General features: G+C 37.6%; 1 protein-coding gene across 2 annotated transcripts; it reads left to right on the forward strand.

Moving 5' to 3' along the window:
• Positions 1 to 16,495: 16,495 nt before the first annotated feature.
• RSPO3 (R-spondin 3) lies at positions 16,496 to 103,640 on the forward strand. Of its 2 annotated transcripts, XM_060616596.2 has the most exons (6): positions 16,496 to 17,091; positions 49,571 to 49,762; positions 51,338 to 51,484; positions 56,834 to 57,031; positions 101,729 to 101,898; positions 103,287 to 103,640. In XM_060616596.2, exons 1-6 carry the CDS (start codon positions 16,995 to 16,997, stop codon positions 103,320 to 103,322), a joined length of 840 nt encoding a protein of 279 aa, XP_060472579.1. In that variant the 5' UTR covers positions 16,496 to 16,994; the 3' UTR covers positions 103,323 to 103,640. The 2 variants fall into 2 exon arrangements, with proteins under 2 accessions (XP_060472579.1, XP_060472581.1); XM_060616598.2 differs by lacking the exon at positions 103,287 to 103,640 and having other exon boundaries at positions 101,729 to 103,276.
• Positions 103,641 to 144,179: the final 40,539 nt, after the last annotated feature.

Below are 144,179 nucleotides of genomic sequence, written 5' to 3' on the forward strand. Positions count from 1 at the left end.
TCACTGAAGCATTAAGTACCATACATCAATAATTAGAGAAGTATTTGTGAAATCCCTCAGAGGAATAATATCCATGCTAGAATAATCAAATTACATCCAATCTTTTTTGTCCTTTCTCATTCTAGTGAGGAACATACATAAAGCATATACAGTATGTGTGCATGTGTATATGCTTTATAAACATATAGATATAGATAGAGGTGATACAGATATGGATTTCCATGTATATTAGTGAGCTCTGTTAAATGAGTTTCTGTTAGCCTATGTTGGTAGACCCTATTACAGTGTTATTTCACTACCTGTCACCCCCAAATTTAGTGTACTTAAAGAAACTTGGATATAACATGGTAGAAAAAACCATAAAACTTTAATTTGAAAATACCTTAACACTCATCCCAATGGATGCAGAAATTCCACTCTGCAGGAAAACACATTCCATTTTAGGCAGCTCTCATAGTCCAAAATTAACCCTTATGTCATTCTCTCTCAGTAATGTTCCTCCCAGTACAGAAAGCTCTCATTAGGCCTTGGGTCCCCAGCTATTAGTTGATTACTAAAGTGCTTTGGCTTGTCTACTAATATTAATAATTAACTTGATTGATTAATATACATTAAAGGGGCAGGGGAAAGTCATGCTGGTGGGAACCTGTAACAGATTGGTTATTTATTTGAACACTATGGGGCATTAAGAGTTCATTTTGGCTTCCTTGAATACCGCAAAGCAGATAATTGCTCACTTTCCCTAGGATTAAGAAAAAAATTACAGTTTTTTCACAAGTTGCAAAATGTAGTGACTAATCCTTATTACGTTGTATTACACAGTTGTATGATGACTCCTCATGTCAAGAGACCATTTCCCATTCCACAGACTAGACTTACTTGACTTTCTGTTTATTTTAGTGACACTCTTGTTTGAAATTCTGGGGGCTTCTTATCCCTTTGAGTCACACACTGCGTCTAGGAGCCTCTGCTCTGGCACTTTTAGCACCTCATTAATTACTGACTGTAGCAAAGTCCTGCTGTTTTGCAACTCCTCTGCCTTTGTCGGGAAATCACAACCCCTTGCTAGAATGAGAAGGCAGGACAATAGTTATCTGCCAAATGTCCAGTTTGCAAGCATATTACAAAGGCTAATTATCTTAGTGTCTAGTAATTTCCCTAGATATTCAAACTTGATAAGATAACTCATTGTTTCTCTGAAGTACCTTTAAGTTTAGCACCAGGGGAAATCCAGGAAGCATTTGCATTCAGCTAACTGATATTCAGAGAAGTTAAATAATTGTTAAAGTTAAAAATGAGAACAGGTGATGAAACAATATACCCTCCCAGTTAACATAGCCATCTTTTAGAGGGAGAGCCCAAGGCACAATACCCACAGGCAGGCGTAACAGCACCCTCAACTTCTTTTGCACATGCTGTCTGAATCTCTCATTGGTTTTCAATATATGCTCTGCTCCACTGTTTTTTTTTTTTATTTTTTGTGCATCCTAGTTCTGATACCAATCCCTCCTACCCACGCCAACAAATTTTAAGTACTTCAGAGGTACGAGCCATATCCTCTAATATTTTTACCTGTAACACCTATAAGAATGCTCCACACATTTCAATATATAAATACTTAAAATGCAGGCTATTTTCCTATTACACAATATAAATAATTCTCAGAATCAATGCAAGATCTTGCATGACAGCTAAGAATCTTATGAAGAAATAACCTGTCAAATCAACCTGGTGTTCTATATCAAGATGGCAGATGTGTTGAATATAAGTGTTATCCACACCAGTATTAGAAATGTATTATTTGGGGCGCCTGGGTGGCTCAGTCGGTTAAGTGTCCGACTTCAGCTCAGGTCATGATCTCACACTCCATGAGTTCGAGCCCCACGTCGGGCTCTGGGCCGATGGCTCAGAGCCTGGAGCCTGCTTCCGATTCTGTGTCTCCCTCTCTCTCTGCCCCTCCCCCGTTCATGCTCTGTCTCTCTCGGTCTCAAAAATAAATAAGTGTTAAAAAAAATGTATTATTTCCCTTTGTGTCACGTTTATCAATAAAGAGACTACCCATTCTTGAAATCAATATTCCTCAATCTGGGGTTTAAATATAAGTAAAAGGAATCCAAAGGACAGCTTTTCCCAGTACTGAAGAGTCCCTACCCCTTCTGTTCATAGTAAATCCTAAGACTCAGAGTCAAGTTAACCATTCTGATTTGCTCTCTCTCTTCCCCTAGAAACTATGGTTATCTTGTCTGAAATGTTCCCTTTCAGCACCAGCCCTTTCCCAAACAAAGAGACTTAGAGGTGTTGAGAATCAGTCACTGATCTAGGAGTAGCAATGGCTCTTGATAAAGATAAAGGGATGCCTCACTTGAGTCCTACCTCCACCTCTGCTCCCACCCTATCAGATATTTTGGACTCTCATCCCACATTCTCTCTTTTCCATGCTGACCTCCCTGCTTTGTGAGTCCATCCCCTCCTGTCACTTAGTGAAAGGACAGAGAGGCTCTGAGACAAAAATGATCTCCCACAAGATTACCAGGTAAAAGGAATGAACACCACAAGATCACCAGTGTTTCCCGGGCTTCCTTGTTAATAAATGGCTTGTTCAATATACTGAAAATTCTGATTTCTGACTCAGTAGGTCCCAGACCTAGACTCTGGAATCTGTTTTGTCAATAAGAGCTGTAGGTGATTCTTATCTTTAGGCATATTTGGGAAAGAGTAAAGCAATGTGCTTCACTCTGTTGGCACACTAGAAACTCTGGGAAGTATTTAAATCATACAGATACCCCAGTCAGTGGATTTTTATTTAATTGCATTGAAATAGATCCCATTCATCAGTACGTTTAAAAGCTCCCCCAAAGCAGCTTCTCAAGCTTTAATGTGCATACAAATCACCTGGGAAATGGTTAAAATGAGTCAGTAGATTGTTATTCAGCAAGTCTAGGGTGGGGCCTGAGATTCTGCATTCTAACAAGGTGATGTCTGTGGTGCTGGTCTGTGGACCACATGTGAGTACCTAAGACTATTAAGTGATATCTTTGGGACTGGAGCCAGAGCTAGAGGTAGCACTCACTCACTCACTTTCCCTTTCCCTCTCCCTCTCCCACACACATTATTTATATATTTTAGATTCCAGTAGTGAGTAAAATGAATAGCATGGAAGGGAAGATTGAGAGTAACCTGCTGACCTGCCTAGATGGGAGAACTACTAGGTGAACAAAGGTGACAACATGCCATAGGTGCCTCACGTAAAGCCTGAAATGTGAGTTCTCAGAAACTGGCCCTGAATGTGAATCTGAACACGGTGAGGGGGCATATGCACAGAGTGGGTCATTCAGTTGGTCTCAAAAGAGAGAGGAGGAGAATTTGAGCCTAAGTCTTTCCTTTGAACAGGAATAACTGTAACACCTGAACTGCCCTTTCCCTATATCTCCCTGAGATTTGCTTCAAAATCTGGATTAACGCTCAAGTCTTCAAAGACTGGCACCTTGACTGAACTGCTCATCTGTAGGCTAAAGAGCAATCTTTTTCTAGGGATGAGAAAGTATATGTAACATAAAATTTTCATTGTTTCTATATTTCTTTATATCTTCTTCTTGACTAAATTATGACCTCCTGGAGACCTGTGCCCTTTATTTCTTCTGTGGCACTCTCACAACATTTAATAAACTTGAGTTTATTGCCCACACCATAGACACTCAGCACTCTCACCAAATGGCAGTGTGGAAGCCGAGTCCAAGTGATTTTTGTATATGGCAGGAAGTTGAAAATAAATGGATACATTTCAACAGTATTAGTTAGCTTAACACATGGAATAAACACATTGCCTTATTTATTTGGGCAGGTTATAATTTTTTTCCTTAAGTCTGACTAAAAAATAAAAACAGGGCCACTTGTACAACAAATTTGTGTTGAAGTTCTCTATCATAAAAACAAATATGGGCTTCATTTCTAAAAGTAAATGCAGAAATATTAGAACTTCCTTCTATTATATTCAGAATTCACCTGACCCTAGACTTTAAAAATGCAAGTATATCAATATCAATAAAGAATTATTAAAAGAACCAAAATTAAAGTGTTTAACTCAAGGATATGAGTAAATTCATTATTATTTTAAACTCTATGAAGAATTCTTCATTGAAAAATGATAATGAGAAATTGAGGATAATGCCCAAAGACGATACTAAAGAATTACTACATAAATGTAAGTGAATGAATGAATAAACTAGTGAATGAATGAGCTGTTCTCAAATTCCATTGATATGAAACAAAAGGATACAAATTTTTAAAGCAGCATGAGTGATGAAACAGCATCCAGAATCCTGGTGTGATCAAAAGTATCCTACTCGTGAAAGGGAGTGCATTTTATTCTCAGCACTGACCATAGGGCCTTGGGCAAGCCATTTAAGCTTCTGGGTCTCAGTTTCTTCATATACAAAATAAAATAAAATATACTAGATGATCTCTAAGAGTTCTTACAGTTCTCAAATTTTATGAATTTTGCAAGCCAAATTAAGCTAAAACATTCATTAAAAATCAGAAGTTTTACCAGTTTCTAGGCAAAGATTCTAGTTTCCTTTTGAAATTTCAACACAGAAACCGGATGTTGGCATAGCTTGCATTGATGAGAAATGAAATTTGTTCTAAATCTTTAAAAGCCTACATAGAAGATTGGAAACTCCCCCAAGGTCTTTAAAAACAGTATATACACTTTCCTCTCTCAGAGATGCTTTAAATATTCTCCTACCGCAGGTTCAACTGGCAAGCAGGTTTCCCTATTGTACTCCAGCCCCCACTGATTGACAGTCACAGCACATAGCCCTGTATGTAAAGGATCCTAAAAGCCCTTAGCCCTTGGGGGGTCAGAGTGCCATGATCACATCAATACTGTACACTTCTGAGGAAGGGAGTTGTGGCTCCGGACTGAACATTTGCCAAGAGTGAAAGATTAAATTAACTGTCAAACCCTTCAAGTTCTCCAAAATACATGTATTTCAACTTGGTATTAAAAGTAATCACTCTTTGGGGTGCCTGGGTGGCTCAGTTGGTAAGTGTCCAGCTCTTGGTTTCAACTCAGGTCATGATCTCACAGTTTCCTGGGTTCAAGCCCTACATCAGGCTCTGTGCTCACAGCATGGAGCCCTCTTGGGATTCTCTCTCTCCCTCTCTCTCTTCCCCACCCCCACTCATGCTGTCTCTGTCTCTCTCAAAAATAAATAAATTTTTTTAAGGTGATCATTCTTTAACAATGGACATAAAATAAAAGAATCCATTCAATTAATCCAACAACAGAAAATATATTTATTCCAGGGGATCCAGATGTTCCATTTTTCAGCCAGTCTTGCCCATTATCTGTAAGGACCTATTGAATCTTATTCTGTAAATGATCCATGACTTCCCTCTTTGTTATCTTAATACAAACTGCCTACTTTAATTCCCTTATTTACTACCCTTCTGCATACTCATTTTGGTTTGCTTATGCTAGGCTCTATGCTGATGAAAGGAATCAGAATCTGACTTAAGGGAAACCTCAGAACCCAATAACTGCAAAGTATATTTCTCATTCATGCAATATGTCCAGCATAGTCAGCAGGGGCTAGGGAGTGAGAGGGCTATTCACCATAGTCCCACAGTGAGTTAATCTGATGAAGGCTTAATTTTGTCAAGTGCTTCCATGATCATCAATTACAATGTTAAAAAAGAGAATGTGGTAAGCCAATTTTGACTCTTAAAACTTTTATCTTCAAGTGACTTAGTGTCACTTCTGCTCTCATGTATACATTCTCCACTTAACTTTGCTGAACAGCCCCATAGCTACCACAGAAGGCCATGTCGGGGCCAGCAATATAGAGAAACCTCTTTGGGTCATTTTTTTACCCATGCTTGAATGCTGTACAAGATGTCTTTGGCCCCCAAGTAAATTTGCTCTTGAACTATTATATTAGGTCCCACCAGCATAGAGAGGAATTTTGTATCTCTTCTGACCTTTGATTATAAGGTCCTCATGGACATTTTGGTTCCAGAAAGGCTCCACTCCCACTTCCTTCTGATAAGGAAATCTTTTAAGTGCTGATTTCTCACGATGACTTTTAGTGAAACTATATACTTAGACCTCCACACAAAGTTATTACAATATTATTGACTATATTCCCTATGCTATACTTTTCATTTCCATAACTTACGTATTTTATAACTGAAAGCTTATACCTGTTCAACCCCTTCACCTATTTCGCCCATCCCTCCCCAACCTCTTCTTTGGCGACCACCAGTTTGTTATCTGTATTTAAGAGTCTGTTTGTTTCTTTTTGTTTGTCTATTCACTTGTTTTGTTTCTTAGATTTCACATTTAACTGAAATCATATGGTATTTGTCTTTCTTTGTGTTACTTATTTCACTTAATATAATACCCTCTAGGTGCATCCATGTAATCACAAATCACACATCCTTTTCTTATGGCTGAGTAATAGTCTATTTTATACACACACACACACACACACACACACACACATCTCACATCTTCATCCATTCATGTGTCAATGGACATATTTGTGTTCTTTCTATATCTTGGTTATTGAAGTAATACTGTAATAAACATAGGGGTACATATATCTTTTCAAATTAGTGTTTTCGTTTCCTTTGGGCAAACTCCCAGTAGTGGAATTATTGGATCATATGGTATTTCCTTTTTGAACTTTTTTTTATTTAAAATTTTTTTAACGTTTATTTATTTTTGAGACAGGGAGAGACAGAGCATGAACAGGGGAGGGTCAGAGAGAGAGAGAGACACAGAATCTGAAACAGGCTCCATGCTCTGAGCTGTCAGCACAGAGCCCAACGTGGGGCCCGAGCTCACGGACCGCAAGATCGTGACCTGAGCTGAAGTTGGCCGCTTAACCGACTGAGCCACCCAGGCACCCCCTTTTTGAACTCTTTAAGAAAGCTATTTTTCATACTGGTCGTTGCACTAATTTACATTCCCACCAACAGTGCAGGAGGGTTCCCTTTCTTCATATCCTTGCAAACACTTGCTATTGCTTGTCTTTGATACTAGCCATTCTGACTGCTTTGAGGTGATAACTCATTATGTTTCTGATTTGCATTTGTACTCTACTTTTAATCTTCAGTGCACGTTTTGGATAATTTTCCTGTGTCATAGAACATGCCTACTCAGATGAGTCGTGTCAGGGAATTTTAATTTTTTTTAGAACAACCCATTTTATAATCTTTAATGCAATCTCTTCCTACACTAAGGAGATTGCAACAGAGTGTCTAAATTAAATTTTTATTAATGCTTTATTGGGCGATCCCTAGAAAACTAGGTTCATCCTTAAAACACACCTCCCCTCTGCTGCTGCTTTTTCTTGCAGTTTTGGTTTCTGCCCTCATTTTTCACCTCCCATAATCACTAACCATCCTTATTAGATGCAAATCTCCTAAATACTCACATTCCATAATGCCCTGCACAGGTTGGACCTTCTCCCTTTGCCAAATGTCAGAGATCTGTTACAAAGAAAACAATCTAATCAATATAATCCACCAGTTCTTCACTTTCTTGAGAGTATTTGTACTTAAAATAAATTTCTAGTTGTGATGATTTCAAGCAGGACATACATAATTTAATCAATAAGAATAGATGAAAATATGCATACACATTCACACACAGAGGAAAGCAAGCTATACATATCAGTATCATTATTTAGGGGAAATGTCCTCAAGTTATTATCTTGAATTTCTAGCTATTATACTATGCATCTTTAACAAAATCATGAATGACCATATTTTATGTAATTTGTAATGTTACAAAAAAAATATTGATTCTTATGACCACAAATAATGAAAATTCACCATAAAGTCATGCAACATCAATTATCATTCTTAAGTTAGAGAATCAATTAACAGCCAAGGAATAAATCCATTAGTTTACTTGCCTCCTCTCCTAAACCCTGGTAAATCTATTTTGTAGGGCAAAATCAGTGTATCTATTTCATTAAATCTTAGAATTATGGAATTTAATAAGATAGTAGTTTCACGTTCTTATGCACTAAAATGACAAGTCTTTCAGTCAATTTTAGTAAACAAAAGAAAGTCCTCCCAGCAAGAAGGCATGTACACAGTGGTTCTTTTTAATGAAGAGACTTGTAGATTGTATTCACAAATTTTTAGTAATGCTATCTTAGCTCTTGAGACCAAAAAGAAAGGAAGGGAAACAGGCTGAAGTTACCTCTATATAAAGAAAGTCCTTACGACTTCTCCCACAGTCAGAATGCTCCAGCAATTTTTTCTCGGTGAGTTGCAAACCATAACACCTCTCTATTAATGGACTTAATGCCAAAACATCATTGCAAAAGTAGTCTGTACTGATCTGATATTCTGAGGTCTCAAAACTGGAATTTAAACTCAATCCAAAGAAAGAACTAATCTAGAACCAGAATACTCTTTACAGATAGAGTATATGGGAAGTCTCATTTTGCTTTCTTATTTCAATTTGGTATCAGTTTTCTGACCTCCCAAAGGGTTTGAAAGCTTGACTTTATACAGAGATCAATAACCTTTTCATTACCTTTGTGATGGGTTAAAAACAGCCAGTAATTCTCATATTAAAAGATGGCATCTATTGGGTAAACTTTGGAGTCTGGGCCAGCCCTGTAACCTGCTTTCACCATCAGAATGTAGTGGAAATGACACTAGAGAGCTTCAAAAGGGCTTTTCAGTCTCCCCAAAGAGCCCATGCTCAGAGGGTTGAAAAACCACCTGAGGAGAGAGGCCTGCCTTCTCTGCGGTCTCAGATGAGCCCACTCAATGACCTACCAGCTGAATAGCATATGAATGAAGCATATAAGCCTAGGCAGAGAGACCAGCAAGAGAACCAGTCAACCCACAAAACTGTGAGAAGCCATGAATAGTCAACAATTTCAGGCACTAAATTTTAGGGGTGGTTACAGCAATTTGTAACAGGATTCAAGCTCCCTGGGAGGAAAATCCTTTGTTTCCCTTCATTTTCTTACAGAATACTTCTCACTGAGGCAATAGGAAAACAAGGCAAATAGGCTAGCATGCAAATGTCAGAGGCACCAGCCAATGAGAACCTTTTCTATTCCTCCTAATGGCTTATAACTCCCTACATCTGTGGCATACCCCACGGGACAACATAAAATTAAAATAGGTTCCTAGAAAGAAAAGAAGAAAGAGAGAGGGCAGAACTAAGCTAACTCTTAATCACTACTACGTGACCTAGGGCTAGGTTTCAGAGTAGAAATCTGCTAATGTGGAGAAGTCTAGACAGCCAAAGGGATAAGGTTCAGCAGGGAAATTCTGGGTAAGGTTGGGGGCATAAAACATTGTTTGGGGAGAACAAGTTGCAAAGGAATTCTAGAAGGTATGGGGAATGGTGGAACATGAGGCTGGGGCAAGAGAATGAGAGCAGCTGGACACCTAGGAAGGCTGATCCTCGTTTCTTTGTCGGTTACTCTAAATACACTCAAACACTTGTAGGAAATAGGAGAAATGAAGAGTCATTTTTCTCACATGAGAGGAATCTACCCACAGTGTATCTACAATAAGCTGGTCAAATCATTAACCTACAAAGACACCCCCCCCCCCTCCCCAACACACACAGGTATCAGCCATTAACAACTCTCCCACACGGTCAATATTGAGCCACCTTGAATTGCTGAAGGAGGAGGAGTCCTGATACTATTCCAGACTACGGCTGCCTCCCTAGCAAGCAGGCAGCTGACTGGAACCACTGACCTCCAGAAAACAAGATAGAAGACCTTACACCTCCACCTCTGAAATCAGCACCAGTCTAAAGCAAAGGAAAAAGTCTTTCCTTATCTACAGTAAGACTCACCATCAAGTCCTTTAAATGCTGGTACATTTTAGACACAGAGTTTATCTCTACGCCCCATCCCCACGCATTCTCTTTCCTCTTCCCACAACATACCACGTAGACTTTATCACACAGCATTTATTTCATGAAAGCTTCAATGGTTTATACACCTGCCTCCCTCAGTGAGGGTTTTCTACTTGAGGGCAGGGCTATGTGAACTACTGTTCATAGTCTCGTATCTCTAGAAACTAGCATGGTGTAGAATAAGAGTAACCAGCTGACCAAAATTTGTTACCCAAACACATCAGTAGTAACAAATGTAAACCATAAATGATAGCTAATTACATAGATGGGGAAAGGGTTTTATTTTTTAATATAGGTCCTTTATTTTTTTTAATGTTTATTTATTGATTTGAGAGAGAGCATGCTTGCATGAGTGGAGGAGGGTCAGGAAGAGAGGGAGAGAGAGAATCCCAAGCGGACTCTGCACTGTCAGCTCAGAACCCCACGCATGATCTCACAAACTGTGAGATCATGGCCTGAGCCAAAATCAAGAGTTGTACACTTAACTGCTGAGCCACCCAGGCGCCCCTAACAGAGGAGCTTTAAAGAGATGTTTCCTAAAGCCTGCTGTTGAGCATACCCATATGTGCTTCTACACTCCATTTTATTTGCTATAAACTATAACATTGCTTTTAACCAGAAGATCAACACGAACTATAAAGTCATCTCTTCAATATTCTTGTCTTAAGGGCCATAAATAAAACTTCTGTTTGTCTAGCCTGGAATCACCCATAGCAGGCAGCCTTAACAAACATTTGTGGGATGAATGGATGACCAATTTACCTTAGCTACCACACTTTACTACCCTTTCCAACAAGGCACCCTTACTTACCTATGAATTGTTCAAGATGAGTTTTAGATCTAGCAGAAATTAATTAATTTTTTAAAAGTGACTTAGTCAAAACAGCCTCAAAATCAATGTCATCTGCTGCTGCTGCTGTGTCCTGCCTTGCTCCTTCTCTTCCTCGTTATCATGTTGTTTCTAATGCCGGGCTATAATTTCGAACATGAACTTTGGTCTGCTCCTTGACATTCTGATTCTAGTTATTCGCTCTGGCTTAGCCCACAACCTTACTCTGATGTTGGGTGCCCATGGCCTTCCTTGATAAGCCTTTCTGGCTTGTAACCCTCCAGTCTCCCTTGATCCCCTCCCCTTCATCCAACTCTGTTTTAATCAGGGTGCATTCTCTGGAAAGGCCAGATGACATGAGAAAAAATAAAAATCACTGGCTTTAAACCAGGCAAGCTGGTTTCAAGTCCCAGCTGATACTTATGGTCACTTAAGAACACAGCAAGAAATTTTGGAAAGTACTTTTACAAGAGGACTATGATAGTGCAGAGTTAAGGGATACAACAGGAGATGTTGAGGAGCCCAGGGACTAGGAACAATGGGAAGCCATTTCCACTCCTAGGCCTCAACAGGCAGGGAGAGTAGAGGGTGTTATTAAAACCTGGGAGAGATAAAGCCATGGAAAAGGCCTGCTTGGCAAAGGCCCTCAGTCACCCTGAGGGATACACTGATTTCCAGAATGATGCCAAAGCAGGGAGGGAGCAGAATCACTCTTTCCTTACATGCTCCCACTGGTGTCCCCGTTGACTGAACTAAACCAGAAAGCAGAAGAGGAAAGCTCTGATGACTAGTCCACAGAAGTCAACATCCTGGGATCACAGAGGACAGAGAAAATAGATGTCAGGGTAATATAAAATAACCAGAATAGTTCCATGTAAATTTAGGCAAGTGACTTTACCTTGCTGACTTCAGTTGTCTCCTCTATGAAACAACTGTTTTGAGGCTGTTTTGAGATAACACATGCAAAAACAAGTATACAAACATGCTCATTAGGGGTGCCTGGGTGGATGAGTCTGCTAAATGTCTGACTTCGGCTCAGGTCATGATCTAATGGTTCATGGGTTCAAGCCCCATGTCGGGCTCTGTGCTGACAGCTCAGAGCCTGAAGCCTGCTTCTGATGCTGTGTCTCCCTTTCTCTCTTCCCCTGCCCTGTTCACGCTCTGTCTCTCTCTCTCTCTCTCTCAAAACTAAATAAAAACATTAAAAATTTAAAAATAAATGCTCATGAAAATGATCTTTCCCCTAACCTTGCACTCTCCATTTCATAGTACTTTTATGTCTTTGATAGTAAGCCCTCAACCTAAAGCTGCAACCACAGCCACTTAAACTTCACTGTTGACTTTCTAAGAGTTTCTTGAGGCAAAAGAGACGTGGATATAAATCCTTATCCAAAGATTTAGATAGGAAAAAGAAAGGAATAGCATGAAATAAAAGGGAAAGTCCTCATTCAATGAAATCCCTGTTCCTTCCTCATCTATAGATTTTTGAAAACAGGAACTGAGATTGAGTGGTTATCTCCAGGAGGTTCAAAAGTCCTTTTCCTTAACCACTCCAAGCATCTGCTCACAATCTGAGGCTTAAAATTTGTTCTTCCTTGTCCCAAAGTCTAGAGACATCTAGAAAGAGTAAACTAGTTCTGGACACATTTTGCTAGGCCAGAGTCATCTAGGATTCTTGTAATGGGTTAAGCGTTTCCAGAAAATCAACAAGTTTACAAGCAGGTTTCTAAATCTGGGCCTATTGAATTAAACACAATTCTGTAAGTGAAAGCTGTGATGTCACATAACTAGAAATAGCATTGACATTTGCAATTACAAGACTGCCTTTCTTTTTTGGATATATTGTCATTATTTTCAGAGCTAAAAGGCACTTTGGAGATCATTTAACTGAATTCTCTCATTTTTCAGATGAAGAAACCTGAAACCTAATGATAAATGCAGAACAAGAACTTCACCTTGGTCCCTAGATTGCTAGTCTAGTGCCCTTCTTACTGTAACACATAGCCTTTTGATATTAAAGCTCTACAATCAAAAATTTCTGAGGTATTAAATTCTTTATATTAAATACTACTGGATATTCGCTTTTAAATGAGCCCAGCAATTAGCTTATTTGTGAAAGAAAGAAGTTTTTAAAAGTAAGGACACTAGACAGTGCTCACCAGTTTTGTAAGTGTCCTATAACTTCATCTGGGAGGAAGAACATTCCTTCTTGTTAACAGAAAGTAATCCATCATGGGTCTTGACTTTCTCATTTTCTTAATGCTATATAACCATTTAATCATTTTTTTAAATTGCTATAATAATTCTGTCTTCTTTATTTCTTGCTCTAAGAATAGTAGCTGTCCTTCATCTGCTAATTTCAATGCCTTTTAAATGCTGCCGTCTGCTCTACATTTCAGGGATGACCTCTAGCTGCGTCAGTTACCCCACCAGCAATACCCTGTTTTCACTTATTCAGATGTCTCCAGATCTGAGTAACTGGAAAGCTGAGCATTTTCAGGATCTGCATGTTAGCTCTGTGGTATAATGACTGATGTCAGCCTGAACTTTGCCAAACATCTCTCATCACTACTAGCTATATCCCATTCCAAACGATTGGGCTTGCTCTCTTTCTGGAGCACACCCCCTTTCACATATTTGAGTATGGATTCAACAATATGACAATCATTTTCTTTCCTTAAAATGCCACTCCTGCCATGGACAAAAATAACTTGTTACTGTTGTCACTGCCTGCTAGGGGAGGTGGTAAAGGGGAGATGAGAAGTTGTAGTAACTAGTCTGGATGTGTTTAGTCCCCCATCTTTATCCAAAACTATTCTATTCTCCTGGCTGACTCTCTTAACTCCTGGTTATCCAAACTCCTTGGGACTTGAATGTTTTCTGGAGAAAAATTACAAGCAAACGTTGACTTCTATGCTGAGCCTATGGCTTGTAACTTGCTTTAGGCTTGGGCCCTGGAATACATTGGCAGCCACAGACTTCTATGAGTGTCATTTTATTGATTTATAAAAAAAAGGTGGGGGGGGGGGTACTATGTTGCACAAAATAGGCCATGGCATGCTTTCCATAAGCTGCTAGGACAGTTGAGGGAACGGACGACTCAGCCAGACAAGTAAACACACGTTTAATAGTACGGTAACATGGATCAAGAAAAAGTTATTCTAAAGCATAGCGTCAAGAGAGAAAGAATACACTCTCCATTTATTTAATGTTTTCCTTATGTTTCCTCAGAACAGTGCTTATTCGTTGACAAGCTTTCCCTGCACACAGCATCTAGTACTTCTTTCCTGGGATAGCCCAAGAACTGCAGCCTGTCTCTGTGCTTGTTTATTTATTTACACTGCCATTTATATTCTCATCCAAACTAACATATGTCTGCAAAATACAGAGTGAAAAGTACATGTCTTTCTTCGTGTTTATTTCCCTGAAGTTGTTCACCAAATTGCTTTTTTTTACATCCCTTTTGCAATCTCATCCCATCCGGCTCAAGTATCCCGGATTAGAAAGGCCGTCTCTGGAGTCCTTTTCAAAGGGAGCCTCCCACAGCCTTTAAATCCCCCACATTTTATGGTGCAGATATTCAGGATCTGAGGTATTAAGTAAGAAGGAAAGCAAAGCTGACTGGGACGGTCACAGAAAAATAGAGTAGCTTCTTGTTTGGATAATCATTATTGGAAGTGTCCTATTATCTGTAACCTTTCTGGTTCAAAGTGATAAACTCAGTCATTTGCAACTGGACATCATGCAACAGATAAAAAAGGGTAGTATATGTGTGTGTGTGTGTGCGCGCATGCACACACACACGCACACGCATGCATGCAATGTACAGAAAATACAGTTCCGCCAGAGAAAGAAATGTTGCAAATGGCAATTCTTAAAAATAAGTCAAAAATAATCTTGAGGCGGTTGTTGTCTTCCCCATAATATGAAATCTAAAGAAAACTACATCTAACTTCAAAATTCCACTACAGGTATAAAAGTAATTAATATTTAATTAAGGAATTAGCCGGTAAAAGCCAGCCTCTCAGATTCTACTTTTTAGCTTCTTAACAAGAATGTATTTTATGTTCCTTTCCGTTTGCTTCTGGGCCACTTCATCTCCTCAGTCCTCTCCTCTGGGATGTATAACAACTACACCATTGACGACTTCAGAGACATACAATTTGAAGCAATGCAAGCTTGCAAAATGGGATGGGTAGGAGCAATGACCTTTTTATCCCTCTCATTTATAAACACATAGAGGACAATCCAGTCTAGGGATTATAAATGGAGGAAAAAGAGAGAAATACAAATCTTACTTGCTTCCCAGAAAGGCTTTGGCTATATTCCAAACCTAAATTATTTGAGCATAACAGTTAGCAAGGTGTATATGAATCGGGGACTTTTTCAAAGTGACCTCTCAGGGGCTGTGTAAACTGTAAGGTTATAAAGTATTGTCTTTAGGATATTATTAAATACAACTACCTACTAGTTTATATTAAAATCACTTTGAGGGCTTGTGACTTTAAATCCTTCTTCAGTAACTTCTGGAAGCTCATCGACTTGTGCTACTGGAGAAAAAAGGTGGGAAGCTTACCACTGACTAATAACAGCCAGAGTGCATACCGCTCAGAAACGCCGGCCCTCGGTTCTCCCATCCCTGGGTGGACCAGCGAACCTTATTTTCCAGATGCCATGCGGCCCTTACCTGCGCTGGGAACAGAAGGAAGTAGTGGACCCTCCCCTCCTCCCCCAAGACTGGAAAAAGTCTTTCCAAATATCATTCCCTGCCCTCCAGATGAGAAACTACACTGCACAACAGATCCTCTCAAGATTGAGAGACGGAGGGTGAGGCAGAGAGCACGCGCCAAGCGAGGGCAATCAGACTGAGGAGAGAACTGCCTAAGGGGTGGAGGAATCTTCCAAAGCAGCAGCAAAGGCTCAGTTTGGAAGAAAGCCTCAACACAATTGAATGTCCAAAGGGACGGTCCTGAACGCACACACCGCTGGTTCCTACCCACTCCGGGCAGGTAACCCGAGGGCGAAGTGACCTCCAGCGCCCAGTGAGCTTCTCCGGACCAGCCTCCTGGCACCCAAGTGCAGCTGCCTTTATTGAAAGGAAGAAAGAAAGGGAGCAAAGCTACAGAGAGGGTCTTCAAGAAAACTGGAAAGGAGTCCGCAGATAGAAACCCTCCGGCGATCTGCCTAGGTGGCGAGGTTAGAGCTGCCTTGGGGCCAGTCGTTGAGCGCCAGTGCTGGGGGCGGAGGCGCGAGGGAGCTGGGGAGCTGTGCCCGGGAGAGCGGGGTGCGCCCAGCCTGGGGCCGCGGAGAGTAGCGGGCTCAGAAGCGGGGGGCGGGGGTCTGGCGCCCGCCGGACCTTCGGCCCCAACACTCCCAGCGCGAACGCGCACACTTCTCCCCGCGAGAGCTGCCTTCTGAGGGGGCTCTCCTCACCACGCTGTGCCTCCCCCACTCCCCCCGGCTCGCGTTCTCCGCCTTCTTTGCAGTGTCCAGAGATGCTCCGTCGCAGACCCGGGACCCCTTAGGCGCCTCTTCCCGTCCCTCTGCCAAATCGCAACGCCTGTACTTTTCCAGCTCCCTCTTTCCCTCTTGAAATTGAAAGTTATTGAGGTCGCTCAGGGTTGTTGCTCCAGCAGTTTCCTTCCCCGCCCCCGAGCTCCCCCCGCCCCCCGCAGCCATCCCCCTCTTCCCCCTCCCTCGTCCCGTCCTTCCCTCCCTCCCTCCCTCCACCACTGGAGCGGCTCCTACTCGCGAACAGCAGAAGCAGCTCGGGGTCTCTCCGCCGCCCCTTGGCCATGGCCGCGGTGCCGACGGCGCCCGCTCCCCTAGGATCCCCGGGCCCCCGCCGTTGCCGCCGCAGCCACCGCAACCTCTGAGCCCAGTGGGCCGCCGCCGCCGCCGCCGCCCCCCGCCCGCCCGGATCCCACCCGCCGCCGCCGCTCACCATGCTACCTGCGGCCGTCCCGGCGAGGCCGCTCGCTGCTCGTGGAACCTTCGCTCGCGGTGTTGACAGCCACCGTTGCGGAGCCGCCGGGGTCCAGGGCTCGGACAATTTGAAAGTACAATAGTTGGTGTCCCTGCACCCGACCCGCTTCGTTTGCCATCCCAGCACGCCTATCGGATCTGCGGGGAGAAGTTGTCCGCTGCTTGCGTTCTCCCTCTCTGTACGCCCAACACCTACCTATATTTCTAAAACATTTAATATAATTAACGGAAGAAAAAGGAGAAAAGGAAGGGAAACATTACTGGGTTACTATGCACTTGCGACTGATTTCTTGGTTTTTTATCATTTTGAACTTTATGGAATACATCGGCAGCCAGAACGCCTCCCGGGGAAGGCGGCAGCGAAGAAGTAAGTGCAGTGTTTTTTGTTTTTGTTGTTTTTTACGCGTTTGCTCCCTCCCGCTGCTTTCACCTGTCGGGTCTTCTAGCCTGTCCAGAGTCAGCTCCCAGCTGCAGCGGTCCTCCCGCCCAGCACCCCACGCCTCCGGGAGAAGGCGGTAGTCCAGGCTCCGGTATTGACGGCGTCTCTCACGGCTTCTCGCTACGCGCCCCTGTCTTCCTCCGCATCCTCGCGGGTGCCAAAGCGGGCGGACCGGGCGCTAACGTGGCTCCCGCCCCCTCGTGACTTAAAGTTCGCGGAAAAGTTCTGTCTTTCGTTAGACTAGCTCTAGGTATTTGTGCTTTCCTTCCGTGACTCGGGCGGGGGCCCGAAGCCCCAAGCATCCTAGACGCCCGACCCGCGAGTTGCCCCTGGCCACTGAATAAGCGCCGGGGGAGGCGCGGCCGCGGCGCCCGCTCACCTCACGCCGACGCCTCGGACAGGGAGAACTAGCTCGGGTTGCGAAGAGCTCGCGGGGCCGGCCTGGGAGCCAGCGAGCAAGCGCCTGCGCGGCCGCTATGCGCAACCGCGCACGGAGAGACCAGAAAGGCACGCGGGATGCTCGGGGTTCGCGTGTCTGCGCGCTTGCTGAGCCATTCGCGATTCCGCTCCGCCGGCGGGGTGGGGGGTGGGGGGGGTGAGTAGGCACTGCGGAACCCGCCGCTGGGAGCCAGAGGTGCAGGGTTTCCAGTTACGATCTTGCCCGTCACGCGTGAGCGCTTTTACCGTCTCAGGCTCTTTCAAGGGTCCCCTGGGGCAGACGGGGCCAGTGAGGGTGGGGTTCCCCCCAAAGACTTAGGCTCGCCTCCTAGCTGCCCCTTATCCTGACTCCTGTTCCTTGGACGGTTATTTTGTGAAGACGTCTTAAAACAGTGCTCTGGCTTGAATTAAACAGGTATCCCCAGGGCACCCTCAACACGGGCTGGTCTGTCTGAAAGGTGGCGTCTTCCAGAAACTAGGAGACAGGCGCGAGAATGGCACGTCTCCCTGCGCCCGGGTAGCCCGGGTAGCCCGGGTAGCCCGGCGCGCTGGCGTCTGTGCCGCCGTGGGGAGTCTGTTCGCAAATAGCAGGGCCGGGGGCGACCCTGGCTCCAGCGTGGGGGGGCGCTGGTAGGGTCAGGGAGGGAGCACCTTCCCGGAGCTCGCCGGGGGCAGAGAGCGGCGCTACTGCGGTGGCCCCTCGGACCTCCGCCGCGGGGGAGCCAGTGACGCTTGGCGGCGACGCGTCCGGCGCGCGGACCCTTCTCGGAGCGCCGACCCGCGAAGCCTCTCGCGGCGGGCGCAGCGCAGAGGACACAGCACAGGCTTGTGTGAGATGGAGATTTAGTAATCGCTTCTCTGCGCTGTCTCTGCCCTGCCCCTGGACGTGAGGGTCCCCTGAAAGCTCCCTTTGTGCCACTCGCCTCGGGCAGACAAGGTCTGATTCACCTGAAAATTGCCTTTAAAAAACGTAGCTGGGCCCAAGCGCCAGGGGATCCGGCTCGGTCTCACCCGCCTCTGAGATCGCGTAGCAAGGGGCAGGAGTGCCCAAGCTAAACATGTCAGGGCACCCGATTTATTATTCTTGGCCTCTGAATGGTTTGTGTTCTTCGTAACTCCTCCATCCACCCTTTCAGTCAAGACGTGCGGCCGCCTCACAGAAGGAACGGCCTGGGGCTCGAGCCTTGCCCTTGCGCCCTGGTGGTCCCTGCCTCCTTTCCTCCTCGGGATGGGGCAATCTCGTCTCTGGTCGGTTGGGAGACGGATGCCGGGCCTAAAGGCAGCCTCTTGCTTTACACTGCTCTTACCCACTACTGCCATCACCCCACCAAGGACCCCAGGGGCAGGAGCTGCACAAATTCTGGGGCGGGACAGGGTCCCGAGCGTCAGTGCAGAGGTGCCTCTGATTGCTGTTTAAGGACCCCTGTTAATGAAGGAAGACACAGGGGGAAAAAACTGGCCATCCATTCGTTCCTACCTCTCCCAGCTGACCCTCCCGCCTGCCCCCCGAGGACAACTGTGCGGGAAGCTGCCCTGTGATGCAGCCCCAAAGCTGCGGAGAGCAAGGGATGACGCACCTCTAGGCTCATACTAGACAGAAATCACAGAGTCAAAGGGGGAACTGCTTTCCGACTTGCCTTAACCATCTCAAGGCCAAGTCAGAGGCGCCCTCTGGTTGTGTAGCGGGGATGAGAGAAGGAGTGGGTGGCATTGGGTTGAAATTCCAATTATTCTGTGGGAGTGGTGCTGGGAGAGAGCTCCCATAACAAGGGACGCTCCTTGCTTCTTAGCCCTGGAGTCGGCCTTGGCGGCTGGGTTTGCTGGTGCAACGCTGGGAGAGGGGCGACCCCTTGCGTCCTCTGAGGAGACAGACGAGGCTCCTGGCAGGTGCAGTATGATTTTTTGGAGAATCTGGAAGGAGTGGAGGGTAAGGAGAGATCTTTGTTAAATGTCCATTGAAACTCAAGGCCAAATTGCGTGTACATGTACTCGTTTCTTTGGAAATTTGGGAAGGAAATGTGTAAAACTTTTTTCTTCAATTACGGTCTAGGGGAAAAACTTCTACGAAAGATAAGGTAGTAGTCAAAGGTATTTTAGGAAAAATATAAAAAAGCGGTCCTTACTATTTTTCTTAAGAGACAGCTAATGTGAACATTTAAGAGTATCCTTTTTGGCCTGTGGTTAAATAGCTTCATTTTTCTACACTTTTAAAATCTTAACTAAGGATACAAGAGATAGAAAATTAAGGTGTAAGGACTGTTTTTTCAAAGTTTTTTAAGTGATCTCTTGAATGTTTTAGTAGAAAAGTTTCTTGCCAAAAAAAAAAAAAAGACATTTGTTTGCAGTGTTAAGTATTGTGAAGTGTAAGGGACCATGGTTAATCCTCAGATGTAGCAGATGAAGTCACGTTAGTATTCTCCTGTTTTCCTGACACAAATGCTGTACCATTTGTCTGTACTTTGTGAAAACTAGTGATCTTTAAACATGAATTGTGTACTTTAAAAATATATGTGGAGTTATGGGTGCAACAGATACACAATAACCTTTTTTTTTTAATCTATTTGGATTCATATACAGCTTCTAGAGATGACTAACTTTAATTTATTTAAGATAAGAATGAAATGCAACTCTTACTTAAAACTCCCCAACCAGCAATGTTTTCAAAGGCAAGGCTTGGCTTTAAGTACAGTGCTAAATCAAGAACCCAAATCCAGTTCTTAACTCATTTCCAGCTCAGCCTTTGCAACTTAGTACAGTCAGCTTCTGAGTTTCAGATTATATGCTAATAAAATTAAAGGTCATATTTACCATAATGATAATAACCACAATACCTTACTGGCACATTGAACTTTCACTTGAATTATTCATTCAGACCCCTAAGTAGTAATGTGAAGTGCGGGCATTAATATTCCCATTTTACAGAGAAAGAATCTGAAAAACAGACTAAGTAATTTGTACAAAGCCATACAACTAGTAGGTAGAATTTGTCTCCCACTAGTTACACTACCTGCTGATCCATGTCAGAGAGAAAATGTCAGTTATGTTAAGTAATACATCTGATAGTCTCCAGACCATCATTTATGCACTTTGTCTGAGGAATAAGCTGTTCTGGTTGACTGAAGATTTTTGGACTGATACTTACATTAGCAACCAACGTCAAAAAATTAATTATTTAGTAATAACAGTAATAACGTATACTAGTAGTGAAGCTTGCTAAATATAATAACATTATTTGGTTATTTAGAAGACATTGTAGGGGCGCCTGGGTGGCGCAGTCGGTTGAGCGTCCGACTTCAGCCGGGTCACGATCTCGCGGTCTGTGGGTTCGAGCCCCGCGTCAGGCTCTGGGCTGATGGCTCGGAGCCTGGAGCCTGTTTCCGATTCTGTGTCTCCCTCTCTCTCTGCCCCTCCCCCGTTCATGCTCTGTCTCTCTCTGTCCCAAAAATAAATAAAAAACGTTGAAAAAAAAAAATTTAGAAGACATTGTAGGATCATATTATTCCAGAAGATTATTGTTAGAAACATCATATGCCTTTGTAGTATACATCTATTAATTGGATTTTAATTGTCTGGATTCTAGGTACACACAAGTTGTGAAAAGCCATTGCGTGCATAATAATTACAAAGCTTCCGTTGCACAATCTGCGAAACTTCTAAAAATATTTCATAAATATATCTGAAATAAAGGAGTAAGAATACAGGACAAATAATTTTAATGGTAAAAAAATAAAAGCCATCTTATTAGAATACTCTGGTCATTGTTCATGACATTGTTTTGGATGTGGAGCCATTCTTTGGGATTCTGATACACTCTTGGTAATTACACTGCTAATTCTAGTAAATAACAACTTATAGGATAGAAAAAATATTTCATTCTACTTTGCATTTGTAGTATTCATTTTGAATGGAAACATGTTTTGGATATTGGCTACAATGCGTTTTCCTATCTGTCTACCTTTGTTACCAGTCTACTTTGTTTTTGAGAGAAACATTGTTTAATAGATGGGAGACATGAGTAAAATTTGCTGGAGAAAATATATTCTGCAACCTATCAAGTGATATCTATGAATCAAAGCAACAAATTTAAACTCGTAGGCAGTAATGGCAGTATCTAAAGACACTCAAAAGACATTTATTTTTGTAAATTCTGATATAGTCACTATTATACTATCAGAGTTATTTCTTAAAATATCTTTTTGTTAACTATTTTAATTCCTTGTTTATTACTTTAATGGAAGGATTTTACTTAGAACATTAAGAATGATTAATTTTTAAATATTGTGTTTTTAATCCCGAGCTATTCCATGAAAAGTAATTAAGAATGTAAGAATGAGTGTGAAATTGACTTAATATCATTTCATTGTTCCTCTAAGCATGAAATATGAACAGTATTCCAACTTATAAGTAGAAAAATTTTGCTAAATCATTTCTCCACTAAATATTTTACACATAATTTAATATTCTACAAATTAGGTCCCCAGAAAGCAATGAATGGAAATTAAAACATGTACTTACATTTGATTTTCAAGTTATTATGGGGAAACCATACATGCCACGATACTGCAAAACAAATTTCTTAGTCATTTGATCATTTTAGACTATTTCAATCTGGACAGAGATCTCTAGATTGCTACTAAATATCTAAAAATATTTTCCCATTAATATTTTAATGCAGTCATTCTTTTAAATTCTATGTATATACTGTGTACAGTTGTCAGAACCTTAAATGGAATTAAAGACCAAATGGTCCCTTTGAAATTATAAGAATGAAGTGTCAAAAAAATAAAACTATTCTACATATAGTTATTTCTTAAATCATCTTTTCCTGCTTTATCACCATCTAAATGTTTCATTTTGGATGTTGTCCTAACCGTTCTTCCTATTTTCCCACTGTCCACTCATCCCACCTCCCAAAAATCCTTTTCCAAGTAGTGAATTCTTGAAATGCCATCAGAGTGGGTATTATATTTCATGAAATGTAAGATTCAACTTTGGTTACCATTAGGAAAACATCATTCAGTTCTGAGAGCATGGTAAGGATCATGCAAGACAGTGTGTTGAAATTACATGTTTTACTTGGTTAGAGCTATTTCTTCTCTGAACAGTGCATTTTACATTGGCATGCTTTTGAGAATGATCATTTGAAAAGTGTTGCATCATAAATTATATAGACTTTTTTAGCTTGCTTTTTGATTTTGAGGGAAAATGTGGATTGCTTTCTTAATTGTGGATTTTTTTCTTCAGGTTTAAAATGATTGGATTATATTAAATTTATCATCTGTTGGACAACCTAGTAAGTTTGAAATGCTTTGCAAAACATGAAGTGTGAAATGTACATCTGTAAAATTTACTGCCCATTTTTTCTATTTATTTAATCCCACCCATCAGATATTTCCATTCAGGAATATACTAGCATTCTGCTTAAAGTACTGATCCAGCAATACCAAAAAGAATGGAATGTTCCATTCTCAAGGATTGTGGGGGTGCTGAGAATGTTTAATGTCCAAGTGCCATTGAGTACCATGAAATCCCATTTTCTGCTCCAAAGACTTTGCAACAATATGAAACTTTTGAGCAAAATACCTACATTTTCACATTTGAAAAGTTTAAATAATTTCAAAAATTCATTTTAAAAATACAGTTACAGGTGCCTCTTATCTGATAAGAGCATTTCTACTTTCTTTGTTATCTTGGCAAAGGACCTAGTTGCCATCGGCTGTCACTAAAATTCTTCTGGAAGTTTTATAGAGAAAATTCAGTGGTACTACAGAATATGATTGCCCAGTTAAATATGTATTTAATAGCTTTTAGCTGTCGTTATGCCTTATGCAAAAATCTAGTCCAGTCTTCGAAACACTACCTGATTGGCATTCCATCTGACATTTAAGAATTTGATGAATAGCAAGCATCATAAATTCATGGTAGAGACTGGGACCTAAGATGCAAATGAGGGAGGGGCGCCTGGGTGGCTCAGTCAGTTGAGCCTCTGGCTTCGGCTCAGGTCATGATCTCGCAGTTTGTGAGTTCGAGCCCTGTGTGGAGCCTGCTTCAGAGTCTGTGTCTCCCCCTCTCTCTGCCCCTACCCCACTCATGCTTTGCCTCCTTCTCTGTCAGGAATAAAAAAACGTTAAAAAAAAATTTTTTTTTAAGATGCCAATGAGGGAGAATCCCCAGGGTGTGGTGGAGAAAAGTAGACTGGGAAGTAGAACTGGGTTCTAGATCCAGCATAGCTACTAATATTTGGACGACCCAGGCAAGTCCCTTCACCACACTAGGTTGTAAGTCCTCATCTGTGAAATAGGGTGGTTGATTGAAAATTTGTAAGTGATTCCTACAGTCTCTTCAACTTATCATCTTTTGGCTTGAGAACGTAAATCAGGCTAGGGAGTTAAACAGTTCTTCTAAACTTAGTTGTCCTTTTCAACTAAGTTTAGTGGAGGAAGATTGAGAATGCAAACAACTATAAGTATTCATTTATTATAAGGAAATGCATATAAAGATTCATTTGTAAGTACCTTATCAAAGTACAGACTGAATTAATTATGATATTTCTCATTCTTCACAATTTCTAGTGCCCCAAAACTGTAGCCATAGCACCAGTCAGCATACTCAGTCTTCAGCAGGCCTATCTTGTCCTTGAGTCTTGGGGTGCCTGGGGAGCTGGTTTGGAATGCACTAGAGAGATCCTGCAGAGCTCCCCTACCATGGCAGGCTTTCAGAAGTGGCCTGTGCTGGAATGGAAGAAGCAATTACAGTGGCCCAGGTTTAAGATAATAAGGGCTTGTGTTATGATAGTGACTGATTGAGCAAGGGTGTGTATACAGCACATATTTTCTATTGATCGAATGTATAGGTCTTGGCAACTAATTGGATATGAAGGGAAAAGACATGGACACATTTGGCAGTAAACTTTGTAGTATAAGGACTCAGAATCGGATGAATGGAAAAGTCATGGAGATAAACAAAAAGATGGGAAAGTGAGAGAAGCAGACTGAGTAGGAAACTTACTTTTCTTTTGAGATATCTTTTGTTTGAGGGCCAGTAGAGCATCAAAGCTCTACTCAGAATCAAAGTTTCAGAGGGTCAGGGCTGAAGGTAAGTATTTTGCAGTCACATAAAGGAGATAGTTGAATGCATGAAATAAAATCTAGTGGTGCCATATTTATTATTAAAAGGGTTTGCATAGCTGACACTGAGACTCACTCTTATTGGTAGTATCAAAATAAGATTAAGGTACTTTCTGTATTTTAAAGAATCTAATATATCATTCTTAACTGCAGCTTCTCATTTTTATAAGAGAATGGTCACTGAGCTGCATTTTTAAAAATTATTTTAGAAAGAGAACACAAGTTAGGGAGAGGGGCAGAGGGAGAGAATCTTAAGCAGGCTCCATATTCAGCGTGAAGCTAGACTTGGGACTAGATCCCACAACCCTGGGATCATGACCTGAGCCGAAATCAAGAGTCAGATGCTCCACCGACTGAGCCACCCTGGTGCCCCTGAACTGCAATTTTAAGTTGCCAAATCATGCAACTGGACATCATACTTGGAAATCTTATCACCTGTGGAACTGTCTTACCTAGCCACAGATCACAGGAGACTTAAGAAACTTTATGATAATGAAAGATATGTTCCCATAAGGTGTAAAAAATGCTTTTTAAAAAATCATTCCATTGGGATCTCCTCATAACAGCATCTCCTCATAACAGTGGCCTTCTCCTTTCAAGCAGATTTCTCTCCAAAGTGTGCTCTCTTATAATCAGTGGTTCTGAGGATGGGGCGGAACTTAAAGGAGCGGAGTCCCTCTGGACAGTGTGTGGATTCCCTCTGCAACATCTCTTCTGTGTAGTTACCCAGCCCTAGTAACAGCTAGGACCCCACCCTCTTTCTCCTCCTATTCAATTTTGACCTTCTGTATCAGAAACAGGTAGTGTTTTCCAGTGTGTCTGTTCTTCTAGTTCTCTTCTGAGCACTTGGCTTGGGCATAGGATTCAATTAAGTTATGTTAAAACATCTTTCTAAAATGAATACACAATAATGCAATGCACTATATTCACTCCTAAAAACTGTCCTCAGAAAACTAGCTGGTAAGCATATTTATAATTATACCCCAATACAAAGCACATTCCTGAAAGCAAGTGGTAAAGCAGCCCCCATTTTATAACCACATAATACAAACCACCACCACACAATATAAAATAACAGAATTTGTGAGATGCTTATTTTAGAACACTGTTTTTTTAACATATGCTTGATAAGTTGGTAAGAAAAAGAGCAGCTATTTTCTCATTGTTATGTTCTTTTCTAATTCAAAGGGACGTCACAGGTATGAACACAGTCATCTTGATAAAGGCTTTCACAGAAGGAAAGGTGTATTGGTCACATTTTACTGATATGAAAGAGACAAAAATGTCACACCAAAGTGAGTGTAAATGCCTTGTGACGAACTATAGTTTCGTAGTCCTCAGACCACTGTTATATTCATATATTTGTTATTTTACTATACATTTATACTTATTAACATGAGTGTTGAGATACTGATTATTATCTACATAGCTGCCATGTTTTGGGGCACCTGAGTGGTTCAGTTGGTTAAGCTTTCGGCTCTTGACATTGGCTCAGGTCATGATCTCATGGTTTATGGGTTGGAGCCCTGCGTCGGGATCTGTGCTGACAGTGTGGAGCCTGCTTAAGATTGTCATTCTCTCCCTCTCTTTCTGCCCCTCCACAGCCCGCTCTCTCTCTCTCTCTCTCTCTCTCTCTCTCAAAATAAACTTAAAAAAAAATAGCTGCCATGTTTTAATCACCTGTGAGTGCCAGATCCTGTACTTGATGTTTTTGCAAATGTTATCTCATTTAGTGTTCACACTTACCCTGTAAGGAAGGTACCAATAGTCTCATGTTAGTTGCCTAACAGCACTCAACAAAAATGTGGTGGACCTGGGATTTCAGCCCAGGTTTGGCTCCAAAGCCCATGTCCTTCCCTGATTTCTTCACATCTCCTCGACTCCTGGGATTATTACTTGGGCGGTAATAGGTGTATTTTCTCAAACCTCAGCTCACCTTTTCTTTCCCTTACTTTCTCTTTGCTCATTTTTTTTCTTCCTCCTTTAATAAACCACAGCTGCTTCCCCAACATTTACTATAGAGGTCATTTCTGGTGTTCTAGTACTTTCTCCCACTTCTCTTTCTTTATTTCTACCCCTTTGCTCCCTTTCCTTAAATTTGCCCTACTGATGGTTTTTAAAAATAAAAAGTTGTTGATTTTTTCATTAGAAGCAATAGAGTAGCACATCTTATATGAAATACTTTGAGATTATTCTTCTCATGTACCGTGTGCATATCCAGGAGAAGATTAACTTGGGCACGAGGATGTGGGAAAGTCTATAATTTTGCAGTTAAATATCAAAAACCTTTTATGTAATTTACACCCACAATAGATATTTCACTGGCTAGTTTTTGTTTTCCAGAAAAGTTATCTTTACGGTGTTTCATAAAATCTGCTATTTGTATTACTTTTACCATGAGTATTAACAGTAACCTCCACTCCAAATTCTTGCTTTATGGGCCTTGGTACAGTGATTTTCAACCCTGATTTCAAATTAGAATCACCTGGGGAATCTTTAAAACAAAACAAAACAAAAAACTAATGCCAGACTCCACCCTGGGCCAAATGAAGCAATCTCTGGGGATGGGCCTGGACATCTGTATTTTCAAAAGTAGCCCTGGTGATTCTAATTTGCACCCAAGACTGAGAACTACTGTTGAAACCTTAATTCAAGAGTAACTATTACAGGGGCACCTGGGTGGCTTAGGTTGGTTAAGCTTCCCGACTCTTGATCGTGGCTCAGCTCATGATCTCATGGTTCGTGGGTTCGAGCCCTGAGTCGGTCTCTGTGCTGACCCTGCAGAGTCTGCTTGGGATATTCTCTCTCTCTCTCTCTCTCTCTCTCTCTCTCTCTGCCCCTTCCCCACTCTCAGGCTCTCTCTCTCAAAAATAAATAACTAAACATTTAAAAACAGAATAACTATTACAGCCAAGCAGCTGTTAAAAACAATGCCAGTTTCATGGGGGTCAGACAGAAAAATGCACTTGTGTGAGGCGTCACAAGAGATGAGATATATGTCCTCTGAGCAGGTAGTAGTTTAAAATATAAAGTAGTCTGATAGCCCCATATTGTTTATCAATAGAGTATTGTTAATTAAACCTGTGGCACTGACCAGAACACAGCAGACTATCTGACAGAGAATTGTTTCAGCTGGAGTCTAAGAGAGCAAAGTGCACACAGTAGGACACGATAGTGTGTTTAACACTGACTTCACAGGGCAAGAACATTGCTGCTGGGCGACGTGCACCCAGAGGAGAGCCTGCTTGCTGCTGAACTCCTCCGTGGGTGAGTGAGGCAGTAAATGGATAGAAGATGGGGTATCAGCCATACCAAAATTTTTTTTTCAAAGCTTCTTAATAATAAACAACTGTTTTCATGTCTTACCAAGTGATTGGTAATGTGCCCTCGAGCCCTTTTTGTTTTTAGAACACACGTAATGGTTAGAAAACTGCCTAAAAGAAATAAACATTCCTTTCTTTTATAGTTTCAACAATTGCTGACTAACTTTAGATTGACTACTGTTGGTGAGTAAAATTACTATAAATAGCGTACTTTAACTCCATGTTAATGGGTTAAGTTTTGTGGTAGGTTGTTTACTTATGAACTTACTGCTTTTTACTTCTGTCCTAATGTGCTCTTCTGTGGGTGGTTATCTTCATTACATCTCATCTATTATTCTTTTCCAGTCAATGAAGGATTTTCAAACCTTGTCATAAACCAGGGAAATCTCCATGTAAAAGTGAAGTGGAAGTCTGGGCTTCCTGTCAGACTTAATTCGGCTTGTTAAGGGGGCTCCTTGGGAGAATTTGGGTTCTAGTGAGTCACCAGGCCAAATCCCAATAACCACAATTGCCAAAAGTAATTAGACTGAGGAAAGCCAGGCTTCTTGGGAGGAGGGTCATCACAGCACACTTGAGCCATTGCTCCGTGGTCAGACCTAGTTACTTGTCCCTAAGGATTGGGAGCAATCATGAGTTACAGAGAGCAGGAAATCCACCAGAAAACAGTGCTTTTCCACCACTTTTTTTTTTCTTCAATAGATTATTCACCCTAAGCATGCAAGAGATGAAACTGTGCCCGTGGCATACACGGTATAAACTGCAGTTCATGTCACCATCAACTTGACAACCACTTTGTCTGCCTGCAGGGGTGCATTTGCACACACAAGGAGCTCCTGCTGCTCTGCAAGTACTCTCCTTCCCATCCTCAGTAGATGAGAAGAACCTAAAAAGCTTACTCTGAGGCTTTGTAGAAGAGGTGTCTGGTTAGGATGGGAAGGGAAGAGATCCTTGTAAGCATCCTGAGTTCAATTTAGATATAATATTACTGAAGTAACATTTGGAAATAAGAAAATCATAGTACATTTCCAGGACAGGGCTTCTAAAACCTCCAGAGCTAGGAAAGGGCCAAGAGTGCACTTACGATTTCTTGTACTGAAAAGAATACCACTTAGAAACATGATGCCATAGTAGCTAAGGAGAAGTTATCAATAAGTGGTGCTCTAATTTTAAACTTGTAATATGTTAGAAGTTAGAAGATTGCTAAACATTTCTGTAGGAAAATATTCACGTAACACAAAGATATCTGTGCTTAATAACCTAAGTGAAAGTTCACCTTTGAAATTATTGGCAATTGCCTCAAACATCCAAAAAGGATACTCTGTCACTCTATGTGATGGATCTTTAATTGTACAAAGACAACAGAGTTCCCACTGTTCACTGTCCTTAAATGGGGGGAAGTTTCACATTCTTTTATGATTCAAGAATAATTTCAGATTATTTCAATACTTCTGTGACTTTGGATCACTAGCTCTTTTTGTTTAAACATGTGGCTGGGAGATATTGCTTACTTTAAATCCGTAGAGAGGCAGACAGTCAGATTCTTTTTCTGGCCAGCATTCTCTGGCAAGTGGCAATGTCCAGGTAACATTTGGCAAGTAAACCTTGGCCTCATGCACTGTGCACCTTGAAGAGATGCAATGACCTCTAGACAATATGATATTACCAATTTGGTAGCACTGTATATTTGATTTTCTTTGGTCTTGAATTTGACTATGAGATAATCTAAGAATAGAAAAATTTAATTTTTGGAAATTTAGCAGCAGAACTGTGACTTCTATTTACTTGTGTCACTACCTTTGGAAGGCATGTCATTTCTGCCATGAAATACAAAAGATAGAGACAAATGCTGCTTGGCCACAAGCTATATGAGCACATACTGAGCTGCTGAGTATTTGTTTCTTACAAAATTCAGTCTTGTCTTTCTAATTTATGACCAATTTGTTGACCTAAGTCCAAAAGGGCCTTCATCACTATTTGGTAACAAGAAACCCCACAGGTGGCATCTTTAGCCACCCTGACCTCTATTCACCCACTCACTTCATGCCATCCTCAGAATAACTCTTGAGGTATCTCTTAGCCTCTTCCATAAAGAGGAGGCAGTCTCTCTTTCCTATAGCACATTTCCGAGACATCCACCCAGCTTTCCAGTTCTATCCAGGGCTAGATGTAGACCCAAGCTTTTAACATAGATCAGTGGGATTTCCTAGGAAGCCAGTTAGACTTACAGGATCTTGTCGATGCATACTCAGCCCTGGTATCAATAATCAATAGCATGTGCCATTCTACCCACTACTGAGGTTCCAGGGCCCAGCCCTGATTCATATCTGTTTTCAGACTTGTGAGCATTATGAGCCCATACGTCAAGGTTTAATTTCTGATAAATCAAAGGACAGTTCCAGGAAAAGAAATTCCCAACCATTTCAGGCTACCACTGCCATTTTCAGCATCCATGTGCACATCTCACTGAAATTCCAGAAATTCATTAAAAACTGCCTCTGAACTTAATATATTATCCATACTATAAATGGAGAATGTACAATCCCAGAAACCTTTATGTAATAATTTTTAACCAAATTACGAAATTAATAGGCTGAGGGGCAAAAGTACTATTGTTCTTCAGGTAAGAACACATTTTAAATGAAAATTGGCAGGATTTTCCAACGTAGGATATTTTCTCTACCCTACCCTAGCCCCAAATCACTTCCTCAAACACTCTTAAAATTCTAAACCACTACGAAGATGAGTTGAACAGTCTTAATTTTAGAATCTTCCAAAGAAAAAACAAACACACAGACAGCCGAGTTAATTTATAAAACACTGCTGCATTTATCTTGGCAGATTTCAGTTCTCTCCTGTCTAACTCTTGCAGGCTAACTCACACTCAGCAATTCATGGAACCAACAAGTCATTTCTATGTATTAAGCACATTGGGAACCATTGCACAGAATAAGTCTGGTGCTTCTTCTCACTTCTTGTACAAGTTTCTCTTCTCCTATACAATTCATTTACTGGGTCTCTGAAACCTAAATAATCCCTTTACTTTAAACCTGAAGCAAATGGAGAGTCATTTTTACAAGAGCAATAAATGAAAGTGGCTGTTGAGATACTTTACTTGAATTGGTCTGCACACTGAAGTACCTTTTTGTTAATACAAACCCTTCATATTCTAGCAAGCAGCTCCCTGAAATTCTAGGGCTGCTCAAAATTATACGACCAGAGACCAGGAATCTCCCCTCCCCCACCAGTTCCCTGCTCCTGGGAGTATGCCAGCAATTTTGCAGGATTCATTCTGACAACTGTTCTGGTGTAAATATTTAGAGAAATCCTTTCCATTAGAGATTAAACAAAGTGTAAGTAACTGCTCCTAAATGATAGATCTTATTAATGTTTGCAACAGCAGGCCTTATGCTATCTGATGCACAGATTCCAATACACTGGAAAAGACTAAGGGAAAAAGAATCAAGACAGGAATTACATGTAACTGTATGTAATGTGAACTGAAAAATATTGTCTTAAGTTGCTGTTGTAGAGACATGGTTTAATTTGCACAGAATGTAGGAGAAATGAGTTAATTTAAATAGAAAAGAATAAAAGTTTGCTACTGGTGTTTTAATGGTTTAAAGATGGGGGGGGGCGGTAATTACAGATCTCTTTATCAGCAGGTTCAAATGCAGTTCTTAGCTATTTCTCCCTTTCCCTCCAAAACAAAGTAATAATAGATCTGAGATCCTATCTGATATAAGCTCTGGTTTATATATTGTTAAAGATTATTAAAAGGGATAACAGCTGGGCTCTAGTGCTTATACAAATACCACTTGTTAAAATAGGGTGGTACCCTATCTCAGGGGGTAGAAGCACACTCATGTTCCACTTCTGTGCCTTCCTGTTTGCATAGCATTTGGAAGTATTTATTATGTGCTAAGGGATAACACAGCTAAGTAATTTAAAGCATCAGAGCCTTCACTGACTGAATTTAAAACTAATTCTACACTATTGATGATTACTATCATACTTGACTAAAAAAGGTATACATCCTGTAGACTAGTTATTGTTTCTCCTTGCCTTTGATGATTTAAGGCCTCCACTATAATCTAAAAACCTTTAATTTTAATTCATTTCCTTCACTGGTATCACTATCTAAGATTTCTCATTAATATACTCAGTTTGCCTTCTTTATAGGAGTAGGATTTTTTTTAATGCTTATTTAATGTTTATTTATTTTGAGGGAAAGAGAGACAGAGTGTGAGAGAGGGAGGGGCAGAGAGAGAGGAAGACACAGAATCTGAAGCAGGCTCCAGGCTCTGACCTGTCAGCACAGAGCCCAACACGGGGCTCAAACTCACGAATGGAACTGTGAGATCATGACCTGAGCCAAAGTTGGACGCTTAACCGGCTGAGTCACCCAGGAGCCCTGGATTTTTTCCCCCCTGTGGAAAAACACTATGATGCTATGTAAATAAAAAGATGTAAAATAAAAAGATGCTATGTAAATAATGTTAAAATATCTGCAGTGGGGTTTTACTTTTCCTTGTTTGGCTTCAATCATGGAATAACAATCATTCACTGCTGAGTCTTTAGTTGAATGCCACTTGAATCCTACATTCATCCAAATTTAGCAGAGAAATTAATAAAAAGATACATACTTTTTAATTTTTTTAAATGTTTATTTATTTTTGAAAGAGAGACAGCACGAGTGGGGGAGGGGCAGAGAGAGAGGGAGATACAGAATCTGAAGCAGGCTCCAGGATCTGAACTGTCAGCACAGAGCCCTATGTGGGGCTCGAACTCACAAGCCATGAGATCATGACCTGAGCCGAAGTCAGACGCTCAACCAACTGAGCCACCCAGGCACCCCAATAAAAAGATATTTTAGGGAGAAGAAATGGAAACTTCATAACCTTCATTGCAGAAAAATAACATCTTTCTAATTGCCGTTTTTAGACCTAGATCTTCTTGAGTTTGGACTATAGTTCAAGAAATCCCAGATTAGGGGGCAGGTAGATTGTTTTCTAATAATATTCTGCTGTATAATTTAGAGAAAACATTAATTTAGTCTACGATTCCATTGCACACACTATAAAGTGAGACTCATAATCTTTCACTTATCTATCTGAAAGCAGGAGATGTAATGTGAACTGCAAAATATTTCCTCCAACAGGAAAATCAAAGAACTCTGCCTTTTCCTTCTTGTAGCATGCCGTTCCCTTAGGTAGATAGTTGTCTGTCACAATTTCAGTATGGACTTAGGACTTCAATTCAAAGGCATGAGTTTCTCCTCATACTTTCATGGAGTTTTTTAGACCATAAGTTTTTAAAGCTAACCAGTGAAAAAGAAATTCTATTGGGGAAAAAAATAGGAGGAAAAATTGAGATTAAACTTAGTCCTCATTGAAACAGCATAAATTCATTCATTCAACAGCAATTTATTGAACATTTAGGATGTTCTGACATTACAAAAGTGAGCAAAGCACACATACAACCTGCCTTTGTGGCATGTCACAGTGGTTAAGGAAAGAAAATATAAAACTCGAATTAAACATTATTCAGCTGAAGATAAATCAGAGCTGTTAGACACTCTTTCCAAGCTGTATAGCATTTCTTCTTAAGGCTTGTTTAAACAGAATTGGAAATTAATGAGATCATTCATAAATGAGCCAACGCACATTCAGATTTTTCTCTGAGAAATAAGGGTACCAGATAGCATGTGAAGAGTGAGGACGAAGCAGGAAGGTGGAAGGAAGATCAACTGAAAACACTGGAATTTATTGGGCCTCCCAGTATTATCTTGTCTGAAAATTTATGACCAATGAATAAGAGCCATCGTTTAGCATGACATTTGTGACAATCATAGGAAGTATGCTATGCGTACTGTAAACGCAGTTGGCATTGTTAGGTAAAGCTTGTAATGGAGTGGCATAGTTTAGCTGAGCAAATTTCCATTTTCGGCACATTGACTAATTTCTATAGTTGAACTTTCCCACTAGTTCCCTAACTGGAATTACTCTTACCAAACAAATATTAAAATATTGTATGTTTAAAAATAGTGCATTTTTGTCCATCTCACAGAGGCATTTTTCAAACCTTTTATGGTAACCCCTTGACCACTACATGGAACGTATAATCTGATCTGCTTAAAGCACCAGTTTGGTAAACTCATATCGACATGTTATTTGGATTTCTTATGTAAGTCTGCAGATGACCTTTCCTAACATCAATTGATAGCTTTAAAGATGTTAGTTGCCAGAATTCAGAGCCTTGAAAATAGCATGATCCAATTCTTTTCTGTGTGTTATTGCTAACTTGTGAAAGCTTTTGAGTAAAGAAAGGTAAATATCCAGGTGTTTTTTATATGTATTATCTCTTATAAACCTCACAACAATCTCACGATATAGTTTATTTTATAAGTGAAGAAACTGAGGCTCAAAACCGTTAAGGAACTGACCAAAGTGACAGCCAACAATGGTACAAGTAAGAGTATACCCAGATCTTCTGACTTAAAGCACAGCTTTCCCGTTACACTCTGCTTTTCATCAAGAAGAGAAAGCCAGAGAAGTGTTAAATGGAGAGTTCTCTCTACAGCTGAGATGGTACCACAAATGGCTACTCAGACAAGAAATGAACTTGAGAGAGAGTAAATTGTGTGGTCAGCAGTGGTTGCTTGAGGAGAGCAATGAGAAGGCTTTAAGTTGTTTTTAAAGCAGGGGCCTGATAAGATCAGAACTATTGTTCTTAAAAGATCACTCCAGGGGCGCCTGGGTGGCTCAGTGGGTTAAGCATCCAACTTTGGTTCAGGTCATGATCTCACAGTTCATGAGTTCAAGCCCCGCGTGGGGGCTCTGTGCTGACAGCTCAGAGCTGGGAGCCTGCTTCAGACTCTGTGTCTCCCTCTCTCTCTGCCCTTCCCCTGCTCGCACACTGTCTCTGTCTCCGTCTCTCTCTCAAATGTAAATAAAAAATTTTTTAAATATATATATATATATATATATATTTGCATATATATGTCTATATATATGTGTGTGTGTGTGTGTGTGTGTATATATATATATATATATATATATATATATATATATATATATATCACTCTAATTGCTAAATGGTAGCAGTAGCGGTGGTGGGAAATGGAAACATATGAGCTGTCTTGGTTAAGGATATAGAATCCATAGGGAAGAGTGTGTAGAGATGGGGTTCCTAGACTCCTGGCTTTAGCAACTGGATTGGTGCCATTTCAATAGAAAATACTAGAGAAGGAGCACATGTGGATTTGATATACAGCATGTTTTCATAGGTAGGAAGATTTCGGGAAGCATTGTATGCAGCATAATCCCCTCATATTACTTAAGAAGAAAAAGAGAGTCCAGAGAAGTAAGTCAGCTGGCTGAAGTCACTTTGTAGTGGACCAGGGAGTAGAAACAACTCCTGTGGCTTGCTGTTCTGTAACACAAAATGACACACAGAGTTCCAAGGCTGGCCTTCCAAAGAAGTGTTCTGTGGATCTTCTGGCAATCTGATTCTTATTTGTATAATTAATGGTAATTTCAAAGAGAATTATCTGCTCGCTGGATCAACACTTATTTCACAATCTCTTTATTTCTGTACTCCATGAGATCCAAATCTAAAAAGTTACTATAACCTGTTGCCTTAGTCTAACATGACTCATGATGGGGCACAATTTAAAACAACAAACAAATTACACATACTATCATCAAATATAGCTGTCAATTTTCTCATCAAATGTATTCTTATTCTCTTCTTGGGAATGGTTAGATTCAAATCTGGCCCTGAGTTGGTAGAGTATCATTTATGCCCACTATTAACTATAACATATCAATATAATTTTGTACAGCTTATAAACATTGTCTTATTTGATTTTTTCAATACCCTTGTGAAATGGGCAGAGCAGGGTTTTACCATTCTCATTCTACAGATGAAACTCAAAAGATGTTAAGTGATTTGTATAGTATCACAAAGCTAGTAAATTTGAGCAGAACTCAATCTCAAATTTCTGATAGGGGCATATTTGTTTTGTTTTACAACAAGTCCACAGCCTTTCCTGGATGGCCACGATTCCCATTTATCTTCTGTGAAGTTCCTCCTATTAGTATGATGTCTTTGGATTTCACAATAATGGCATATAAATTGGGGGAAATCTTTTTCACAAATTAGATTATTCTTAATGGCTGACAAGGTGAATTGGTGGATCATTAAGGTTCTTTCCCTTTAAGTACTCATGTGTGAGCCCATCCAGGGGGAAAGAGATGCTGTGGGGAAAGACTGCTAAATAAGCTATTTTAAAGACTGACCAACAATGCTTTCAAATCTAAAAATAAAACTCTAAGCCCATGGCTCACCTAATAGCCTTTATAAACTAAAAGAAACTAAAAATAGAGACTCTTTGTAATAATATACAGTTGTCCCTCCTTATCTGCAGGGGACACATCAAGACTCCCCGGTGGATGCTTGAAACCAGGAATAGTACTAAACCCTATATATACTGGTTTTTTCCTACACATACAGACTTATGATAAAGTTTAATTTCTGAATTAGGCACAGCAAGAAATTAACAATAACAACTAATAATAGAACAATATTAGAACAATTAGAACATCATACTGTAATAAAAGTTATGTAAATGTGCGCTCTCTCTCTCTCTCTCTCTCTCTCTCTCTCTCTCAAAATGTCTTATTGTACTCTACTCCCCTTCTTCTTGTGATGCTGTGAGATGACCAAATGCCTACGTGATGAGATGAAGTGAGGCGAATGACATAAGCATCAGGCTACTACTGACCTTCTGACTCTGTGTCAGAAGAAGGATCATCTGCTCCCAAAACATGGTTTCCACAGACAACTGAAACAGTGGACAGCAAAACCATGGATAAGGGGGGGCTACTGTAATACTCTGTGAAATGGTTTTTTAAAAAAGACCTTTTCCATTTTGTTATTCACTGTCTATAATTAGTATTTTTGTTAGATATAGAGTAGTGAATTTGGATTCTGAAATTAGCTCCCTCTAAAAGTTGATTAGCGTGCCTTCTCATGATAGTGTACAATCCAACATGCCTGGTGGAGATAGGATGCAAAGTGAGCCAGGTTGTATCTCTTTTTTGTAAAAAAAGATTTTGGCTCTGTAGTCTCAATGTAGAGTGATTATTTCTAATGGACCACAGGAAAATGTGTCTTATCCAGTGAGGAAGGTGGAAAATCAGAGGAATTTTGGTGTCTTTGCTCCTACTCTGGGCAGTGTTCATGACTAACTTTCTAGGTCCTGTCTCCACAGTGACTACTCACCAGCACTGAATATCAGGGAATGATCTCAAACTCTGGAAAATGTGATCGGATATTGATGCCATAAGAAACTAAGGTTAACTCCAGCATTTTAGCTGTCTGGCTTTGGAAAACTCTTGGCTTTCATACCTAAATTCATGCATGCTCAGGTGTGATGGTTGAAATGCTGTATTAGAAGAATCTCCTCAACTTTGTTTTCTGAACTCCTAGAACACATGAATTTTTTTTCTTCTTTTTTAATATTTTCATTTATTTTTGAGACAGAGAGAGACAGAGCATGAGCAGGGGAGGGGCAGAGAGAGAAGGAGACATAGAATCCGAAGCAGGCTCCAGGCTCTGAGCTGTCAGCACAGAGCCTGACGCGGGACTCGAACTCACGGACTGTGAGATCATGACCTGAGCCGAAATCGGACGATCAACCGACTGAGCCACCCAGGCGCCCCAACACATGAATTTTTCTTCAGATTCCATAACTTTTCAAATCCATGACGGTTCTTTGTTTATCTTCACGTAAACTCCTTAGCCTCTTATTCATCTCCTCATGTTTGGTCTTAATTTTTTCTCCCTTTAGTTCTCTCCATAAATTTTACATTTTAGTGAAATCAAAAAACCTCTGAAGAGTGCCACTAAGGCTAGGGGATCCTTCCTTGTGAAGTCACCAAAATTTCCTAAGTCTCAGTTCTTGATTTGGGGGAGGGGATTATTTTTTATAAAATGAAGGGGTTTATTTGTTCTTTATGGTTTATTATGAGCCCATTTATATGCCTAGTCCTGGGCTATGAGTTTGGGATACAAAGCAACAATAAGACAAGTCCAATCCCCTAGGACCTCAATATAATCATTTGTACTTTTCTCCTTCAGTCACCTGACCTAGTTTGATATTTCTTTTTCCTTTTATCGCCATTAATTACATCATTTTGTTCCTGATCTCCCCAGTTAGAAACCCCCAAATCAATATTATTCTTTCGCGTACCCATTTATAGATTTTTTTTCATTTACCCATGTAAAATTGATTGTTAAATCCTGTCAACCTTGCCCATTCTTCTTTGGAAATAATTTTAAAATCCTGCCCTCTTTTTTCCATTTTCCCATTAATGCTATTCTAATTTAGCTAATAGCAGTGCCAGGTAAGAATATAATATCTTAATAACTCAACTTTTAGTGTCTCCTCCTCAGAAATTATTCTTTGTCATCAGAGTATTTGCTTAAAACAAAATTAAATCATGTCACTGATTTGTCTATAAATGGTTCCAAGTTATATATAAGATTAAATTGAAACCCCTAGCCAGTTTCCTCATGTTTCTCAAAATCCAGCCTGGATGTCAGGTTTCCCAAGTAGGTGGTTCCAGATGGTTAGTTGTCTCCTTTCTGCCAACGACTTGTACATAATATTTACCACCCTGGCTGTACTTTGTTTATGGTCTCTCACTGTACTTCAGACTCCTAGGTCTTATCCACCTTTCCATCCAAAACACCAAGCTTTGTTTGACAAACAATCTTAGGAAAAAGGAGAAAATGTGTTGGGTGTGTTCTATGGTACCAGAACTTCCTGAAAGACAGGCAGGTTAATGGGGAGAGGCTTTAAGATGTTCAATATGTAGAGATGCTGTAAAATAAATATATTGGCTGCCCCCAAATATCATAAGATTTGTTTTACTAGACGTAATTAAATGGACGGTTCTGGGGAAGCTGTTTGAACTAAATCCCTCTAAACTTTCAAAGGTTTCTGATTCTGTCAGCTAGAAGCTAATTAATTATGTGGACCACAGTGTTCTCATCTGAAAGTTAAGAGGGAAGGAAGAACTGTAAAATCCTCTTAAATTCCCCAGTTATATTCACCATTCTCCCAAATCTTCTTTATGTGTTCATACATAACACTCTTGCTCATAACATTCTCTTCCCCCCTTCCCATTTGTCTAAGGTCTTCTTTTCCTTCAAGTCTCATAACTATTCCGAACTGCAGGCTGGCACCTTCAGATACCTCAACCATCAGTAATTGCTCTTGCCTTGTAATTTCTGTTGCACTAAGTTTCTGGTATGTATATGTATGGGCCTTAAAATATGAAAAGACTGTTATACTAACTATATCTTAGGCTTCTTGAGTTAGAGACCATGTTTTGTCTTCAGTCCTAGAAGAGAAATCATTGAATAAGTACTTATTTGTGACAACAGCAGTGATGTGATACTAGAAGTGGGGTATCTGTATCACCGGTGTTGCATTCACCTGAGGTGCTGCATATAGATGCGACTACCCGGGCTCACCTTTTCATTCCTGAATCAGAATCTTTTGGAATGAAGTCTATGCATTCACATTATTAAAAAGTACCTCAGCTCAATTTTACACACGGTACAGTCTTAGAACTTAACTGGCATAGACCTTCAGGATCTCTACACCATTCTGATATCATTTCTGTGGTATACCTTACCTCTTTCCGCCTGTTTAAGCAGGCCCTTGTTTTCAGTGGGTTGCTAGAGTCCCAGAGAACTTGTCCAGAATGTTGTGTGAGACTACCATATCTGATACTCATTAAAAGCTGTGTCTGTGGTCCTTAAAAAGTAGCCCCTTCCTGTGACTGTTAACGAGTTCCAGGCTCCCTGAGTTTCCCCAAATCACCTGTGTTAGAAAGAAGCATCAGCATTCTGCCCTCTCTCCAGTTTTCTTACTTGAAGGGTTTTGAGAGAGTCAGTATTGAGTAAAGCTTCACAGCTGTCTTGAGTAAGAGTGGAACTAGTACAAGGTTATAGTTAGTACTTCTTGGGTAAAACGAAATGCTTTCTACATACTGACTTGTAATGAGTGCCCATAAGAGTGCTAGGTGCTTACATGGGATCTCACTTAATTCAAATAGAAATTCCCCTGTTACAGATGAGAAATCCTAGGTTCAAAAAGCTTACTCAACTTTTGTCTAAATAACCAGACTGTGAACTCCTTGACACAGATTATTGGTTTTATTCAACTTTGGATGCTCACTAACTAGAAGCATGTAGATGTTGGACAGTTTAATTGTCAAAATGAGTAGCTGGATGAAGAGATCAATTTTGGTTATTCAGCTAGTAAATGTCAGAACTGTGTATGAATCCAAAGCCAGTTCTCTACCTCCCAGTCCCTGTGCTGCTCTGGAAAGTGTGCAGGCCCATATCTGAATGAGGTAGTGATGCAGTGAACCATGCACAAAATGTATCATATGCACAAAGGTGGATATCTAGCACCTTCTGTTCTGCCAGCAATTTTGTGAATCTACGAGAAAAAACCGCTTATTTTTTCTGCTCAGGATTTTAGATGTGACCCATAAAGCTGGATTTGTTTAATGATATGCCCTCTATTTGCACATCTTCTTGTGCCTGTTAAAATACCACAAGTCTTTCGCCTGCTGTTTGCTTACACTAAGACTTCAGCCATCAGATATGCTGCTCTAGCATGCTATGTGGCAAGAAGATCCAAGTTTATTCAGAATATAACAAAGTAGAGTTTGTTTTTAGCACAAACTGAAGTTTGTTTCTTTCAAGAATGCAAACTTAGTAGTTATGGAATCACACCCATGCCGATTCATTACCATTAAACTATCACATTTTCTGTTTATGTTGATTTCTAATTAATTCTCTACGTTAAAAAAAAAAAAAAAGGAATGGAACTCTCAGCCAGACCAGAGTACATAATGATTCCCACTGTTGGATGAACACTGTTGGATCTGTCTCATGAAAAAATGCTGTTATTACCACCCACTAACTCATCAACAGGTCCTGGCTCTCTACAGAATCTGGGTCTCCCTTACCCCTATCCACTCCCTCTTGTCCTCTATTCACCTCCACTTGGGAACATGGCCACTTGGAAAAGGGGAAGCTTTCCCTTCCTTAGCAACAGCTGGAGATGCTGATTCAGTACCTTACATTTTACACCCGTAGCAGGGTGCATTAACCTTAAGATAGATTTTCTACTTGTGGTCAAGAAAAAAACACTATTTTTGGTTCTACAAATACTTTCTGTTGCAGTGTCAACAGCAGAATCAACTATAGTTATCTGGTAGGTCACAGGAAAACTAATATGGCTTTCACTACTTTTGAAGAATGAACTTGGGAATTAACCCACAGATTATTAATTTATTTAACAGAAAAAAGAACAGAATATAGAGATTCTAAAAGAAATATTATATTAGAAGTGAAAATTATAATGCTGTTGCTCTAAATTACCTAAACTTTGTCAATATGCATCACTAATGGCAAGAATTCAGAAAAATGCAGAAAAGAGTATATGCAAGATTACAAAATATTTTATTTTTTATTCTGTTTATTTGTTCTTATGATCTATTATGAATTCCATAATTTCCTGTGTATTTTTACCACCACCTCTATAATAAAAAAGAATGACTCCACTCCAATAAAAAAGAATGAAAATGTAAAACCCCAAAGCAAACTCAAATTATTGCTAGAGAAAGATAGGAGAAACAAAGGAGAAATGAAATGTTTCCAAGAGCAAAGAACATGTAAATTGATGTACATTCTCTTCAAAGATAAGAATCAGAGTGTAAATCTCTATCTTGTAGCTAGTTAGAACATTCTCCTCTAATATAAAAATTGGTAAGACAACATGTTTCCAAGGAACACAAGTTGCTGGTTCCATTTTATGATCCATAAAATTAACAAAAATTAAAGTAAATAACTATGTCAGGCAAAATGTGTTCTTTCCTTTCCTTCTGATATTCACTTAGCAACGCAGAGTCTAAATACACTTGGTATATAATCCCAGGTATTTACATTGGCCCACACGGTTCTTTAGGATCTGGCTCTACCCTCCTTCTTTAACCTCATCGCATACCACTGCTGCAACTTCATTGGTTCCCCTTGTGCTGTTCCTTATGCCTGGTTCTTTCTCATGGACTTAACATCTTTGCACGTGCTGGTGATCCACCTGGGATATCTTCCCTCCCTCAGGTTTTCATAGTTTACTTCTTCTCGTTCTCTAGGTCCCAGCTCAACAGTGACGTTTTAAATTTTCAACGGTTTTTATTTATTTTTGGGACAGAGAGAGACATAGCATGAACGGGGGAGGGGCAGAGAGAGAGGGAGACACAGAATCAGAAACAGGCTCCAGGCTCCGAGCCATCAGCCCAGAGCCCGACGCGGGGCTCGAACTCATGGACCGTGAGACCGTGACCTGGCTGAAGTCGGACGCTTAACCGACTGCGCCACCCAGGCGCCCCCCAACAGTGACGTTTTAAAACGTGCCTTTCCTGACCGCTATATGTAAAGTAGTTCCCCAGAGTTATTCCCTGTTTTGTTCACCTGTTTATTTCACTCACACCATCCATCACAATCTTTAAGCATCTAATTGTGTACTTGCTTACTAACTGATTAACATCATAAAATCAGGAACTAGATGTCTTCACTCCTACATTTCCTATATCACGTGTACTGTTAGGCACATAGTAAGTTGTAAGAAATCTGTGTTGAAAACCTTAATCACGGTCTTCACAATGTACAGATAATGCAGCCCCTTTCATCTGCCTTTAGTTTCTAGTCCTAATTCTGTAGACTGTGGATGGACAAAGCCCAGCCATTGGCCACCAAGTTGGCATCTAGCTACCAAATATTCATCATAGCTTAGATTTCAGGAATTCTATATCTGCCATCATTTGCTAGCCATTTTCTTAATATTTTGAGCTGGCTTCATTTTAGTGGAAAGTCTAGCTAATTGCTGTTTAATGTTAGGTCTGTGTTATTACTGTGGTTTTATTTTAAAGTATTTATAGAATATAAATATTAGACTCCCTTCAGGAAATTATTATTCAGTAAGAGAAAGAGAAAGATTTTCCAAGTTCTCAAAGAAATAGTTTCCATTAAAAACAGTATTTTTTCCCCACATAATAATGGTGGAGCCCTAACTGGGCTTTATTCAGCAGCTGGTGAATACATTCCTCTCTGAGACTTTAGGAATTTTGTGAACCCATTGGTGTGGGTACAAACTTTCAGAGTGTTCAAGGTTGATTCACTGGGACAAAAGATGTGACAGACTCTATTATCCTAACTACTTCAGGTCAATTAATGTCTGTGCTATTGACTTTAATTAAAAACTATATAGAGTGTGTGCACATCGTGCGTCTAATTACATATACAATATATACACATATGTACACACCATCTGATGGTACACAGTATTTCAGAAATATCAAAATCTATTATGTTTGTGTATATAAACATATGGCTTTCTCAACAAATTACTAGTCAGAAATAATATTGGAGGACTATGACAGACCTATATTGATCCAGTTATCATCACTTGAGAATGTAAAGGAGTATTGTGTACCAGTAAGTAATTATATCCATTCAAACAGCTTTTCATATTGTGCTGTCTATACCTAACAAATGATTATGGAGATTTAGCCTTTGTCTGTTCTGCCTTGGCTTCTTTAACTTATGAATAAATAAGAAACATTGACTCTCAATATTTTCTGGGGTTGATTCAATAGAATTTAAAGGAGACTGCCAAGTAATTCAAATTTTTAACACTAGATTTTTCTTAAAGTGAATAATTCCAAACATTCAGAGGACTCATGAAACATCTCTTTCAATGACCATAATGCTATATTAAACTTAAAAATGATTCCATAATAATCAAGACAGATATAATATGATAGATGTGATAGATATCTAGAAATGATATGATAGAAATGTGCTATCCTTACATAAGCAAAAAATAAGTCTACATTTTCTTTAGGTGAATAGATAACTGAAATAAATACACCTAGAAAAACTTTTAATATTTTATTTTGAATGATTTATTTCATAATTAAGCATCCTCAAAGTGTATATGATTTGAAATTTTATTCCTTTACCAGATGTTTATAGGCACATCCCACTTAAAATCAGTTATCATAAATACTTTCTATTAAGTGTTTACCTCTTTGACATCTTTATTATTTTTAAAAACACAAATAAATAGCTTATCTTTTATATTTACTGCCTTCGTCTCTTCAGTAATAAAAAACTCTTCACTGATAACCCATTTAATAAGCAGCTGCCCTGTGTAGAAGCTAGGAATTACCAATAAAATTATGAAGACATTATCAAGACTGACCAGATACCTACCTTCAAGAAGCTTCAAGTCAATGTGAACATCCTTGCAAAAGAAGAGGACATGGAAGAAAGGACAAAAGTGAAAATAGCTTTGCTTATAGAATTCCACTGGCCTCTTCTCCTTACCCTGTCTCTGAAGGCCACCATATAGAGAAAAGCAGGCAGTGAATGTTGTGAGAACAAGAATGTTTTAGGAAGAATTTGGGGTTTTTTTTAATTATTATTATTAAAAAATTAACTTTTATCATATTTGTTAATTTATTATTTTTTATTCTCTGAATTATAAAATCTCAATACATTACTTTCATGTACTTAGCACTTTAAACTTCAATCAAACCTTTTATAAACTTAAATTCTGTACTTCTGGAAATTCTCTAGCCACAAATAAATGACCATCAGAGGTAACTGGCAGCAGGCAACATTGAATTTCTTCCACACAGAAATTTATAATAGATGTGACTACATTTGCAGTTGGGGTTTAAAAGGGGATTAAAGTAAAGCAAATCCTTGAAGTTTGTACTTAAATTGTTACAGAAACATAACTTAAATTTCAGTGCTGCAACTGGTTTAGTATATCGTAAAAAATGAAAATAACTAGCCAAAGATTGTGTATTTACCAAATGCTCTACCATTTAAAACTCTATGTTCTGGATTTTTTATCAAAAAAGTTGATTTAACTCTCAGGACAATAGCCTTTATGAGCCATTACATCAGTTATGCATCGTAAGATTACCAAATAGAGAAATAGTAGGAAAGCTTAACAGCTAGGAAAATTGAAGTCACTTATTGAAGGGATATTAACAGGTCAGACACTGAACACTGAAAATTGGTTTAAATTACACACTAATATATACTATTTTCATTCTTAACCTTTGTATACAAGTTAAGAAAAGATGCTTCCCTCTTTCCCAATTTTAGGGAAAGATACATCAATTTTACCATGTATTTGACACATTTGTAAAAAAAAAAAAAAAAAAAAAAGTCCCAATTTAACTTCCTCATGATTTCTGACTGTTTTTCCACTCAGATTTACCCTTGTTACATAGCTAGAGTATACTTATATATGTAAACAGATTGTTACCAGACATCAAAGATCTAGGTTCTAACCTTTGATATCAACTGCTATTTGTCTTGTAGTTTCAGAATTTCTTTGAGTCCTAGTTTGGGGTTTCAAGATAAATAATTGTGATGGCTTCTATCCTTACTAATAAGGAGTTAATTTAGCTTTCTATGAGATGCATGCTTTGAAAGCAAAAATGGTGTAGAAATGAACTGAAAATATGTCTTTTTTTGTTACCAAATATCCCTTATTTTGGACTATGTTTCCTTCTTCTGGCATTCTTCAACTCCTCCCTCTTTCAGATGTCTTCTCTAATTAGGTAGTTACAGCCAGAGACTCACCCTTACATCTCTAGCAACCAGTACAATATTAAGTTCCATCTCTTAAGGATCACTTTCTGGATATTTCATAAAATCTTCAAAATCAATGATCCTAAGCCATGTTTACATTTTTATACTTTTTGTTATTCTGTGTACTTGCCCCCACACTCCAACTGCAGGCTTTTACTCCCCCAGAAGTCCCTCTTCTCTTCTATTCACTCACGGGCTGGAACTCAAAACACACCTTCTCAAATCCTCTTTCCTGTTCGGTCCACATTCTGTTAGTCACTGTATTTGACTGACTCCACCTCCTAAATATCCTTGGAATAGTCATACCTTCCTCACCACATTACCCTGCCTTTGCTATATTTTAAGCTATCACCAGTCTTTTACCTTGATCACTATATTAGTCTTCTAGTTTCTGTGTTTTCCATGCTGCCAGGGAGATCACCTTTCCAATACAAAAGTGATCAAGTCACCCACCAGGTTGAAATCCCTTATATCTACAGAATAATGTCCTTGGCACAAACCACAAAGGGTTCCATAATCTAGATCTACCCAGTGCTTGCAATCTTTTTGATACTCCTCATATCTCCATTAACCACTCTTTATGCATCAGATGCATTGAACTCATGCCAGTCTCCTTCCTGATGTGGATAATTGGGGTGTTCCCTCCTCTGGCCTCATGATGGTCACTTACATACTTATAACTTCAACTTATTTTCTAAGATTAAGTTTAAACCTTAGATATTTTATGAAACCTCCTCACCATTAATACCTCCATTGTTTGTATAAACTAATAGTACTAAAACATTTTTTAAAAAGAGGTGATTCGGAAATACAAAATGAAGTTTTTATCAGAATGGAAGAGGAAGAAGGATGAAAAGCAGAATTCTATTTTCTGTCTTAGAATCATAAGATTTTAAGGCTGAAAGAATTGTTACAGTCAATCCAGACCAAAGTTTTCTGTGGTTTTCATGTAAAAAGTAAAACCTCCCCTTAAGATGAAGTTTGGGGAATTTGTATCTAGTTGTGTAATACAGGCTGTAAAAATTGAGTGACCCTTACATAGTATTCAAGAAAACAATCACTACTCTACTCAACTGTAAAACAAAAATCTAGAATCCTAGAATCTGAGCTTCAGAGTCTTACTTATTCTCACTTCCCACAGCATAACACTGAACCCTTTCTGAAGAAATAAAGTTGGCTTCTTTACTTTTCAAAAATCTATTTTGCCAAAAAATTTTGTCTAAAAAGGCACAATATGAAAAAGAAGCAAGAAGAAGGAATGTAGTGCTACGCTATGAGTTGATTGTGCTAGATTTCATCAGTAAAAGTTTTAAAGAAAGAATGGAGCGAGGTACTTTGTCACATCTCAAAATTTTGATGGGAACTGTTACCAGGTCATTGGGCCTGTATGGAGCTCTTTCCTGGAGAAGTTTCCAAACATCCAAAACCCATTTTTAAAAAAAATTGGTGTTTATTTATTTTTGAGAGAGAGAGTGCGAGCATGAGTGGGGGAGGGTCAGAGAGAGAGAGAGAGAGACAGAGGATCTGAAGTGAGCTCCAAGATGACAGAGAGCCAGAATTGGGCTCGAACTCACAAACCACAAGATCATGACCTGAGCTGAAGTCGGACACCTAACCGACTGAGCCACCCAGCATCCCAAAAACCCATTTTTAAGTGAAATTTATTTTAAGGTACATCAGTTTTTGAGGCTTCACATATGTAAATCATGTTTATTCTCATAACTGATTTAAAGTTGTATCATAATTGACAAAAGTGTCAAGGTGCTTGAAATTATAATTTTGTTTCCTTTGGGCAGCTGCATTTCAGAGATAGAGATAGATTGTTGTGGGCCAGTTAAACCTAATTTCATTCAAACTCAGAGTCACTTAGTGCCCTGGGCTTGAGGTGACTTTCCTTCAAACTGAGGTCCACTTCTCCACAGACAGTTCTTATGAGAAGATTTCACAGGTTTTTAACTACACATCTTGCTTCTTAAAATGGACCAAACTAGAGTCTGAGCACAGGAGGCCCTCTTCATCCCTTTCCTTTTTAGGGTCTTTCCCTACAGAAAACACATTTTCTGTAAGTCTCCAATGATGAGTTACCGCAATGAAAAAGTACCCTGTTACTTGGAGAACAGTTTTCACTTACAAGTTCCCCAAGTCCTGTAATGCCTAAACCTCCTGTGCCACTTTATATATTCTTCCCACCCCACAGAGGAGCATGTACAGGAAAAGCAGACTTCCCTTGCCCCCCCACATTTCCTCATTTTATTTACAAAACGTCTTGGAATGAGAATGAGCTGCTTGTGGTTCCTGTGGCTGATTCAGGGATGCTTTCCTCTAGGCAGAGGACACTGTTCAACCAAATGACCTCTCTGTAGCTAATTCTTGCACCCCTGTGGTAAGGCTGATTGGGCTTGTAGGTACCCTTTCTAACTAAGCCTGGTGGGATTTGTTTTTGCAGTAAAGGACTTAGCAAGAACCAAACATCACTCTGAAGACAGACCTGATAATGGCAAGGCCCATCACACCCCAACACGCACACACACCACTACCAACAAGAGAAATCAGAAATACACTGGGGTGCCTTTGCACTCCTGTGCATCAACCTTTGTTTCTTATAAAGGTCAGAATTTTTGCCTTCTGGATTCCTAGAGGAACAATAAAGCTACTTATAGTGTATTTGAACACAGAATTCATTAGGAGAAGAAATCATCCCAAACACCAGCTCCATGAGAGATGTACTTTAGTCAGCAATTTTACACCAGCTCACACACAGATGTTGATGACCAGTTGATAGTAATAAGAAGATTTAAAGTTGTGAAGATCTCAAGTAAACATGACTCTTCCACATGTTTGTTTATGTTTGTTCAGATTTGCTAATGAATAGCCACCTCACCACACATGTTGATGATTCTTGGAAACCTTAGAATTCTTAGGGGTATGTGTAGCAGTAGTCTTTAGTGTCATGCCCTCACCAAATACATACTTGAGTAGAAGAAGTAGAATTATTATATATTATATATATAACATTATAAATATTATATTATAAACTATAAATATTATTATAAATAGCCACATGGTCTTGTAGAAATACTGGTAAGATAAGTATCACATTGTCATCATGGTATCAGTTTGAACTGATAAACATTAAACTTATGTGAGAGGAAATATTTTAAGAAAGCATGGGGGTGGGGGAGTCCCAAGAAGCTACATAGTTTCAGAATCAATTTGCAATGGATCAAAGAGTAATATTGTGTTCTCTAATAGACCATACATGAAAAAAGATATCCTAGAACAAAGTGTCCTTACTCAAGTTAAGCCTTTTCTATGTTGTCATCTTTGCTGGAAGAAATTAGATACGTGCTCATTGCATAAATGATGAGCAAAGCTAATATACATTGATTTTAGGGAATAAGCTCAAAATTACCCAATCTCCAATCTGCCAGGGTGCTAGTTCAATGAGAATATTTCACTACATATAAATACATATATGATCCATAAATAGTTTGAGGCAGTATATTCTTAGTTTCCAAATGCCAAAACTTAATCACTTAAAGTTTTTAATAACTTTTAAATTGAAAACAATGTATGTATATATTTAAGGGAAATACTAGATCACAGAAAAGAGAGGGGAAAAAATCCCAACTTATTCACCCATTACCACCAATTGAAAGCTAGTGAAACAAATGTATCTCTGCCTCGAGAATGTCATTGAACTTCTTTATTTATGATTTAACATTTGTTTTTGTCTTTGTACATTTGTCCCTTCAGTGCATCCTAACGTCAGTCAAGGCTGCCAAGGAGGCTGTGCGACGTGTTCAGATTACAATGGATGCTTGTCATGTAAGCCCAGACTATTTTTTGTTCTGGAAAGAATTGGCATGAAGCAGATTGGAGTGTGTCTCTCTTCATGTCCAAGTGGATATTATGGAACTCGATATCCAGATATAAATAAATGTACAAGTAAGTGCTACACAGAATTATGTTTTTATCTCACCCTTAGGGACTTTCCAGATTTGAAATGGCCTCTAGCATATTTGTGATATTTGGTGTTAAGTTAATAATAATATTTACCTGATAATAAGGCTAAAGCATACGTGGACTTAGCCCTCAGAGCAGGAAGATTTTCACCTCTTGTAAAAAGCACTCAAGTTTTGTAGGGTTTTTTTTCCCATCATAAAAGCAAACACTGAGAACATGGTTATTACTCACATAACCTACAGAAAACTACCATAAGCATTAATGCCATCTGAGTTCCCATTACTGTCACAACATCCCATTACCATCACAACATTTAATGATTTAAAGAATAAATTCAGCTATTTTTGCTTCAAGAAAAATTCCAGTATAACATAAATGTTGGAAATAAATGTTGAAAACGCTCTCATATCACCTCTCATCTGGACCCCGAAAGTCTACTCTTCACAGCGTAGACTGAGTAACCTTTCAAAATGTAGCTTTAGGAAATACCATTCCTCTGTCAGGCACCACATATAGCTGCCTACCTCTCAAACTCATTTCCTATGACTGCACCTCATCCACTGTGCACTGGCCTCACTGGCCTTCTTGCAAGATCTTCCCACCTCAAAGCCTTTGCAGTTACTGTACTACATTCACTATTCTGGCAGCGTGGAAAGCTCTTAGCCCACATCTTTGCTTGGCTGGTTCTTTTCTTTCATTCAATATTCTCACATATCACCTTCGCAGAGAGGTATTTCATGACCAGCTAACTCACAATAATCAAACTTTTCCTCTTTTCATTTTCCATATCTTTCCCCTACCTTTTGTTGTTGTCATTCTTTTTTCCAGACCACCTCTTACTCTGGAACCAGACTGCCTGGTTTCAAAAATCACTCTGATCTGGGCTGGTTTCAAAACTTTTTGAGTCTCAATTTCTATAATTCCCTGTAAAATGGGAATTATAATCAGGGCTACCTCACTGGGTTATTGTAAAGTTGAAGTGACTTAATATTGTAAAATACTTGCAGCAATATCTGACTTACTAATCACCATGTAAGGGTCAGCTATTGTCATTGTTTATTGTGTCTTCCCTCCTAAAATGTAAGCTTTGTGAACTCCTTATCTCTCTTTGGTGCACTGATGTCAATCACTATCTAGAATAGTGCTCGGCACATAGTAGTCAATCATATACTTCTTGAATGAATGAATGAATGAATGGACCTCTAAAATAGCACTAAAGCAATATCTAGTATATTTCATTAAAGTTCTGACGAAACACTTTTTACTGTTATTTTATATAAATGGATACTCGGTCTTATAAACATTCTTGGCAGTAGACATATTGCCAAAAATTTTTTCGTAGGACTCTCAGTACAGTAATTTTGAAATCAATGATTGATGTTCATCAACTAAATGACTGTGGAGGAATCCATACTTTAATTTAGAAAAATAATTTTGAATCCTAATTGTTTTGACACAAAAGTCACATGTGCCTGTGTTGTAAGCATAGAGACCTGGACCAGCAATAAATAAATGAAGATAATGAAAGCATATTTCTTTTCTTTTTTTCTCTTTCAGAATGCAAAGCTGACTGTGATACTTGTTTCAACAAAAATTTCTGCACAAAGTGTAAAAATGGATTTTACTTACACCTTGGAAAGTGCCTTGACAATTGCCCAGAAGGGTTGGAAGCCAACAACCATACCATGGAGTGCGTCAGTATTGGTGAGGAGGATTTCTAAGATTTACAGGGGAAGATAAACACCTCCGATGATAATGTCAGTCTCCATGGAAGTGCTGCTCAGAGTTCTCTTTCACAAGAACCTGAAGGGGTATCTCCAAGAGGCTTTCTTCATCCTTCCTTACAAAGATACCATCTTAACAGTGCTCCCACAGCCTTAGCCAGCATGTATCACAGTGCAGTTTACCACCCCGCGGGTGCTCCATTATTTCTTAGGGAGTGTTAATAACTGTTTTGGACAGTCTGATCATTAAAAATTTATTTCATATTATTATTTAATGAACTTTATTTAGAGTAATTTACCATATACACACTTTGTGCAAGTATATATCATATATGTTATACACACACATACATATATATAAAGATAAAGATAAAGAAATATATGAATATATGAATATATGAATATGTATATTTGGTCTTAAACTAAATTTTCACTTTAGAACATGAGTTTCACATAACACTTAGGTCTAATGTCAACCAGTGAGCAAAGTTGTTTGTTTTTTTTTTTAATGTTTATTCATTTTTTGAGAGAGAGAGAGAGAGAGCAGAGGAGGGGCAGAGAGAGAGGGAGACACAGAATCTAAAGCAGGCTCCAGGCTCTGAGCTGTCAGCACACAGCCCGAAGCTGGGCTCGAACCCATGGACCATGAGCTCATGACCTGAGCTGAAGTCAGACGCTGAACTGACTGAGCCACCCAGGCATCCCAGCAAAGTTGTTTTTTAAAGGCAGGAAACATTCTCTGGATATAGCCCTTTGGTACTCAGTAGATGAGCCAAACACCTACAGAAATAGAACTGATATAGTTAAAAATCTCATTTTTTTCTCTCACCCTGCTTTACTGAAATGTCCTGCTTGCACAGGTATTCAGAAACAAGGAGAGGATTTTGGACTTACTCAAACTGACAGAAGGACATAGTCATAGGGTCTGATTAAATGCAGGCTGAAGTTCTTGAAGGGGAGGTCCCTCAGACCAGTTGTTTGTCTAAATAACAGATCACTGTCAGGCTTTATTTCTCCCTTTTAAATGTTGTGCAGCTACTACAACGACGAGTTGGATGAACAGTTGGGGAGCAGATGCTCAACCAAATGGGAAAACAGCATACTAAATCTCAAAATCCCCTGGGCAAGAGCTACAAGAACCTTTGATGCTGCACTGATATTGGCATATGCACACAAATGTCCTTCTGATTCAGTACAAGATAGTCTCCAGGATTCCCCTGGGGTCCCCACAGATAGATCCCCCATTAGAATCGAAAGTGCTGGAGCAATAACTCGAAAGTGGTGACTTAACTATTTCAAGTCCAGAAATAATTGAAACAGAAAACACTCATTTTTCAACAAAGTTTCTAAGAGAATGAAACAAATAGATGATATTTTAATGATAATTTCAAAAGCATCTGGAAAACAACATTTCATGGCTCATTTTGGTTGAGTCTTCTTTTTTTTCCTTCTAGTCAATAAAGACACAGAAAAACTAGTTAGAAATAGGGTAAAACGTACATGAGAAAGCACTTCAAGTTCATCTCTGTTAAGTCCTGAGGGCTGATGACTAAAGGTAATAAGTTCCAAACTGTGGAAAAAATAGGAAACAATTCTGCGGAGTATTCAAGAACAGAAATTCAGGATGAGTTGCAGAAAGTTTGTGCCATTTCTCTACCCAGAAAAAGGGGCGCATGTTGTTTAAAGGGCGCATGTTTAGATTTTCTTAGTTGTTTAAAGTGTAGTATTCAGTCCTTGAAAGGCTATTTATCTTCAATGTTTTAATGCTTTTCTATCATAGAGAGCATTTGGCACTTGGCACTGTTAGATTAGCTAGTAAAGCTTACTGGTAATTCATACTACTATTTAGACGAAAAATATTCTTAAAACAATGAAATTTAAGAAATTTATATATTTTAGAATAGGGATTAGAAATCTAAAAGCCATTTAGCGAATCTGGCTCATTGAACAGTTAGGTATAAATCACCTAGGACACAGCGCAAATCCGCAACTTTTGTTGAGAGCCAGCTCTTGTTGCTTGCTGTAAGGGATGTCTCCCAGCATGTGCTCTCTAGCCAACAAGTAATAGGTGGGCTGTGACTGAGGCTTGCCCCACGATTTCATGAAAAATGATGACCTGTTTGATTATCACAAAAGAACATTAAAGCCTATTCCTTTAGCAAATATGAAACTAGGACCCGGAGAGCTGAAATAATGACTCCAAGGACACAGTGTGAGTTATTGTCAGTGCTATTATTAGTACCTTGACTCTAGCTCTCTGTTGTTCACCAAAGATTTTGAAGAATGTGTCCCTCCCTCTCTTTCCTGAAATCTACATTATGTGACTTGTTTCTTATCCAGATTATTACCAAGAGGAAAGGTCATAACAGAGAAAATACCACTCTGATATAGAGCTAGGGTGAAAGACTTCTGCCTCAAAATATCCACTCCTCATGGTTTTCTGTCATATTAGGCATAAATGTCCACTGAACCCAATTTTATAGGAGAATATATTTCTTCTGCTTTATGCTGTAGATATTTCCTTCCTTTCTGCACTGTCATTGTGCCATCCTCATCGCTCCTCTGGGAGAGTTGGCCTCATTCAAGTAGTCACAGAGGGAGATATCCAGCTTTAAACTGTGAGTAGCAAGGAATATGCCCTTGCTATGTTCTCAGTGTAGCCATGCAGTTAGTCAACAAGAATGAGAGCAAATGAGTAATGCTGTCTTAAGGCCCTTACTGGTAGAACATCCAGTTCAGCTTTTCTTCCAATTCAAGAATTCCTTTTATAGCTTTGTAGACTGATGATCTATCACAGCATGACCATTTCTGGGGACAGGAAGCCAATTACTTTTTTGAGACCCTTGTTTCATTAGTGAATAGTTAAAGATTTCCAGGGGCACCCAGGTGGCTCAGTTGGTTAAGCACCCTACTCATAATTTCACCTCCAGTCATGATCTCACAGTTCGTGGGTTTGAGCCCCTCATTGGGCTCTGTGCTGACAGTGTGGAACCTGCTTGGGATTTGCTTTCTCCCCCCACTCTCTGCCCCTCTGCCCCTTCCCACTTGCCCTGTCTCTCTCTCTCTCTCTCTCTCTCTCTCTCTCTCTCTCAAAATAAATAAATAAAGTTTAAAAAACTATGTTAAGATTTCCAGTGTTAAATTGTCCTTAATACAGAAAACAGAATAGAAAAAGGGTGTAATTTTGTTTTTTTCTTAATTACCTCTTAACCAAATAATGCCCCAATTCTATGTTGTTCAGACCTGAATATAACTTAAATCATCCTTTTTGTTGTCTTTACATGTTTTTCAAAGTTTCCAGTTTTCCAGAAATATTTTTTACACGGTAACATTATAGATTCATTTTATAGTATTTCTCTAGGAAAGTTCTCCTCTTCTCAAGGATTTTTAACTATCCCTTCTTATTAGAGCTTTTTACTATCTGAACTCATCAATTTTAAATATTTCCTCTTTTTCTTCCTCAATGGAATTCTCTAATATTGTCATTAGAATTTAATTTTTAGAACCATTTATATCATATGACTAAGGACTCATAATTGTAATTTTAAAAATCTTATTTTCTGAAGTCTAAATATCCATATTCCTAGACTACTTTTACAATTGTGAAGAAGCCCCAAAGTTCTTAGTCATTTTCACATCATGTTTTTTTTGTTTTTTCTTTTTGTTTTTGTTTTTTTTTTTTTTTTTTGCCCTCTTAAATGAATACTGGACAAAGTGACAGCTCACAAACTTTGATTTTCATTTTTCCATTTCCTTTCTCAGAGGTGTTTTTATTTGTTTTGTGTTAAAGATCCACTGTTTTTGTGTCATTAATATCAGGATGGGAGATACGTCCTAACTGGCAAAAGATTATGATATCAGTAAGTGACTTCATTGTTCTGGTCTTTAATTCAAATCATGTTATAACTGAACATGAAACTAGTATAGGAGTGGTTCAGTAAAGTTCATTTTTTTACGTTCATAGAAACTTAAATTAACTTATCTAGTCATTTTCCTTTAACTCTGTGTTACATTCAGATACCTGATGGTAACTACAAAACATGGAAAAAATGTATGGCAAATGGATTTAAATTTCTAAAACATTTAGGTTATATTTTTTGAGGCTGCATAAAAGATAGCATTCCACTCTAAAATAAGGATTTTTTTTCATCAGAAGGAAGCAAGAAAGGTTAATGGAAAGTTGTGGAAAGAGAATCTTGTATCATCGAAAGAATTATTGCTGCAAGCTATTTCAGTTATTGTAAATTAGGAAGTTGTATGAACACAAATAAAATGATAGCATCTTGCAGATATTTATTTTCATTAGAAGTTCAGAAATCTGCTATAAGACCTTGGAAAGCCATGATTGAAAAGAAGGTATTAATATACAGAAAAGGGGGAAAATCTACAAAAGAAGCTTTATAGAAATTACATCTGTTCAGCTTAGGAATCACTCCTTCAAGTTAATTCCACAAGCAGCTTATCAAATGAAGTTGATCCAGAATCCACTTACATACATGCTGCTATGCCTGAAGAACACCCATTAATGAATGATAATATTTACGGACACCTGGTGGGGGCTCAGTCGGTTAAGTGTATGACTTTGGCTCAGGTCATGATTCAAGTTCATAAGTTTGAGCCCCACATCGGGCCTTGTGTTGACAGCTCAGAGCCTAGAGCCCTTTTTGGATTCTTTATCTCCCTCCCTCTCTCTCTCTCTCTCTCTGCCCCTCCCCTGCTCTCTCTATCTCTCCTTCAAAAATAAACATTTTTTAAAAATTAAAAAAAATTAAATAATAATATTTAAGTACTCAACTGCAAATGAAGCAGAAAAGGAAGTGAATTGTAGACAACGACCCGGATGCATTTTTTGCTTAACCATTTTCTAGCACAGAAGTTCTCAAAGTGTGTTCTTGGTACCTGCAAATCAGCATCACATTTATTGTTAGAAATGCACATTCTCACGAGGGGTAGGGTCTAGTTCATTCAGCAAGCCCTCCAGGTGCTTCTGTTGCACACTAAAGAAGTACACTAAAGATAGCACATAATAATGACTAGTCTATCAAGTTATGGTCAGGATCAATCAAAAATTAGAGCAGTGCTCTAGAAATTGTGAAGCATCAGTCAACTGTGAGCAATTAGATTAGTGCCTGGGTTAACAACTCTAGAGTGAAAAGTAAACCTAATGCAAAAATGAGTTTACCTGGCACTGTGAGCACTACAAATGTGAAAACATTTTATTCCTGTCTTTCTCTTTATTTTCATTTTCTTTAAGTTACCTTGCGCAAGTTTGCTCTACAGGATTTCTGCTCAGAATTTGAGCAAGTTTGTTTGTGCTGTTCTGTTTCAGTTCACTGTGAGGCCAGTGAATGGAGTCCTTGGAGTCCATGCATGAAGAAAGGAAAAACATGTGGCTTCAAAAGAGGGACTGAAACACGGGTCCGAGAAATAACACAGCATCCATCAGCAAAGGGTAACCTGTGTCCCCCCACCAGTGAGACAAGAAAGTGTACAGTGCAAAGAAAGAAGTGTCAGAAGGGAGAACGAGGTACTATCATACTAACAAAATGTACTTATTTGAAGCCTCATAATTTTATGCAAATTTCACTTTATTTCTTAGGAAACAGTGTTATTGGTCATGTCTAAAACTCCAAAATGTGTACCAACCAAAGCATATGCTCTCTGTAAATTACAGAATATAGATATGCAATTTTTTTAAAAAATGGGAGTCTGGTATCAAAATTATAGAAGTATGTTAATTAAATCTTGATGAAGGAGGCTGCATTAGATATTTAGGCCTTTTTGTTTTGGGTCATTATCTTTCCTATCATCCACCTTCCTTGTGCCTAGAACACGTTTGAGAAGCCTCATAAACACAAGTTCTAACACCATTTGGTACAAGACCATAGTGAAGAGACTCCAGCCATCAACTTACTCCTTTTTTCATTGCCTACCGTCAAAGTAGTACAATTCGGTTGTAAACTTTTCTAGCTAAATGTATTTTAAAGGTTACCTAGTATTTTTTAAACATTTATATTTTTTTAATGTTTATTTATTTATTTTGAGAGAGAGATTGAGAGCAAGCAGGGGAGGGGCAGAGAGAGAGGGAGAGACAGAATCCCAAGCAGGCTCCACACCATCAGCGTGGAATCCGACATGGGGCTCAAACTCATGAACCATGAGATTATGACCTGAGCTGAAATCAAGAGTCGGACACTTAACCGACTGGGCCACCCAGGCACCCCTAAACATTTAAATGAATATATGTTTTAATATTGACTTTACATTTGAACTAAATGACCAAGGCCACATTTTATAAATATAATATAAGCATTAATGAAGTTCGATCCCCAGATTTTTTTTCATGTTATACTAACTTTGTAAACTAAGTTACAGAACTTATTAGATCAATTGTAAATAACTCTGTGTCAGAGCTTATTCTGAAGTCTTATGACTGCCAAGGAGAAATATACCATTTAATATAATGTTTTAGGGTAATTAACTTCCACTTAGAAGATCTGCAGTTTATCTTTAAAATAGAATTTTTTTGCCTTTCTCACTAATGTCCTCGACTCCACTGCTTACAAAGATATTATGTAGCTTTATATATTATTGGTAGTTCTGTTGAGCCAATAAATGATCCTCAGTGAATTGCAGCTTGAAAGGACTTTGGCTGCCTCTGTAGTTGGATTTCCTGTGCTTATTTCATTCATTCATTCCTTCCTTCCTTCCTTCCTTCCTTCCTTCCTTCATTCATTCATTCAACATGGTTTCAATGAATTATTACTCTGTGGCCAGACACACCACTAAGTCCTGGGAATTCACAACTGAATGGGGTAGTATACCTATCCTGAAGGTATATGCAGGGTCCAATGGAGGGTTGAGATGTTTAAATAGATAATAGCAATATCATATACAAAAGGGAGATTATAGATATGTGAACAAAATTCAGTGGGAACAGAGAGGAGGTTGTTGTGCAAACTTGAACATTGCTCATTTAAGAAAGATCTTGGGTCACTGGTACTTTGCAAAATGTCTTTCACTGTATCAAAAGAGTTGGCCATTATCACGATGTATCCAGCCTGATGTTGCTATTAGTAATCAAGTAATTAATGTGATAAAATTTTTGAAGACATGGATGATTTTAAAGGGAACTTCAAGTTTGTAAATGTGTAAGATATTTTGATTAAAATTAGGTTTAAGGAATGAAAGTTGGCTAGGTCTTTCTGGCATTTGTTACCAATTAATTTAAAACATCTTAAATTTTAAAAGTTGGATTTGGAAATCAAATATTTCATCACTCTACTGTTGGTAAACTCCCATAGCTGTACACTTATGTTTGTTAAATTTTCTTGGAATTTAATGACTTACAGGTGGTCCTTGCTCACATTATACTTTCACAAAGATTCTACATTACTAATCAGTATTCAGTATACTTGACTTTTAAAATAGAAGTAAAGAAAACCTTATCCAATAGAAAAATTAAATTATGATATAATTCTTTTATTTGAGAATGTGGTCTAATATATTTTCCTGGCACTTGATTTAAATATTAACATTGAAAATGTCAGTTTTTAAAACTAGCCACACGTAAGACAAATAAAGCCACAAGAAGTTTAAAATAACCTATGGCATAAGCTTGGCTTAAGTTTCTTCTGGTCCTGGGGTGCCTGAGTGGCTCAGTCAGTGAAGTGTCCAACTCCTGATTTTAGCTCGGGTCATGATCCCATGGCTGGTGAGATCAAGCCCCATGTTGACTCTGTGCTCACAGTGTAGAGCCTGCTTGAGATTCTCTCTCTCCCTCTCTCTGGCCCTCTCCCTCACGCACACCCACTATCTCTCTCAACATAAATAAATAAACATTTTTTTTTAAGTTTTCTGGTCCTTTTTCCTCCTTTATGAGCAGGATAAGTTACATTTACAAATAGAACTTTATACAACTAGAAAAATTTAGGAGCTTTATCCTTTTTCAGATTTGATAATGCATAGACTACCAAGTGGGAAATATGGATCACATTTATAATTAACTTTCAAATTTAGTTCTACTTTTATTTAATCTCTATTGATCTTTATATATGTCTCAAAAATGTTTTCCCTAGTGGCTCATAAATTTAAGATAGGAAGGATACCACTTCTCCCTTCATTTCTTACTTCCCTAACTTAATAGTTTTCTTAGCTTCTCTTAATGATAACTTAAAAAACATTCTATTTGAACATGAAGAAATCAAATAGCAAAGTAATTATGAATCTGGACATGCCACTATATCAAATATCATATCAAAATAATAATGTTACCCAGAGTCTTCTCATTTAAATTCTGAGATATATATTATAAATACTTATGAAGCTATAAGAAGACAATTACAATAAAGTGAAAAAGATTTGACTTCTCCTACCATTGGCTTATAGACTCATAAATAAGATCTTTTATGGTCATGGTTTCAGCATTTCTAGATGAGTAAACTAAAAGATAAGGCTTTTAAAATAAAATTTATCCTAAATGGGTAAGGGGCACTAAGGAATCTACTCCTGAAATCATTGTTGTACCATATGCTAACTAATTTGGATGTAAATTTTTAAAAATAAAATATAAAAAAAACTAAAATAAAATAAAATAAAATAAAATTTAGCCTGAGAATCTTGAATTTAAACTTAAACTCCCTGTCTAAGAGATTCACAAAAGACAGAGGTAGATAACTCATATTTGGAAAAGGTATGGAGCATGTGTTCAGGATTTTTTTCTGCTGTGTTGTAATTGCCAAAGGCAAGGTCCCTGGAGAAGAATGATAAGATCCAGAAATGACTTTTCAAAATGTACACAAAGAAGAAGCTGAATTGAAGGAAGTAGTTTTTAGTAACAGTGAATTCTTCAAGTTGTGAGATGTATTTTAATATATGTTGAAAAAATTGGTTGCAAAATCTTACACACATACACTCCTTTTACTAACATTCTTCTCATACTTAGTCCTAAGAAATGAATCTAAGGATATAAATGTAATTTTTGTAGCCCCCTAAATTTTTATCTGATGTTTGCCTCTTCTAAGATTATTTCCCTTACCTGACATATTGCCTTTTAATCAGTCTTAACTTCTCCCTCAATTCCCAACTTTAATAAGAAGTTATTACCATTGCAATATTGTCTAGCTTGAGCCTATCTCAATGAAGTTATATATCTGAAATGTCAGCTATATAAAATATATTTTAAGAGAGTATAAAGGCTAATGTATAGACTAGTTTCACATGAGCATTAAAACCGTGTATTGAAATGGAAGTAAACAAGGAGGAAATGCATGTTCAACAGTTATCAACTTACATTTATGAATTTTTGATATACTGTTCATCATCATCTTAGATAAGGGGAAGTGAAACAGGACAGGAAATATGTATGTGCCTGTATTTGATGCCAAAGGGTGATACTGTGTGTGTAGGGGCATTGAGAGGTCAGAGGAAGGAGGATCACTAAACATGTTTCTCATTCATTTTTTACATTTCTTTAACTAAAGAGAATTTCCTATAGATATTGGGCTTTAACGAAATTCACAAGAATGAAAGAAATTTAATTGTATGAAGAAGATACTAATTACTTATATGTAGCACATAATCTTGGGATAGAAAGGAGAAAGAAGAACAGAGTCATGGAAGAAATGGGGGAGGGTGTACTTTCTTGATTCAAGAAGAAATAGCATCCTTCCTAGCAGAAAGAGAAAAGAAACTATTAAAATGAAAATATAGGCATACCTCAGAGATCATGTGGGTTTGGTTCCAGACCTCCATAATAAAGCAAATATTACAATAAAATGGGTCAAATTAATTTTTTTGTTTCCCAGTACATATAAAAGTTATGTTCACACTATGCTATAGACTAGTAAGTGTGCAATAGCATTATATCTGAAAAAATAATGTACATACCTTAATTTTAAAATTCTTAATTGCTAAAAAGTGCTAACAATCATCATGAGTGAGTTGTAATCCTTTTGCTAGTGGTGGGTCTTTCTTCAATGTTGATGACGGCTGACTGAGTAGGGTGGTGGTTGCTGAGGATGGAGTGGATGTGGCAATTTCTTAAAATAAGACAACAATGACATTTGCCACATCAATTGACTCTTCCTTTCACAAATGATCTCTCTGTAGCTTGATAGCATTTTACCACAGTAGAATTCATTCAAAATTGGAGTCAGTTCTCTCAAACCCTGTTGCTGTTTTATCAACTAAGTTTATGTAATAATCTAAATCCTCTGCTGTCCTTTCAACCATGTTCACAACATCTTCACTGGAAGTAGATTCCACCTCAAGAAACCACTTTCTTTGCTTATCCATTAGAAGCAATTCCTCATCCAATCAGGTTTTATCATGAGACTGCAACAATTCAGTCACATTTTCAGGCTTCACTTCTCATCTCTAACTATGAAAACCCTATGCCATCGTCTTCCAACAGAAGGCTGGTTAGTCTGCATTGAAAATCTGCCATTTAGTGTAGCCATTTTCATTAACGATCGTAGCTAGATCTTCTGGAGAACTTGCTGCAGCTTCTACATCAGCACTTGCTGCTTCACCTTACACTTTTCTGTTATGGAGACGGCGTCTTTCCTTAAGCCTCATGAAATAACTAACCTGTGGTAGCTTCAAACTTTTCTTCTACAGCTTCTTCATATCTCTCAGCCTTCATAGAATTGGAGAAAATTAGGGCCTTGCTCTGGATTAGGCTTTGGCTTAAGGGAATGTTATGGCTAGTTTGATCTCCTATCCAGACTAATAAAATTTTCTCTATACCAGCAATAAGGCTATGTTGCTTTCTTATTATTCATATGTCCAGTGGAGCAGTACATTTAATTTCCTTAAAGAACTTTTCCTTTTCATTCAAAACTTGGCTGACTAGTGCAAGAAGCCTAGCTTTCAGTGTATCTCAGCTTTTAAAATGTCTTCCTCACTAAGCTTAACCATATCTGGCTTTTGGTTTCACATGAGAGATGTGGGACTCTTCCTATCACCTGAACAGTTAGAGGCTATCATAGGTTATTAATTGGCCTAATTTCAGTACTGTTGCATCTCAGGGTATAAGGAGACCCAAGAAGAGAGAGAGATGGGGGAAGAACCAGTCAGTGGAACAGTCAGAACACACACATTTATCAATTAGGTTCTCTGTCTTGTGAGGGTGCAGTTTGTGGTACCCCAAAACAATTACAATAGTAACATCAAAGATCACTGAGCACAGATCACCATAACAAACACAAAAATAATTTAAAAGTTTGATATATTGCAGGGGTAAATATGATACAGAGACACAAAGTAGCAAATGCTGTTGGTGCCAATAGACTAGCTGAGTGAAGGATTGCAACTAAACTTCAATTTGTAAAAAAACAAAACTAAAAACAAATAAACAAACAAACAAAATGCCATATCAGTGAAGCGCAATACAGCAATGTGCAATAAAATGAGGTGTCCAGAGTCATTCCCAGGGATTAAATAAGTGTAGGGAATTATTGCATTATTTGAATATATTATATGTCGCCTTATGTGCCTTCTCCAAATTAAAAGCAAAGTTGTAAAAGTCATCTTGGTTCCACATAAAGGAAAAATGTGACATGCTAATCCATAATTGTAATTAACCATTTCTTCAAATACCAGTATTATAAATATGCATTATGTTTTATCATGAGCATGGTATTTAAAATGACAGCAAAGTCAATTTTTAAAAATCAAGCAAATAAAAAATGAGTCTGCTTTGTTCCTAGGCTTGCTTCTCTGTCTTTTAGGTTACTTCTTAAAGTGTTTATAACAACTATTCCAGTATAGTTGAGTTTTCTGCAGGAAGAATTTGTATTAAATATGCATTCAAATTCAAAACAAGACATTTAGCAAAGATTCCCAGAACGATTCATCAGAACTCAACTAGATGCATTCATTAGCTCAAATTTGTAGTGTGCCAGTTGGCTAGAGTATTTAGATGATGTCCTCTCCCCACCTTCACCTCATGGAGGACAACCAGCTGGCCTACACACTCATCCTGTGTTAGCACTGAAGGATGGGAGTTTTCTGCTCTTTCTCTACACCTAATTAATAGACTAGCCCTTTGAGAGAGGTCAGAAAATATTCAGGAAAATACGGAGCAGAAATGATAACAGCATTAGAGATGGTGATTCTCAACCACACATGATTTTGTTCCCCAGGAGACATTTCTGATTATCACAACTTGGAGGGAAACTCTACAAGCATCTAGCAGGTAGAGGCCAGGGATGTTGTTCTACTACAATAGAGAGGACAGCTGCATGCAGCAAAAATTATCTGCTAATCATACAAGGATGAGAAACCTTGATATAAACCTAACAATCTCTGTTTGTTATCCCTTCTCGGGGCCTATCCAGTCCCTACTGATCCATATTGTTTGTTCAAATTCTGTGGCAGACCGGCTACCATCAATGAAAAACCTCATATGGTGTGACTCTTTGGTGAGAAGGACAAGATAGTGGGACAGAGGGGGAAATTTCATTTCCCAATATAAAGGCAACAATCAATTTTATTAAAAATTAGTATTGTTTGATTTAAAATATTCCAGCACAAAAATATCCAGGTATATTTAAAACTTGCAAGAAAGGTAGTCGATTGAAGTAAATAACACCCTTCACTCTCAGAGAAGTGGTTCTTGGTATAAATGTATGTACCTCCTCTCAAAAGCTAAGCCAATTTTTTCATTTAATGTCCTCACTGGAGAAGCCTGACAGTTGTTTAATCACCACTTACCTTTGTCTTCACCAAAACTAATCATACAGCTATACCCATCTCTTGTCTTTTAACACTCTTCTCCCTATTAGGTGGAGTCATGTGAAATTGTCACTTTGTAGGTCATAAATGGCCAAATATTAGCAGTTTCAGATGGTTCAACCTAACACTTCAAAATTTTATCCTCTGAATTTTGTAAGTACTAAAACCAGACCTAGAGTGTGGTTGTTATAGATCGAAAGATTACAGTTTATATATACCTCAACCCAATTTAAATATTAGGCTTTTAAAAATAGTACAGGTGTACTACTTTTTTTTGAAGGATATAGGCACTACTCATCTCTAAAGATCCCATAAATTCACAGTTCATCTTCAGATGCTTTTCAGTCATGGTCACTCAAGGCCTCTTTCCTTATTTTAATCTGATTATTATTTTTTCTCCTTAGCTATATTACTCAACTTTTATTCCTTTTCTTAATCACCAGTGTCCCATTGAATCCTTGAAGCATCAAATTAGCTTGCAAACTCAATGGATAATGTCATAATTTATTACCCACACAGATAAAAGAAAGTTACAGCTGCTGTGACAGGCCACAACCTTTTTCACTGTTTCTCCTGGTATTGATATTACAATGGCAGGATCTTTGCAATCATTCTCTGCTGCCCAGTTTTGTGGGTCGAAAACCATGCCACAATCCTTTCTATGTATAGTTTACTCCCTTCTATAAAACAGAGCAAACGGATCACAGGCAACACCTAGAAAGGTGTTGAAAAAAATGAAATGACAGTTACTAGGTTTCTTGCCTCTAACACATTTTTTAAAATTTTTTATTTATTTTTGAGACAGAGACAGAGACATCTGGGAGAGGGGCAGAGAGAGAGGGAGGCACAGAATCTAAAGGAGGCGCCAGGCTCTGAGCTGTCACCACAGAGCCTGACACCCAAACTCATGAACTGCAAGATCATGACCTGAGCTGAAGTCAGCCACTTAACCAACTGAGCCACCCAGGCACCCCAACCTCTAACATATTTTCTAATCCTATTGTATGCTCTTAAACTTCTCAGTGTTAAAGGAAAAGCTCTGTAGGAAATGAGAAGCTTTTTATTTCATGCCTTGCAATCCTAGGCACTATACCATTTTTATCATTCAACCAGAAGTTATAATCTGTTTATAATGAATGCCAAGTTTCATTCCATTTTTCTGGCTATCCAGGATATTTGTAACATTATCCACGGTGGTCAGAGTCAGGTGAACATACTTATGGTAGGACATACTCAAGTGTTAGCATGATCTGTGCACTCCCTTCCTTGCTATGGTATAGAATCATTTTTAGGCTTCTCTGCTTTGTTGGTATATACCTTAGCATCCCTATTCTAAAAAAGTCTTTATGATAAATTATCCTTGTAAATGCCTGTATTTTCTGATACGTCTTTTTTGTGATGTTTATAAATAACTAATGCTTTTCAACCCATTAGTGTGTGTCACGTGGCACACGCTAGTCAGAATAGAGTAGTAGTTGTACTATACAAAAGCATTCTTCAGTCCCTAAGCAAGCAAATGATCTTGCCTGTGCATGAGGGTTTCAGTTACTTTTGCTGCCTAACAAATAACCCCAAAATGTAGAGGCTTAAAACAACAACCATTTATTTAACAATAAATGTGAGTGGGCAATTCAGGCCTAGATTCACTATGCACTTCTGGCTGGGCTCCCTCACATGGTTGGCTGGCTAGAGGACTCAGGAAATTGTGCTTGGTTTCTATCATCAATAAGATGGAGAAGGGGATCTATAGGGTTCCACGAGGGAGAGTATGAGGAGTTCCTTTTGAGGCTCAGCTCGGAACTAGCGTGATTTCACTTTCACCATATGCTGTCGGCCTATCAAGCTAGTCATAAGGTCAGTCCTGATTTAAGAGTTGAAGAAATAGATTTCACCTGTTGGTGGGAGAAGCTGCAAAATTACTTTTCAAGGTGGCTTGCGTATACAAGATTGGGTGGAGAGCTGTAACCATTTTTGCCATCTGCCACGAGGTCTTTCTCTTGGTTGCAGTTAGATGAGTGTGATTGCCCATTCATTCAACTTTTTTTTTTATACTTTCTAAGGTACTGTTTCTTCTTTTGTAAAAACACACTCAATAGTTAATACAGGAGATGTTGTATAGGAGACTATTTCCATTGTTCTTTCCAATTTGTATGTAATGAGAGGAATAGGAAGAATAAATAAAAATCCAGGCCAAGATACCCTCATATTCAACAAATATTTATTAAAAAACACTGGCTATGTGTCAGGCTGAGGATATAGTACTGAACAAGAAAGGCAAAAGTCCCTGCCATCATGGATATCTTATTCTAGATGTTGGCATCATGATTTATGCCATTCCACAAGGTAGTGATTGCCTTGATCACCTCACTCCTAGCATAGAACTGTGTTAAGTTTTCGTCTTTGCAGTTTCCTCCATCAGCAGCTGTAGTCTTCACTGGAGTTTGCTAACACAGTCACAGACATTTCGTTTATGCTGGCAAAAATGAAATATCTTTGACTACTTTTGTTTTGGTCTCAAGGCGAATATATGTATTTCTTCTGTGACCACCATGTTGATGTGCTAATCTGTGTTTGTAAGACAGCTAAGCAGGGTTAAAGATACAGCTTGTGGCTATGGAACAGAGCTGAGTTAACGGGCCCTTTGGAGAAATGACCCCAAGACCTTGGCTTCATTTGCAGCCTGTTCTAGCCAACTGAGATCCCTGCCAATTAGGAGGGTTCCCTAGAGAGAGACTCGGAGAGCATCAGCATAAATTTAAATTCTGGACCCCCAAGTACAGTTTCCAAAAGAGCTTTCTTGTCCTTTGCTAATTACAAAGTAAACATTTCTCCAGCAAAAAGACACTTCCCCCTTTCATGCTTCTGTCCTCCTTCCCACCTCCCTAACACAGTCACTCCTTGAAACTGCTGGTGTTGCTGAAACCTCTTTGGCAGAGAAGACACCCCACATTTGAAGGCACAAAAGAATTATTCTTTCCATAGATCATTATCTTGTCCTCTTTTTATCTACTCCAGCAACTTCGTCATGGAAGCATTATAGACTAACTTTGTAGATTGTTGTAGCCTGGGAAGAAAGGAGTCAGGCCTCCCAAGAGGTGTGACCAGGCAAATACAACCAGATTACAATTAAATTCTGTGACATCATTGAAACAGAAACATTCTCAAACTTGTTTACATTAAAACTATATCATTTTTGGGGCGCCTGGGTGGCGCAGTCGGTTAAGCGTCCGACTTCAGCCAGGTCACGATCTCGCGGCCCGTGAGTTCGAGCCCCGCGTCAGGCTCTGGGCTGATGGCTCGGAGCCTGGAGCCTGTTTCCGATTCTGTGTCTCCCTCTCTCTCTGCCCCTCCCCCATTCATGCTCTGTCTCTCTCTGTCCCAAAAATAAATAAAAAACGTTGAAAAAAAAAAAAAAACTATATCATTTTTAGCATCATGAATGGAAATGCACCACTCAAACAGTGTAATCTTTATACATTGCTGTCAAACCAGACCCCAATAGAATGAGGTATAATTTTTAATGATGGACAAATCCAAGCATAAAGTGTCTGGCACCAGTGGGCTATTATTATTAACATGTACAAAATGAGTGTGAATTGTAAAGTCATCAAAACCTCTTAATCCACTATGTTTCTGCTCCCTTCTATATCTATTGATTGCTTTCCTTCTTTTCTTTCTTTCTTTCTTTCTTTCTTTCTTTCTTTTTCTTTCTTTTTTAAATTTTTGTTTGTTTTTGAGAGAGAGAGAGAGAGAGAGAGAGAGAGAGAGAATGAAAGCAGGGGAGGGGCAGAGAGAGAGGGAGACACAAAATCTGAAACAGGCTCCAGTCTCTGAACTGTCAGCACAGAGCTCAATGCAGGGCCCAAACCCACGAACCATGAGATCATGACCTGAGCCAAAGTTTTAGTTAAAAATGTAAAAAATCCAACATTTTAGTTAAAAATGACAGATCTCAAATTAACTTAAGCAATAAGAAAGCTACTGGCTTAGGCACAGTTTGCTCTAAGGGCTCAAACAATATCATTTGCTCTTTCTCATCATTTCAATTCATCCTGCTTCTGTTTCTCTTTGTTAATTGGCGTTGCTCTCTTCTGCTGCAGAACCTCTCTCTATTCAAGAGAAAAGCTGACTCTGGGCAGCCCTAATTCTATATCCATGTTGTTCTCAATCCAAAAGGATAGTGCGCTCTCCCTTCTAGTATTTATTCATCCATTCTCATTAAAGGACTCAAAGTGACCCTGCTTGGGTCACATGTCTATCCCTTTGAACCAATCACTGGCAGGGGAACTAGAGTCTTATGATTGGTCTGCCAATTGGTTGCATGCCCACCCTTGAAGCCAAGGGACATGTGGACTATTCTGAGTGGTAGTTCTACATAGATATAAGGATGCTTGGCTGACAAAATGTTACAAATTACCTCCTTCAAAAAAAGAAATTCAAAATGTTAAAATTGAGAGGTTTGTACACTTCTGTAGGGTAGTCCTTATCCAATATTATTCATGAAGAAAAAAAATTTAAGTGAGGAAGAGTAACCTAAGTTCTACTCTCTCTGTTTTAGACTAGAGAGGCATGTCCAGCATAATACTAATAATAATTTAACTTAACTAATTTGTTTTCTGCTTTCTCTGGTTTGCTGGAAACATTTTTATGTGAGTAAAGTGGCCCTGAAATGAATAGAAAAAGAATCCACAACTCCTACAAGTGGTTTCTGGGATGGATTTGTGCAAGCTAAAGTGAAGACGTGTCCAATTCTAGCTGCTGAGTGTTCTGTGTGAAATGTACCAGTGTGGGTAATGACCTTTTGCTTGATTATGCACCAGGTCACTGGAACTTTAAAATTAACTCAAACCTAATTACTGAACTCTTGTGTTTATACTGTGTATACAACACCCGGTCATAACTCTAGCCTCTGTGAGCCGAGACGGCCATAATTGAGAAATATGCCTTGTAAAGGGTTGTTTTGTTTATTTGTTGTTTCTACTGAAAAAGCCTGCTTTTCTTATTTGTGCAAAGGATCAGATTTAAGAAAGAGTTTCTGAACAGAGTCCAGTTACATTTAATATCTTCATGCAAGACATGTACATTTCTAGATAAGATATTCTTTTTATTTTTGCATTACATAAAATTTAATGTCTAGAAGTATAATGCTACTTATTTCTCACTGATATTTAGAATAATACCACATTTTAGGGAATATAAACATAACTAATCACACACTTGGGAAATATGAATAATTGCTAATTTCAAAAATTAGACATACAGTATATGCATACTTAAGATCAACAGTTAATATCTAATTAATTGCAATCTTATAATCCTAATTGACAGAAATAATAACCTAGTTTTCCATAATGTAATTAGCATAATGCCATTTTGATAGCTAATTATTTATGGAATATGTACATATGATAGTGAAGTACCCCTCAGAATAATAAATACATACTATAAACATCTGATGTGATGTATATCATATCCAACCAACACCAAAATCATAAAGGGATTTGGTTTCTTTCAAATTTGGTTTATTTAAATAGCTAAAACACAGTTTACTAAAGTATTTCATGGGCAAACCTCTGGTGGATTTACACTTGTTCAATTTGTCATTTTGCTTTGAATTGTGTAGGAAAAGGGAGTTTTTCTTTTTTGTTTTTCTTTTTTTTTTTTTTTTATTTTTTAATATATGAAATTTACTGTCAAATTGGTTTCCATACAACACCCAGTGCTCATCCCAAAAGGTGCCCTCCTCAATACCCATCACCCACCCTGCCCTCAAAAGGGAGTTTTTCTATTTAATTTCTCTGCCTCAGCCCTTTGGCTTCTGACCATGTTTGATGCCCTTAATGCCTCCGCTCCTGCCTTATCATCCTTTCCTCCCATCCCCTGCAGCCTTCCTCAATTTTCCAAGAATTGTCTCCTTGTGGAATCGTTCTTTTCATGTTCACAGTCTTCAAAATATGTTGAATATTTGCAATGTCAGCTTGGTGAAGTCAAAAAGTACTAAAATAGCTAGAAAGGCAAAACCATCTCAGTTCCACTCTGAATTTGCTGTTTATTTTAAGGGTTTTTGTTTCGTTTTCACAAAAGCATTTGATTTTTAATATCAATAACGGTATACATTCTACATTATGTATAAGATACAATAATGGCATATATACCAATGTACCATAATGGTGTAATGGATAGTAAAATTTGTCCCCTTTTACTTTTATTACCATAATTAAAATCTCTATAATGTCAGTGAACTTGTGCACTCACTTTCCATCAAAGGTAGAAGGGGTGAGATATATCATAGTATTTAAAATACAGGCTGAGGGGCGCCTGGGTGGCTCAGTTGGTTAAGCATCTGATGTCATCTTAGGTCATGATCTCACGGTTCATGGGTTCAAGCCCCACATTGGGCTTCACCCCACCAGTGTGGAGCCTGCTTGGGATTCTCCGTCTTCCTCTCTCTCAGCCAACTCTCTCTCTCAAAAACAAACAAACTTTAAAAAAATTAATATATAAACAAAATAAAACACAGGTTCTGAAACCAGAGTACCTATTTTCAAATTTCAGTTGTGTTTTTAACTAACTCTATAACTTTAATTATTTAGCCTTCGTATACCCCATTTTCCTCATCTGAAAAATTGGGATGATAACAGTAACCATATCTCAGATTTATAGCGAGGAGCTAATGAGTGTGTATAAAACTCTGAGACTTGTATCTGGCACATGATAAGCACTTCATAATTGTGAGCTCTCATATAAAATGGAGTCCCAAACATTGGATGGATAAATCAGAAGATGCGCACATTTTAAATATAAATTTAAATTTTACTCCCCAGATTATTTTTTCAAAAAGGTTTTAACAGTTCACATTTGCAGTATATCAGGCATGCTTATTTTTATTATCCTTGCCAGAACTGGATGATGTTAGTCCTTTAAACTCTTGCCAATCTGATGGATTAACAATGATATCCTATTGTTTATTATAGGCATTTTTCTGACTAAGAATAAGGCTAATCACATGGTTATTAGTTATTTGCATTTCTACAGAACACCTATTTACATGTTTTGCCCATGTTTCTGTGGAGTGATTTCTGAATCATTTGTGGGAACTCTTTGTATAATAGGGATATCAACCTTTTGTCACGTATATAGCAAATATTTCTCTTACTCTGTTATTTATTTGACTATAGTGTGTTTTCTTATCTTTTAAATAATGATAACTTTTCCTTCTAGGTTGCTGACTTTTTTAAAAATTTGTTAGATACTGTAATCTTAAATGTGTGAGTGTTTATTCAATAAACATTTGTTGGGCAGCATTTGTGTATTAGACAGTACTGGATACACTACTGGTGTAATATATTCGTGTATACATACATATAAGCTATCTTGCCCCATGTCCCTCATAAACTCACTTTTGCCTCTGGTGGTGTAATTAAAAAGATGTGTGTGTTAGGACTAATCTTACTCCTCTTGTATAATAGTAGTACCATGCGAAACACCAGAATAAGAAAGTCAAAAGACACCTTAGAGATAAATGGTTCATCCTTCTTTGGCAATAAATGACACCAAGACCTAAAGAGATTAAGTAACTTTGCCCAAGTGGCTTTGTCACAAGGCTGGTAATGACAGAAGGGGAATGAGAATCTCAGTACATTGCACTTTTCACTATATCATTCTGCTTTACCGACACAATATTTTCTGTTGTATTATTACTTCCACTAACAACTGTGTTGATGTTAGTAATTCAATTTGTGGAACTATACAGATATTTAATAGTGTGCACTAACTTCACGTGCTTTCTCCTTTTTTGAATCACTTCTTATCAGCTCTATTTTTAAACAGCAAAATCATCCATCTACTTGAACTATCCTTAGTTCCTACAATGGAAAGAGAGTCTCCCCTCAATTAGTTAGGTCTTTCTCAGTAAGTTTTTTCTCATTGCCTGAAGTGAATTAGGGCCAGATATTCTGTAAAGTACATTTGAGTGTTAAGCTGAATCCTCCCTGGAAATGTAGTCTGGGAAGGGTCACTAAAAGGAACCAAATAAAAAAGTAATGAAGAGGCATATAATAGATATCTCATAGGGAGAAGAGTGGCCTTTTTGATGCGTGTTTTACCAAGTCTTGTTTTGCTCCTGGTAATAGATTGCTGGGCTATTTATAGATGCTTGCAAGGTGAGAAGATTGGATTAGAAAAGTAGTTTTCAGATGGGTTGTAGTAACAGAACCCTCTGCTTTATTGAAATCTTATGCACATCCCCATATATAAAATAGATAAAAAATACAAGTGCTTGTTGTTAGTGAGATCTGGAGAAATTGGAACCTTTGTGCACTGTTAGTAAAAAATGTAAAATGGAAGAGCCACTATGGAAAACAGCATGCTGGTTCTGCAGAAAATTAAGAATAGACTTACCATATGATCCACCAATTCCACATCTAGATATATATCCAAAATAATTGAAAATAGGGTCTCAAAGATATATTGGTACACCCATGTTTATAGCAACATTGTTAACAATAGCCAAAAGATAGAAGCAACCCAAGTGTCCATCAACAGATCAATGGATAAACAAAATGTAGTGTATACATATACAATAGAATGTTATTCCGCCTTAAAAGGAAGAAAATACTCCAGGGAATGAAAGGGTGGTTCAACATCTGCAAATTAAATAATGCAATGTACAGCATTAGCAAGATGAAGGATAAAAATCATATGATCATCTCAATAGATGCAGAAAAAGCATTTGATAAAATTCAAAATCCATTTATGATAAAACTCTCAACAAAGTGAGCATAGAGGGAACATACGTCGACATAATTAAGGCCATATGTGACAAACCCACAGTTAACATCAAACTCAACAGAAAAGATGGAAGCTTTTCCTCTAAGATCAGAAGCAAGACAAGGATGCCCACTCTCCCCACTTTTATTTGTCATAGAACTGGAAGTCCTTGCCAGAGCAGATAGGCAATAAAAAGAAATTAAAAAACATCTAAATTGGAAAGGAAGATGTAAAACTGTCAGTATTTGTGGATGACATGATTTTATATGTAGAAAACCTTAATGACTGCACCAAAAAACCTGTTAGAACTAATATGTGAATTCAGGAAAGTAGCAGAGTACAAAATCAGTATACAAAATTTAGTTGCATCTCTATATGCCAACAATGAGCTATCAGAAAAAGAAATTTAAAAATAATCCCATTATAATTGCATCACAAAGAACAAAATACCTAGGAATAGATTTAACCAAGGAAGTGAAAGACCTGTCCACTGAAAACTATAAGTTATTGATGAAAGAAATTGAAGAAGACAAAGAAATGGAAAGATATTTCATTCTCATAGATTGGAAGAATTAATGTTATTAAAATGTCCATATTATGAAAAGCAATCTATACATTCAGTGAAGTCCTTATCAAAATTCCAATGACATTTTTCACAGAAATAGAACAAACTATCCTAAAATTTGTATGGAACCACAAAATACACTGGCTAGCCAAAACAATCTTGAGAAAGAACAAATATGGAGGCATCATGCTCCCTGATTACAAACTATATTACAAAAGTAATCAAGAGTATGGTATTGGTATAAAAACAGATGCACAGATCAATGAAACAGAATAGAGAATCCAGCAATAAACCCACACACAAAAATGGTCAATTAATTTATAACAAAGGAGGCAAGAACATACAGTGAAGAAAAGATGGTCTCATCAATTAAATGGTGTTGGGAAAACTGAACAGCTACATACAAAAGAATGACACCATACACAAAAATTAACTCAAAATGGATTAAAGACTTGAATGTAACACCTGAAACTCTTAGAAGAAAACATAGTTGGTAAGATACTTGACATAAGTCATGCCAAGAAAATTTTGTATCTGACTCCAAGAGCAAAGACAACAAAAGCAAAAATAAACAAGTGTGATTACATCAAACTAAAAAGCTTCTGCATAGTAAAGGAAACTGTCAACCTAAAAGACAATCATTGGGGCACCTGGGTGGCTCAGTCAATTAAGCATCCAACTTTGGCTCAGGTCATGATCTTGCAGTCTGTGGGGTTCAAGCCCCATGTAGGGCTCTGTGTTGACAGCTCAGAGCCTGGAGCCTGCTTTGGACTCTGTGTCTCCCCTTCTGTTTGCACCTCCCCTGCTCACACTCTGTCTCTCTCTCTCTCTCTCTCAAAAATAAATAAACATTAATTTTTTTAAATAAGTATAAATAAAAGACAATCATCTACTGAAAGGGAGAAAATACTTTCAAATCCTATATGTGATAGGTAGTTAATATCCAAAATGTATAAGGAACTCATACAACTCAATATATAAAGAACTCATACAACCCCAATTCAGGGGATCTGAATAGACATTTTTCCAAAGCAGATATATATATGGCCAAGAGGACATGAAAAGATGCTCAGCATCGCTGATCATCAGGGAAATGCAAATCAAAACCACAATGAGATGTTATAGTGACACCTATTAGAATGGCCAATACCAAAATAACAAGAAATAATGTATTGACAAGGATATGAATAAAAGGGGATCCTCATCCACTGTTGGTGGGAGGGTAAAATGATATAGCCACTATGGAAAATCGCATGGATGTTCCTCAAAAAGTTAAAAATAGGACTACCATATGATCCAGCAGTTCGACTTCTGGGTATTTATCTGAAGGAAATGAAAACACTAACTTGAAAAGCTATATACAGCCCCATGTTTATTGCAGCATTATTTACCACACACACACACACACACACACACACACACACACACACAGTGGAATACTACTCAGCCATAAAAAAGAATGAAATCATGACATTTGCAGCAACATCGATGATGGATGAAACTTGAGGGTATTATGCTAAGTGAAATAGGTCAGACAGAGAAAGGCAAATACCATATGATTTCATTTATATGTGGATTCTAAAAAGCAGCTAACCAAACCAAACAAAAATCATAGATACAGAGAACAGAATGGTAGTTGCCAGAGGGAGTGGTTAGAGGAGTAGGCAAAACAAGTGAAAGGGGTTAAAAAGTACAAAATCTCAGTTTTAGAATAAATAAGTCATGGGGATATAATGTACAGCATGATAGCTACAATAATATTATAGAACATACTTGAGAGTAAATCCAATAAATCAACTTTGTATGGTGACAGATGGTAACTAGGCTTGTTGTGGTGATCATTTCACAATATATACAAATAACAAATCGTTATGTTGAACACCTGAAACCAATATAATGTTATATGGCGATTATACCTCAATTAAAAAATTTTTAAAGGAAATAAATTGTCCCATTCTACAACATGGATGAAACTTGAGGACACAATGCTGAGTGAAATACGCCAGTCACACAAAGACAAATACTGTTTGATTCCACTTATATGAGGTACCTAAAGAAGTTAAATTCATAGAGACAGGAAGTAGAATGGTGGTTGCCAGGGAGTGGGGGTAGCAGAGAATGGGGAATTGCTATTTAATGGGTACTGAATTTCAGTTTTTCAAGACAAAAAGATTTCTGGAAATGGGTGGTGCTGATGGTTGCACAACAGTGTACTCAGTGCCACTGACCTGTGTACTTAAACATGATTAAGATGGTAAATCTTGCCATCTGCATTTTACTGCAATATAAAATAATTTAAAAATACAGAAGTGCTTGTGTTGAAGTAGTGCTAACTAACCAATTTACCACGTGCTAGAACACTCTTTAAACGATCATTAAATAAGATGGTTTATGAAATCTCTTTTATGTTTTTCAGTTAGATTCAGGTAAAACATGAACTTGACATTGTATGGACACTTTACTAGAGTAAAGTATTTTTTTCTTAGGAAAATTACTTGAATCTTGGAAGGGAAGAATATATCAGTGTGCCCCCCAGTGTGCATCATGCAGAGGTTATGTCAGACATCTTAATGTATATTATACTGTAGCTGTAGGATGTTGTAGGGTGACAAGAAATAAGTAGCTGTGAACGCTAGCTCTTTCAGGAAATACTAACATGATGGGCTTTGTATTTGTTGTTTCTTGGTTTTTCCTCAAATCTGTATTCACTTTTACTAATTTATGGAAGTGTAGCTTCCATATTAACATCTGAAGCAGCAGAACTATGGGAAAAAAGACATTCCTAACACATACACTTGTACACATAACCTTTAACTTGTAATAAATGCAATGCATTGAATCATTTTGAATATCTTTTCTTATTTTGGTCCCACCCAATCCCCTGACACAATGCTTTTTCAGACTTTCTGTCATTTATCTCTCCTTTTTTGATTGCTAAATGCATAATCCAAAATACTACATTGCAAACCAGCCTAAACTTGGCTGGAGCTTAGGGGCTTAGGAACACTTTTTATATAAACTCTAAGAGGTCAAATTTAGAAAAATCTCAGCTGCTTTACTTGGATCCCATGAGCCACTGACCATTTATAATTAATATTAATAAATGGCAGATGACAGATGTTTATTGCTTAACTAAAAATGTGTGTGTGCAATACTAAATTTTTTAAAAATTAGTTAAAGACACAAAGGACTTGAATATATATATTTGGAATAATGAATATATATTGAATATAATGAATATATATATTTATATACACATAAATATATATATTTGGAATAATGAATATATATATTGAATATAATGAATATATATATATTTGGAATTTTATATATATTTTAAATATATATATATATTTGGAATATATATACATATATGTGTATATATATATATATATATATATATATATATATATTTGGAATAATGAAAAGAATAAAACTACCAACATATAATCCAGAATCCTCTAACTGTAAACACCCAAAGTTCCATAGGAAATACAAAAGTATTTTTGATTCATCATATTAAGCATTGGACTGCCATGAAACTCTATTCCTTTAAGTTAAAATGCCTATTTCACAAGCAGTTCTCTGGAAAAGAGGTTTATGAATCATTAATATGTTCTTAACTATCAATCTCACAATCAAAACCCAAATTGTTTAACATGTACAGCTCTTGAAATTAGAAATTTGAAAAAATTAATATCAAAATTCTGAGGTGGTATAAATCTTTATGTTCCATGGAGCCTCACTAAATAATACAACAACTGGAAGGGACTTTATTCACCTCTGGATACTAAAGAGTAGAACACAGTAATTCAGCTATTAGTTATATTATTCTGGGAACCTGATAAGATGATTAAAATAGAAATGAGACTTCTAGTTTGAAGAAGAAGTAAAAATGGCTTTCCAGAGGAATTATGATGGACCCAAAATCATGTAACAAAAAGCCAAAAAACAGGAAAATAATGTGCTTAAGTTGTAGTCCTTATTCGATTCCAATAACCATATCCATTGACATAGATTCTTTCCAATTGGGCTGTGATTTAGTAATATGATTTGCCTAAATCCTGGCAGTTTTGCGTAATTAACTCATGCAGTCCTTCAAAAATTCCAGGCATCTCTGCATTTTTGTTATCAATTCCGCTTTTAAAATGAGGAAATTAAGACACTGAATGTAAGTAGTAGACTTAAAGTCACACATAGTAATTGGCAGACACAGAACTCAAACCCAGACCTGACTCCCAAGTCTAGTGAGATTTCAAGCAACTGAGGTGGAAACTGTTGGTAACTACCTTACGAGTGTTAGCTAGTCAGTAAGTGAAACAAGATTAGGACATGGCTCTTTTGTCTATTAATCCAGTCTCATTCCACACTATCTCTTTCCAACACTCCTCCCTCATGTTCAAGATAATCATTTATTTCTTTTTGTCTGACCTTTTCTAATTATACCCACCACACATGTGGTTGGAATTATCCATTATTTCTTATTATTGTCATTTTGTTGCTGATAAAATTGCGAATGTTCTGTTTCTACCACCAAATTTCCTAAGTCTTTCTGTTTTACAAACATTCTGTTGTTCAAAGAACAAGCTTGAACTTAATGAGCAAATTGGCCAATGATTCTCCTTTTACTTCAAATCACACTGATGTTTTAAAGCCAAATGGTTTTCACAAATTGTCAACATCATATTCAAATGCAGTAAATGATTATGTTAGCAGCATCATGCTGTCTAAACAAAAACACTGTCAGTCAATAGAGCCGGTGACATTCAGGCTCTAAGAGCATTGTGCAATTTTTCACAGGGTTATGTTTAAATATGAACACTAATAAAAATCCTTGTTTGGCTTTTTTAAATGTTATAAAAATCAATACCCCATTCAAATATACTAAAATAGCATTGAAAACATAAAATGAAATTCACTAAAAAACGTATTTCAAACGTTCAGATTTTTGATTCAATTTACAAAGTATGTATGGTCTCCCAAGTGTTGTGTGAATCAGTGAATATGCCAGACATGGAGCAAAGTTCCCACCCCAGGAGGCTTCCAAGCCTTAAGCAAGATGTAAGTGGATAGAGTTCCAAGAGAGAACATGATGTGCATGTTTGAAGAAAATAGATGCAGCATGACTTTTGGTTTGTTCTTTGAGAACTCACGACTATATGGAAAAATCACATGCTGCTCTCAATTGCAGTAGACATCTGCTGAAAGCACATGAGATTGAGACTAGAGCAATGGTGCAAGATTTCTTCTAGAATATAGTAACTTATAGTAAGAACAAAATTCTTATTCTTACATTATAAATGTACAGCATGCTCACCCGTGTAGGCAAACAGAGGGCAGTGAGCTATTTGTTAAAAAAAAAAAAAAAAAAGGAGCACTTATTTCCTCCAGTAAATATTGTTAGATATCCATTTACAGCCTTTAGTTTGGACAAAGAACAGCCCATTTCTAATGGTGTATGTGTTTATGATACCTTGCTCTTGGCAAAGGCTTAAAAATTTAAGGAGGCTTTTAAATATTTTTTAGACATGAAATTGAACTCACAAAATAAGCTTAATGGCAAGTTAGTCAGAAACACATGGATATGTTTCTTTAAATTATGTACAGATTTTCAGAATTAAGATGTGGTAAAACCTACTAGTGGTCTATTAAGCCATCTAAGTCACTAGAAACATAATTAGAGATTTTCAAATTCAAGGATGTCCTAATGGAAATAAGAATAAATTGGTGGTTGGCATTTTGGCATTGCTCACGTATTTTTACAAACACTTCATTTAGCCTCATGTTGGAATAGTGAATATGCTCCCATCAGGAAAAGACCAAGAGGTGTGAAGACAGCAAGGGAAATGTGGAATATTAAGAAATCAGGGTAATAGATACATATTAAACTGCTTCTATGCTGGACTTTTTGTTGTTGTTGCTGTTGTCTTTATAGGAAGATGTTCTGTGGGTTTTCAGGTTGACCCCACTGCTGCCATATTCCCTAGAACCATTAGTATGGAACTAGTCTTCATTTTCCTCAAAGTTTAATATGTATGTTCTACCCAGTATTTTATTTTATCTTATTTTATTTTAATGTTTATTTTTGAGAGAGAGAGAGAGTCAGAATGTGAGCAGGGGAGGGGCAAAGAGAGAGGGAGACAGAATCTGAAGCAGGCTCCAGGCTCTGAGCTGTCAGCACAGAGCCTGATGCAGGGCTCGAACTCACAGACTGTGAGATCATGACCTGAGCTGAAGTCAGATGTTCAACCGACTGAGCCACCCAGGCACCCCTACCATGTATTTTAAAATAATATGTATGGAGTCAGAGAACTGGAAACATAGTCACCAACCTTATTTTAACAAAGCCTGTTTTATGATGTATTTGTATTTATTCTTAGCTATATGACAGGTTTCCATTTGAAGTACTCAGTAAAATTGTCTTAGACCAGTTTTCAAAGAAGTCCAACAAAAATAGTGTTTAGATTTATGGAGAAGCTTTCTGTCTTTAGGCAGGTTTATTTTACTCTTTAAACTAGCCATGCCATCAGATGAATAAGGAACCCTTAGACTTCATTCATTTACACCCCTGACTTTAAGCACAGATGCATGAAAACTTATTCAATCTTAAAACTTTTTAGTGAGTAGATTTTACAGCACATTTCAACATGAAAAGAAGTGATTTCCCCAGCTTATTGAAAGCAATCAATGCTCACCTCACCCTCTTTACATTCTATAATTTCTTCATCCTTTAGTATATACATTTTCCAAGTATAAGAGTTATTTATGATTTGTGATTATTTGATTCATGGTTGTGCTCCTATATTGTGTTAATCTTCAACTGTGCCCACTTGTTTTGTTGTATTTGTCTAACTTATAAAATAGAGACCCTTATTGAAGGACCTTTATCAACGTCCCAAAGCACATTATTTAGTTTTTTCAGGGCAAGGGAGGATATGTATCTTGCTGAATATTGAAAACTCCAAAAATCCAAAGCAGTAAGAGCTTTGCTCATGTGAATTAAAGAGTAAGTTTGAAAGACATTCAGCTGTGTTACTTTCTTAAATTGCATATGGTTAATCTATTGCTGCCAAATGGAAATTGGTTAGATGGCTGCTTCAGTTATCAAATAATACTACCTAATAACATTGATTATTTTTGTGAGTATAAAGTGCTGGAAAATTTTATACTTTCTGATAATTTAAATACCTCTAAAAACAACCATTTGTTTCAATATTGAATTGCTTAACAAACCCCTTTTGTCCCTGACAATATTGCAAAGGTTAATTTTAGCACACATCACAGTCTATTCTAAATCGTAGACTCCAAACTCATGAACTAAAGCGGATTTTTTTTATTACTTAGCATGATTTCTGCATCTCCATATTAGTCTCAGTCTGAAAACTACTAAGAATAGATTTAGCACCAAATCTGGATAATCTTAAAGACTGTATTCTTTAAGACTGGCTCACCAAATTGTCTAATACTGGTGAGTGAAGACATATTATATTGGATGAGGGTATTGTTAACCGTATTCTCTCCAAAATTCATCTTAAAATGTTTCCTTGTAAGTATTGCGTATTTATCATCAAAAATCATCACTATTATTTTAAAACACTTATAAATTACCCATCTGAAGATGATATGCTCTTGGGTTCTTTGTAATGTTAAACAGATACAGACATAAAGACAAAAGCAAATTCCAGAGTATTTTTGCAGCTATGAAACCATCATAAAAAAAGGTTTGTGACCCCAATGTTACCTTAACATTGTCTTGAGCATTTCATATTTAATTATAGTAGATTACTCACCAATATAATAAATATAGATTTATGAGATTCTTTAATGTTCCTAAAACAAATGAAAACCACCCAAGAGGAGCCTTACCAACCCTGAGGTTGTCCAGATTGCATTGGCTCAGATTAAGTGGAAGATCATTCATCTCCAAGGGTCATGCAATTAATCTGAGAGTGGGCATTAAAGCAATGACTAAGCAGAAAAGGAAGCTGAAGTACAAGCCTGTAACAAAAAGGGCTGGAGCTCCAGCATTAAGAAGCCTATTTCCTTTTTTGTGAATAGACCTAAAATACTTCTTACTATCAACTTCTTTGGATCCTAAAATCCCACTTGTTTAGGTCAGCTAAATTTTCATGACCATTACTGGTACAATACAGCAGGTGAAAAAAAAAAAAGACTTTCAAAAGAGCACATTGCATTTTAATGTCTAGGAAGAAACAAAGGAACTTTACCTCAGGAGTCAGCAGAAAGGATTTTAGGATAAATTTATGAGAATCTAGGGTTTGGACATTGAGAAATCTCAAGACACAATTTAAAGAAGAAATATTCTACTCCAGGGTTTATATATTTATTTAATTTCAAATAAAAGTAAAAATTCATCTTAAATTAGCTCAGGTGACACCTGTTGTAAAATATGAATTCCTTGTAGCTAAATTACTATACTCTTGATAATCCCTATGATTCCTTGTGGCAGCAAATTTTTATTTTCTATAAACACTGTTTGCCCACCCCCGCCCCCCACCAATCCACTAATATTCTCAAACCTTACATTAGAAGCCAAGACTTCTTTTGAACTTGGTCCTTCCTTAATGGCAGCAACTTTCTCCAACTGGGGAGAATCCTGACCCAAAACTGGCCTGCCTTTGGGGTTTTACTGTGATGTGCCATGGCTGATGTCTCATGAAAAGTGACTGCTAAGTCTGTTGCTCACATCAGTGTTCCCACTGGATATTTTGCTCATTTCTTGGGAATTTTAAAGAATAACAAATAACCAACAAATCATCAAAAACTATAACATGTTACCCAATTCTTGGGACTAAGCCAATGACACTAAAATCTTCTTAAATATCACAAATGCAAATTCTCAGCCTTCCAGCTACCAAATTGTACTAAATGTGCACCAATGACAATTCCATATCTCAGCTGTACAGAAGGGGCGCATTCATCTGGTAGCTGTCAACCATGATGTTCTGCCGCCTCCGTAAACCCAGCTGGCCATACAGCAGGCAGGAGCTGCAGGCTTGTCCCAAGACAGCAGGGAGGAGTGCCCTGTCACAAAGAGGATATAGATACAGATGTAATCTAGAATTGATCTGAGGTTGACACCCAATGTTCCATGACAGTAGTAGGTGCTTGTCACAATAACTTAATTCTGTATTCCATTAGAATTATTGATTAGGTGTGAATATAATACATAACAAACTATAGGAATGAATAATGAGAACTGGATCAAAAACTAAAATGATAAAATAAAAACTGCAAAGTTCTAAAATTGTACATTGAAAATATTTGCATCTACCTTCTCTCTTTTTGTAATTTGAATGCAAGCGATGAAAAACAAATGGAGAAAGGATTCACAGGAAGCCAAACCTTTACAAACGTGTTTTTTCCTCAAAAGCCAATTATTTAATGGCCGTCCAGGGAAGGGGGTCAGAGCCAAACAAACAGTGGTCTTTTGTGTTTTGTTATTGGGGTTTTGTTGTTGTTTGTGTGTTTGAACAATAAAAGAGGATAATAAATTTTATTACCCTAGTATCAGTCTCACAATCTGTGGGATACAGGGGTGCCTGGGTGGCTCAGTCGGTTAAGCGTCTGACTTCGGCTCAGGTCATGATCTCGCTGTTTGTGAGTTCAAGCCCCGCTTCACACTCTGTGCTAATATATGAGAGTCTGGAGCCTGCTTCAGATTCTGTGTCTCTCTCTCTCTCTGCCCCTCCTGCTCACTCTCTGTGTCTTTCTCACTCATATGTGGAACTTGAGAAACTTAACAGAAGACCATGGGGGAAGGGAAGGGGAGAAAGTAGTTTCAAACAGAGAGGGAGGCAAACACATAAGAGACTCTTAAATACAGAGAACAAACTGAGGTTGATGGGGGGGAGGAGGGGAAAATGGGTGCTGAACACTGAGGAGGGCACTTGTTGGGATGAGTACTGGGTGTTGTATGTAAGCAATGAATCACGGAGATCTACCCTCGAAACCAAGAGCACACTGTAGATACTGTATGTTAACTAACTTGACAATAAAACATATTTAAAAAAAAAAAGAAAAGAAAAAACAATAAGCCAGTGGGAGGGTGAAGACTTTGGTTTAAAACAAAATTATAATCTGTGGGATACAGTCCTTCTTTGGCTCATTTCTGAACTAGCAATGAAGTGTGACATGAAGCTGGTACTCGGTTAATATTAGTAAGTATTTAATTAGCTGCTCTTCTAGGACTGCCCACCCTACAAGAGAACCTTTATAGTTACCTTAGAGCCAAATATCAAAATGTTAACTAATATAAAATGTTAACAAAAACTAATATAAAATGTTAACAAATATAAAATGTTAACTAATTCTATTTCACTGTATAGATGTTTAAGCAATAGGTTATATGTTATAGTTGACAAGTGGAGACATTTTGTAGAATTTGGGCCGAACAACAACTATAAATGTTACAGACAACTCCTTGAGAATCTCTGAGGTATACACACCGGCTTCTTAATTACTAAACTCATAACACAATGTTATGTCTTAAAGCCGTTTTAATTCGAACCCTATTCAAATTAAATTATTTTTGCACATAATCAAAAAATAAAAGATAAGTAATATGATTATATTGAGAACAACGTAGTTTGGGGTATCCCTTCAAAGAGTTCCCTGAAATTATTGGAAGAATAATAAATGAAAACATTCATGCTATAAATATGTTAAGTTATAAGTCAAAATAAATAGTAGAATATCAGTTGCCTATGAATTTTCAAGGATAAACAGGCTGGGCTAAGAGTCAACATCCACATAACATGACATTTATTGCCTTCTATTACATATTATATATAATATAATATTATATTACATTACATGTATAATTTTAGGCACTTCTAAAGGATGTTTATATTTTGTGAACTTTTTAAATGAAATCAATAAAATATGTGGATAAACAAAATACATATTGTTCTAGATTTCAACTAGATTTTTTCATATTATAGTTCAAAAGTATGAAAATATTGCTGAGAAAGGAGCATCTGTGTCTTTTCACATATAACTTTTCTTGATTATTTTCTAGGAAGGCAGACTAAACATGCAGTTCTGACATAGTGCAGCATCCCATTTTGATTTCTGGTAATCTCAGAAGCCTTCACCGGCTAAAAAAAAAGTCTCTGAAAAGGGCAAAACTTTCTGACCTCAGGAGGTTCTAATAGGAAGAACTGAAGCAATGAACACCAAGAGTGCAGAAAACATTGGAATAAATTCCCCAAAGTTCTGTAACCACATTGATGTGGGCGCACGGAGGAAGGCATAATTTCATTCTTAAAGAATCTCCCTGTTTTCACATTCTTTCATTTCTGTTAAAGCTGATCTTGCAGATGATATAGTCCAGATGAATTTCTGCTTAATAGGAACTCTTGTTCACATATTGACACTGAAAATGTATTCACCGTATATGTAAAAAAATAAAATGGTGAGGACCCATCTTGTTTCCCAATTTGGCTTAGAATTTATCAGATAATTTTTAGGAAAAGTACATTTTTGATTCACACAGTGTTGGATAAAGAAAAGAGGTATGAACTTTTAAAAAACTAGTATGCGTTTCTTTTTGACACTTGGCTGTCTTTGATTAATTTATCATTTTGTATCTGTTATCAATAAATTCAACTTCTCTAATTCCTGGATCGAAGTCTCCAGAAAGGAACTTAAAGTGCTTATGTTTTAATAGTCGGTGTAGACGTTAGTCTTGTATCTTCACTGCTCCCAGCTGGGGTAATTTATAGGACAATTTTATTTATTGGATCACATCATCCCCAGAAAGAGAAGATTTCTTTACTGAAAATAGCATAAAGAAACTGACAAAGCATATAATTGTGACAAAGGAAAAGTAAGTCTGATAAAATACCTTGTCCTCCTAGAAAATTTGTGTTTCTGCATTGAATTGTCATTGAACTGTTTAGTTTAAACCTTGTGGTGTCACCATTCATCTCGCTTTGCCTGATTCTAGCTCTGAACATACTGCCTACTCCTCCTTTCATTTGCTTTTATGTATTAAGTTACTACTATACACCAGGACCCGTGCTAGATGCTAGAAGTGAAAATGATAAGCAAGATATACAAATATGTATGAGACTCATTTGAGAGTTCATAATTTAATGGGAGAGTCGATTGTAAACAAATGGCAAAATAGATGGATGGGTATGATGCTCTAGAAACAAAGCGGGTAAATTGTTATTGGCTCTTATAGAACAATTAGAATTTTTCCAGCTCAAGAAGCTTTCCTTTGAGGAGCAGCATCTAAGGCATAAAAACAAGAGCATACAATGACCCACCAATCATGAGATACATAGTGTGGCTAGCGGAGAAGCACACTAGGGAAAGAAATAATGCTCTATACAGTTTGGGAGTACAGGCACTAGAGAGATTTAAAAACAAGACACTAACAGGAACAAGAGACCAGCACCCTGTGCTTTTTTATAAGAAAATAACGTGTCAACAAGGTGGAAAACATCTAGAAGCAAAAAAAAAAAAAAAAAAAGCAATATCCCTAGTTTTGCAAAAATACATTCCAGAGATATTAAGAAGCTTGAACTAAATGCGAATGAAGAGAGAATAACACATTTGAGGGATATTTGAGAGGTAAATTTTTCACAATTTCACTAAAGCAGATGGACTTGAGTGGGTTATGGACTTCCACCAAAAGTCTTAAGAGAATGAAGTTCCCCTGAGGTTTTATCCTACTCGGATTAAGGCTGTTTTATTTTCAAAGGTGACTTGATTCACTCAACTATTTTACATTTTTGCAGAAATCATTGTTACCATCATCATCATTATTTAAAGGGTTATAATTTCATAATTCTTTCCATTTTCTAAGTACCTATATATATATATATCATTCGTTCCTGACACCTGCCCCAAAAAGTGGGAATAACAGGAACAATCCATTTTAATTTATAAATGAGGCAGCTGAAGCACAGAAAGTGCTTCATTTAAGGTCACATAGCTAAGTAATATAGCCAAGTCTAAAATGCACACTTTCTGGTAACCATTTCAGAGTTGTTTTTTTTTTTTAATTTATTTTTTTTATAATTTGAGAGAGAGAGAGAGCACAAGCAGAGGAAAGGGCCAGAGGGAGAGAGAGAGAGCATCTCAGCAGACTCCTCGCTCGGCCCAGAGCCCATTGCAGCTCCACCTCACAACCCTGGGATCATGACCTGAGCTGAAATTAAGAGTCAGTCGCTCAACCCACTGAGCCACCAGGCGCCCCTGATTTTTGATATTTAATTTCATGCCACACATATTTTTAAGCACATGGTTTTTGTTTTGTTTTGTTTTTTAATATGGTCTTGAGAATTTCTGTAACATTAGGAATGGACAATGGCTAAATGGTTTGACAGAGAATCAGACTCAGATCTAAGACCTAAAGTCAAGGTCACAGAAGCTATACTTTACTGCTTCCCTGATTCCCTGATTCCCTGCTGGAGAATTGTTAGGGAAGACTTCATGAAGAAAGCAGCCTTTGAAATGTATCTTGAAAGATGTATAAAAAAAATCACAAGGAGTGATTTTCAAAACACTTAACGAGTCCAGTAAAATATGTTCATATATTAATCCATGTAGGAATCAAAAATGTCAAATATACCTACATAATGAATAAAACTGTTTACAATGTGTTGTAAGCGATAGTGAAAATCATCTATGATCAGAGTGATCTCTGAAATACTTGATGATTTTTAAATTTTTTTAATGTTCATTTATTTTTGAGACACAGAGAGAGAGCATGAGCAGGGTCGGGGGTGGGGGTGGGGGGCAGAGAGAGAGGGAGGCACAGAATCCGAAGCAGGCTCCAGGCTCTAAGATGGCAGCACAGAGCACGACACGGGGCTTGAACCCACAAACCATGAGATCACGACCTGAGCCAGAGTCAGACACTTAACTGCTGAGCCACCCAGGTGCCCCTGTAATATTTGACGATTTTTAGAAATCACAGATATCATTGTCTGTTTAGACAGATTCACACACCCATACCCAGATGTGTTCATACTCAAGAAAGGCTGTCCAGTAAACATTCTGTGTAACTCCTCAAGGTTGCTGCAACTAAAAAGTACCAACAGAGTTTGCAGGGCTCCCAAATGCATTTGATTAAGGGTGACCCAGGTGTAATGGAGAAGATTTTCCCTCTCATCTACCACCTCCCTAACCCCCAGCACAGCAGAAAGACAAATCTGCCAGTGTTACATCTGCCGTAAGTATTTTTACTCCTAGGTATTTTTAATCACCTCCTACTACCACCCCTTTGCCTAAAAATGCCCTGAAGATAAGGGAAAGGCTTATAGACAATCACTGACCACATGTTCCCTTTTCTACCTCAACATGGTCTTCTGGTACAGAGGAAGATTGTTCACTTCGCTCAGAAAATAAAAACCAAAACCATGGGTTATCAAAAAGCATTTATCCCTTTAAAACCTTTTTCTATTTCAGTTGGCCTTTTTATTTCAAAGATCACCTTATTTGATTCTTAAATATTCAAATGAATGTTCGTTTTCAGGGAGATTGAGTAAAACAGAGTTCATTCCTTCAGGAATTGTCACAGTTCCTTTAATTTTTAGCTCATTTGTTTAAGTCTTTCCTAGGACTTTCTCTCCCCATTAATTGCATTACACATACCATTTGCTGCCCTTGCCACACCCTCTTAAATTGGAAGTTTCATCATACTACCCAACGGCCCTTTATTTGGGCGGAATTCCTCTACAAGCAAAATTTAATAGATCACAACAAAAGCCATGGTCATTCAAAATCAAGAGGAAAATCAGACTTCTGAGACTGTGTAGTACCACTTCAAAAGCTCCAAGACTGGGCCAAGACGTGCCAGGATCATATTTCATTACTTTAAAAGAAGACTATATTCCCAACTCCACCAAATAAAGCATCATTCATGCCTGCTACAGAAGATAATTTAAGGAAGAAAAGGTTATTTTGCCATCTTTCAACTTTTCACAATCATCCAAGTCCCTTCCTCTCTTCCTCCATTTCCCCTTTCCCACCCTCTCCCTCACTACTGCTTATTCTCCACTCTCAGAAACTTTTTGTGAGGCCACTGATTCCCAGTTTGGGCCTGGGTCCACATTCCCCACCTCAGTGAAACTTCAGAGCCTTCAAATCCCTGAAACTGTTCTAGAATTTAAATTCCTTCTCAATATAGAAGACAGTAGGATACCTCTCCGTTGCAACCTGGACTTCTAACTTCTCTTCTTGAAGCAGCCTTAGGGATACATTAGTTATTTGTCATTGGTTTGGCCCCAAAGATGATCTTCTAGAGCATAATAAGTCAAATTATTTCCCTGCGACCATGATGTAGCTTTCTGGAGCGGGATGTTGTCACTTGAAGCCCATATTGGAACACATGTGGCTTACTGGCTGAGGACTCCATAATAATAAATAGCACTTGGGGTGCCTGGGTGGATCAGTCCGTTAAGTGTCCGACTTCAGCTCAGGTCATGATCTCACAGTTTGTGAGTTCGAGCCCTGCATCGGGCTCTGTGCTGACAGATCAGCCTGGAGCCTGCTTTGGATTCTGTGTCTCCCTCTCTCTCTGCCCCTCCTCCACTGGCACTGTGTGTGTGTCTCTCTCAAAAATAAATAAACATTAAAAAAATAAATAAGAATAAGAATAAATAGCACTCATTAAGACAAGTTGTTTGAAATACTGGGTAATCATGGCATGCTTGCATATGTAAGAATAACATCAAAGCATCTCTCTCTGTATCTGTCCTTCCGCCAAATAAAATGATAGGCATGAAATCAAGAAAAGAGAGTATATTTATCTTTCATTTAAGTTTTTCAACAAATATTTATTGAGTATCTACTACATACAGGCTCTTGACAAAAAAAAAAAAAAAAAAAAAGAAAAAAAAGAAAACCTACCCCACTCTGGGGCAATGGTACCAGTGCTTTACCTGTGTACCTGGTATGCGGCCCTCATACACCTCAAGGTTCTCTGTGTACAAACTTGTGCAAATGAATCAGAAAACTACTGCTAGAAGCCCCAGTATTATCTACCCACCAACAAAATAACCTGTTCTGAGAATTGTGTTTCTTTTGAAATATTTTTATAGGGAATCAAAATTAAAGTTGAGTTTCTACAAAGAAAAGTTCATCATTTTCGCGATTATTACTACGTTCTTCTTAATATTACAAAAAGTAGAAGTATCATTCAGTATCACCTTGACTTATTACAAAAGCACCTAGAAATATAGATAAAAATTCAGCAGATAGTATATTGTTATACACTTAGGACCCAATCAAAACAATGGAAGGAAATGAACCAGTTGGCAGCAAAGAAATAGGACATAGGGATAATATCAATGTTGGGAGAGAAAGTCCACATATAGAAGATTCAGTTTCCAAAGAATGAAAGTAATTCTTTAATTGCTTCTGCATTAATCAAATGCTTATTAGAGGACCATATTCTTTTTTCTCACAACATGTTGAGTTTGTGAAGAAAAAAGAGGATGCAAATGTTAATTTGGCATATGGAAAATATGTTTGGTAAGAAAAAGTTAAAAGTCATATAGCCTAGCAGAGTGTTAATTTTAAAGGTTCAAGCAGCTGGGGCGCCTGGGTACCTCAGTCGGTTAGGTGTCCGAAGTGCTGACAGCTCAGAGCCTGGAGCTTGCTTCAGATTCTGTTGTCTCTCTCTCTCTCTCTCTCTCTCTCTCTCTCTGCCCCTCCCTGGCTTGCACTCTGTCTCTCCCTCTCTCTTAAAAATATACATTTAAATAAATAAATAAATAAATAAATAAATAAATAAATAAAGGTTCAAGCATCTGAAGAACCCTTATAATAAGATGAATCTCCTTTTAGACATGTTAAAAATTAAATGCGAAAACAAGCTTTCTGTCTCTGAATTGATATTTTAGGGACACTTGGGTGGCTCCGTTGGTTAAAAGTGTCTGGCTTTGGCTCAGGTCATGATCTCTTGGACTGTGAGTTTGAGCCCCACAGCCAGCTCTGTGCTGACAGCTCAGAGCCTGGATTCTGCTTCGGATTCTCTGTCTCCATTGCTTTCTGCCCTTCCCCTGCTTGCTTGCTCTCTCTCTCTCTCTCAATCTCTCTCAAAAATGAATAAACATTTCAAAAAATTGAATTGATATTTTAAATCCACCTAAAAAATAGAACTTTTCCATTTATGGTGGAAAGGAACAGACAAATAAATATGTACATATATAGTTATATTTATACACAAACATAGACACACATTTGCTGTACGTGTGCCCACCTCCCCAGCTCTCCTCTCCCACCCTAACACCCATCAATGCAGTGATAAAAGGAGTACAGTGAAAGCTGTAAAATGAGATGTCATAAAATCTTACTAATCTTGTTTAATTATAGGGTACATATTTCTAGGTTAGTGAACATTCAATTGCTAAAATATTTTAGAGAAATTAAATCAGTTGCATTCCACTCAAGTATATGTAACCACTATTGATGAAGTAATTACAAGGAGCTATCTTGCTGGTTATAGAAATTCATGTGGAAACTATTTCCAATTAAGAACAGATATTTGCACGAACAGAGTAGGATAAAAAGTACTTAAGACAGTTTGCATTATCTGCCATAAGTGAAATATGCCGCTTATGATCTTATTTGCCTCATGAATGAAATTTATTTCTTATAAATTTTAATATAATACAGGCTAAGTGAGATTTTTCTGTTTTCCATACTAGTTAAGAAATCCATAGTTTGAGGGGTACCTGGGTGGCTCAGTTGGTTACGTATCTGACTCTTGACCTCAGTTCAGGTCTTGATCTCTGGATCATGGGTTCAAGCCCCATGTTGGGCTCCATATGTGGAGCCTACTTTTAAAAAATCAATAGTTTGAGATAGCATCTGTAATTAAACTTTTTTTCTAATACTGAAGCAAGGTGAAAACATTTGAGAATGAGATGCATTAAAAAAGTGAGCTTTACATAGGTAATCAATAAATAGCTGAAAATATTAAATTATAGCTATAGAGGTGTATCATATCTGTACTAAAAACATCATTGAGTAACACGTGCTAAATAGGAGATTTGGTAGTTGTTTTTCCCTCTGTGATGTAATTCCAGATCAGAGTTTCATTTTTTCCCCAATAGAACAACAAAAAAGAAAAGAAAGAATGGGCTGTGGTACAATGAGAATTAGACATCAGAATCAACTAGTGCATAAAATGATGAAAGAGATTAGAATAGTCTCAATGTTTCTTATATAATCAATCACTGCAAATGTGTCAGCAAGTATGAGGCATCCCCTCTGTCAATACAACCAAGTAGACAATCTGGGTTAGGCAGGAAGTACAGCATAGGCAAACATGGCTATCAACACTTCTTTCACTGTCTCAGAAGAACAAAATTTGGAGACAAGTTCTTGGAACAAATGGAAATTTATCCAAATGAAAATCAAATGATAAATGCCAAGAGAATATTCTTTCCTTGGAATTCTTTCAGTTCTTCAGCTTAACCAGCTGGAATGAATTTTCAAGTAGCATTTTGTTCAGCCTTTTGAAATGAAGGACTTTTCTGTTAATTGGAAAGCTATATTTCATCAAAGATGAAGACAGTGCTCTTGGCTTAGTGATTCTCTTTTTAAAAAAATAATAAGAGAGAGAGAGAGAGAGGGAGGCATTTGGTAGATATTTACCCTCAACAAATTCCAGAACATGTATTTCAAGTGTGAAAGACTGAGCTGTGAGCCTATATACATACCTAACTAAAGAAAACTGGGGAAAATTCAAATACCAGTGTTATTCTAAGCTCTGCATGAAAACTCAGTATTATACTGTGCTCCCTCCTGAGAGGAATATGTAAGGACAGAAAAAAAAATCAAATGTTATTAACTCTCAGAATCAAATATTGATACAACTGACGTTTTTGGTTTTCTAAGGTAAATGAATTGCATAAGGCAACAAATTTAAGGATTCTTTATTCTGTTACTTAACATGTGTTTTGAGGACAGGAATAGCATGATTGTCAACTCAGAAAGATTTAGAGCAAGAAAATAAAATTAACCAGGAAAAAAATATTTAAGACTCAGATTTTCAACACAACCTACACTTTAGATAGTACTTGCAACTTAATTGTTGATTAATGATATGTTAAATACACATTTAAAATTTAAATTGACACAGAATTAAGCAAACTGATTTATCACAAAGCATGTGAAAAGTTCTTCAAAGGAGTTAATTATACTGTAATACTAAAGAAATAATGTTTCCAGCCTTCTTAAGGGAATCCCTCGATAAGCAGTCTGAATGACAATTATGTATTCTGTTTTATAATAATTTTATAAGAAAGCCTATTTATGATGCTATTTATATACTTTAAGTCTGGCAATATGCGTATTATAGGAATGATCAAAGAGGTTATTTTACTGTTTTTTAAAAATATTTGAATTGCTGCAATAGATTTTTTAAAGAATGATGTGAAAGAAATATTTGACATAAAAATTCCTTAGACTCAGACATATTTTGTACCTTGACATATAAGCTGATGGTCTATAGCAGCAGGCAGCATAAGCCTCAGATGGGCAATGAGGAGAGAATTGTAAAAAAAATAAACTCATCAACTTTTTTGAAATAGTCATTAATATTTGAGAAGACTGGTCTAAACTGAAAATTTCAGAAAGGACATTTAGCAGTGCAACTAGGCAGGCTTCAGTCATTTTTTAAATAGTGGAGCCAGCCATACCATTATCTAAATTTCTAAAGAAAGCAATATACACATTAATCCCCCTATTATAAGTTTATAAACAGTATATAAAACCACCAAAATATTATATGCAGAGTGATTTTTTTTCCTTAAGAGACCAGTTAATATTCATTCCACAAACTGGCCATGAATTTTACAGTAAAAGTAGTGAACTAAATTTGACTGAATTTAATAGGTGAAATTTACCAGCACACCCTTTGACAATAAGTGAAAATCAGAATAAGTTTACATGCTTATCCAATAGATACAATTTCATAAGATCCAAGATCTAGTTCAAAACATATTATACAAACATGCTTAGATCAAGAAATTTTCAACATATGAATTAATGTGCGTGATTTAGTTTCCAAGAGTTTTATAATCTAACCGAATGTGGTGGGTAGAATCTCAAAGAGATTTTGCATTGAAAGAAAACAACAAACAAACAAAAAAGAACATTGCAAACACTAATTACAAATGAATTTTAATCAAAAGGTAGTTGATTCAAGAGAAATAAGCTTATATAAAAGAATACTAAACTTAAAGTAGTTATGTAAGTGAAATAGTTATAGAAATTGTAATGCCCTACTATGTTTTTTTTAATATTATAAAATTAAAATATAAGATACCTTTTACTTTCATGATGAGTAGGTTGTAAATATTGCAAATAGTAAAAAAAAATCTTCGGGTGCTTTCTCCTTTGCACTTTTAACTATTCTTTTAACACTGATGATTTACAACCGGAAGACATTTTAGTATGCATAGTATGCAATATCCAGTATCTTTAACAGTTTGTTTTGGACTCTAGCTAATGTCCCTCTTGAGTGCAAAGAGTCCAGGCTAAGGTTCTGGTCAGCAGAAGGAATGAGATGGAATGGAGTTACCTTGGGTGAAAGGGCCGTGGAAATTTCTGTCAGCACATAGAGCTAAAATTCAAAATTTCAGATCCTGAATCTTCAGTGAGTGATGAAATTACTTAAACAACAGAGGGAAAAACTGTCAAGGCAAACTGAAAATAATCAATTCCTAAGGAAAGTATTCGATTTCACAAAAGAAAGTTTATTGTACTAAAGCAGATCATGAAAATAAAGGTTCTAAAAAATTGTGATTTTAGATATTTATGATGTTTGCTATAAATAAAATGATTTATATTAGGACTGCATTCATGCCTTACTGGGATTTTTAAACTTAAATCATTAGAGTTTCTCTTTCTCCCTTTTGATATTGAGTGTAACAAAATATAAAAATCTCTGATAATTTTATTAGGATTTCAGAAATGTAGCAGTGGTAGTTTAGAGGTAAAATAAAGTTTCTAAATAAGATATAAATGGCATAATATGTAAATAATTTCCAAAACCCACAGTACTACATCTTACATTTTTGTGACTGGGAAGGTGATGGAAATACTGAAAAATAAGTAAACTGTAGCAGTAAGAAAGAAGGAAGAGAGGCAAGAATGTGGTGACTGGGTGGTGCTGACATAAAACATCTCTTTCAAAATGCTGTTAGGATCTGATGAGCAACTTGCTGCTCAGAATTCAAATTACAAGAGGTTAAGAAAGTATACTCTAAACCATAATTTCTATCAAACTCTCTGTTGTGTTTAGTCCACACCCTTTCCTTTTTTTTTTTACTCAGTAGCTTAAATATGAACTAAAACAAGGATGCCGTGCCACAGTGTGCTCTGTTAAGATGTGATGGGGGGCAGAAGAGCACTGTGGTTAAGAGCCTCATTGTCCTCAGTGTTAGATGGAGGTTATAGTAGAGTTTTTAGACCCAACACTCTCACTTAGAAGTGTGCCTGGTATGTGTAAGTGTCCATTAAACTTTAATTATCATTACTCTTACTATTTTTAGAAATAGACAGCCCTGTCATTTTCACCATGGTTACTGCAACAGGCTAGTAATTGGGAGTTACTGAGCAAAGAGGGTAGAAATACAAATAACCTAGCCTAAGAAAAGGTGAGGGAGTGAGGAAGGTCCCTCTGAAGGGGTGACATGTGGGCAGAGAATTAAACACAAAGTCTGAGTTAGAGCAAGGGATGTAGAAAGTGCATTCTAGTAAATGTATCAAATACATGGGGTCAGTAAACATAGTGGGTTCTGGTGAGTAAAGTGCAGGAGTGAGTAGGAACCGAAGTATGAGGCCATTAAGAAACTTAGGTTTATCCCTTTCACCTCCTAAAATTTATACTCAGTGTGTTACAGTCAGAGCAATCTTGTTTCTGAATTCCCAAAAAGAACGCAACACAAACAGATTGCATCTCGTATATTAGTCCTTTTCGAATGGTGGGAAAATGCTATTTCAGTCTTAATATGTTTTAATGATCAGAGCTATCTTTGCAAAAATGGTTCAAGGTAATTTCCCAAATTAACAGCATTTGGTAGAGTCTGTAATGCTATGCTAAATTATTTTTCTGTGAATAATTAATCAGAAGCATCTTGGAAGTTAAGTAGAAATGCAATGAAATTAATTCAGGTATTAAACTAGAGAGTAAATAATTCAGGTAGCTTTAAACTTCAGTTTGGATAATTTAAGTGCCTATTTTCAAAAAGCTATCCATTCCTTTATATTTTCACTATATTTGTTATAAACTCCTAGGTTAAAATAATAGCAAGGAAATGAGTATTCCAATTTATTTTTTAAAAAACAAAAGATAAAAGGTTTGAATGTATTTCTCAAGTTAATTCTACTTGGTAATAGTACAGCTGAGAAGGTCTGACTTTCATCCTGTTCTTTACCACTGGGTCAGGCTGTCCTGTGTTGGTATAGCTCACAATTCAAAAGCCTTTAAATATGTATCTACCTACTAGATCATAATTGCCGAAGAAGTAATACTATAGCAATTTCCCCTCCTCTTCAAAATTCCCCCAGTGATATATTAACTAAAAAGAAAAATATTTGGAATTTCCATCCTCTATGCATAAAAGTAAGGTCAATTCTAGATTTATAAATCATCAGGTTAACCCCATTTTCACATCATTTGTGCTTTTTTAAGGTATAAAACCATGCATTTCCAATTGAACTTCATTCCACACCCAATAATGAGAAAAGACCTAGAAATAATAAACTTTATATTTTAATGGGATATTTACTTAATTGGTTTTAGTTATAATAATTGATATTTAATCCTCAGTCTAGGGTGTGGGATACATTTTTAGCTTTTTGAGAAAATTTTTAACAGCTTGCCTTGGAAGTGAAGCTCCATAAAGCTCAATGGCTCCCCTTAGTGATGTCTTGCAAGAAATTCACCAAGAAGCCACCTTCATAAAGACCTCTGCACAGACATTTCTAAACATTCAGAAAATTGTGAATTAATATTCACAATTTGACTAATTCTCAACAAATAACTCCCATCTGTGATTCTGGGGAGACCAACTTTTTTATTTATAACCCTATTACATTTTAAAAGGTAATTGAGCATTTTCCAGTTTTCATTTTTCACTTGGAACTTAAATATGTAATACAAAATTTAGGAAAAATAATTCAGGCCCATTTCCTTTTCATTCTTTTTTACATGTTTATTCTTTTTAGCTCATATTTCTATTTGAACAAGTTTTTAAAAGACAGTCTGCAACTAATTTTCATTTTGTATCTACATGTCTATTCCAGATACACCTAACCAGAAAACGTGCCTTAAAAATTAGTAGCTATAGTATGTGAAAAAAACATACTTTATATATAAGAAATTAAATGAGAAACCATGAGATGTGAAATAAATTCTAAGAGTATACATTTAGGCAAATTGGATCTCCTCTTGGTCTACAGCTATGGTTCTTTTTTTTTTTTTCAAATTTTTAAAATTTGTTTTTATTTATTTTTGAGAGTGAGAGAGACAGACCATGAGCAGGGGAAGGGCAGAGAGAGAGGGAGACACAAAATATGAAGTAAGCTCCGGGCTCTGAGCTGTCAGCACAGAGCTGGACACAGGGCTCAAACTCACGAACTGCGAGATCATGACCTGGGCCGAAGTCGGACATTTAACCAACTGAGCCACCCAGGCGCCCCTACAGCTATAGTTCTTAATTATGGCTGCACATCAGAATAAACTAGGAGTGAACTTATTATTCACTATAGGTTCCTGGGCCCATCATAAGAGCTACTGAATCATAAACTCCAGGGGTGGGGCCTAGGAATATGTATTTTTCAAAGTCACCTATACTTGGAAACCTGGTCTGCAGAAGGCCCTAGGAGGTGCTTAGATAAATGACTATATTATTTCTGTATTAATAAGAAATAATTTCACTATCACAAAAACATCAATCATGTATTCAATTACATGGTAGTTGTTTGCAATGAAATACTAAATAACACGTGGCTAGAATGGTCTGCAGAGAGATTTTAGGCACTCTTAAAAGTTAAGGCTCAAAAATAAATACCTTTCACTGCCTATACTCCCTCTATGGATTCTAATTACTTTCAAAAGTGTCCCTGAAATAAAAAAAATAATGTCACATGTCAGAGTATCCCATTGGCCTTTTGTAAACTAGTCACAGAAATATCCAAACTCTGCCTTGCTCTCAGATTCTGATTCTTGCCCTTTTCCAGTTTTCAGTATCACTGATCCTCAGGACTAACTCCCAACATGGCAGTTGAGTCCAGTATATCGTTCCAGCTTCTCTGAGTAATGTCCTATATATAGACTCTGATCAAACCAAGGAAGTCTACTTTTTTCAGCTCCCCAGATTCATCATGTCCTTGCATGCCTTCATTGACAATATTGTTCACTGCCTGACATGCCCTTTTTCCCTCCGTGGCCTGGCAAATGCTCATTCATTCTTTAAGGCTCAGCTGAAACATCACCCTGTCTGGGGAGTTTTCTTTCGATCTCCGTTGGCAGAGTTCAGTGCTTTCCTTGCTGTGCTCCCAGTAGGATCTTGTTCATGCTTCTCTCTATTTTAGCATTAGCTTGTAACTATAATTATTATGCCTGTCTCCATATCTCATTAGTGTCCCCAGGTTTTAGTGCACATTTTGGCATGGAGTAGAGGCTTAATTCATGTTTGTGTAATGAGTTAATAACATTAGCTTTTATTTCACCCATGATTAATGTGTGCCCAGCACTATGCTAAGTTCATTGTAAGTATCTCATGTAATCTTTACAACATTTAGTAGGTAGTAATGATTATCCGTATGTTAAATATCAGAGAGCTAATCCTGAGAGATACCAACAAATTGTCAAAAGCCACACAACTCGTTGGTGACAGACCTAGAATTTGAACACTGTGTTTTTCTGACTTTAAAAACACCATTGTTAAACAAATGTTTGCACCATAGTGCTTCTCTGCAAAGGCTCAGAATGTGCTCGATTGCTAATAGCAATTTCTCTTGGACAGTGTCTATCTAACACTGCCCTCATACCTGGAACATCGAGGGATGATGAACATTCTTTTAATCATGAGAGCCCTCTACAACCCAATTCCATTGCCTGTGTGCATGTGTATACATGCCTAAGCAGTGAATGACAAAACACAAACATATACGTAAGATTGTGATAACTGGAATGCCTAGTTTGCAAAATTATCCAAAAAGAAAAAAAGTATAAAAACAACTATTGATCCCATCAATAAAAAGTCAGCAGAATAGAAAAGAAGTCCCCTTTAATGAAAACCTTACAAAATTTCCCCAATTGCACGTGATTTTTAATGGACTACAGCCACTCTTCTGCATTTCTATTTTATTTCTTGGACAAGAAGAAAATATATTATTTATGCAAAAGGGTAGTTAGTGTTTCCAACCACTAACACATGGCGCGTAAAAAATAATAATCCCATTCTTCTATTGTGCAATCACCCTTTGTTGGGCAACAACAATGTACAATGTGCTAGTTTCCTGTTGCTTTACTAGAGCCTCCCCTTACACTCACCGCCCAGACGAAATAGTTATTCCTTGGATAATAAAACTATAATACTGAGTTTCAAGCTACTTCCAAAAATGTGTCTGCCTGTCTTAAGAAATAATCATATCAGTTTGCTAATAAGCAGAAATACACTGTAAGTTGAGTATGTTGTCACATGTGGCTAAAAAACATACAAATCAATCTGTAACCAAGAAAGAAACAATATATTTCTTATGTATCCAGAACATTATGGTTAAGATCACAGCTGTAAGATGTTGGACCATCATCAAGAGAACAATGTCAAACACTGAACTTTTGGATAATTTCCATAAAAATTTTGTTTGGGGTCAGTAGTTTTTATGGAATTCTGGAATGATTTTCACTGACCATTTTTTTAGAGTTGAACTTGAACACCTCCAAAATGCTCCTCAAATGGAAATATTATGTAATCTAACCTTTGCAGCCATGTCCTTCTGAAAACCAAGCACATATCATGAAAACCAGCATTTCTTTCTTTCAGTTTGTACAGTTTCATGAAAATTACATTAGGCTACATATTTAGGAAGGTAAATTTACTCTTCAGTTTTCTCTGTTTTGTTACCAAGTTCCTGTCAGCACTTCAAAGGTGTTAATAATTAAAGCCAGAATGAGAAAAAAACAAAACCAAACCTGGATTCCTTCCACCAAAATTTTATCAATCCAGCAATATTCTTTTAAGTGAAAAGAACAATGGAATTGGTGAATCAGTGTAGAACTAGCTCAGCTCTAGCCATAATATTCAACTCTTAACATTTTTTTGTTCATATCCAAAACAATTTGACTGCCTTACAGTGGTCTGAATTCTCATTTTTGTTAACTGTCTTTAAAGTTTAGAATTTGGAGGTGCACTATGTCGAGCCCAATGAAGCAAGTTTTCATAAAGCAGTTGGAAGGTTTTACAAATATAATCTCAGACAAAGCTAGTTGTGGCCTAAAATCATTAATCCAAGGAGGCTGTGTTGGCTAAGGATATATATGCAGTATTAATAATATTGCTCCCTAGGATTCTGTAACCAGAGCTCAAGGAAAAGAAAGCCAAACCACTGAATTCAATATCTGCAGCCTATTTCAGGACATGAAAATATTTTGGTTCTCTCATGCAAATAAAGTCTCCAAAATACTTTTATCCAAAATGATCCTTTGTAGACAGATACTAATTGCAAATGTTACACGTCTCAGTCTGTGGGGATATACATTATCAGGATTTGTCCCACATCAAGGAGTTAGTAGGTTCTTAATTTTCATTTCCTATGATTTTGATTTAATTCAGTACTTTCTCATTGGGATATATGTAGCAATGGATGTTACTAACCCCATTCCCCGGAAATTATTTTGCACTTTAGAATATATATGTATGTATGTGTGTGTATCCATATATATAATGTTTACATGATTATAAAATATTTAGTTAATTTGCTGTCCAGAAGTAAATAAAAACACTCTATCCAATTTGGTGCAAGTCTCATGCACTTTGCTCAGATTACTCTCTTCCCCTAAAACTCTCAGCAAGTTTCCAATACCAACAGAATGAAACAGTTTTCCACCCTGGCTCCAGTCTACCTTGCAGTATGTCTTCCCACATCAAAACCTTAATATCATGTTGGTTCCACTTTTTAAAATGCTCCATACTGTGAATATGAACTAAATCTATAGTTCAGACCCAGTTCAAGGTCAGAGACCTCCACTGAATCCAGTGTATATCCAATAAATATTTGCTCATTTGATTGATAGAGACACAGTGTTCCTGCCCTTGTAGCTTATACCATAGGGTTATTGACAAGTTATAGTTGCCACCACCCCTGCATGTAATTGCAAAGGAAATTAATTTCAACATATAAACATTTGTGTTGAATTAAGGTACAGTTATCCTGGTTATTTGCGTATTTGTTATGCAAACCAGTTTTCTTTTAGTAGATGGCATGCAGTTATATCAGCAGACTGCAAATATGTAACTACTACTTGGAAAAATTTAAATACAAAATAGTGCCTTAAATGGGAGCCCGATAGCAAAATACACATTAAAATTTTCTTATATGGCAGGAATGTATTCAAAATTTTATATGAAATATTCAAAACTATAATGTATATTACCAACTGTAGAACCCTCTAAGACTGTTCAGAATTATCATATATCCATTGCTTCCTTATATTTTGTACTTCATGTTTACATTTCTTAAAATATAATACAGACTTAATCGAAAATAGTTGAGTAATTTAAATAGTAATTTGGGGTCGCCTGGCAGGCTCAGTCAGTTGAGCGTCTGACTTTGGCTCAAGTCATGATCTCGCGGTTTGTGAGTGCAGGGCCTGTGTCAGGCTCTGTGCTGACAGCTCAGAGCCTGGAGCTTGCATCGGATTCTGTGTCTCCCTCTCCCTCTGTCCCTCCTCCCCTCACACTCCATCTCTCTCTCTCTCTCTCTCTCTCTCAAAAATAAATAATAAAAGCAAAAAAAATTAAATAGTAGATATTTAGTATCTGTGAGTACAATATGCAACAGAGAAGTTTAACTCATTTTTTAAAACTTAGAATAACCAAAGAGAGCATAGTTGAGTATATTTTTTAAAGGTGTATTCTTTTATTTTAGGAAAGAAAGAAAGGGAGAGGAAAAGAAAAAAACTTAATAAAGAAGAAAGTAAGGATGCAATACCTGATAACAAAGGTCTGGAACCCAGCAGAGAAACTCCAGAACAACGAGAAAACAAAGACAAACAGCAGCAGAAGAAGCGAAAGGTCCAAGACAAACAACAGAAATCGGTATCAGTCAGCACTGTACATTAGAGGGTCCCATGAGATTGTTGTAAACTCATGATGCTGCTATCTCAACCAGATGCCCAGGACAGGTGCTGTAGCCATTAGGACCACAAATGGACAACGTGTCAGTTACTGCTCAATCTAAACAACATTCCAAATAGTTGCTATAGTCTTCATACAAGCATAGTTAACAACAAAGAGCCAAAAGTTCAAAGAAGGGATGTTTTCAAATGGTTATCTTACATGCTTCTGTGCATTCCTGAGAGACAAAAAATCTTGTACATAACTATCAATAGGCTATAAGATGTAACAGCGTAATGATGACATCTGGAGAAGCACCATCTTTTCCCTATAAAAGTAATTGTTCAAGCTATTGCTTTAAGAAGCGAAAGATAGTTCTGCAAATTCAAAGATGCAGTATCCCTTCAAAGTAATATAAGAGATCAGGGAAGAGAAACAGCCTTGTTTTGTCCAGGAGATCTAGAGAGTGCTCAGATACTAGGGCCTGGCATTTGGAATCATAGAATTTCTCAGCACAGAAACAACCGTGTTAAGATTGGTTCTATTGCCCTCACCCTGTCCTTCTGCAAGAAACATGAGAGTGTACACCAGAGTTAAGAATACCATATGGGATTGGAGAAAGGCAAAATGTGGAAGAAACCATAGCATTGGAGATGATTTCTGTGCTTTACAAGACTGTGAAGTGTTGTGATTACTGGGAACAGGTCTCCAATCTATGTCAGCACTGTGTGGTTCAGCCTCTGCTACCCCTCGGGTTATATAAGTCTGTAAACATGTACCTATAACTTCCACAAACAAAATCATACCTATTAGAAGAAAATTCTGATTTCATAGAAAACAAAAGCTAGAGCAAGGAGAATAGAACATGTTTGCAAAGTCATGTGTTTTCTGAGGGAAAAACAATGTTATTACCTGCTTAATGGTCCACCTGGAACTAAAAGGGATACTACTTTCTAACAAGGTGTATCTAGTAGGGGGGAAAGCCACCACAATAAATATATTTGTTGATAGTTTTTAAAGTTTTGTTCATTTTGTTTTATTGTTTGTTTTTATTGGAAAGCTGTTACTCTTACAAACTCGTGAATTAGGAAAGACGATTCTGTATCCTATGTAATTTGAACATACTACATTTCTCAATGTTTGTTTTTTGAATCCACCTTTATGTAAGTACATAGAGATTTACTTATAGGATATTAGGAAATATTTATTCAACTTCTCTCTTACTCAACAAAATTCTACTATAGATGCATAGGCCTCCCAAAATTATTTCACTGCTCCCCATTCATTGTTTAGAAATTAGCATCTTTCCTTGTATGTCAGTTCCTCCTGCATCTTGAACATTTGGCCTTTTCTTCTCCATATTTTCTCAGTCTGTGGATCTCTTTTGGGGATTGAAGTCACCCTAGCTGAAGGCCTCACCAGTGTTTCACAGAGGACACAGCCAGCCCAGGGCAAGAGGAGGCATCTCTGAGCAAGCAGTACAGGAGCTCATGGCCCACCTTAACCTTCTGTTGTAATGGAAGGATGCATGGTTGCTCTGCCCACTACACTGCCTAGTCCTCTAAAGATCATGCTTCCTGAAGAAATGGCAATGAATCTGGCTTCTGGCTGCCTATCTCTGGTCACCCCTTTTCCACCAACTGTACTGTTCATGTGGACTGCTTGCCTTAATTCGTTTTTCATTTCTTTTTTTGTCTTCCAAGATATAAAATTTTTGAATGATGCATTTCTGTTTCTTATTCTGGTGTTTTCTTTTCTAGTCTGCATGAGATAAGTGTTTCAACCAACTAGATCGATTCCCAATGAACAAAATCAATTTTATTTTCAACTACAACTTATATCACCAAGGAGAAATAAAAATGTTCCCACAAAACCATATTAAATGGAAGTATATTCCCATGTTCTAGAACTTTTGGATGGTTTCAGACACCATCTTTGTCCTGTGTTATCTGGTCAAGCTTAAGTTAAGGACAAATTATTTGTGTCTCTTTCTATGCTTATCACATCTCCATTCTTTCAAAAAGCAATTACTGGGAAGGTCTACGCCTGCAAATGAGGTGCTGGAAAATGGTCTAAATTAACAAGGATGTAAAAATTGTGGCAACGACTCTCAAGTCTTCCCAAGGGTTTTGACTCAAGACTTTTACCCCAAGATCCTCCAGAAAACAGCAGATAATCTAAATTCCTGATGCAGCACTTAAATAAAAATAGAATTATCACAAAGGAAAAAGAAATGAAAATTAGCATTAATATGCACATCTTGGGTGAAATATAATGAAGACAAAGATACCATTAATTTTAAATGTACCTGTAATAGGTCTTGAGGCACACAGAATCATTGTGATCTTCAAACTGACAGCCTACTTACCTTTGAGCAAAAAGTCATGATCAACTTCTGGCAAATTTCCCACACTAGTCACAGAACTCATTAGCTTCTGTCCTGATTCTGTCTCTGGGATCTGTTTAACTATTGATGGTAATGGATGGCTGGTAAATTCTTGGTTCAAAGAAAATGGAGAGAAAGTGCACAGCAACATAAATCCGTCTATATCAGATCCACACTCTTGGTGTCCAAATTCTGCTTCATAACTGAAGGGTGGTCTCTTTTCTATCATCAAAAGTTAGGTTCTGGTCCCAGGTGTTAACCATTGGCAAATCACCTAAGTGCTCTGGGTTTCTATTTCTTAAGTGCAACCTGAAAGAAGTCAGCTGGAGGTGATCACTGGCAGGGGAGCATGTGACCTCTCTGTTAGTTCAGGGTGATGCCCCTAATGAGTACTCCTCAGTGGTAGTGTTCTTTGGTTCCTCAACTCTGCTTTTTCCCAAAAGTGCACATGTATAGGCTCTTAAAGGATACAGATTGAACTATGATGTTATTGACTTAAAAGTTATTCACATTCCTGGTTATTAAAATATTGAAATGAATAGCACTGAAAAAGAAAAAAAGGAATATGTAAATACAGCTAATGCCAGGAGGTTTCAAGATTTCTCCACAAAGGGAGATCTCAAAAAAAGTAGGACATTCTCCATAGCTAAAGTTAGGTGGTCTGCGTTAACATCCCAGTTCTTTTACTTAACCGGTCATAACCTGTATGACCTTGAGCCAGTTGTATGGTTTCTCAGAGCCTCCATTCTTCATCTGAAAAGTGGAAATGGCAACACGTACCTTGCGAAGTCGTTGGGGAATTAAAAGGTTCATCACTCAGTATAAAATAACTATTCTGTATGTAAATAAATATCACTAAAAAAGTAATGAATGACTAATTTTGGGGCGCCTGGGTGGCTCAGTCGGTTAAGCCTCCGACTTCAACTCAGGTCATGATCTCATGGTCCATGGGCTCGAACCCTGCATCGGGTTCTGTGCTGACAGCTCAGAGCCTGGAGCCTGCTTCAGATTCAGTCTCCCTGTCTCTTTGCCCCTCCCCCGCTCACACTCTGTCTCCCTCCTTCAAAAAAAAAAAAAAAAAAAAAAAAATATATATATATATATATATTTAAAATGGTCATCACTCAATATAACTATTCTGAATATAAATAAACATCACTAAAAAAGTAATAACTAATTTTGGAGCCCCTGGGTGGCTCAGTCAGCTGAGCATCCGACTAGATTTTGGCTCAGGTCATGATCTCATGATCAGGGGATCAAGCTCCGCAGTGGGCTCTGTGCTGAGTGTGAAGCCTGCTTGGGATTCTCTCTCTCCCTCTCTTTCCTGCCCTTCCCCCTCCCCTCAAAATAAATAAATAAACTTTTTTTTTAAATGTTTACACGTTTACTTTTAAAAAAGTAATGACTACTTTCACAAGTCACACATATAAATCAATTTTATTTCTTGACTAATGATAAGCGATAATATCCATATAAGCGAACACATGTAATAATTTCAAGTTATATATGTGAGAACCACGGAATTACATCAGTAATAATAACTAAAAACACAAGTTTTGTCTTGAATCTTCTTAAAACTGAGAAATTACTCACTTTCAAGTATGCATATGCATTTTATCAGTTAGCATAAATAAAGACACCCCATCTTTCCCATGGATATATTCTAATAGCAGAGGAACTGACTAGACTTTTTCAAAACAGTGGCACTATTTCTATACAAATTAGGAGGGAAAAGTCCTCTTTCTTTTTTTTTTTAAACAATTTTTTTTAATGTTTATTTTTGACAGAGAGAGAGAGAGAGAGAGAGACAGAGCATGAGTGGGGGAGGGGCAGAGAGAGAAGGAGACACAGAATCCAAAGCAGGCTCCAGGCTCTGAGCTGTCACCACAGAGCCCGATGCAGGGCTCGAACTCACAAACCGTGAGATCATGACCTGGGCTGAAGTCGGACGCTCAACCAACTGAGCCATACTTTTCGGCGCCCCGAAAAGTCCTCTTTCTAAGGGTGATTTGTTGCTTCTTATAATAGAGTTCATAAAATTGTAGCTTCTTTTGTGCAGCCTTTTACCCTTTGACTAAATTATATTCTGTAATTATCCCCAAAGCAGTCTGAGTGAGCTATTGATCTCCTTTTTTCACTCATATGTGAATTTAAGAAACAAAACAGATGAACATAGGGGAAGGGAAGGAAAAATAAAATGAGATAAAAACAGAGAGGGAGGCAAATCATAAGAGACTCTTAAATACAGAGAACAAACTGAGAATTGATGAAGGGAGGTGGGTAGGGCATGGCTAAATAGGTGATGGGAATTAAGGAGGGGACTTGTGATAAGCACTGGGTATTATATGTAAGTGATGAATCACTAAATTCTACTCTTGAAACCAATACTACACAATACGTTAACTACCTTGAATTAAAAAAAAAAAATCTTAGAAGAAAAAAAATGAGGAAATTGGGGCACAGGGAAGTGTCCACAGTCACGCAAGTAGCAACCAATAAGCCTGGAGATCAGTCTTCGCTCTAGCTGATTCCAAAGCCCATGTTCCTTCCCCTACATTATGTCCCTTTAAAATCACATTTATTATTCCTTCCAAGAATGTCCATGGCACACGTTGTGGAAGTATTTTCCTGTGATCTGAATCACTACCTCATGAACAAGAATCTAAGAAGTCAAATCACAAAGGCCTTAACCAAGGATAAGACTCAACTCTGAATGTGTGTATAAATGTGTGTGTGTGCCTATATCCATGTCTGTCTGTCTTTGCGTGAGCTCCAGAGGGCCTGTGGGCTACCTGGTGGGGAAGTGAATGGGAGCAGGCAAGTATGTTCAGAGGGTAAGGAAGAATGAGAATTATGTGCCATCAGAAAAGACCATAGTTTGAACAGAAAAGGAACAGCACGTCAGCAGGTATGGCTCCTTGGGAAAGTCATGGATTACTGCAGCCCTTTATGACTGTGAACTGATGCTCTGTTTAGTTCTTTCTCTGTTTAGTTCTGTAAGCAGGGTATTTGCCAACATGACCCTCTTTTCATTGAGTTTCTGGTTAGAATTAAAATGATACAGGAAGAAACATCAACAAGTCTTTTTGCTATTGGACCTGCCCTAACAACTTCCTTTAGATAATGCCTCATTTTCTCCCAGCTACTTCAGACAATAATTATCAATATTTTAATTGCCACACCCCTTTTCTTGCCCATCTTGTCTCTCAAGCATTTCAGAGGCCCACATATTCATCATATAAACAGGTTAAAAAAAGAATGGAAAGGGAAGGGAAGAGAAAGGAAGGAGGGAAGGAAGAAAGAAGAAAGAAGACAAAAAATAGTAACCATTTTTATTTATAGTCATTAAAATATAGTTTTAAGAGAACCTCAACTAGTAAAAATATTCCATTCACTGGAAAATTGGAAACATGGTAATTTCAGAAGACAGAATTGCATGACCATAAAATAATCTGATATACCAACAGCTTGAAAAATAATCTTATGCTTCTATATCTACAGTTGTATGCAATGAAAAATATTGTTGAAAATTATTTTGAGACCATACAAGATACTGAATCATCTACTGAAGATTAAATTTTATTTTTAAAAATAGAAAATTGGCAAATATGCATTAGAAAAAATTTCAAGCTAAGTGGAATAAATAATAAATTTAATTACCAAAGATTTCTGGTTAGTTGAGGTTTAACTGATATACTAGCTTTTATACTATTAATATCAGTTACTATTTTAGTTCCCCCTATCAAATTTCCATCGCAAATGGATTTTAAGTAAGAGATAGATTCTTCAACCAATTTAATAGCTTATTAAAAATTTTATAGGAGCATCTACCTCTATAATAAAATAATACAACACATTTATAAATGTTTTGAAATTATAAACACAATAAATATATAAGCTAATATTGTTTTTAGCCTGTCACTCGCTGCAGCAACAGATTGATCGCCTTTCCTCATTCTTCACACTGTTGACCTCACTGGACACTTTATTCATAGAGGAAATTACCCATATCTTTCCCAAGAAGGAGTTAATAAAAGTACTAATACTTGAGGTGACCACATATTTAAGAATGCAGCATGCAGCCTTTCCTTCTGGCATATTTTTCTTTAACTGTTATCATTGGAACTTTGTCAAAAATGGGGCAGGAGACATCACCACCACTTCACTTCGCAAATTTTGTGGTGCTCAGACATAATAACATAAGCTACTATGAAATTTTTAATCTATACCAGGAATATTTTTGAGTCAGTTGATGGTACTGTGCATGTTCTCTCTCTCCCCAGATCATGCATGCTCTTGGTTGTTCCCAACCTCTCAAGAGGTAGGAAATTCTATACCAGCTCAGTCAAGCATTTGGCCATGACTGTCTCAGTATCTGAAAGGGAAAGGCAAGGCAAGGCAAAGCAAGGCAAGAAAGCAAAAGAAAAGAAAATGCAAATCTTCTGATTCTGAAAAGAAGGAGGGGGTGCTTACTTTCATCCTTATCTATAGATACTCTGTGATAACCATGCACTGCCTCTCGCCTAAAATGCTATGCCAAAAACAAAACAAAACAAAACAAAAACAAAAACAAAAAACAAAAAACAAAAAAACATACTTCTAGCCTTGGAACTGGGCTCTCCCTGGTGGCAATGTCAATCATCTTAGCCTCTGGCCTCTTTCCCCACTTTGCTCCTGTACTTTGCTTGTTTATGTTTTTTGGTTGACTAGTTTAGGAAGAAGAAAAAATATTACCCAATGATTTAAAAATTAATGTAGGCATATGTTGGAAAAGAAATAGTTTAGCAAGTTCCTCTACTCTTAATATAAAACTATGGAAAGAATATTATTTACACTTCTTAAAGCAGTAGTTTAATAAAAACAAAAGGAGGGGCGCCTGGGTGGCTCAGTTGGTTGAGCATCCGACTTCAGCTCAGGTCATGATCTCACAGTTCGTGAGTTCGAGCCCTGCGTCGGGCTCTGTGCTGACAGCTCAGAGCCTGGAGCCTGCTTCAGAGTCTGTGTCTCCCTCTCTCTCTGCCCCTCCCCTGCTCATGCTCTGTCTCTCTCTCTGTCTCAAAAATAAATAAAACATTAAAAAAAATTTTTTAAAAACAAAAAACAAAACAAAAGGAAACTAGGAAAATAAAAATAAAAACACTTGGTATTTAACATACAAGGAAATTTCTTCATGCGGTAACTATTTAGAAGCAGGTCCTATTTATCACTAAGTTTGCTCCTACTGATCTTTTTCCCATAGGTAAAAAAATAGTGGGGCACCTGGGTGGCTAAGTGTGTTGAGCACCCAACTTTTGATTTCAGCTCAGGTGATGATCTCAATGTCCGTGAGATCAAGCCTCTCATAGGGCTCTGCGCTGACAGCATGAAGCCTGCTTGGGATTCTCTCTCTCCCTCTCTCTCTGCCCCTCCTCTGCTCACACTCTCTCTCTCTCAAAATAAATAAATAAACCTTTTTGAAAAATGGGTGTGATTCACTTCAGGAATACACCAAATGCTATAGGAAAATAGATTTTAGTGTTATCCAAACCATCAGTGAGAATAATTTATGATTCAAAAAAAAAAAAAAAAAAAAAAGAAGCAGAATCCTTAGGAAAGGGAGTCATTTTCATGCAAATTAATTCTAGTTTTCTTGATTGACATCCTAGCCCCTTTTTAAATGTTGGAGTTTTTAGAATGGAAGGGGAAAATGATTTATTGGAATAAACCAATATTTCTACTTGTCGACTGTGGAATATTTAAAGCATAGCTTAATATACAAATGTGTTAGGGCCTAGGGAATAGAATTTGTGTACCTGTATGATCCAATCAAATTTGAGATGGGATTATTTATACAAAAGAAGAGACCATTAGAACTTGCTGTTCTAGGTCTCCAGATTTCTAAATTTATCATGAAAAATCATCCTTCCCACAATCATCAGAAAAGATTGTTTGGTCATCGACATTCCTGCAATCCTAAGCAATCTGAAATTCCAGGCTAGTATCAGTTTTCTTGTCTCTACTCTTTCCACTCTCCAAAATATCCAGTCAATTAGATAATAAATAAAGACTAAATTGGCAAAGAAGAATTAAAAATTAATAAACTTAAAGAGCAATTACTATAGGAGAGCATCATTTGTTTCAGGTTTAATATTTTGGGAATGAAATCACTTTGGGAAATGAATATAAAAACAATTAATAGAGGTACTCCCTTCCTGTCTTAGTCTGTTTAGGCTGCTACAACAAAGTATTAGAGACTGGTTAGTTTATAGATAACACTTTTGGAGGCTACAAGTCCAAGATCAAGGTGCTGGCAGATCTGGAATCTAGTGAGGACCCACCTTCTGGTTCATATATGGCACCTTCTCTCTGTGTCTTTGCATGGTACAAGAGGCTAGGGATCACTTTGGAGCCTCTTTCATAAGGGCACTGATCCCATTCATGAGGGCTCTGCCATCATGACCTAAGCACCTCCCAAAGGCCCCACCCACCTCCTAATACTATCTCATTGGGAATTAGGATTTCAACATACAAATTTTGAGGGGACACATTTAGACATAGCCCCATCCATTAATGAGGTGCCATTTAAATAAATGAAGAATGAAGCTATACATCCTTATTGTATAGCTAATTAGCAACAGTGCTTTGAGGGGCCAAAAGAGCTACCCAATTACACTTAGTGTTTTCCTATGTATGGGCTACATAAATATTTTTCTAAAATTTTCTATCAAGTCTCTGGGTAGAGGTTAAAGGCTTTGTGTTATTTTAATAATTGCTTTACCAACCCTTGTGTTCATAATAATTATTAATGTTTTCCAGTCTGTACAAATAATAAAGAAAACATATTATTGCTTCAGTAGCTACATAACTTTATTGGTTTTGATAACCAAAAAAAAAATCAGAAAATGTGAAAATACAGTCTAACTTTGCAGAGATAAAGTGATTTAATTATCTTTTTGAGGGAAAATGTCTTTCTCTATGAAGGCAATCATGACTGAACCACTGAAGTAGCCAGTAAAACTACACAAAACTCAATCATTAAGTTAAAAGTGAATTGAGAAGAATGCTTCAGAAAACCAATTAATTCTCGAACGACTTCTTAAAATGTGGGAAGAAAAATAATACTAAAGTAGGAGAAAATAATTAAGAGTGGAATCGCCTATGTATTTGAATTTGCAAAATGAAGCTTCAATCTTACTGCAAAGTGCTGCACTTACTTTCTGAAGATGCCACACCAGCCCTAATCCCAAACTGTGCTCAGTGCCTCCACAACCTTCACTGGATGCCACATTCCTGGCTTCTGTTTTGCAATGCCCCCAGCCCCCACCACAAACTCAGTGCTGGATTTCCCAATAGGAAGACTAAGCATGCTCTGAGGGACTCCGCAAAACAGAGGTAAGAAAAACAATTTTTGAGAAAAAAAAATGCTGTTTTATGTTACAAAACAATTTTTGAAAAGCAAATGCTATTCCACATGACCAAAGTGGTACGGAAGTAGTCACAATGGGAAAAATGAGAACTTTGTTGAACTTTCTCACACTGGTGTTACAGTTTAATATTGTTTTATTTTGCAACACATAGAGGAAGAGGATAACAGAATCTTTCAGCAGGGGGCCTTCACAACCTTGATGGAGCTTTACTTCACAAACACAACCACTTCGTCCCCCCCCCCCCCCCCCCGCACTCCCCCTGCCCAACAGCCGGTACTAAGCCTGGTTCAAGATACACCAGAGATTGTATCAAAACACAACTAACTGCTCTGTAACCTGGGTGCCTTGGGACAATCTCCAGTTTCACCTTTGACAGGAGCCAGATCTGTAAGCCAATGTACGGAGGCACAGTCACCCATTCTACCTTGTGTTTCTTTCATTCTCTGTCCGGGGTAATTGCTGCAGGAATGCAACTCTTCCTTACAAGTAAATCATGTAAAACCTTACACGATTAAAAGAAAAAGCAAGAAAGAAAATGAAAAGGAAAAAAGAGTCCTCATAATGAAGGGAAATGAAAGGAGTAACAGAGAACACACTAGAGAAACCCAGACACGCACACTGTTTCTAGTGCTCTGTAGCGTAACTCACACCCAGAGTAAACGGTCTTCACTTGGAGAAGCTGTCTCTCTATAAATAAACAGACCAATGTATCTTTAAAACGAAAAGGGCTTGGACTGTCATAATAGACATTGCAAAATAAATACAAAATAACATCTGGACCCAAAGCGTAGGATATAGTGGAGTGACACAGAGTGTTAATTTTTCTTAGTTCTGTTAATAAAGTATAGATTTCATTTTTTTATATTTAGGAAATGCTTCCCATGATTAACCAAACACAAACCAAAGACATCCTGATTTTAATTTAAAATCCCAAAGAATGTAATACTGTCTGTACACAATGTCTTTTCACAAGTTGGGCTAATCTTAGCGATACTTTAATTCTTTTGTTTTCTACCGTTAGATGCTAGGATAAGAAGTGTTCAATTACTAAGCCAATACATTTAAATATGAAAATAGTTGATTATTAGCTCTAATTATTATTGGCACTGGTAAACAAGAAAGCTATCATCTTTTTGCCTTGGGAAACCAAAACCTCCAATGTAATATACTAGGAAAATGAAACACTTCTATTATAAGAGAATATTACAGTAATTATTACATTTAAGTGTTATTCATTGCAACGACAAGCAAAAAGACCATGTTTTATGTGCTTCTCATAAACATCCAGCTTGGTATAGTGATCCCACTCAATTGTTTAGAGAGACCCTACAGCAACTGGTCGGGCTCTCTTCCTGTGCAAAATAATTACATGGAATGCTTGAGTTTCTGCTAATACACTTAAGGATTGTTAGATAGGTACTTGCCCAGGACTCACTTTGCTTATTTTCTGTAACGTTCTGATAGTATTTTTGTAGGTGACACAATAAGCATTGTATGTCCAATGCCAAAGAAACAGAAGCACTAGAAACTTATGTAACTTATTAGTAAATTGTAATACCTCCTAAAAAATGTTTATGCCTAATTTATGTAAATAATAATAATCAGCTAAATTATTCCAAACTCATATACTGTTATTTCTTGTTCCCAGTTCATAAATCATGATTTTTTTTTTTTTTTAATTTCAGAGACAGCAAGAGAGAGAGAGAGCATCCAAGCAGGAGAGAGGGGCGGAGGGATAGAGAGACAATTCCAAGCAGACTCCACCCCCAGCAAGGAGCCAGACACAGAGCTCAATCCCATGACCTTGGGATCATGACCTATATGGAAATCAAGAGTTGGATGTTCAATTGACTGAGCCACCCAGGAGCCCCAATAAATCGTGATTTTTTTTTAATGCAATAAACCTGTTAATAACTAGTGGGATAATAATTCTCATTTAGTCAAATAAGTATGTAAAAATATGTAATCTTGTATAAGTGGTTTTAAAAAGTGTACTTATTTCTCTGGACACCTCTTGGCTCAGTTGGTTAAGCAGCCCACTCTTCTTTCTTTTTTTTTTTTTTTTAATTTTTTTTTTTAACATTTATTTATTTTTGAGACAGAGAGAGACAGAGCATGAATGGGGGAGGGTCAGAGAGAGAGGAAGACACAGAATCCGAAACAGGCTCCAGGCTCTGAGCTGTCAGCACAGAGCCCCACGCAGGGCTCGAACTCACAGACCGTGAGATCGTGACCTGAGCCAAAGTCCGCCGCTTCACCGGCTGAGCCACCCAGGAGTCCCTTAAACAACCCACTCTTGATTTTGGCTCAGGTCACCATCTCATGGTTGGTGAGCTCCAGCCCCTCCTTGGGCTCTGAGCTGTCCTGGGCCTGCAGAGTCGCTTGGGATTCTGTCTCCCTCTCTCTCTCTCTGCCCTTCCCTGCTCACATTCTCTCTCTCTCTCTCTCTCCCTCAAAAATAAATAAACGTTTAAAAAATGTTATTTCTCTTTCCATAAGCAGCAGTGTTTAGCAGAGGAAAACTGATGAGACATGGTCTGAGATACCCTAGCATCTACTAACTGTCTGCTCCCCAAGATACATGTTTATTGTATTTCTTACATATGACCTACAATACACCAGCAAAATGCGGGACTCGGTTTCCCTTTTAAAATTATCTTTTGAAAATAACAGTCATATTATTACATATATTTTTCTTTTTTTCTTATTTTTCTGATTAACCCAAACACCAGTTGTTAAAAGATGTTCTAAATTCTAGTCTGTCTTTTATCAGGAGGTAGGTCAGATTTACCCAGGCTACAAGTTGTAACAAGTTGAATAAATGGAGTCACTGGAGAACCCTAGGAAATAGGTCTGGGGAGCCCACGCTTTGGAGATAGGAAGACTTGCATTTAAATCCTCCCACCACAGGTGGGCGGTGAGGCCAGTCAGGGCTGGCTCTCTGCTGGGGCCCCTGTGCATACGTCTGGTGGGTCCCATGGCCAGCTGGCAGCCCCGGGCCTCTGGGCCGAGGAAGCGGCCCTCGGTGGCGTCTGGGTGGCGTCTGGGGCCGCAGAAAGAGCTCCTCTGCCAGCGCTTGAGAGCAAGACTGCAGAACGTCTGGGGCTACGCGGAGCTGCTGGGGGTGAGTAGGATCCCTGGGGCTTGGCGCCTGAAGCCCCTTCCTCGCTGTGCCCCCAGGGGGCCGCCCTGCTGCGGGATACCTCCCTGGCTCGTCACAGTGACCCCACAAGAAGGGATGTCTTTCTGTAAAATGAGGGAACTAGACTGGTCCACCACTCCGGTGGTCCCGATGATAATGTGATGACGGGAAGCGTGTGGCTCGCTTGGTGCGCTGTATACACAGTGAGCTCTGCAACTCCCCCTCCCCCCCCCCCCCCCCCCCCACTCTCCGCAACCCACCAGGTGCTCCTACTTTCCAGCCGAGACTGTTGAGGCTAAAAATTGTGGCTGGAGAGGCTAGCCCAGGGCTACACGCAGCTCAGAAGCCAGGATATGAACCCTGAACTGACCCATGTCCCTGGCCCGGCTTTCTGGGCTTGCGCGCCTGTTGGGATCTAGTAGGGGTCCTTCCCATCTTCAAAACTGGGAAGAACAACCCAGTTCTAGAGTCCTCCAGAGAGAGGTGGGGGCATTCGTTGTTCCTTCCCACCTCACTGTACTCTCCCTCGAGAAGAAGTCCGCCCCTGTCCCATGGTTCCAATATGCATCAAGCAGCCAGGGGTAGAGTGGGAGGGGCCTTTAAAAAGAAAAACTTTATTTCAGAAAATCCAAACATATAGAAGTAAAGACAAAAGTACCACCAGACTCTCAAAAAAAAAAAAAAAAAAAAAAAAACAATACAATACAGTAAAATAAAATAAAATAAAAATAAATGCTTCCACCATAGACTAACCTTATTAAGTTCTTTGAGTCTTGGTATCCTCTTATATAAAATGAACTTATGATTACAGACTACAAACCTGAACTAATTTCTCAAGTATGAGTAGTTCTTTGCCAGTGAAACAAGATAGGAGAGGATTCATGGCACCACAGGCCATGAGTCTGGCATGAAAGAGCATACACTGTTTGGGGAACTCTAAGTGGCATGTGTGTTCTCTGACAAGAAACTAGGGAGGTGCATGAGTAGAGCACAGATGACAAACAGCCTTCTGTGCCATGCACAAGACTTTGGACTTTATCTTGAAAACAGTGATGAGTCTGGTAAGGAGTTTAAGAAGAGCAGTGGGATGATTCTTTTTGCCTCACAAGATGCCTTTGGTGGCAATGACTGGATGGAATTTTTTAACGAGTAAAGAAAAGAAGATTCCGATGAGCAGCAGTTTTAAGTGTATGGGTATAAAATTGTATTATTTAACTTCCAAATAGCTAGAGCATGAATTAACTCAGAAAGAGGTGAAGGAGAGGAGGGGTTAGATACCAGGGATCATTTGGAAGTAGTAGCCACAAAACCGGTAGGAGGAAGCAGGTGAGTGAAGCACTTGTTTTTCTTGGTGGACCTGAGGGGGCAAGGTCACTCACTACCCAGGGAATCTGCCACAGGCAAGAGTAGAATTGCTTGTTTGCTTTGTTCTTTTTAAGATGTGTGAAACATTCACTGGAGATGGACTCAAGGGAATCTGAAATATAAGTCTGTTCTTGATTAAAATATATGAAATGTGGAGATATCGATTGAAGGATAATAATCATCTAATAAATAAATCTGAGGGCATGGGTGAGTGGACCTGAGGAGAATACAGTTAAAGAGAAGAGACTGAACAACTAGCAATATTTAACCAGAGAGCAGAGGCCAAGGAGGTGGTGGAGGAAACTGAGACAGCCAGACTGAGAGGTAAATAATGAACAGAGAAAATGGTAACACACAGACACTGGGGTTGAGAATCAAAAGAAGGTATGAGTATACCGAACGCCATAACAAAATCAATTGATCTGAAGACCCCTGTGTTCCTGGGATCTGGAACATCTTTCCAGGTACTCATCTGGTCATCTGCTCATCTTTCAGAAGTTGTTTCCAAAAAGCTGTGAGGATTCAGAACTCAGTGTATTGAGAACAGAATGGGAGGTAGGAAATGGCAGATGTGAAATGTGGGCCATGCAACAGAGGAACCATTTTGGTGGTGCAGTAAGAGGAGCTCTCAGAGCAGGGCCTGGAGCCAAGGTGTGATTTACTTGGGTCCGCGTTAGGAAGACAGAAATTAGACTGGAGCATGTTAAGCCATTACAGCAAAAGAGAAAAAAGAATTTCCTAGTTGACAGACAAGGAGTAGAATTACACAAACCTGTAATAAACTAAAACTGCAACTAAAAATATTGTATTAAGTACGGTGGACAATTACCAACTTAAACAGAATTGCCATTCTAATCTGTTTCTCCAGTTTTCTCTCAAATGCCCATATCATTTCATAATTCTCAAAGATGATTTTTTTTAACTTCTCCTTTATTTCACTGTCTCCTTTTTTATAAAAACACATTTGGCAATGTTAATTCGCCTTAAATGGTCTTTCTATCTGAAACCAATCTATATGTTTACTGCCCTCCTTAATACCTAGGTCAAGTTTCTCAACTTTTAGGCAACATTGCCTACTCAACTTTTGTCCAAAATTTACATGAATTTCTACTTTTTTATGTGACTTTATAAATGAATTACAGATACAATAAAAAATGGATGTAATAGTCCTTTTAAAAATGTGAAATACAAAGTACAGTAATAAAATATATAAAATACATATTTAATATAAAGTATAGAAACATAAAGTGTAACAATATTACTCATATCATTTTAAGGATTCCTTATTGCCTTCTCAGTCATGTCGTAAGCCGGTGTTTGAATCATGAATAACATGAAATCAGTAACAAGAAGAAAAACTGTTTATGGCAATTTATGACTATCTACTAGAAAAAAAATTAAGAAAAATTAAGATCTATGAAGCATTATTTTATATTAAGCATACATTTTTTTCCATACTTGCTTTTCTTTATTTCAAATACATGCAGTGGCAGCCCACTGGTTACAGTCCTATTTAATGAAATCTGTTCTATTTTGTTATAGTTTATAACCCCATCTTTCACATATTGGCACACTTTCAGCTATGCTATTAAAAATTAGATGTTTTATTAATGTGTTTAGTTGCTGATAGGAAGCATCTTGTGCTCAGTGTATTCAGCAAAAATAGAGCTAAATTGTCTCCATTAACTTATTTGATGTCTAAAATCAAAAACCTTATATAATGCTTATAGTATAGATCCAATGATAAATATAGAATTTTAGTCTTCCGCTCAATTGAAATGTAGGTAACCGGTAAAAATCTCCTATCTTCAAAGTTCCCCTGAATAAATAAAGAAAAGAGAAACACTTGTTTTCAAGTCAGATCCCAAATCATAAAATCAAGTATCAAGGATCAGAAAAGCAAGCAATTTTCTCATATCTCTTGTACATTAAAAAAAATTATCACCTTTATCACCTTCTCAAAAATGCTCATTTTTCTTAAATTCCCTTATTTTTAAAACATATTTTCTTTTGCCTAAATCACAGGGCCTATCCTGGGGAACAAAGGTAGATTCTGAAGACTACACTAAAGCTGTATGTTTATACCTGACAAAATTCTAAAACTAGTATTAAGCTATCGATGTGGTAGCAAGGCCAGACTTTACTGTCAAAAGGGACCGTACAGGCCACCTGGAATCTCCACACGTCTCAGACATCAGGAGCTGCCTCAAAATTTGCACTTTCCTGTCATGTCCATTTTTTTGTTTGGTTGGTTGGTTTGGGAGGGTTTTTTTTTTTCTTTTTTTGGTAAGAGTTTTTAAAGTAATAAATTAGGGAAATATCATAGACCATATCTTGAATTTAACAAGGGATTTGACAGAGTTTCTCTGGATATTTTTGTGAATAAGATTTACAGAAGCAGCTACAATTAGATGGCTGAGCCACTCGGTGTAAGGAACAGTGATAAAATTATCTATGTCAGCCTGCAGATTCTATAATGGCACACCAAAGTCTTTGCCCTTCATCCTTTACTGTTAGTTCATCTCAGTAGCTTAGATGGAGCTAAAGAAAGCATGCTTATCTAAATTTGAAAAAAATAAGACAGTGCTGAGAGAAATAACTGATAGGTTGGATAAGATTAAAATTATAAAACTAGAATGTAGATGGGGACCAAAATGATACAATCAATAAGAAAAGAAAGCCTCGATCCACATGAAAGTACTAGGAACTACACAGGAACAAGAGAGTTAATGGCTATTGGCATAAGGAAAAAAAAAAATCAACTCTTCAAGGTTTTACTTGATCACAAGCTTAATGGGAGCGATGCATCTGATATGGTGCCTAAAGGATCTAGTGAAGGAGCAGTGCTGTGGACAACTTACCATCCCTCAGGGCTGCTGCCATTTTCACCTTAGGGTCAAGTCGTGGGAACTAGCTCATCTGAGTGTCTGCACATTTCTTCAGAGGCCCATAATAAAATCCCGTTAACAATTTGGAATATTGAATACAATCTTGAATACAATTTGTTTGTATTCTCATGCCACTACCTGCTCAAGTTCAACCCTGAGCTTTTTTAGGAAATGTGAGGCCACGGAATCCCAGCACATGAGGATTAAACACCAGCTACCCTCTCCAGCCCACCCCTGTCTTGAGAGAATCATTCAAACGGACATGGAGGGCTCAGTTTACAAAGAGTTTGGTCATATGTTGGATTCTAGGTATGGGGTTAGGAGAGATGAAAGTGAGGAGTGGAGGAAATTCAATTCAGACATGAAGCAACACAGATGAAAGAGGGAAAGGATCAAATGTTGGTGGGTGACCAAGGATGAGAGGGATGTTCATGGAGGAAGAGGAAGCAGAGAATGAAACTTCCTTCTGCTGTTTTTAAAGCTTAACTTCTCCTTGAAACTCAGGACATCAAGCATAATCATGCTTTACACTTACACTCAACTGCCATTTTCTGACTCCCTACTCGCTGGCTGCACATTTATCAAAGCCTTGAGCAGACCAATCAGCAGCTCAGCTTTTCACCCCTGTTTCTACTGCATCTTGGATGACTGTCTGTTCTGTGTAGCTAGTATGTTCAATGCCTCAACCTCATTGTCTATATACCTCTATTCGGACACCCTGGACCATACCACATTCGGAATTCTTCCAGTTTTGGATTTATAATTTCTGGATTGCCACTCTCCACAATCTCCCAAATTTTCTGCTTCCTCAATGTGCTGGTCCACAGATAATATTCTTCAGTCTCATTAAGGACTTGTTCCTTTAATTTATCTTAATTTTTCATCCTCCTTCTGATTTCATTCAGCTATTCAGCTCAGCTTCATTTTTCTCATCATAGTTAATGTGAGGATTAAGAAATAAATTATGTAAAACACACAGCATTGCTCCTTGCTAAGAGTAGGCATTAAATGATCATTATCAATGCTGGTCCACTAACGCTCATGATTTATTACTTAATAAACTCCCTTGCCATTACTGTCAATGTCCTTGCTCTTAACCCTTCTTCTGCATCTAATTAGTAAAACTCTGGCCTTGGATCAACCAGTCACTCCTCTTCCAGTTTCATATCTGGCTGCCAAGCTACTGAAAACAAATGTCACAACCATGAGGACTGATGCCTCTACAAATCCATGGTCTGTCCCACCAGTTGAGCTATTAACATTACACAGTAAAGCTTCTGGTCTGCTTCTCTTATTCCCCACAATAACATCTTCAAACATTCACTCTGATTTTCTCCATCACACTCATAAAAATGAATTCTACTTTAGTAAGAAAATAGTGACCACCATGCAAGAACATTCCCTACCTACTGTCTCTCCCTATAATACAAATGTAAATACCGTTAGAGCTAGACTTACCCCCTTCTCTTTCTGTGTTAGCTAAGTGGGTGTCCTGCATTTTGAATGTCAATCCTTCCATCTGTTCTTTGAAGGACATCTTTCCATTTCTTTGGAACCTTATTAAATCAGTATATTTCCTTTCTTCTGTATCTCTAATGTCTCTTTTTCTTTCAGTATGTCCCATCTTGTCTCTGTACCTCCTAGTGATCCCTTTATTTTTCCTTTTCTTCTTAGAGCCAAGTTGCTCCAAAGACCAATATGTTCTTACCTCCATTTCCCCATTTCCTAAGACTGTTTCCACCACTGTTTCTGTGCTACTTTATCTCCATTAAATCCAGTCTTACAAACATCTTTCTAGTTGCTAAAAGCAGCAGACATGGCTCAGCTCTTACCTTTCACTACCTCTCTACTATTCATATTATTTATCATCTTCTTGAAATCATTTCCTTGCATGATTGTTATGACATCAACTACTCTTGATTTTCCTCCTTTATCTCCCATATAGAAAATCTCATTCATTTACAGGATTTTAACTACCATTGATTGTTAATACTTCCACATCTAAATCTCCAACCCTGGTCCAGTCCAGATCCATGTAGCCAATGGATAGTTCAAGAAAAACAAACAAAGCTTCTTGATTTGGATGCCATATAACATTTCAAACCTATTACATCCCAAATTGAACTCCCCATCTTCCTCCTACCTTGAAATTTGCTTATCTTCTTTTTTCCTATCTTGGGAAACTACCACATCCCAAACATTTTGTCAAGTCATAGATTGCATCCAACCTTCACATTTATCTAGTTATTGAATTGTCAATTTTTCCCATAATATTCCTTAAATCCATAATTTTGTTATTATTATCCTATGATGACGGTTATACACTGGCATTCTCCGTGTAGTTTTCTACAAGACATTCCTCATTGTGTCTGCCCAAAGTTACTGGAGTCATACTCATCAACCACACTGCTGCCAGGTGTCCTCCCGATTGAAATATTCCCCCAAAGCTCTCCATTGCTTTTAAAAACTTACTAACAACTTCCACTTATTAAAAACTCACTATGTAAGTAAATACTTATGGGCTTCTTTGCTCCGAAGCCCCTGGACAGTCTCATAATGTGAGGGACTTCCCCTCTCATGCAGCCCTGTGCAAGCAATGCCCAATAAAGCTTTCTGTGTGTTACTGCTCTTCATGGGCTTATTTTTTCTTGATGAACCCCAAGTCCCTTGAACCCTAGCAATAACCATGCTATACTCATTTGAGGATGAAATCCAAACTTTATAGCAGACCCTGTTAGAGAATTCATCGTCTGGTCTCTGTTTCTCCAGCCTCATTTCTTGCAAACACTTTTCTTTGTACCTGCAACATTCCAACAGTAACCTATTAATTGCATTTCCTTAAATGGCCATATTCTGTCTCATCTTTGTGCTGTGATAACTTCTTTGTTGGGATAATAAAATAATGCCCAAATATCAGTAGAAAAATTTAACTTAACCAAGGTTAATAAAAGGTCTGATAACTGTGTCTGCAGTATTCCTCAGAGGAGGCTCAAGTCAATAATTTATTTTTTGAACAGTAATCAGTGCATTCTTCCTCTGTGCCTGGCATTCTTCTGGGTACTCGGAGTACATCAGTGAATAAAATAAACATATGCCAAAAAAAAAAAAAAAATCCCTGCACTGTGAAGCTTCATTCTGGAGGGAGATAGAGTGGCAGTTGGCAAATTTAAATATAGTGGATTTTAGATTTTATAGTGGATTAAAGAAGATTTGGGGGAGGTGACATTTGAGTTTTAAGATTTTACTCTGAGATAAATGGGGAGCCACTGGAAGTTTTGAGCAAAGAAGTAGCATAATCTGACTAATATTTCAACAGAATCACCCTGGCTTCTAGGCTAAGAATAGATATTAGAGGGAAAGGAACAAAGGAAGCAGCTGAGAAAAGATGGTGTCTTAGAATAGGGTGGTGGCAGCCATGCTGGTATAGAAGGTCAGATCCTGGAATTATTTTGAAAACAGAGCTCCTAGATTTGCTCATACATTACAAGTGGGGTGTGGAGGAAATGAAGGAGTTAAGCATGACTCCAGTATTTTTTGATGAGAGCAACTAGAAGGATTGAATGGCTATTGACTGATGGGGAATACCATGGGTAAGGCCTTAGCATTTATTCTCTCTCCAAGCATAACTTTTCTCCTCAATGAACTACAGGCATTATTGTATTATCAACACTTTCAAAAACCATCTTGATCCCTGGAGAAAAAAATGATTTGAACCAAACAATCTCATCTCAAATTGTACAATAAAATAATGACAAGTTGGATGGATCAGTGTGTTCTCGATACTCTGATAGTCCATATGGTCTAAAGCATAGTACAAATCAAATTGCATCCATAATAAATGAGTCACAAACAGGAACTGTTTAAGGCTTGCAAAAATACAGTATAAATACAAGTGGATTTTAAGATTTATTGTGAAAAAAAGCTGTTTTTCTTTACTTTGTTTTATAACCCTTCTCTCTTCTATTACCTTCTAATTTGTCATTCTTTTCTCCTTTCAAAAATTGTATTTTGTCCTGGTTTCTCATTGGTCCACTAAATTTTGAAGGCATTGGTTTTATCCTGAAGTCAAAATGTGATTTCTGGAACATATGTGGATTAAAGTTCATCCAAATCCATCATGTTTTATTTTAATCAGTTTCCTATTAGCAAAGCAAAAAGTGCCAAACCTACTACAAAGTATAATTGGTAACAGAAGGGTGCTGGTGACTCTCATTCAGAGTTGGTGGAATGGGTACTTGACTCATGACTTGCCCAGGGAAAATATTCACACTGCTTCAAAAATTGAAAAATCCTAGGATGAGAAAATGAAATGTTTATGTCAGCCTGAAAAAAAAAAAAAAAACAATGGTTATTGTAAAGCCAGAATACTTAGGACCTCTATATTATATCTAAAAACTGATGTTAGGCAAGTCATTTAACCTGAGTCATAGTTTCCTGAGGTGCAAGGCATCTTTCCGTAGTTTTTGTCTTTCTTTTCTTCTTGCTTCTCTTCGTCTTTTTCCTTTCATATCTTTCTTTCATTCCCTCTCCCCATCTCACCTTCACTCTCTTTCTTCCTTCCTCCTTTCCTCTCTTCCTTCCTTTTCTGCTTCCTTTCTGCCTATTACATCTCATGCCATACGGGATTGAGAGAAATTTCAATAAAAAACATATCCAATGAAATAATGGGAAAATGAGAATAGGAATAGAAAGCCAAGAGTACAAATAAATACAAATCTGTCACCATAAATAGCACCGAAAGAGCTGTAATAGTTGATCTGTAAGCAATTAAATGTTGAAAAGATTTAGCTTAGGTTACTATACCTTGATTGGAATGAAGATATTCAATCACTACTGTCAGCTGGCTAGGAGCAATCACACCCCCTTGTGGAGGGGTTTGAAGTTCTCAGTTCCCAGTCAGCTCTAGCATTTGCACACACGAGATAGGTTATTCCTGCTATTAGGGCCTTTCTAAAATTCTCCCTATTCTATGCACTTCCTAGGTAGATAAACACTGACAGTGTGCTTAACCTCTCTGAAATAAGTTTCATTATCTCTAGACACTGAAATAAACATAAATCTGTATATTGCTATAAAAACAAAATATATATGAAAGTCTTTGTATTCATTTTCTATTGCTGTATGACAATATTGCCACAACCTTAGAGGCTTAAAACAACACAAATTTATTATCTCAAGTTCTCCATGGGCCAGGAGTCTGGGCATGGCTTAGCTGGATCCTCATCTCAGAGTCTCATGAACTTGCATTCAAGGTACTGGCCATGATGCTGTTATCATTTGGAGCTCAGAGTTCTCTTCCAAGCCTATTCAGATTGTCAGAAGTCTGCTCCTTGCAAGTATAAGACTGAGGTACCCATTTATTTTTATTTTCTTCCCATTGGTTGGTGCCAGAGGCCACCTGCAGTTCTTTGCCATATGGTTCCCATAGTCAGGCCACAACGCAGATGTTTGCTTTCTTCCAGGCCAGGTGAAGTGAATCTGTTGATGTTTTATTTGTTTGTTTGTTTGTTTGTTTGTTTGTTTGTATGTTTTTAATGAACTCTTTTAAGAGTTCATTCAGGAGCTCCTGGGTGGCTCAGTTGGTTAAGCATCTGACTCTCCATTTCAGCTCAGGCCATGATCTCGCTGTTCATGGGATTGAGCCAGTGTTGGGCTCTGCTTGGGATTCTGTCTCTTCTCTGTCCATCCCCCACTCACACTCTCTCTTTCTCAAAATAAGTAAATAAACTCAAAAAGAAAAGAGTTTATTCAGTTAGGTCAAGCTCACTAAGAATAATTTCCATTTTGATATTTATCAGTCAACTGGTTAGTGACCTAAATCATAAGAGTGAAATCCCATCATACTCACACTTACACCCACTCATTGGGTGCAGGTTATACTAGGTCATGGGTCACTGGGTGTCTCTTAGAATTCTGTCTGTTGAATGTAGCATACCATGACACCCACTCTGTGCAAATAGGACATTTAAAACAAGATTTTATCAAAAGTGCTGCCTGGTTTAATCTTTTTGACACACCAGAATCTTGACTCTATTGAATAATCGGTTCAGTCTACGTACCATTTCAGCAACGTGTTACCTCCAGAATTTCTCAAATTCAAACATTTTTGTGTCCTTCATCTATCTCTATGATACACTTAAATATTTGTTAACTATCTGCTGTATGCTGCATACAGTGCTGGGCAGTGGTGACAATAAAATAGGCGTGGCTTTAGGCTTCACAGAGCTTATCACTAGTACTGGAATAATAAAACAAATAAACACCCCACCCCCCCAAAATAAGAGGGATACAATCTTTTCTAAATATGGTTAGAGCTTTCAGTCAATGAAGGGCGTTTAGCAGAGTAGTGGCATTATTCAGATAGTAATTTTAGAAGATGGCACTGAACATTATTAAGAAATTAATGTTTGTTGAGAATGACTGGACCCATTTATGAAATTGAGTATTTGGTACTCTTTACCACACATAAACATATGACTATGTTGGCTTTAGCAAGAACTCAAGCATCTTTCATCAGCCTACCTTAAATTCTACTTACAATGAAGAAGAACAACTCTAGTTTAATTTTGTTCGAGGCTTGAAGCACTGTATTGGGCCACAGTTGTAGCAGGTGCCATTAAGATATATCTGTGGCAGTCTAGTCACTAAGACCCCTCTTTTTAGGGATGCTTCTTGCCAGTAGATGTGATCTCAACTGGAATTTTATCCAACTGGAATGACTCATCACTTAGAATTAGTTTGGCTGTATATAAAAATAATAATAATAATGACTCAAACAAGATTGTTTATTTCTATGTCATGTTTAAAAAAAAATCCTGAAGATATGTGTTCTGTGGCTGGTCCTGGGCTCCATGATGCCATAAACTCAGGTTCCATGGACCTCAGCTCATTCCTTCTACCTCATGGTCCAAGGGAACTGGTCAAGTTCCAGCTGGACTCCATAACAGCCAGTTGAAAAGAAGAAGACCTGAAAAAGAAAGGAGGCAAAGAGCGTTAGCCAGCTGCCCATTAAGAAAAGTTTCCAGAATCTGTAAAAACAAAAACAAACAAACAAACAAACAAACAAAAACCTTCTGCTTACTTCTCATTCACCTCAATTGCATGCCATATCTAGCTGCAAGGAAAATTAGAAAATGAAGACTTTTTTCCAGGCAGCTTATTTCCAACTAAAATCCAGAGTTTCCATTACAAGGAAGAAAAGGAAAATGGAAACTGGAGTAGGCAACCAGCAGTCTCTGCCATGTGGTATAAGGCAGGAAATGAATTTGAGTGGAGTAGGCAAAGTCCACAACTCTAGGCCAATTTTGTTCTAGGCCACTCAGGCTAACCCAGTCTAGACAAAAGGAGACCTTTATGTGGCTGGCCTCATCAACTAGAGTTCCCAGTATAGAATTTGAAGTTGGAGTCCCAGTTAGAAGTAGTATAGCAGTTTTTTATGATAAAAAAAAAAAAATAGAACAAATGAAAGTTTTGATGCAATAGTCTGGACCCTATCAGATATATGTGACAGAAGCCCACATTGATCTAGCTTAAGCAAAAGGGGATGAAAAGATATTCATCTAATGCTCAGAACTTAGAAAAATACCGAACAACCAAGACTTTGGGAAGACAGGTGTTGAACTATCCTCAAGGATAAACCAGACACTGAAAGTGTCTTCTATTTATAGTAATATTCTCAAGACACTCACCTCTATTTTGAGGGGGTGGAGAGGTCAGCTTTATCTTCTTGGATTTCTCATTATGGTAAACATGTGACATGCCTGCCAGCTGCTCAAACATGCTTAACAGTTCCTGACCAGAGAAGAGATAGAAGGAGTTTCGATTCCTGGAAAGGGACTCTGATTGGCCCAGTTTGAGGAATATTTCCATCCTTGGACCAATCACTGTCAGTCCCCAAGTGAGCCAAGTGTATGAAAACAGGAAGGCAGAGGAGCTGTGCATGAGGAAGGAGGAAAGCTACTGAGCAAATAAACTCAACAGTGGTCTGCTAGACTTGGAGCTGACATAGGAGAGCTTTGGAAGTGCCGAACATCAGTTCTAGTAGCAGAATCAGAGACAAAAAGAGAATAGGTGTTTCTGTATACATTTCAGAATTTTAATATTTCTTCAGGAATAATTTGAGAGTAAGATCCATTTAAGAAATTTTCATTTCTCTGTGGAAACAAAGGATGTTCTTGATTAAGAGAAGAGATGCAATTTGTTTAGTTTTATGGAAAGAAAACAATTTTCAGACACATTATATTTCTGGCCCCATATAACTGAGCTGGGCTTTTATCTGATGGATGTTGCGTAACCCTGGCTAGTTCTTCCACCCAGCTGCATAAGAAGAGCAAGGGAGCTCCCTTGAGTTCCTCTCCCAGCCAACCCAAAAAACACAGGAAGGGAATCCAACCAGTTCTGCACTATGCCTTGGGCCGAAGACACTTTCTTGGTTTTCTCTGCGTTCTTGCACTGTTTGTTGCTAGATGGTGTGCTTCCCTTGACTCAAAGAGTGCTGACATCCAGACTTCAGATTTAAAATTTGAAGTAGAAGCAAAGAAAGCAAGTAGGTCTTCCACTGGAGTTTGATCCTAGGCTACTTAGGCCCAGTTAGCCAAGTCAAAAGAACCAGCATATGGTTGAGGCTAGTCTAGCCACTGGAGCTCTCCAAGGGAGAGCCAAACCCCGCATAGCAATAAAGTGCTCTTTGGTTTTGTTTTCTCTGCATGGTATTTGTTTTTGTTTTATTTGTGGGTATAGGTACCTGTTAAGAATACAATTAAGGTGCTTGTGATTCTGTGTCCTAGCTAGCCATATCTCTTTCCATAAAAATCTTTTGCAGTTCACATATACATATATACACGCACTCACTTTCCTATACTTTATCACAACTGACTACATGCATATATATGTGGGATACTGATATCCTAGTATAGTGGAGTTCTAAAATTGACTTTTAATTCCTTTTTTCCTAAGGAGCTTATGAGACCCCTTTAGCCAGTGTAAATGAGGAAAAATAGTATCTGTATTGCCTCAATCTAAAATCTTCTTATATTCTCTTCTATGACTGTGATAGATTTTAGCAGGCCACCTGCGTTGGGATTTATGTCTTACTTAAAAGCCCTCATTACTATTTTCAGAGTAGTCTTTTTCTTTTATATCTACATGTTCGAATTTCACTATTAGTTGATTTCTATAGAGAATTGACTTCTCTGATTTGTTCCACAAAATAGTTTCAGCCTGCTTTACTTCTTAACCTTGAAATGATCTCTCCCCCGCCCCATCTCTTTCTTAGATGGATGGTGGATGGATAGGAAAGAAGAGAGGGAGGGGAGGAGGGAAAAGAAAAAGAGAAAGGAAGAAAGAAGAGAGGGAAAGAGAAAGGAGAGAAAGGGAGGAAAGAGAAAGGAGGGAAGGGGAGGGGATGGGAGGAGAGGGGAGGAGAGAAGAGAAGAGGAAAGTTAGTTTTCAGAGAGCATTGGTATTCCACAAACATTGGCAACGAGTGTTATCTCCAGTGTTATCTCTAGTTGATAACAACTTTCGTATTGGCTAAAACATGAATATCATGCATGATATGGATTGAGAAAGTATCTATTTACAGTTTCACCCATAATGCCATAGAGTTTAAAAACATAGTTAAAATTCAGTTTCCTCCTCTTTTGATAGAGGATAACCACAAAGGCAATAGGTACACAGGTGTCGCAGAGAGGGGGCAAAAAGAGGCTCAGAAAAGAGAGACTGAGGCTGCCAAATACTAACTTCTCTACCTCAGTGCTTGACCTTTTCTGTGGCTTAAGAATGAGCAGAGGAGAAGCTTTGAAAAGCCTAGGGAATGGGTTTAATTGCCCATGTGGCACTTTTGAAATCAGGGAATCAGTAAGGGAGGGCCTGAGATCTTATGTACCTCCCATTCCCCCAGCCTTTGGCCAATTACTTACTCACACAAAAATATGAATGCCTAACCCTTTCTCCTCCAGTCAGGACAAATGCTGAGGTGAATTTTACTTTTCAGAAGACTTAACATTCTCTGAAAAGCAGGCTAAAGCGCCTCCCTGCCTTCTTTTGCTTCCCTGTCCTGCTAACCCCACTTCCTTCCTGGGATCTTCCTTGAGCACTTCCTTTACAAATCATGTGTCTGGGGGTTGGTATGCTTGTAAGAAACCTGGCCTAAGAAAATATGCTGTCTTGAATAGAAGAAAAAATTATAAACTTGGAGATGATCTATCAGAAATTGCATAGGATGGGGCGCCTGGGTGGCTCAGTCGGTTAAGTGGCTGACTTTGGCTCAGGTCATGATCTCACACACAGTTCAGGAGTTCGAGCCCCGCATCGGGCTGTGTGCTGACAGCTCAGAGCCTGGAGCCTGCTTCATATTCTGTGTCTCCTCCTCACTCTGCCCCTCCCTGCTAGCATTCTGTCTCTGTCTCTGTCTCTCTCTGTCTCTCTCTCTCTCTCTCTCAAAAGTGAATAAATATTTTAGAAATTAAAAAAAATTGCACAGGGCTCTAAGTTCATCCACAGAACTACTAGCCGTCAAAGGAATGGCATCTGTCAGATGTCACCACAAAAATACAAGGTTGAAACCCTCCCTAAACTAAGCCTGGATGAAGAATATTTTTATATATTCAGTCTTTGTACCAAAGGAAAGAGAGAAAAAAAATAAGTTAATGTCCATACAAGTTTAAAGATTCTTCTATCTAATTGTGGAATTTTTTTTACTTATTATTGAGATATAGTTGACCAATTGTGGAATTTTTTAAAAATCTTTTTAATGTTTATTTATTTTTGAGAGAGAGACAGAGCATGAGCAAAGGAGGGGCAGGGCAGAGAAAGAGGGAAACAGAATCTGAAGCAGGCTCCAGGCTCTGAGCAGTATAAAGCCTGATGCGGGGCTCAAACTCATGGACTGTGAGATCATGACCCGAGCCGACTTCAGACGCTTAACCGACTAAGCCAGGCACCCCTTGTGGAATTTTTTAATAGAGAAAAATGAATCATAATCTATTCCTTTTTAAAATTATTAATGGGAATATTGGATTATATTGATTTATTCCAAAGATAATAAAATTTGTATTTCAGTTACTTTCTAGAGAAGGGTGAAGAACAGAAGAAAAAGAACAGGGGACAGGGAATGGAGACAAGGAGTCGCAATGAGAATCAAATTTGCAATCATGTCTAATGCTTAGAGAGTGCTTATTGTGGGCCAAGTATCATCTGAATACACACACGTATATGGGAATGTACATATACACATGTACGTATAGATATACACATGTCTATAGGTATGTGTTTATCCACCCACAAGTCTGAGTTGGGGACTTTTATTATCTTCATGTTTCAGATGAGTTTAAACTATGTGGACCCACTTATAAGCAAATTTTTTTACAATACAGTACTATAAATTTTTTTCCTCTTATGAGTTTCTTAATAACATTTTCTTTTCTATAGCTTACTTTATTGTGAGAATACAGTGTATAATACATGTAACATACAGAATGTGTGTTAATTGACTGTTTATGTTATTAGTAAGGCTTCCCGTCAACAGTAGGCTATTAGTAGTTAAGTTGCGGGGGGGGAGTCAAAACTTATCTGTGGATTATTGTCTCCATGAGGGTTGGTTATTCAAGGGTGAACTGTACACATATCTACGTACAGATATAGATGTGGTGTGCGTAGGTATGTATTTATCCACCAACAACTCTTTGGGTTGGGAACTATTATTATCTTCATATTTCAGATGGGAAAGCTGTAACACTGAGATGCTAAGTTTGTCCAAGGTTTTCACATAGTATGCAGCACAGCTGAGGTCTGGTTCCAGGCAATCTGACTCACTCCAGTGTCTATGTGTTACCTGTCTACTTCACTGTGCTCCCTGTCCTGAGAGAGAGAGAAATAAGTAGAAATAGACAGAGACTGGGGTACCTGGGTGGCTCAGTCAGTTAAGCACCTGGCTCTTGATTTTACCTCAGGTCATGATCTCAAGGTCTTGAGATCGAGCCCTGCATCAGGCTCTGCACTGGGCATGGAGCCTGCTTGAGATTCTCTCCTTCTCCCTCTGCCCCTCCCCCACTTGCACATGCACTCTCTCAAAACAAACAAACACACAGAAACAGTGACTGAAAAGGAAAAATGGAAAGTTAATTAAATATGTAAAAACTGACCCATACTTAAAGATTAAGCCTCAGACATAAAGATATCAACAGAGAGAAACACACACACATCGCACAGAGGCAATGTGAAATTGATATAAAAAGGCTCAGAATGATACCCACACACAAAAATAAGGCATGCAAACTTTATAAAGACAGACCAATAGACAAACCAAGGTGGAAGAGGGTGTACATATAAATAAACAGGACTCAAGAAGAATGGGACATGCCAACTAAAGCATTCTGGGAACCAGAATTCAGGCAGACATGTCTTTACCTATTGCAGGAATGGCTTTGTTGGTGTGATTTGAAGGGAACTATCCATCTTCAGAGACAGAGAAGAGGGAAACTGACACAAACCATCCCATAAGGGAAGTTAAGTCCAAGATTCAGAATATCCATTTGCTTCCATTACCTATGGCTGTGTAAAAATGACTCCAAAACTTAATGGCATAAAACAATAACCATTTTATTATATGCCATTATTTTGTGACTCAGGAATTTGGGCATACTTACCTGGGCAAGTGTTCTGTTCTTTGATTCCAGACCAATGTTCTTTTCACTTTAACCCCCCTAAAAATATCATTTTCTCTTTTCAAAAAAATGGCTTTGAATTAATAGGTGGGTTAATGCTGGGTGAAATTTGGGATCCAAACTATAGTCACTAGTTATAAATTATTAAGTTAACCAAAAGTTATTAAATAAAAAGCATGGAAAAGTTGCATTCTTTTGGCTGCTGGTAAGGAATCATGCAGTGTATGACCATTCTGTTTATCCTATCACTGGGGAATAACCACATAGGCACTTGCATGTATACACACAGTTATACACAGGAAATTTCACTCCAGATACGCAACACCATCACAATGAAGCCATTTCTCCTCCAGTGATGCAGTTAGGAAGATCAGACATCTATGTCATGTTCCTTACCTTAGTTGGAAGGAAAATACTTGTTCTTTTACCGTTAAGTATTATGTTAGCTGTAGGTTTTTATAGATTTCCTTTTTCAAGTTGAGGGAGTATTCTTGCGTCCTTTCTTTGCTGAATATTTTATTAGGAATGGATGTAGAATTTTATTAAGTGCTTTTTTTCTGGATTTGTTGAGACGGGTTTTCAATATGACTTTTTGTTTTCAGCTTGTACCATAGTGAATACGTTGATATATTTTCTGTTAAGCCAGCCTTATATTCCTTGGATAAAGCCCATTTGGTTATGATGAATTATCCATTTAATGTATTTGGGGGCTCAATTTGCTAAAATTTTGTTTGGAACGTTTATAAAGACACTCATGAGGAATATTGATCAGTCATTGTTCTTACTTTTTTAATTTTGTTTCTTGGAATGCCTGTGCCTAATTTTGGAATCAGTTTAATAGTAGTTTCATAGAACAAGCTGGGAAGTTTTCCTTACTCATTAATTTTTGGAACAGTGTGTGTGGTATTAATATTGTTCCCCTCTTAAATATTTGTTCAAGTTCACCAGGTAAGCAATCTGAGCCTAAAGTTGTCTTTGTGGGAAGTTTTATAGTTATAGGGGTATTTAGATTATCTATTTGTTCATGAATGACCTTTGGTAATTAATGTCTTTCAAGGAATTTGACAATTTCCTCCCTCCTTCATGAGCTGGAAACTCTCTCAAAGCATTATGATATCCGTTCATCAGTTGATGGACATTTAGGCTCTTTCCATAATTTGGCTATTGTTGAGAGTGCTGCTATAAACATTGGGGTACAAGTGCCCCTATGCATCAGTACTCCTGTATCCCTTGGATAAATTCCTAGCAGTGCTATTGCTGGGTCATAGGGTAGATCTATTTTTAATTTTCTGAGGAACCTCCACACTGCTTTCCAGAGCGGCTGCACCAATTTGCATTCCCACCAACAGTGCAAGAGGGTTCCCGTTTCTCCACATCCTCTCCAGCATCTATAGTCTCCTGATTTGTTCATTTTGGCCACAGAGCCTAAATGTCCATCAACTGATGAATGGATAAAGAAATTGTGGTTTATATACACAATGGAATACTACGTGGCAATGAGAAAGAATGAAATATGGCCTTTTGTAGCAACGTGGAAGGAACTGGAGAGTGTGATGCTAAGTGAAATAAGCCATACAGAGAAAGACAGATACCATATGGTCTCACTCTTATGTGGATCCTGAGAAACTTAACAGAAACCCATGGGGGAGGGGAAGGAAAAAAAAAAAAAAAAAAGAGGGTAGAGTGGGAGAAAGCCAAAGCATAAGAGACTGTTAAAAACTGAGAACAAACTGAGGGTTGATGGGGGGTGGGAGGGAGGGGAGGGTGGGTGATGGGTATTGAGGAGGGCACCTTTTGGGATGAGCACTGGGTGTTGTATGGAAACCAATTTGACAATAAATTTCATATATTAAAAAAAAAAAAAAGCATTATGATAAGGATATCATAGTACTCACCTCATTTGTTTCCCATCTGTCAGAAGTCATTCTCCTTGAAACTTTATGTGTAGTGTTTTGAAATTATTGCTTCATATTATTTATACAATTTTTTATTTGTTCCTTATGTGTGGGTAAACTCTATCCCTGTTTCTTGGCCAGAGTAAAAGTCTTCCACCATTCTTTTGATTGGCCTTTGCATGGCATTTATTTTTCCTTGCATGGTCTATCTTTTCCTGTGCTTTTACTTTTAACTTATCTGCTCTTTTCTATTTAAATTCCAATCTTGTATACAGCATATATTTGGGCCTTTCCATTAAAAAAAAAATCCAGTCTAACTATTTTTGCATTGTAATTGGTGTATTAGGCCATTTACATTAAATATAATTATTAGTATTTAGGGGTTTAAATCTATTATCTTACTATTTGTTTTCTTATTTTCCCATCTGCAATTTGATCCATTTTTCCTGCCTTCTTTTGAATTGAGTATTATTTTTTATTCTATTTTATTCCTACTACTAACTAATTACCTCCGTTTTATTTGTTTAGTGATTACTTTTGGGTTTACAATTTACATCAACATTACAGTCTACCTTCAAATAACTTTTTAAAACTCATATATAGTCTAAGAGCCATAAAACCATATACTTCCATTTCCCCCACCTATCCTTTGTACTATTTTTGTCATACATGTTATTTTATGAATGGTTTAAACTGCATAGGGCATTGTTTTTATTTTTGCTTTAAATAGTCATTATACGTTAAGAAGATTAATAAGGGAGTTAAGAATAAAATATTCATCTTCCATCTATTTATTATATCAGGTGTTTTTCATCCCTTAAATCCAGATTTCCTTCTGATATAATTTTCCATCTGCCCAAAGAAGGTTTTTATGTTTCTTGTTTTTTGCTTTTTTAATTTCTTGTTCTACGTATCTGGTGGCAATGAATTCTTTCAACTTTTATTAATATGAAATAAAGTTTTATTTTGCTTTTGTATTGGAAACATATTTTCACTAGCTAAAGAACTCTAGCTTGACCATATTGTCTTTCAGTGCTTGGAAAATGGTACTCCGTCCACTGTTTTATGGCTTCCATGGTTTCTGATGTTATTCTTAGATATGTTCCATTATAATGTGACTTCTTCTCTGGCTGCTGTTAAGATTTTCTCATTTTTTCTGGTTTTCTAATAATTTGATTATGATATGATTTGACATGGTTTTTGAGTAATTTTTATTGAACTTTCTGGATCAGTGGATTTATAGTTTTCATCAAATTTAGAAAATGTTTACCCATTATTTCTTCAGATGTTTTTCTGACACCCTCTTCCACTCCATCCCTTTCTCTGGAATTTCAATTACATATATATTAAAATGCTAGATATTATTTTACTGGACATTGATTCTTGGTTCTTTCAATCTATTTTTACCTCCCTATGCTTCATTATGGATAGTTTATATTGCCATGTCTTCAAGTTCACTGATCTTTTCTTCTACTGTATCTAGTCTGTTCTTAAGTGCATTATTCATATCTGATATTGTATTTTTCCTCTCTAGAAGTTCCATGTTAGCCATTTTTATAGCTTCTCTATAAAGGATTTTCACCTCATCATTTCATGTTTTGCTCTACCTTCTTGAACATGTGGGTTATATTTCTAGCAGCTGTTTATATGTCATTGCTAATTTCATTATCTCTGTTATTTCTGGATAGATTTCTATTCATTGATTTTTCTAATAGTTGTAAGTCACAATTTTTTACTCATTTGCAGAAAATTTTTAATTTTGATTTTGATTGGTAATGGACATTGTGGATTTTATGGCATCAGTTGCTGTGTTACATTTCTTTAAATTGTATTAAATTTTGTTTTGGCATGTTACTTATAACACATAAGCTGCAGGTAAATTACATAACAGGAACATAAGTTACTTGTAATCAGATCATTATGAGTTTTCTTTTAAACTTTATTATAGTGTGGCTGTAGTATAGAAAATTACAATTTCAAGTGCTGGTGCACCTGGGTGGCTGAGTCAGTTAAGTGTTCAATGCTTGATTTCGGCCCATGATCTCACTGTCGTGGGATCAAGCCCTGCATGGGAGCCCACTTAAGATTCTCTCTCTCCTTCTCCCTCTGTCCCTTCTCTGCCTCTCTCAAAAACAAACAAACAAACAAACAAATAAATAAATAAATAAGATTTCAAATGCTTTGAGTCTCACAGGTCCCTACAGGCCTTGCTATGTGTTCTCCTGCTCTCAATGGAAATATCCTTTTCACCCATTGGGAAAGGCTTTCCATCTGGTTAGTTCCTCTATCAGCTGGACCTGCTCCACTGTACTTGGTTTAACACATCTCATCTCATTAACAAATTTATTCAAACAAGCCAATCACAACATCTCATAAGAACCTATTATAACTACAAATCCTGCTTCCTACATTCCCACTGGGGTTACTTTGCTCCCAAGGGCAACCCCCATGTAGCCCTGCATGGAACTTGGTGTCCATTCTTGAGCTGTGAGTATATGTAACCAATAAAACGCTGGCAATCTCTTCTGTGCATTGTTGGATGCCATGTGTCTGACAATCTCATACTGTTTAGTGTGGGGGACACTCCTTCGCCAACAGGGCGAATAGGAGTTCATCAGAACAGTGTCCAGAGTAGCCCTCAGTCTAGGGCTAATGTAGTCCCACTATGGTAATACTCTTTTGAAAATTCTATCAGATGAGCTTTGTATTATATGATTTTCACACATATTTAGGTAAGAACATGAACAATTCCCAAATTTGTGTTATTTCAAGGAATTATTCCTCTTATTCCTTCATGGTGGTTCTTTATGTGATCCTCAAGTAGTTTTCCTCTTACTTATTATATGTAGATAACTTTTCAGTTAAAGACTCAAGAGATACCTCTGAAAACCTCTGAAACTCTTTCTGTGCAGTTTTTTTCTTCTCCAGTATTCCCATCAGCAAATTTTAACCAACTCAGCCTCCCTAAGATTTGGTTTTTCACTCACCAACTTAGCAAGTCTCTTGGGCTCTGTTTGGGTTCCTATAAATATACTGCAGTATATAAGCTACTAGTAAAATCATAGGGCTCATACTATTTACTTTTCTTCTCTCAGGGATCACAAGCCTATGCTGTTTGCTATACAATATCTGAAAACATTTATTTCTTTTTTTTTTTTAACTTTTCTTTCTTATGTGTCTCTTTTTTAAGTTAAGGCAATGGATGTGGGTAAAATCTGGTCCCTACTAGTTCATCTTGACTGAAGGAGAAAGCTCTCATCTAAAATTTTAAGTGTATTTTTAAACAAATAATTACGTGCTCAAAAATGGAAAAAATATTTATTTTTTAAATAGAAGTAGAAATAATTTCCCCTTTAAAAGTTCTGAGAATTTATAGATGTGTGAAGGACTTCGTTTTTTACAGATTTACTTTGAAACCCTGGAAACTGTTATTTTCACCAAGATATATGTTATTCCTTGGCAAGTATCCTATTTTTCTCAATTCTGTCTCTCAGATCTCTTGTCATCATATATCTCTAGATTAAAATAAACTCCTGTCTGATCCTTCTGGCCCCATCCTCAACCCCATGTCAGATCTCTTGCCCATCAATGCAGAATAGATTGTTCTCTACCACTATCTTCACCATAGTATCCTGCTCAAAATTGAAAGATATTTTTCTAATGCTCACATAATTAAATCAAAACTTTCAGAATTTGAACTACTTAATAAACTAAACCACAAAACAAATGTTATTTATTAATAGAATTATACCCTGCCTAAATTAAAAAAAAAAAAAAAAAAAAAAAAAAACCTCTAACTTCTTTCCACTAACAATGTGAGTCACAGACTCAATGGTATTAAACTGGAATATGTTAAGCTTCCTGGGTTTTTTAAAGTTTACCTGTCAGTATTTGAATGCTGCTTTAAGGATAATTTTCTTTAGTTTTTGATCTAATATTTATTGAATGTTCACTATCTTCCAAGTGCTATATACATATGTTAGACACCTAGATGATAGATACTATAGGGTTATATATAGTATAGTGTTACACATAATAATACATATAATAATATAATATTTAATTTTAATACAATGTCATAAAGTAAACTCCACACCTATTTTCATTTTACAGTTGAGGGAACATTCAATTAGAGAGATACACAATGATCATATCACAGATATGAGATGTATATATGATCTTCCTCTTTCCAGAATTGGTCATCTTAACCATTATATATAAATAGGCAATGTAGAATATAACTGATGCAATTATTTATTTATTCATGGCATCTTGAAATAACAAATTATAATTCAAGCAAAAACTACAGAAAAAGAGTGATATATAGCGATAAAGTATAAAAGCCACAATGACCATTTAACAGGCATGTAACTTTATAAACCATTGCATCTCTTATAAATCATACCACTTTTTAAACCAATTTATTTAACTACCATCTGAATAAATACCATTAAAAATATAACACAAAATATTTAAAGAAAAAAATTTCAGAAACACAAACGGAGTAAATAAATGTACTGTGTCATTCTCAGTTCATTGTGGTCAATTAAATGAAAAATTGCTAATATAGGGTATAAATTAATATTCTCATTAATAAGATTTATATAATAGCTATGTGTTGACTAAGTTCTACAGAAGTTGTGTGGTCTTTTCAAGAATACTTCCCAATAGGAAAATTTTGCACAAGTAAAACCTCAGTGAGTTTTCTAAAAAGATACAGAAGAAAAAAAGAACGATTCCACAAATGTAAACTAAGAAAATTGTACTCAAAACATATACCTCTCCTTAAAAAATTCTTCACAGAGAATTCAAGTCTTAGATGCTTTTATAAAATTAAGAACAAAATAATAACAAAAAAATGAGGAGTGAACCCAAGAGATTAGAACAAAATAGTAAGTGAAAAATAAGAAAGATATAGAAGACAAGAATCAATGAAGCTACAAGTTGGAATTTTTATCTAAGTAAAAGGAAATTAATGTTAGAATGGGAAAGCAGGAGAAGAGCACACACAAACAGCAAGCTGAGCTGGTACAGATGGCTTTCCTTGGACTATAAGGAAAATTCTGGATGAAATATTTTTTAATGGCTTAATATAACTCTTAGCTTGAGAACAAAACAAGAAAACTCCAGGAGCCATAAACATAGAAGTGAAGCAATAAACAGAGAGGGTAGGTGAAGCTGATGTCCTCGCCTACAGGTATTCAACCAGATATATGAGCAGGTGCTGGGGTTCTAGGGCAAACAGGAAGATTGAGGTGTAACAAAGTATTTACATAGTGGAGAATTTTAACACACTTCTTTCAGCAAGTGGTAGTTAAAGCACAGTAATTAATAGTTAATATTTAAAAAAAACACTTTTAAAGATATGAGCAAGAAAAGAATTTAGAGAACAGTTAGGGAATGCACATTCTTTTCAAGCTCAAATGAGATATTTTCAAAGGCTGATCAGGTTCTGAACCACAAAGTATTCTCAATAAATGCCTAACTATTAATAACAGATACCACATTCCTTAACTACTCTGCTACAAAATGGAAAACCAATAACTGACAGTGTAAAACATAAATAAATCGAAATTACTATGACAGATATCTGGACATTTAAAATATATCCACAGTTCTAGGTAAGTCATGAGTCAAGAAAGCATAATAGATAGTGTTTATCATTAAATATTAATTCATGAATTATAACTAAACTCCAGTATAGTAAAGCTTGTTCAATATAATTAAAACAGTTTCTGTATCTTAAAATGCATATATTACAAAATTAGAAAAACTAAGAATCAATAAGCTATTCATCAACTTAGAAAAATAACAGGGAAGAGTGCCTGGGTGGCTCCATCAGTTAAGCATCCAACTTCCACTCAGGTCACGATCTCACAGTTTGTGGGTTCGAGCCCTGCATCGGGCTCTGTGCTGACAGCTCAGAGCAGCCTGGAGCCTGCTTCAGATTCTGTCTCCCTCTCTCTCTCTCTGACGCTGCTCCACTCACACTCTGTCTCTCTCTCTTTCAAAAGTAAATAATCATTAAAACAATTTTTTTGAAAGAAAAATAACAGGGCAATCTTAGAGAACAAGGAAGATAATAAAACTAGAATCAATTTGTGTAAGAAAAAAAGATACAAACCAGACAGTCAAGTAAACCAAAAAAATCTTTTTGAAAAAGACTAATAAAATCGAAAAAATATATAACAAGATTGATGGGAGAGACAGAGGAAGAGAGAGAAAAAGGAGGGGAGGATGAGGAGAGAAAGAGTGTTGTGGTAAATCAGCTCTCTCTGGAATGGGGGTAGGCCCCAGTTTGTGAGATTTCTGATTTCCATAGTGTAAATATTGACACTATTGCTGATTTTAATCTACCAACACAATGTCACTGTACACAGATTGGGAAAAGATGCATAGAGTTGGCTCTGGAGAACTACTACAAGCCAGCTCTAGCACACCACTAGAGAGAAGTCACAAACAAATAATATTAGGACTGGAAAATAGGACACAATGCAGTAAAAATTTTAAATGTTATAAGAGAATGTCTTGAATAATTCTTTCAACATTAATGAAAACTTGGAAAAAATAATTTCTTAAAGAGCTATCACTTTCCAAATAGACCTAAAAGCAAACTAGACTAGAACTAGGTCATGAAGATAGTGAATTGATAGTTTAAAATTTATCCATTAGTTAAGAAAACAAAAGAAACAACTTGGCTTATCAGGCTTTATAAATAAGATTTACCAACTATATAGACCAGTGCTTCTTAAAGTCTAGCCCTCAGAACAAAAGCATCAGCATCATCTGGGAACCTGTCAGAAATGCAAATTCTCACGTTCCTCTTCATACTTCCTAAATTAGAAATTGTGGGTGTGAGGTCACTGAATCTGTATAGTGATGCATGCTGAAGTTTGAGAATGATTGTTTTAGGGAAAAGATCAACCTAAAGTAATACAAACTTTTTCAGAGGATAGAAAAAGAAATTCCTCTATGAGGCTGATATAGCCTTCAGTCCAGGATCAGGCATAAATAAGAAAAAATATGAGCTGATGTCACAGGGAATATAAACCTTCTAGCCAAGGTATTAACAATGGAGTCCACTAGCGCTTGTGTGTATTTGTCTCTGTCTGTATGGCCATGACTAAGTTGGGAATATTCCAGGAACCAAAAGATGTTTTTGTATCTGGAAATCGGTTACTGTATTTGCCACGTTAATAAATTGAAGGAGAAAAGCCATATGATGATCTGTATTTATACAATAAGTGTTTTTGGTAAGTTTAAATAACCATTCATGATAATATTTTATTATTATTATTATTAACTCTTAGCAAACTAGAAATAGAAAAAGTTTAACCTGATCAAAACTATCATTAAAACCTTTAACAACCATAGTATGCTGATAAAATAATAGATCTATTCCTTGGAACAAGACAAAGATACCTGCTATTACCACTTCTGTTCAGCCTTATATTGGGAGCCCCAGTCTGTGCAGTAAAAAATAAAAGAAGTTGGGGCGCCTGGGTGGCGCAGTCGGTTAAGCGTCCGACTTCAGCCAGGTCACGATCTCGTGGTCCGTGAGTTCGAGCCCCGCATCAGGCTCTGGGCTGATGGCTCGGAGCCTGGAGCCTGTTTCCGATTCTGTGTCTCCCTCTCTCTCTGCCCCTCCCCCGTTCATGCTCTGTCTCTCTCTGTCCCAAAAATAAATAAAAAACGTTGAAAAAAAAATTAAAAAAAAAAAAAATAAAAGAAGTAAAAGGGTATCAGTCAGAAGAAAGAAAGTTCATTCTTTTCTCAGTGATATTATTGTGAAGAAATACACAGAAATTCAAGACACTTTATAGACATATTAATAAAGTTCAAGAAGATTGTTCAATAGGAGATCACTGTATAAACATCAGTGGGATTCCTCTGCAATAACAGTAGATCTCATTCACAATAACCTTAAAATTTTTAAGTCACTTAGGAATAAATCTAACAAAATAAGCAGGATATACAACCCTAATTACTTAGTGATATAAATGCTAACTAGATGGAGAGTATAAAGTGTTTGTGAAAAGGGTGACTCGGTATTTTAAAGATATTTCTTCCTAAATCAAGGTTGCCAGATTTAGCAAATAAAAAATAGAGAATACTCAGAATAATTCTTATGTATAAGTATCTCTCAAATATTATATGGGACATACTTACAGTAAAAACTTATTGCATGCAGCGCCTGGTGTCAGACAGTTAAGCGTTGGATGTTGGAGTTAGCCTCAGGTTATGATCGCACAGTTTGTGAGATCCAGCCCCACATCAGTCTCTGCACTGACAGCATGGAGCTTGCTTGAGATTTTCTCTCTTCCTCTCTCTCTCTTTCTGCCTCTCCCCCACTCATATGCACTCCTATGCCATTATCCCCTTCAGTTTCAATTAATTTGCTAGAGTAGCTCACAGAACTCAGGAAAACAGTTTATTTGTTTACCCATTTATTATAAAAGGATATGATAACGAATACAAATGAACATCCAGATGTGAAAGATGCATAAGGAAAGTTATATGGGAGGGGCACTGAGACCCTATGCCCGCTCCAGGTATGCCACTTTTCCAACACCAGTGTGTTCAACGGCCCGGAAGCTCTCTGAACCTGATACCTTTGAGACTCTTATAGAGGCTTCATCATGTAGGCGTGATCATAATTTACTCCATTTCCAACTCCCTCCCCCCTTCCTGAAGGATAGGTGATGGGGCTGAAAGTTCCAAGCTTCTAATTATGTCTTGGTCTTTCTGGTGACCAGTCCCCATCCTGGAGTCCACTGTGAAACACCTTATTACAACAAAACACAGTGCTATCACCCGAGAAATTCCAAGGGATTTAGAAACTCTGTGTCAGGAACAAGGGCCAAATATAAAATATTAGAACAAAAGATGTTCCTAGTGTTCTTATCACTTAGGAGATTACAAGGATTTTAGGAGCTTTGTACCAGATATATATATATATATATATATATATATGTATATATGTATGTGTGTGTATATATATATATATATATATATATATATATATATACATTCACAGGTTTTTGCCTTAGATCTATATGATTAAAGAGACATTTTTAAGAAGTCTGATACAAAACAAGGGAATGTCTTCCTCAAAGATAAATTCAGTCTTTTTACCCCAGAACTCAGAAACCTCAGCCTCAATTACACCTGCATTAGCCTATTCACTCCTTCCCGGTGGCAACAAGAGGGGAAAGGAGAACCCCCCCACATCACTGTCATTGCTTTCATTTATTCTCTTCTCTTCCCATCAGTAATTCAAAGACTGCTTTTGATTTGTAGCAATAAAAAGCAAAAATGAAAGTATTATAATTAGAGAGTAAGTCATGACAGTCATTTGACCTCAATAACCATATTACAGGTGCGATCTGATCTTAGCCCCATTTTGTGAATAGATCCAGCAACTCAAGAGAAAAGTAGACCAGATGTAAGAATGGTGTCAGTAAGATCAATTTGGAATTCTCCTCATAGATAGATGCACCCAAGTAACAGGAAATTTGGAGAAAAATCATACTTACATAAAAATGCAACCATGAATAGAACTTGTATCATTTGGGATTCTTTAAGTACAAGAAACAAAAATCAACGCGGCCTAAGAAGCACAGGGGAATATATGGAGGATTGAAGACTATGGGACATCTTTACACAATCTCAGAGTCACTCTTGGAAAAGTGAGGAGTCAAAGTATCTATGGGGAAATAGAAAGGAACAACCAGTCACAGCCAGATGGGATTGATCATCCCTTACTGCTTTTTCCACCTTTCTCCACATTCCATGTGAGCTTCAGATTCCAAGGAGAGGAAAGAATCTGACTGGTATAGCTTGGGTCACATGTCCATCCCTTGGCCAGGGGAAATGGGGACATCTTGATTAATAACTCCATGGTTGTATCTAATAGTGAAGGAGTGGTTTTCCCAATGTAAGTTCAGGGCACCATTTCAAAAGAAGAGGAAATGGATTTTTGACAGCCATAATCACCAGATTTCCACTGCATGACCAAATAACACAGGTTTTGGGAAACATACCAACGTAAAACAATGACATTGTGATTGTCAGTTGAAACTTGGTGCAAGACTGTGGTGTTTTTTTTTATATATAAGAGGAAGGATTTTTCTCAAGATTACCCATTCTAGGCAGTGGTTAATAGGAGAGTAGAAAATGAGTAGGACCCCTGTCTAGGAAAGGAAGGGAACCTTCTTCACTCTACGGAGCTGGAAGCATTATGCTGACCCCAAGGTGTTATTTTAGAACTACACCTGCCTATGGTGGCTGCTGGGAATCTCTGTTTGCTTTGTGAAATGAAACAGCAACAACAATGAAGAAAGGTAAGCTACTAGTATCCATGATGGTAGATGTAGAAACCTCCCATGTCAAGGAAGGTACCTCTGAGTGAGTGGTCGATAACTGGTACATGGTGAAAACAAAACAAAACAAAACAAACAAACAAAAAAAAGATGCCCTCTCCAGCAACAAAACAAAACACTCCAGTTATTTGGAC

Source organism: Panthera onca, chromosome B2 (assembly GCF_046562875.1).
Source record: "Panthera onca isolate mPanOnc1 chromosome B2, mPanOnc1 haplotype 2, whole genome shotgun sequence".
Classification (NCBI taxonomy): Eukaryota; Metazoa; Chordata; class Mammalia; order Carnivora; family Felidae; genus Panthera; species Panthera onca.

What these genes read in the sequence shown, in the direction of transcription:
- RSPO3 (XM_060616596.2), top strand. Translation starts at nt 16,995, where the DNA reads ATGCACTTGCGACTGATTTCTTGGTTTTTTATCATTTTGAACTTTATG. An exon ending in GGGAAGGCGGCAGCGAAGAA is followed by an intron (nt 17,092 to 49,570) that starts GTAAGTGCAGTG and finishes TTGTCCCTTCAG; the next exon opens with TGCATCCTAACGTCAGTCAA. An exon ending in AGATATAAATAAATGTACAA is followed by an intron (nt 49,763 to 51,337) that starts GTAAGTGCTACA and finishes TTTCTCTTTCAG; the next exon opens with AATGCAAAGCTGACTGTGAT.